This window comes from Lutra lutra, chromosome 6, assembly GCF_902655055.1.
Source record: "Lutra lutra chromosome 6, mLutLut1.2, whole genome shotgun sequence".
In the NCBI taxonomy this organism is placed as follows: Eukaryota; Metazoa; Chordata; class Mammalia; order Carnivora; family Mustelidae; genus Lutra; species Lutra lutra.
In genome coordinates, this window is record NC_062283.1 from 62,703,493 (window position 1) to 62,819,602 (window position 116,110).

A 116,110-nucleotide genomic window follows, 5' to 3' on the forward strand; every position below is an offset into this window, starting at 1 on the left:
GAGATACAGCCTGGAGAAGTGAAGGGACCCGTGCATGGCTGGGATCTGGTTTGGCTCTGGACCAATCTGAACCCAAAGGTAGAAACAGACTGGGCTCTGAATGCCTGGCTGAATTAAACTGACAAATCTATCCCAAGTCCATCTCCAGGCAGTCTGGGCTGCAGGGCATGGCCAAGTCTCCAGCTGTGGGGAGGCCCTGCGCAGCCCTTGTTCCAGGCACCCCCTACCCCCAGCGCCACCACCCCCACATTCTTTCTTTGTTGTGAAAGCAGCAAGGGGTGTAGGAGGCGGGTCAGGAGGAGTCAAGCTTTAGAAGATGGGCCCCAGCTGCTGCTCAGGCCTCCAGGATATGCTGAGAGGGGATGGATGGTGAGTGCCTCATCCCCCTCTGGCTCCGGAGGGCCCCCCAGGCCCGCTTAGACCTCCCTTCCCCCAAGCAGCTGGGAGGAGGAGGGGCAGCCACAGAGGGCCTCACAGGCCGGGAGCCGTGGCGCCAGGACTCCAGGGTCCTGCCACATGGCCACCACATGTCCCTGACAACCCAGTCCATAGCACCTTCTCCTTGGGGTTGTGGGCCTCCTCCCCCATCCCCCAGATGTCTTCCTGCAGGCCCTGCTGCAGAGGACACAAACAGAGGGAAGGAAGAGAGGAGAGATCCAAGAATCAACACTTCTCTTGTTGCCCCATCCATCACTGTCCCTTGCCCTTCTGTGAAGGGCCCCAACACAACCCTTGCTCCCTACCCTCTTCGGTCAGGACTCAGGTGGCAAAATGGTTACCTGATTCTTTTATTTAAGAAAAGTGAAATACACGGACCTGAAGTGAGGCAGCAGAGGGAACAAGAGAGGCCAGAGCAAGGCAGCTTGGCTGGCCAGCTCCAAACCCTCTGACCGAAAAGCCAGCAGCAGGCTCCATCTCTGAGATGCGTGCCTGCTCCTTAAGCATCTTGGGGGCCTCAGAGCTAGCTACTCTAGAGGACTATGAGGAGAGGGTGTCCTGAGGGTCCTTCCTGAGGGGAATTCCTGAGGAGGGAGCCAAGACCCTACGGGCAGCAGCAATCTTCTGGTTAACTGCTCTCCCTTCCCTGTCCCACCTTGGGATTGGAAGAGCCAGGAGCAATAGGGAATGCTGAGAGGGCTGTGGGGGGAGACCCAGCAGACCTGGGGGGGTGGGTTGAATGTCAGCTGCTTGAAGAGAGATCCGTAGTGCTGGCACTGAGGCCCCGGGAGACCTGAAACAGATAACACCATGCCATCAGACCAGGGATCTCGGCTTCCCAAAGACTGTCCCTTGGAGTCTAGCCATTACGTGACTGTGACTGCAGTCTGTCTCTAGAGCTGGGATGGAGCCTGGAACTTCATTCTCAAGCTCTGGGGCACTGTGTAGTTTTGGCCTTTGCTAGGATGTTCAAGAAGGCCATGATCTAAGGGCACCTGGGTGGCTCAGTCCTTAAGCGTCTGCCTTCGGCTTAGGTCATGATCCCAGCATTCTGAGATGCAGCCCCACAGTGAGCTCCCTGCTCAGCGGGAAGCCTGCTTCTCCATCTCCCCCTCCCCATGCTTGTGTTCCCTCTCTCTCTGTCTCTCTGTGAAATAAATAAATAAAATCTTAAAAAAAAAAAAAAAAAAAAAAAAGAAGGGATGGCTGGGTGGCTCAATTGGTTAAGCCGCTGCCTTCGGCTCAGGCCATGATCCCAGGGTCCCAGGATTGAGTCCCGAATCGGGCTCCTTGCTCCACAGGGAGCCTGCTTCTCTCTCCGTCTCTGCCTGCCACTCTGCCTGCTTGTGTGTGTGCTTGCTCTCTCTCTCTCTCATTCTCTCTCTCTGACAAATAAATAAATAAATAAATAAATTCTTAAAAAAATAATAATAAAAATTTAAATTTAAAAAAGAAGAAGAAGAAGAAAGCCATGATCTGGTGGAGAGAGTGCTTGAAAGACCAACATGAATATCAGCCTATATCCTATACTCTGACTGTGTTGACACAAATGGCCACTTGCCATTAACATGTCGTTATTGCTGTCTCAGATATAGATGACTTAATACTGTTTTTTTTCTTTTTCCCTTCTCATCTGCCACCGAGTCCCCAAGGCGGAGAATATGGTGGCTGCAGGAGGAAGAGCAGTTGGTATCCCCAAATGATTCTTGAATTATCCATAATTCCAAAGTACCAGTTTAGAGAACATCAACTCCTGTTACCTTCCTGATTAATTTACTCACTTCCATCTCTGACCCAAAACTGTCCCATAGTGGTCACCACCCAAACAAGGTGTCTGCGCGATTCTCTTCTACCCAACTCCAGTTCCCTGGCTGAGTCTTCACCCCAGAAGACCCTCTCCTCTTCCCTAGCTCCTGCGACACCGGCCCCATGGCTCCCCTTTTTTGCTCACCCACCCATAAGCTCTCTCTCACCTGGAGGGGTGCTGCACTGGGTTGATTCAGATAGTTTAAGGAGGCTGCCCGCTTCATGTTGCTGCTGCAGTGCAAAAAGAAAGAACTGAGGCCCTCTCTCTTCCCTGTTAGAGGTTCTAACACTGTGGGCCCCTCGTGCATTGCTGTACGCATCAAATCACAGCCTCCTCACCATCTGACAACCACCCCCCCCAACGCACACACATGCACACTCTCTTAACTTCATCAGTAACCGGCATCTCCTCAGCACCTCTCCCGACCCCTGGGGCACCCATCTTTCCCAAATTCTTTCCCCAGGGCCATCCCATCAACCTCCGCCAGGTTTCTCTCCAAGACACTTCTCCAGAGATGGGGGGCCAAGAGGAGTTGGAGGCAAGGGCTAACTGATCTGCTTTACCATCTCTCAGTCTCACTGTGTACCTGGAGGGCCGAGGCTCAGTCCCCTGGAGTTTCCTCACCAGGAGTTCGCTGCTTCTACGAAGCACATCCCGGATCTTGCCCAGAGAACCACTCCTCTGCAGGGTCCCACTGCCATCCTGGCAGAGAGGGATGGGGCACAGAAGCTAAGGGGAGCCCATGCAGACAGGCTTCCAAGTCTACTGTTCCCATTTATCCTGCACACATCCCACCTCCCCCAAAAGCCTCATGATTGAAATCAAGAGCCCTAGGGACGCCTGGGTGTCTCAGTTGGTTAAGCGTCTGCTTTTGGCTCAGGTCATGATCCCAGTGTCCTGGGATCAAGTCCGGCACCGGGCTCCTTGCTCGTCAGGGAGCCTGCCTCTCCCCCTGCTCATGCTCTCTGACAAATAAATAAATAAAATTTTAAAAAAGAAAAAGTAAACAAGAGCCTTATCAATAATGGCTTGCCTACCCCCTTGCGAGGGTGGGACAAACTGAACTGGAATGTGGACTACATGCTCTCATGTCCTACTTGGGCAGGCCGAGCTTCTCCCCATCACACCAGCAGGAGGGAGCCCGAGTGACCAAGGGGCAATAATGAGACTCACCCCTGACCATTCCACGGCCACAGAAGCGTCTTCACCTCCCTCAAACTTCACACTGCCCCCAGGGCCCTCCTGAGAGGTCCTTCCACTATCACCTTCCCCAAGCAGCTCAGCCACCTTGGTTTGGCTGATAGGGTCAGTGCCCTGGAAGGAAAAGATAGGTGCTGAGAATCTGCACTCCTTAACTCCTCAGGCTGGAGCTTTCAAACTTTTTTTTTTTTTTAAAGATTTTATTTATTTATTTGACAGAGAGAAATCACAAGTAGGCAGAGAGGCAGGCAGAGAGAGAGGAGGAAGCAGGCTCCCTGCCAAGCAGAAAGCCCGATGCGGGGCTTGAACCCAGGACCTGAGATCATGACCTGAGCCAAAGGCAGCGGCTTAACCCACTGAGCCACCCAGGCGCCCCTCAAACGTTTTTTTTTTACCATTAGCCCCAACAGGGGAGACATTTTTCCTTGTGATGTCCTAGTACACACACACTGGAAAGTACTCGCCTCTTCTCTTTGCAATGCATTCCTACTTACAAACAGATATCCATTTTCACTATGGCCACACTGAATTGATTTCAAGACCCACTAGTGAGGGGCACATAGGTGGCTCAGTCATTAAGCATCTGCCTTTGGCTCAGGTCATGATCCCAGGATTCTGGGATCAAGCCCCGCATCAGGCTCTCTGCTCAGCGGGCAACCTGCTGCTACCTCTCCTACTCCCCCTGCTTGTGTTGCCTCTCTCTCTGTCAAATAAATTTTTTAAATCTTTAAAAAAAAAAAAAAAAGACCCACTAATGAGTCATGACCCACAATTTGAGAGACTGACTTCAGGCTCCCCTCAACCTCAACCCCCTCACCCACACCACCCATGACCCTTCTCAGTAACTTCTTCAAACTGTGAAAGGACATGGCTTTCCTTTCAATAGTCCCGTTTAGTGATATGAACCTTGAACTTGGAGTCCTGACCATAAAGGGCGTGGGTAAAAACACACTTAAAAACAACCATGACTACAAGAGACTCTCACCTCCATTTCCCCGCTTTCTCCTCGGCCTCTCATTCTTCTGAGACTCTAAAGAAGCCTCGATGATCCCCCATCTCCAGGACCTACCTTCCAGACCTCCTTCCCCTCCTGGTCACTGACCTGTTTCTGGGAGCGTAGGGCACATTCTTCTAGGGTCTCGGCTGCCTCCAGCTTTCCCTGGCGCCTGTACAGAGCTCCGAGGTTTCTCAGAGTAGTGTTCACTGTGGGGCTGTGGGAAGAAAGTAAGGATGGGTTCAGAAGAGAAACAGGTGAGAGAGGGAGCAGAGCCAAGAGAAGGTTAAAGGGATGAGGGGAAAAGGTCCCAGAGGCCAGGCTCAGGGTTTGGATGGAGGGCGTGGGAGGCCAAGCCAGCATCTCACTGGCCACTCACCTGCTCACTTTGCAGGCCTTGTACCAGCCTCCGTACTCAGTGTAGGGTGTGCCACCCTCTCGGTGTCGGCTCTGCAGAACAGAGGGGAGGGTAAGCCAGAGCTGAAAACACAGAAATGCCTAGGGGCTATGGTGTGGGCTGGGCCAGGGAAGGCACTGGACATCTGGGGCTGGTGGTCAGGTGGGAAAGAGTTAAGGAGCTGGGCTCATGCAAAGAGGAAGCCAGAGACCCTGGTGGCCTGGGGCTCCCCAGGCTGGACCCCACACTCACTTTGCTCATTTCCTCCCGCTCCTCTGCATGCATCCAGATGGGCTTGTGGTCATCTAGAAGTGATACATGGATGGGGTAGTAAGGTTAGAGAACAGAGCTAGACCGTACAGAGGGGAGCCACAAGCCAGAGGCCCATGGAGCTGAACTAAAGGGGTCTGGCTCTGCCTGGGAACCATTAGGGTGTAACCCCTCACCTTTGGTCTGCATTTTTTTTAAGTAGGCTCCACAGGTGGAGCCCAATGCAGGGCTTGAACTCATGACCCTGAGATCAAGACCAGAGCCGAGATCAAGAGTCTGACACTCAACTGACTGAGCCACCACCCAGGTGCCTTGGGTCTGCATCTCTTCACCACCCTATAGCTCCCTCACCAGGCCCACCCCACTCACCATCCACAGACCCAAACTCCTGCACATGCGCACGGGTCAGAATCTCTTTATAGAGCGTCTCAGCCTCAGCATATTTGCCCTGTTTCAGGTAACAGGAAGCCTGCAGGCAGAAAGGCAAAAACACGGGACAGAGACCTTGTCTCAGCAGGGCTTAGGGACTTCCACCTCTTGATCTCTTTGTGACTTTTCCCAGAGATCCTCCTCAGACTTTCTTTTCTAGCTGCAGGGTCAAGGGTGTTCACTCTGCTCCCAGGAGGCTATGGGACTTCGCCCTGCCACTGGAATGAGGCAGAGCCCTCAGCCCCAAAGGCAGCCCCCCAGAGGCACAAAGGTGATGAGGTCAGCGTACCACAGTAGGGTGCTTTCCCTTCCCCTCCCTCCATGCCCTTCCAGGTTGTTCTTCCCTTCTGCCCTTACCAGGTTGTTCTTGGTCCGGGCTACATTAGGGTTGTCCGGTCCCAGCTGCCCCTCATAGATAGCCAGGGCCCGCCTGTAATAGCGCTCCACGGCCTCATACTTGCCCTGGTTTTGGCACAACAGGGCCAGGTTGTTCAGCTGCTTTGCCACATCTGGGTGGTCAGTGCCCAGGACCTGGAAGGGAGTAAAGGAGTGACAGATGGCTACGGCCGTGTGTGTGTGTGTGTGTGTGTGTGTGTGTGTGTGTGTGTGTGTAACCCACGTGGGGAGCAGGGGAAGGGAATGACAAGAGAGGGAACAAGGCAAAGAAAGAGGGTTGAGTAAAAACATGAGGGAGGAGGGTAGACTGGAAGAGAGATGGTGGAGGGTCACAGCATCAAAGAACAAGAGAACACAGGCACCTTTTCTCGAATCTCCAGTGCACGCTGGCACAGTGGTTCGGCCTCCTTGTATTTGCCCCTTTTGCCATAGAGCACAGCCAGATTGTTGAGTGTGGCAGCCACCTGGGAAGAAAGGCCCGTCCCCGCAGCATCGGTGCCTTGAGATCCAGGGGTTCTCCCCCTTCACAACAGGGCCCCACGATGCAGGACTCCCAAGGGAAGAGGACTGGGGCCAGCCTAGCCAGAGGCAGGGGAGGTTCTGAAGGTTCTCTCTGGGGGTGGTACCGCCCTCTAGGGGGATTTGTAGATATTTCTGGAGGTGGGATTTGGTGTGGTTTTTGGTGGCCATGAAGACTGGGGGCACGATCACCTTTGGAAAGGTAAGGATGGTACAGATGTTCTGTGTGTGTGGGATAGCTCTGTTAACTTTGGAGCGTCCAGCCAGACGTCTGAACATCGTGAGCCTTGACCCTTAGCGGGATAGCAAGAGGGGAGCTGTTTTCTCAGCTACATTGCCCCTGCCTACCACATGTTGCAACATAAAAAATTATGTTCATAATTTTGCAAAATACCTTGTTTGCAAAAATACCTTTTTTCTCATTTTCTCCACTGTGACAATCCATCATTGCTTGTTTTCTCATCATATACGAATAAATCTGGCCTGTTGTTACTGAGTCTGACATGGGTTTTTAATCTTGTATCCACCAATACTTCTGCTCTGTCATTTTTTTTTTAAGTTTACTTATTTATTTTTTTAGTAATCTCCGTGCCCAATGTGGGGCATAGGCCCCAACATCAAGAGTCACACGCTCTTCTAAGTCAGCCATGTGCCCCTGCCCTGTCGTTTTTTCCTTAGTTCTTACATCCAATGTCTTACTGCTCTCAATGTTCTAAATCTAAAGTTGTAGTATATCATATTATATGTAAGTTATATCTGTATTATGTCTTCTACTGTAGTTGGAGTTAATAGAACTGTTAGCATGTCATGTTTTCATTTCATTATAACACATCCTATATGTTATTTTATTCTGTTACTTTCCTCATTTTTATATGATAAGGTGCCATTCAACATTTTTTGGAATTGTATGTGTAGGTCAGTTACAGTATCTATGAATCATGCTTCAGGAAAATACTCATTATAAGAAAGACTCATTGTGCCTCAAAGAGTTGAGAACCCCTGGGCTTAGCAGAGAGGGCCTGGAAGAAAGAAGCCCTCACAGAAACTCCCTCCACAGTGAGTGGGCTGAGGGCAGTGGATAAACAAACTAAGAGAAGCCAAAAGAGCAGGAGGTGAGGAGGGCAAGGAGTACTGACAGCAGGATGGTCCCGGCCCAGGGTGCTCTCCCGGATGTTGAGGGCGTCATTCAACAGGTGGGCAGCTTCCTTATACTTATTCTGGTCCCTGGAAGAGGAGAGAAGTGATAGGGGTTACCCTGAACTCTGCCCCCAAGTCATCTCTTTCCTTCCTTCCCTTCAGTATGACAGAGGTACATTTAAGGGTTAAGGCCCCCTGCGAGGAGACAGGAAGCCTAGGGGAGAGCAGTGAGAGTTCACCAACACGCCTCTATGTGGATCCAGAACACTGCCATGCAAAGAGGAGACCAGCTATAGGATGCAAGAGACGGAGACAGAGAGGGAAAGAGCCCCTCCCAAAGGAGGGAATGGAGAAGCGAAGAGCCTGAGAGGTGAGCGGCTCTGAGGTCAAGGGGTGAGGTATGGAAAGAACGAGAGTGCAGAGGAAGGCCACGAGTGGGGTCACTTGGGATGCCCAGCAGGGAGAAGAGGTACCCTCTGGAGAGGAGGAATGGGAGCCGAAGGTGGATCAAGGTGGGAACCTGGAGGCAGAGCTGGAAGACGAGGAGGCCAGGACTCACCGATACACCAGAGCAAGGATGTTGAGCATGGTTGCGACATCAGGGTGGCCACGGCCAGACGTGCGCTCCAGGTCCTCCAGTGCCTGCTTACAGAGTGGCACGGCCACCTCATAGCGACCCTGGGCTGCGTACTGGATCACTAAGTTGTGCAGGGTCCGCAGCCTCGCTGGGATCTCATATCCACTGTGCTGGGCGCCCTGGCTACGGGACACTATCCATCCCGGAAAATAAACAGGAGACTTCCTCAGGGCACTTCCTCTCCCCTTTGCTGTCCGCCCTCCCCACCCCAACCCTGCCTGTGCACACCCCCTGCCACGGCCTCCCACCCCCCAGACCCACCCCGACTGCTATTCCTTCACCCACTCCCTGGTACCTGTGCCCCTCACAACCCCACTTGTTCACCCAATCACTCATTCATTCGACAAACTTTACTCAGTAAGCATGAGCGAGGGGCTGTGTCAGGGATGTGAAAATAAGAAAGACCTGCTTCTTTCCCTCGAGGACCTCATGTTCTTTCACTCCAGGGTCATCATCCCATTCGACTTTGAGCTCCTTACAGGCAAGAACTCTGTCATTCTCAACTCAGTCTCCCTAGTGCCTACCATAGGGCTCAAGACACATTAATGGTGTAATAAATATTGGTGAATAATGGGGAGGCTGTGGAAATGGAACCAGGAGCCCAGACTCTACCCTATCTCCAGGGGAAGTGAAGAACATATTTCTGGATGGTGAGCATCCCGTATGCAAGGGGGGGCCACATCTGGGACCAGCCCTCTGCTGCCCCTCTTTACCCTCCAACTCCAAAGGCAAACTCACAGCCGTTGCTGGAGTCTTCTTCTTCCTCATTGGGGAAGAGATCATCCAGGGAATCCTTGGTGGCATCACCCTCCTTCTCCTCCTGGAAGGCAAGAAGCAGCATGGCTAGGCATAGATATCCCCAGTAGCCTCTTCAGGGCCCCTCTAAGGCATGAAATCACTGACAGGTGGAGAAGACTCTTGTTCATGTCCCTACCACTAGGAAGGCCAGCATCTGTCCGCCAATCTCAGCCCGCTCTTGTTTGTAAATATCCTTCTTTCACATTGAGAGCTTCCTAAGCACCCTCATTCTCTAGCCTCCACACCTCCCCACCCCCCTCAGTTCTTGTAATTATAGCCCAGTGCTGATCCCTGTGTGTTTACACTGATTATATGTCTGTCTTATCTTTCCTGAGGGCAGGGAGTGTGTCTGATCTTATTGACACGTACCCAAAGAGTACCCAAAGCGTCTACCCTCCCCATGATCTGCCACCACTCCCTCTCGACTCAGTGCCCAGCCCTCACTGTCTCACCTACTTCCACATGGGAAATTTGCTTTGCGCCACGAGCACACCAGCCTTGCAGAAACACCTCCAAGCCTCCCACCCAGCCTTGTCAATGAGTCCAGTGCAAATCATCCCACTTTTCCTGGGAGAGATCAGCTCTCCAGCCCTGGAGCCTTATCTGTTGGCACACTGCCACTCCCAGTCTAGAAAGCTCCTCCTTTCCCCTTCATCATCCATCAAAATCCAGCCCAACTCTTAACCTGTACAATGAAAAAAATCCAACCCAAATCGTACCCCCTTCCTGTGTATGACCTCATCTGCAAATCCTTCTCAGGCCATTCCAGTCCCCACAAACCGATCCTGGAATTCCTCCCATTACTGAACCACTCATCCAGCACTGAGCATCTGAAGTGTCACATCATGTCGACGACACTGTGTCATCACACACGTGTCCTCATGTGTAAGCCTTGGCCCTGCAGCTCCATTAGGAGCTTGAGAGGACGGAACTCTCTCTTATAGTTCTTTACATCTCCCCCACACACAGCGTCTCACACTGCCTACAGCAGAGAAATAAACACCTGACTGTTGAGTGAGGTTTACACTTCATACATCTTGAGAGCAAATTTTAGGAGGGTCTTGCTCAACTGTGCTATGGTTTCCCGTGTTGGAGCATGTAGGATTCTGGGCTGGAATTGCCTGGGTGCTTATGTGTCTCCCACAACCCCAAAACCTCTAACTGGGGGAGCAGGAACTCTGTCTGCCTCGGTCACTGCTGCACGCCCCCAGCAGAGTGCGCAGTGCTCGGCATACACAGCTGTCATGGAACTACATGCAGACCAAATGAGTTAAGACTGTTTCAGCCATGCTCCTCTCTGGAGTTGATGTCAGGACCTGCATTCGGCCAGGTGGGGGCAGGTCGTGCAGCATGGCCAGTCCCTGCTGCTTGTGACCAGTTGTCCCCATGTCTCTGGTGACTCCTAGCTGTCCCCCCCACTACTGGCGACTCCCAGCTACCCCAGTAGCCAGCCTTGCTGGCGCGCACTTACCGCAGTGTGCCCATCCTCATCATACTGGCGCAGCTGGCCCAGGAACTCCAGGTGCTTCTTTTCCTCCTCCAGCTGGGCCACGGCCTGTTCGCTGCGCTGGAGCCGCTGCTGGGTGCCTGCCAGCTCATCCCGGAGCCACTGGTTCTCCTGACACAGCCTCCGTACCTGAGCCCGCAGCTTCTGTTTCTCCGACTCCACCGTGCTCAGGTGGCTGGCCAAAGCCAGCATCACCTAGGTGGGCACATCCCATGAGCGCCCCACTCTGGACTAGAGTGTTCCGGGATTAAGTGGGAGGGGAGCCTACGGGGAGGCAGCAAGACTGGCAGGGGCCAGGAGGTGGGGTTGGGCAGCAAGAGCGCTACCTTCGAAATACACCCTGAATCCAATTTTTCATCACCTTCAGAGCCACCACCCTGGGCCAGGTCACCATCACTTCCCACCTGGGTGACTACCACCGCCTCCTCACTGGCCTCTGTTTTGGTCCTTTTTCCTTGGAGTCTGTTCTCAACCCAGCACCCAGCTAGTCCTTGTAACATGTTAAGTCAGACCACATCACTCCTCTGCTCCAGGTATTCCAATAACTTTCATCTCATTCCAAAGTAAAAGCAACATCCTTGTGATGAACCACGAGTTCCACATGATCTGTCCCATTGGCTCTTAACCCTGCTACACCTTACACTTCATTTTCTCTCTTTCTTTCTCCTTCTTTTTTCTTTTCCTTCATTCTGTCTCTTCCTTCCTTTCTTTTAAGATTTTTGATTTTTAAGTAATCCCTCTACCCGATGTAGGGCTCGAACTCACGACCCCGAGATCAAGAGACTCACGCTCCATGACAGAGCCGGCCTGGCGCCCCTGCACTTCATTTCCTATTTTGCTTCACCTCATCACCCGCTCTTAATGCAGCCATACTGGTCCCTCACTGGCCTCACCGGGAATGCTCCAGTTGCGGGCCTTTGTAGGTACTGCCCACTCTGCTGTAGATGCTTGTCCCCCATTTATTGTAGGACTCACTCCCTCCTCTTCAAATCTTGGCTTAAATGTCACCTTTCAGTAAGACTTTTTTTGACCATCATATCTAAAGTTGTATCCTCTTTCTGCACCCACTAGTCACCTTCTCTGTTTTATTTTTATCCCTTTTCCTTCGCAAGTATCACTCTTTGACATACAGAATCCTTTCCTCATTTGTGTATTGTCTGCCTCCTGCAGCTAGAATGCAAGCTCTGAGATGGCAAAGATTTTTGATTATTGCATTCAGTGATGTTTCTCCAGTGCCCAGAAGGCTTGTGCCTGGCACAAAGCAGGGGCTTAATACATATTTACTACATGAATGAATGCAAGCATCTAGGACCAGGCAATCCTAAATGACCCCAAAACTCCAATCAGACAAATGCTCCTCGAAGGGCCACTTGGTATCACTTCCTTCCTCTCACCTGGGCCTCACTCAGCCCCAGCTCGATGTTTTCCATGGAACGTCGCAGCTGCCGGGCCTTCTCATGCACCAGTCCTTCTTCATGGCCTCCCTGCTGCAGACACTCAATGGTATGGGATAGACTCTGCAGGACAGCCTGATGTTCACTGTGTAGGGCCTCCAGCCCTTGGCTCACCAGCCGAGTGCTTCCCAGGATCTCCTCCTGGCTGAGCCGGTGCCCTGCAGGCTCATCCCGCTGCCCCAACACCAGGCCTGACATCTTGGCCAGGGGGACCTTGCCTGGGCTGAGGAGAAACAACAGAGTTCAGCAGATAAAGATAAGAAAGAGAGGCTCAGCACCTTGGTTAAAGGGTGGTAAGGACCCAAGGGAAGGGACAAGAAAGAGTATGGGTGACCTTCTGGTTTAACTGGATAGAGAGTGACCAATAGAGAGGGAACCTACGACACTAAATGCAAAGCTAAGGTTGCGGGAAAAAGAGAGGGAGAGGAATTGACTTGAACAAAGAAAGATTACTAAAGGAACAAAAGTGCTGAGATCTAGCAATTGGATTTAGAACTCAAGAAGAAAACAGAAAAGTTGTTGGAAAGAGAGCGTGGGTCAGGAATAGGAAAAGCAGGGGCTCCTGGATGGCTCAGTGGGTTAAAGCCTCTGCCTTCGGCTCAGGTCATGATCTCAGGGTCCTGGGATCGAGCCCCGGATCGGGCTCTCTGCTCAGTGGGAGCCTGCTTCCTCCTCTCTCTGTCTACTTGAGATCTCTGCCTATCAAATAAATAAATAAAAATCTTTAAAAAAAGGAATAGGAAAAGCAATCAGAGGAGAGACAGCACTACAGGGAACTTGAGGGTGTCTGGAAAACACTGAAAAAGAAACAGGGTTAAAGCAGACAGGAGATACAAAGAAAACGGTGCAGAGGTTTCAGAAAATAGGAAACGTACAGGATTCAAAGTTACGGGGAAGAGGGGAAGAAGAAAGGAGCCTTCACTGCAGGACCCAGATGAGAGGATCCCAGAAAGCTCAAAGTGTTCAGAATGCGTCAGCCTCGGAGCCAAGGCCAGCATCTCCAAACCTAGGAAACTCTGCTTCTTTCCCCACTAGGCCTTCAACCCATACTTCCCCAGATGTCAGGCTCTCTTCCTACTTCCTCAAAAGAGCCTTGTTTCTCACCTTTCCAGTATTCTTACCGGTGTACGGAGCACAGCCCTCGCCTGTGGCACTCGGGCCAAAGCCCGGAAGAAACTCTTTCAGTAGCCAGGTACTCACAAGGAACTGCCCTGCCCAAAGTCCAGAAGTCCAGCCTTCCCACCCCTTCATGCACCACTTCACAGCCACCCAGAAGACCTGGCGCAGAGCCCTACTCAGGACAAACACCCTCCCTCTCTCTACCTCAGGCCTTCAAAGGCGACCAGTGTCCCTCTTCCTTCTCGAAGCCAACCTCCCATCCCAGGCCACGGGGAGCTCTTTTCTCCCCAAGAAGGGAATGAGACTTGATCTGAGATCTGCGGCAAGGGGCGTGTCTGGGAAAGGGTGAGGAGGCAGACCTGGTCACTCCTGACCCATTCACTTTCATGGCTTTGTCTCTGTCATGACGACCTACTAACAGGCTCGGAGAGGAGTCACCTTAGGGTGCCTCTCAGACGCCTGATGATGCAGGAAAGAATAGCACGTCTTCTGGGCGGCTGTAGGGTCACAGGGAAACGCGGTGCTGGGAGTCGGTCTCCCCAGCCTGGGCATGCGATCGAGGACTGTTCCCGGCTGTCGATCTGCCCTGGGGCCCAGGGTGGGGACGGAGTGAGACGGGCGGGGGCGATGGGGGGAGGTGCGGGGGCACCGCCGAGCTCCCCGTCTCGGGCAAGTACCCAGGAGCCAAAGAACGCCGAGGTCAATGAGTCCGTCGGTAGCGCAGGGGGCGGGGCAGGCCGTCTGTCTGTCCTTCTGGACGCCGAGGGGCGGGAAGACTCGCGGGGGGCGGGGTTTTTCAGCTTGTCTGGAGTTGTGTGAGGTCGGCTGGTGGGCCTTTGTCCATCTGTCCCGGAACGCGGAAAAGAGGTAGTGGGACCTCAACGCTAAGCCCCAAAGTACCCTCAAAGACTCACCCGCAGTCTGTCGCTCTGGCTGCCTCCTTTGCCGGTACTGCCCCTTTAAATCCATCATGGCTGCCGCTCGAGGCAATTGTTTTGACGGCTCTGAGGGGCGGGGCCTGCTCCCCAGTCACGCGACCTAAGGGCTGTCGGAGGATTGGCTTTGACCACCCGCAAGGAGGAAAGGAGGTAGGCATCCACCTTAGTCTCGGGTTTTCTGCCCACCTCCTTACGTCAGGAGAAAGCGACGGCACCGGGATTTGTTAGCGTCATCTAGAGACGCCCGGCGGCCTGGCTCAGAGTAATGGTGGTGTGCTGACTCCGGCGGAGCTTGGGTGCCCTCATGGCTCTGAGGGCACTGACTCGCGCTCTGGGCTCCTTGAGCCTGACGCCCCCAGCCGTCGCTGCCCTCGGGCCCAGCCTGCTCCTGGCCGCGCAGGTAATGCACCCTATCTGGAAATGAGGCTGTTTCTGTTCGGGCCGCCGGAGAGGGCACCCTGGGATGGGAGGCGGAGGAAGTGAGTCTGATCAGGAATCACGCCGGCCTGGGTCTCTCAGCCTCAGCTTTCTTGTCTGCAAGTGTTGCTGTCCCACAGGGTCGCTGATTTCCTCAGACGAGATACTGGAAGTGAAAGTGTTTTACAGGTCACTGTACAGGTTTCAGTAATAATCGACATTGAGTCCGTCATACATCAATCATAAGTAATTGACATTTTAAGTAAATCAGCTTTTTTTAAAGACAACTATCATGACATTTTATTTATTTTTTAAGGTTTTATTTATTTTAGAGAGAGCGAAAGCAATCACAGAGGAAGAGAGATCACAGAGGCAGAGGGAGAGGCAGACTCACCACTGCGCGGAGAGCCCAATGCGGGGCTCAATTCCAGGACCGAGATCATGACCTGAGCTGAAGGCAGACATTTTTTTTTTTTAAAGATTTTATTTATTTATTTGACAGAGAGAGATCACAAGTAGACGGAGAGGCAGGCAGAGAGAGAGAGAGAGAGGGAAGCAGGCTTCTTGCTGAGCAGAGAGCCCGACGTGGGACTCGATCCCAGGACCCTGAGATCATGACCCGAGCCGAAGGCAGCGGCTTAACCCACTGAGCCACCCAGGCGCCCCTGAAGGCAGACATTTAACCAACTGAGCCCTCCAGGCGCTCCCGCCCTTTTTTTTTTTTCCACTTTTTTCAGGTAATGTTATGTACAGTTTCATTGCCAGTATATGCACAACAGTAAGCATAGAACTATAAATACACAATATAATTAACAGTAGAAAACAAAATTGTTACAGGTAAAGCGGAGGGAATATAGAGAAACTGTTTTCCTGCTGCTCGAAGAGAAGTGAAGGGAAAAGCCTATGACAAATCATCCAGTACTCTTGTCTTAAATTCTTTACATACATTTCTACAGTTTTTTCGATTAAACAAAGTACAGATAACTCTGTAACGATAGCAAATTGCTTCCCTAATAGCTATTTGCCTTTCAAGTCAAATTCACTTCATGTTAGGATTTTTTAAAAAGTCAAGATGAGAAATCACTAGTATTCTGGTTCCTAATGATCTAATTTGCCTTTCACCATACTGGTAATTTTTGAAAGTTGGCTGCACATGGAAAGAATAGGTGTAGCAAAAGGTGATTAAAAGTTTTTGTTAAGGGGCGCCTGGGTGGCTCAGTGGGTTAAGCCGCTGCCTTCGGCTCAGGTCATGGTCCCAGGTCCTGGGTTCGAGCCCCACATCGGGCTTACTGCTCAGCGGGGAGCCTGCTTCCTCCTCTCTCTCTGCCTGCCTCTCTGCCTACTTGTGATTTCTCTCTGTCAAATAAATAAAATCTTTAAAAAAAAAAAAAGTTTTTGTTAAAATGTAACAGAAGGGACGCCTGGGTGGCTCAGTTGATTAGGCAGCTGCCCTTTGGCTCAGGTCGTGATCCCAGCGTCCCGCATCGAGTCCCACATCGGGCTCCTTGCTCAGCAGGGAGCCTGCTTCTCCCTCTGCCTCTGCCTGCCACTCTGTCTGCCTGTGCTCACTCTCTGACAAATAAATAAATAAAATCTTTAAAAAAAAAAAATTAACAGAAAATCACCCTTGAAGTAGTTGTCCAGAAGACACTACAGGCAGCAGCTGAGTTATAAGGATTAGCCCTGAAGCCAAGCATAAGTAATTGACATTTTAAATGTCAATTTAGGGGCGCCTGGGTGGCTCGGTGGGTTAAAGCCTTTGCCTTCCGCTCAGGTCATGATCCCAGGGTCCTGGGATCGAGCCCCATCTGCTCAGCAGGGAGCGTGCTTCCTCCTCTCTGTCTGCCTCTCTGCCTACTTGTGATCTCTGTCAAATAAATAAAATCTTTTTTTTTTAATGTCAATTTAACCCCTTTTTTTTTCAAAGATTTTATTTATTTATTTGACAGAGAGAGATCACAAGTAGGCAGAGAGGCAGACAGAGAAAGGGGGAAGCAGGCTCCCTGCTGAGCAGAGAGCCTGATGTGGGGCTCGATCCCAGGTCCCTGGGATCATGACCCAAGTGAAGGCAGAGGCCTTAAACCACTGAGCCACCCAGGTGCCCCAATTTAACCCCCTTCAATGTCCTTTCAACCCCTATATAAGGTTATCATTACCATTTTACATGAGAAAACTCAGCAGTCCAAGGTCATACACCCAAATATTTTTTTTTAAATAATTTCTTGTTTTGTTTTAAGATTTTTTAATTTGAGGCAGCACAAGTGGGAAGGAGGATCAGAGAAAGAGGGAGAAGCTGGCTTCTTGCTCGGCAGAGAGCCCAACATGGGGCTGAATCCCAGGACCCTGGGATCATGACTGAAGCCAAAGGCAGACGCTCAACCGACTGAGCCACCCAGGTGCCCCATATACCTGGTATTGAAGCTATAAACAGTCTGGCTTCAAAACCTGAGCTGTTGGGGTGCTTAGGTGGCTCAGTTGGTTAAGTGTCTGCCTTCAGCTCCCATCATGATTCCAGGGTCCTGGGATCCAGCCCCATGTTGGGCTCTCTGCTCAGCGGGAAGCCAGCTTCTCCCTCTCACTCTGCCTGCTGCTCCTCCTGCTTGTGCTCTCTCTCTAATAAATAAATAAAATCTTAAAAAAAAAAAAAAGCGCTTGGGCTCTTAATTAACTACTGAAGATGAGTCATTGCTGAGATTAGAGAATGCAGCCCCAAAAAGGTATCCTTCAGTGTCCCTAGTGGGTGATTGGTGAGTCACAGAGAAAAAAAGTGTAAGTCTTGTTCCTCTGGACCTTTCTGGATGATGGGTAGAGTTTGGCAGATGCATACTTAAAATTCAAAACGAAAGCAACCTCCTCTAAAATGCTGTGAATACAGCAGGGAACAAGACAGAAATGATCCCTCCCCTCCATTCACACCTGGAAAACTCCCAGAAACATAATGCAGAGGGGCACAGGCATTGGTGCTGATGGCATATGAATGTGTGAAAGTTACCAGCTTTGGAAAAGGAAGTTGTTTAGAGAAGAAAGAGTTACCCAGAGAAGGAGAGTTTTGAGCGAAATTTGGAAGGTGCCCCAAGAAAAGAACATTCCATTGAAGAAATACTTTAGAGGTTAGAGGATCAAATGAGGAGAGGTAATCAACACACATACACCTAGATAAACATTCCAATCTTGTATGTGTGCAAGCAGTAAAGGGTGGAGTTTTTGGATAGCGGGTCTGGGACATTCCTAGAAAGAAGTAGGCTGCTGGGTCTCTACCTTCACCCTTGGTTCTCTGGTGCTTCTCCTTCTGTTACCTTTCAAGTCATAGAGATTTCTGTTTTACCCTTCTCCAGCTGCCCTCTTCCTCAGTGTTGCTCCCCTGCCGTCCACTGCTTACCTCCGTGGCCCTTAGTGCGAATATTGTGTCCTGGAAGAGTCGTACCAAGTACACCATTACACCAGTGAAGATGAGGAAGTCTGGGGGCCGAAACCACACAGGTGAGAGCAAGAGCGAGAGGATTTACACATTAAAGGGGAAAAACATGTTAGGATCCCAGGTCTATTTCTTGACAGGCAGAGGAATGTAATTAAAAAGCATTTATTGGACTCCTTCTGCATGTAGTGTGTGCATAAGAATCAGAGAGTAGAATACAAAGCAACAGAAAGGTGGTCTGTGCTCCTAAAGACCATTTAGGTAGTTGAAGAAAACCAGATATACACATGAAGTGTACATTCTTCACGTCCTTCAGAAATTTCAACAACTGAGCACTATTTCCATCATTCTCAGTAAACTTACTGAATTCAGGGACGCCTGGGTGGCTCAGTTGGTTGAGCCGCTGCCTTCGGCTCAGGTCATGATCCCAGCGTCCTGGGATCGAGTCCCACATCGGGCTCCTTGCTCAGCGGGAGCCTGCTTCTCCATCTGCCTCTGCCTGCCACTCTGTCTACCTGTGCTCACTCTGACAAATAAATAAAATCTTTAAAAAAAAAATTACTGAATTCAGTAATTTGTAGAGATTTTGTCTGGAGGTTTTATATAACTTCAATATCCTATAATTAAGTTTTTACCAAACTCTGTGTAGGTATTTCCCCACGCCCCTTTACCCAAGTGTGCTGTGCAAATATATTATTTTCCACTTGTATCATAATGTTAGGAAGTACTGCTTTCTGCACAGGATGGGCCTATTCCCACTGCTGGGAGCGGATTCATCTGACTTGAGTCATGTCTCTGCACTTTCCTGACCACAGGCCGAATCCAAGTGCATGGTATTGGCGGGGGCCACAAGCAGCGTTATCGCATGATTGACTTTCTGCGCTTCCGGCCTGAGCTGGAAACAAAGCCAGGACCGTTTGAGGAGAAGGTCATCGTGGTCCGCTATGATCCCTGTAGGCAAGTTTGGGATGTGAGATGATGGTGGTATAGCTGTATGACTGTTCTATGGGTTTTCAGAAGATGTAGGGCTGCCTAGATGGTCTGCTCATATGTCCCACCCCAAACAGATCAGCAGACATAGCTCTGGTTGCTGGGGGCAGCCGGAAACGCTGGATCATTGCCACAGAAAACATGCAGGCTGGAGATGTCATCCGGAACTCTGACCACATAGGCCGAATGGCAGGTGAGAGATGGCTGCCAGATGTGTATGGGCTTGGAGGCTGCAAGGGGTCTGGGGCTGATGAAATTCTGTCTTTTAGTTGCTGCTCGGGAAGGGGACGCACATCCTCTTGGGGCCTTGCCTGTGGGGACCCTTGTCAACAACGTGGAGAGTGAGCCAGGCCGGGGGGCCCAGTATATCCGAGCCGCAGGTATGAGGAAAGGAGCTACTTTCGGGTCTTAGGATACCTGAGGCCAAAGGGTATCTGAGGTCCCAATTCTCTGAACCTGTGGGGCCACATGTCCGCAGGCAGAGAAAAGGAGGGAAAAATCCACGGAAAACGAGGGTGGAGAGGTGCTGGTGTTTTTAACCTCAAACATTGCACGGTTCCTGCTGCGGTGTATCTGCTCCTAAGGGCAAAGAAAGGGCGGGGTATGCAGTATGTCCCCTTATGAATTTGCCCCCACCGCCTCCCTGTGGAGTGTGGCAAAGCTGTTTCTGCCTTCCCCAGGGACGTGTGGTGTGCTGCTACGGAAAGTGAATGGGACGGCCATCATCCAGCTGCCCTCCAAGAGGCAGATACAGGTGTGCGTGGATACAGGTGGGAGGGATCAACAAAGGAGGAATTTTTGGAATGTACCTTTCTGGCCTGGGATAGTTCCCAGGTGTTTCACGTGAGGAACCACCCTGAGTTAGGTGTGTCCCTTTCTGCCCTGTGACTAAGCACACCCTGTCAGGCTGACACTGTAATGGGAGAGGGAACAGTGCCTTTTGTTTTCTACCAACCATAGCACCTGCACTCAGGTTCAGTTATGCTGTGGTTTTCTCCTGTCTTCTCCCTTCTTTCAGTGAGGGTAAGAAGACTGCCGAGAGTCACGCAGGCAACAAAAACAGGTTCTTTCCCCCGTGGTGCATTCTTTTCCAACTGCTTTTTTGGTCAGGTTCTGGAAACGTGCATCGCAACAGTAGGCCGGGTATCCAACGTCGATCACAACAAACGTGTCATCGGCAAGGCTGGGCGGAACCGCTGGCTGGGCAAGAGGCCTTCCAGTGGACTATGGCACCGCAAGGGGGGCTGGGCTGGCCGCAAGATTCGGCCACTGCCCCCCATGAAGAGTTATGTGAAGCTGCCCTCCGCAGCTGCCCAAAGCTGATATCCCTGGATTCTAATAAAATCGCCCCCCATTTTTATCCATTACTGGTTTTTTTGGGAGGGAGGATGGTACATACTAGACCGGGGAAGAAACAGGTGCAAAAAGGGTGGGAGAGGGGCGCCTGGGTGGCTCAGTGGGTTAAGCCGCTGCCTTCGGCTCAGGTCATGATCTCGGGGTCCTGGGATCGAGCCCCGCATTGGGCTCTCTGCTCAGCAGGGAGCCTGCTTCCTCCTCTCTCTCTGCCTGCCTCTCTGCCTGCTTGTGATCTCTCTCTGTCAGATAAATAAATAAAATCTTTAAAAAAAAAAAAAAAAAAAAAGGGTGGGAGAGGAAAAAGGAAAGGACGATACGCGGTGAAGATGCGCGCCTCCCCCACCCCCCGCATTTCAAGCCGTCCCCACCCCCTTGTTTGGAGGAGGGGGTTAGAAATGACCTCCAAGATCTAATCCAGCTCTGACTTCACGAATTGGGGAGAGCACTTCCGGTGGGAGGAGGGAAGACGAAAAGGAAGAGGAAAGGGCGGCGTGAAGGAGGAGGTGCCGCGCGTCGCCGAGGTGGCACCGGCGACTCCGCCCCGGCGCTCTCCCAGGGCCCCCAGCTTTCCGCTAGGCCCGGCGGAAACGAGCCGCAGCTCCGGGCGGGTGTCCGAGTTCCCGCAGCTGGGCGGGTGGTGCCGCTGTCTGGGCCGGGTCCCATCTCGCCCTGCCCCGCCCCGCCCGGACGGCTGCTGACCTGTGCGCGCGGGTGATGACAGTGGCCGCCCCAAGGTGCTCTGTCCCTGCGTGCCACGCCCCCTGCCCGCCCGCCTGTCCTTCAGAGGCACGCCCCCTCCCGCCTCTCCGCTTCGACCCCCTCGGGGGCCCAGGCGGGGCCCAAATCTCTGCCAGCACCGCCGCCATCGTCTTCACCGCGTCCCTAGCTCGGCGAAGGACAGGCCTCGCGCCCGGACCCCCATCGACTTCTGAGGTGGCCAGAGCCCCGCCGCGGCCCCTGCCCCTACCCTGGGTTTTCCTCCACACACTCGCCCAGCGGCCGCGCGCCCACCCGATCTCGCGTTCCCCCACCCCAGTTCCAGTGCCTTGGGATTCTCGTTCATCTGGCCTAGCCCCCTCCCCCGTACCTTGCCGCGCACCCCCGGCCCCTCGGGTCCACCTGCCTCCCGCCGCTCACCCACCGGGTCTCCCGAGACCCTGTCCTGGGTCTTGCATCGCCCCCACCGGCCTTGCCGCTCCCGCGTCTCCAGTCCTCCATCCTCTCCTCCCACCCCATCGCGCCTTGCCCTCCCCCCACCCCACTCCACCACCAATTCTCCGCATCTCTTGTGCCTGTTACACACTCCTGCGCTTCAGCCATTGGACGTGGCATCCCTTCCAGACACATTCCCCAACAACACCCACACCTCACACGCACCCCTCTGGGGCAACATGTATCAGGGCCTTGGGATCCACTTGTAACACCAAGGCTGCCCTGCCCCCGCTGTCCCCTTCCCACTGCTCCAAACCAACCCACTCCAGGCTGCAGGGTCTTGGACCCTCCTTGCAACCAAATACTGTACTCTTAGAACAAACACCCCAGTGTTCCCTGTGAGGCCTGGCCCCACCCAGCCTGTAGCAGGCAGCTCCTGGGCCCTGCTTTTACCCCAGACACCCGGACAGCTGTGACCACATTTGCTTCTCCAACTCCTGGACGACCTTGATTTTCTCAACTCCCACTCTCATTTTAGCTTGTTGTTCTCTCCTGCTTGTGTGTCTCAGGTGCCGGCATGGTGGGGGAGCTCCGCTACAGGGAATTCAGAGTGCCCCTGGGGCCCGGCTTGCACGCCTATCCAGATGAGCTGATCCGCCAGCGGGTGGGCCACGATGGGCATCCTGAGTACCAGATCCGCTGGCTCATCCTCCGGCGCGGGGATGACGGGGATGGGGGCTCTAGCCAAGTGGACTGCAAGGCCGAGCACATCTTGCTGTGGATGTCCAATGACGAGATCTACGCCAACTGCCACAAGATGCTGGGCGAGGATGGCCAGGTCATCGGGCCCTCTCAGGAGATTGCGGGGGAGGCTGGGGCCCTGGACAAGTCTGTGCTGGGGGAAATGGAAACCGATGTGAAGGCTTTGATTCAGAGGGCCCTCCGGCAGCTGGAGGAGTGTGTGGGCACCATCCCTCCTGCTCCTCTGCTTCATACTGTGCACGTACTCAGCGCCTACGCCAGTATCGAGCCTCTGACTGGGGTTTTCAAAGACCCAAGGGTCCTGGACCTGCTCATGCACATGTTGAGTAGTCCTGATTATCAGATCCGCTGGAGTGCGGGCCGGATGATCCAAGCCCTGGCCTCCCATGATGCTGGTGAGGAACAGTGTGGGGGGAAAGGAAGCTGGGTCAGCTCAGGGCCTCACAGGACACTGTGGCAGGAGCCCCTGCCTCATCAGTGTCTCGGTGATTTTGCTGAGGTGGAAGAAAGGAGGTAGGAAGGGAGGTGGGGTCCTCTCCCTAGGAAGAGGAAAGCTGGCTCGGTCAGGCGGGTGTGCAACTCTTCATCTCAGGGTCGTGAGTTCAAGCCCCATTTTGGGCATAGAGTTTACTTTAAAATAATACTAAAAGAAAGAGGAAGGGCTGAATCCTCAAAAACCTCATATTAATTGGATTTCTATGCAAAGGAAGAGTTACGATATTAGACTATTGTAAGATATATATCTATATAAAATATGTATATAGAAAAGAGGAAGTTATTGTTTTTCTTTTAAATGTTTTATTTATTTATTTATTGGACACAGAGAGAGAGATAGTGAGAGATAGAGCACAAGCAGGGGGAGTGGCAGGCAGGCAAGCAGAGGGAGAGGGAGAAACAGGCTCCCTGCTGAGCAAGGAGCCTGACCTGGGGCTCGATCCCAGAACCCAGGGATCATGACCTGAGCCGAAGGCAGACACTTAACTGACTGAGCCACCTAGGCACCCCAGTTATTGTTTTTTTTTAAAGATTTTATTTATTTATTTGACAGAGAAAGATAGCGAGAGAGGGAACACAAGCAGGGGGAGTGGGAGAGAAAAGCAGACTCCCCGCTGATCGGGAACCCCGAGGCGGGGCTCGAACCCAGGTCCTGGGATCATGACCTGAGCCGAAGGCAGATGGCTAACCAGCTGAGCACCCCCAAGTTGTTGCTTTTGAAGTAAATCAGATCAGGTCATCCCTAATGTGTGATGACAAAGGGATTGGACTGAGAGAGTAGAGGGTCTAGGAGGGATGCCTGGGAAGGGCAATGTGAGGGAGCAGTTCCTGACTGGGGTGTGGGTTTCAGGGACCCGGACCCAGATTCTTCTATCGCTGAGCCAGCAAGAGGCCATTGAGAAACACCTGGATTTTGACAGCCGCTGTGCTCTGCTGGCTCTGTTCGCACAGGCCACGCTCTCTGAACATCCCATGTCTTTTGAAGGCATTCAGCTGCCACAGGTATTCTGTGGGGAGGTACTGGGGTGGGTGCTATAAACAGGATCAAGGGACCAGGCCTTTGTACTGGTCCTTAAAGGATGGAGTGGAAAGAGGAGCTGAAGCTGGGACAAGGTGGATATAGGCCAAAGGTTTCATCCCACAGGTCCCAGGAAGGCTGCTCTTCTCCCTGGTAAAGCGCTATTTGCATGTCACTTCCCTTCTGGACCAGCTGAATGACAGCACTGCAGAACCAGGGGCCCAGAATAACTCTTCTCCTGAGGAGTTGAGTGGGGAAAGGGATCGACTGGAGCTGGAGTTCAGCATGGCCATGGGCACCTTGATCTCAGAGCTGGTGCAGGCCATGCGCTGGGACTGGGCCTCGAGCAGACAGGGGCCCTTGGCCCGGTCTTCCTGCTCCATCTTCCAGCCCCAGCTGGCGGAGGCTGGCCCGGGGCTGCCACCCACCCGGGCCCAGCCCTCCATTAGGAGGTCAAGGAGGTTCCGCCCTCGCTCTGAGTTTGCAAGTGGCAACACTTACGCCTTGTACGTGCGAGAGACACTGCAGCCCGGGATGCGAGTGCGCATGCTGGATGACTACGAGGAGGTCAGCGCTGGGGACGAGGGCGAGTTCCGCCAGAGCAACAACGGCGTGCCCCCTGTGCAGGTGAGCGAGGGTGCAAGGGGGACACTGTTGGGGATATAGCTAGGGGAGCATAACTGGGGCTTCCATGCAGGGGCTCTGGCAGGCCACCTCCGGAGAAAACCCCGTGGGGATTGGAATGGTTAAAGGGGGTCAGCAAGTGAGAGGTGGGCCATTTGGAAGGCTAAGAAAATCGGGGTTGGGGAGGCCATGAGGTCAGGAAGATTCACTCCCAGGAAGAAATGGATAGAGCGAGATTTTCCCAAAGGTCAGGGTCAGGGAGAGAGTAGCTGAGGCCAGGAGGCTCTTTGGGGTGGGGGGCATAAGGCATCTAGGATGGGTGGGAGGAGAAACAGCCTATTGCCACGAGAAGGTGGCCTTTATGTACATGTTCGTGTCCTCCATATGCCAGCGTTGTGTTGTTTGGACGTTGTTCCAAACCTGGCCAGGTGGTCAGCCAGAGAGTTGTGTGTCCTCATCATTGGGCCACCACCAGCCAGTTAAGTGAGCCGTCTCTTCCCCTTCCCTCTCTTTTCTCCCCATCCTCCAGGTGTTGTGGGAGTCGACAGGCCGCACCTACTGGGTACACTGGCACATGCTGGAAATTCTGGGCTTTGAGGAAGACATTGAGGATGTGGTTGAGGCTGAGGACTACCACAGGGCAGTGGTCGGTGGAGCCCTGGGTGTAGGTGAGCCCAGAGAGGAAGCAGGGTCAGCACTGAGCCCAGGAGTGGTAGTCTGGCTGAGTAGGCAACAACATCCCTGGGCCCTCGGACTCGTTTCCACAGCTGTGCCCTCCTGGCGGTGGAAGCCCATGACAGAGCTCTATGCAGTGCCCTACGTGCTGCCTGAGGATGAGGATGCTGAGGAGAGTGAACACCTGTCCCAGGCGGAGTGGTGGGAGCTCCTCTTCTTCATCAAGAAGCTGGACGGCCTCGACCATCAGGAGGTTCTCCAGATTCTGCAGGAGAACCTGGATGGGGAGGTAGAGTCAGCCTGGAGACACCCAGCAGTCGGAGGGCTCATGGCAGGGGCTGGGCTGATAGAGCATTTGGGAGGCTTAGGACGGGGAGCAGAGGTCCGCAGTGTCGGGGGCTGCAGCGGAGGGTATCTAGAATGTTCAGAGGCATTGGCCAGATGTGTGGGAGGAGGCAGCTGCCAGCCAGGAGAGGTTCAGGGTAGAGAAGGTGTGTGCTGAGATCCCCCACCCCTGTCAAGTACCGGCGGAGTGTCTGTGCCAGTCAGGGCTACCACAGTGAGACCTTCTCCCCAACGACAGGTTCTGGATGACGAGATCCTGGCTGAGCTGGCCGTGCCTATAGAGTTGGCCCAGGACCTGCTGTTGGCTCTGCCACAGCGACTCGATGACAGCGCTCTCAGGGACCTGCTCAACTGCCATGTCTACAGGAAATATGGGCCCGAGGCTCTGGCAGGGCAGCCAGCTTACCCAACCCTGCTGGAAGCCCAGGCTCAGCCTCAGGAATCAGCAGGTGCAGCCAGAGAGGAAGGTGGGGCGCCGGGATGACTTTGCAGCAGCTCTGCAGGCTGGCCTCTAGGTGCCTTCCTCCCAGGACAGGTGTCCTCCTGTCTGGAAGAGTTGGCACCCGAATAGAGCAGCTCCCTCCAGTGAGCGGGGGAGGATGGAAAGTCAGAACATTGAAAGAGATCTGAAGCCTCATAAACCCCCACACCGAACTTTTTCTGGTGTAGAGAAAGCCAAATTATTGCATGCTTTTAGATAGAGGGAAACGCTCTGCAATTTGCAGACAGGAGGCTCCTTTGCTATTTTAAGAGTATGAAACATAAGATTTGCCACAGAGTAGTCTTATAAATACATTTAGAGATGCCCTAAGATCCCCAAACTAATTTTTGGGGGACCCCTGCCCCCCAAAAAACCATTTTTAGGAGAAATTAGGAATTATGAATGTGTCTGTCCTTTTCTGATGCTAACCTCACCGACCACGGCCAACTCTTGTGACATCCACCTTCCTGTAGGAAAAGAACCCCCAACACAGTATCCCGACACTCCTCTGCGGCGACTGATGGAGGGCTGTGGTCCGCTTGGGAGGACCTTCCTGGACCTGGAGCACGCCCTCAGCTCAGGAGGGCCCCAGGAGACAGAGATCAAGCCTTTCCTGCTCCAGCTGCAGCGGCAGCCCCAGCCCTTCCTTACCCTGATGCGGAGCCTTGCCACCCCGGCAGCCAACAAGCCCCTGCACTTGACCGTTCTGAGGTGAGGGGGTGGGGCGGGGCATGGGACCAAGGGGTCCCTGAGGCTAGCTGCACATCTCTCTCCTCCTGCCTCCCCACCCCCACTCCCCAGAATCCTGATGCAGCTGGTGGACTTCCCCGAGGCGCCGCTGCTCCCCTGGCACGAGGCCATGGACGCCTGCATGGCCTGCCTGCGGTCACCAGACACTGACCGAGAGGTACCCTCACCCTGCTCTGGGGAGATGATGCTGGAGGGAAAGGCCACAAGGCAGCCTCTGACAGGGCAACCCCTCTGGGCAAGGCTCCAGAGGGCACAGTGGAGCCTCTGTGCTCCTGGTCTGGGATTTGTTTTAAAAATCGTTTTTTTTTTTTTTTTCCAAATAGGTAGTACATTCATACAGGTTATAAATCAAAATGGTAGAACAAGGTCTACGCTGAGAATTCTCATTTCCACCTGTTCTCACTTCCATCCAGTTTTACCAGTGCCTCTCTCCATGTCCCTTATTGGTCACCACTCATTTTAATGTATGTGTCCTTCCTGTGTGTTCTTATGCAAATATAAATAAGCCCAAGCATATAATCTTATTTGCCGTCTCCTTTCTTACACAGAAGGTTACATCTCTGTTACATGAGAAGCCTCAGTGGCTCCTGCTTGGCTAGGCCTGTCAGGGGATGGGGATGAAGGAGGCAGAGGGGACCTCACATCTCAAGGTCCCCCGCCACAGAGAGGTCCTGGGCTTGGAAGGCTTGGCAGTGGGTGTCTGCAGTGCACACCTTTGGCGGTTACCCAGATTTTCATTTCGGAGCTGGACTCACTGAGCGTCCCTCCCTGCCCCCTCCCTACCATCAGGTATGGTGCTTAGGGCCTGAGCATCTCAAAATGCAGCCCCACACCTGGTTTTGGGACAGGGCCTAAAAAGGAACCACCTGGGAAGCTCTCTGCACCTGTTGCCAACGTCCACAGTCGTCAAGCACCCCAGGATGGAGAGCACCTCTTAGCTTTTTCCATGTCTGTTTGCCTTGGGTTCTCCAGCTCCACCCAGCCCTTGTGTCTCCCTGCTTTCTGCTGTTTACTGCAATAGCTCCAGCACCTACGTACCACAGTGGGTGCACAGGAAATACTCCTGAAGATGCCCCGGGCCTCGTGCCCTTTAGTCTCCAGCCCTGTCCCCACCGCAGGTGCTCCAAGAGCTGATGTTCTTCCTGCACCGCCTGGCCTCCGTGAGCAGGGACTATGCCGTGGTACTGAATCAGCTGGGAGCCCGAGATGCCATCTCCAAGGCCCTGGAAAAGCACCTAGGAAAACTGGAGCTGGCTCAGGAGCTGCGGGACATGGTGTTCAAGTGTGAGAAGCATGCCCACCTCTACCGGAAACTCACCACCAACATCCTGGGAGGCTGTATCCAGGTCAGGAGGGAGGGCAGGCAGAGGCTTGTGGGTTCACCACTGGGTGAGAACATGAACCCTGAGCAGTGGCAGGGGAGGAGGCAATGTTCCTGCAGCTGGGAAGGGCGGGCAAGGCCAGTGAACCCAAGGGCATTTGTTCTCTGCAACCCCTCCCCGGCCTGGTCCTGCTCTACCAGGGTTCTGGAGGAAGTCCCATTGCTGCCAGGTCTTTCCTCCACACACGTTTGCGAGTGCTCTCCACATGTGCTCCTCTCCCCTCCCCGCACCCCTTCTTTCTGCTCTTCCGGCTGCAGATGGTGCTGGGCCAGATCGAAGACCACAGACGGACCCACCGACCCATCAATATCCCGTTCTTTGACGTGTTTCTCAGATACCTGTGCCAGGGTCTGTGCCTGTCCCCAGCTTCCACCACCCCCTGCCACGCCTGTGTCTATTTTCCCTCCATGCCTACCAGGCTGTGACGGCCACCCCTGCCCCCCCGCCCCCAGGCTCCAGTGTGGAGGTGAAGGAGGACAAGTGCTGGGAGAAGGTAGAGGTGTCCTCCAACCCTCACCGGGCCAGCAAGCTGACGGACCGCAACCCCAAGACCTACTGGGAGTCCAACGGCAGTGCGGGCTCCCACTACATCACCTTGCACATGCACCGGGGCGTTCTTGTCCGGTAACTCGCCCCACAACATACGTGCTTTGTGGTGACTGCCTTGTGTTTGTCTTGGGGGATGCACCACCGCCCCCTCGAGCCCAAACAACCACAGAGGCCCCTTGGCTGTGTCTATGCGGCCATGCCTTGTTCCACTTCTGATAGTTTCCTCGTCCCTGCTCCCAGGCAGCTGACTCTGCTGGTGGCTGGTGAAGACTCGAGCTACATGCCAGCGAGGGTGGTGGTGTTTGGGGGCGACGGCCCCAACTCTCTTAACACAGAACTCAACTCGGTAGGGACCATCATGCCAGCAGATCACCCTTCGCAGGGTCCACCCTCCTGCCCAGACTCATGAACTCCTAAGCTCTTCCCTGTCCGGAGCCCCAGAGAAAGTAGAGTCCTTTCTCCCTGTGCCGTTATGATGGCATCAGGCCCCGAGCTGTGAGGGCGGAGTTGGGACCCCTTGGTCAGGACGCCACACCTGCTGGGCTGAAGGGAGGAAGAGGGCGCAGGAGCAGGCGTGGGTGCTGTCAGCACTGCCATCCACACGCAGGGAGCTGACAGCCCACCGCACCCCACGCCAGGTCAACGTGATGCCGTCCGCCAGCCGGGTGGTCCTCCTGGAGAACCTGAACCGCTTCTGGCCTGTCATCCAGATCCGAATAAAGCGCTGCCAGCAGGTGGGGCGAGGGAGGGGCCCAGGCTGGGGTCTGCAGCTCTGGCACTCCGGGTCCTGTAGCTGTTCAGATCTTGAGCCAGAGCTCCCACTCCTGGCCAGGGCAGCTCCAGGAGGAAGGCACGAAGGTGTGCCTGACCCCAGCGCACTCCAAGAGGGATGTGGGTCGGCTGAAGACAGGCCTGTGTCCCTTGCAGGGCGGCATCGACACGCGCATCCGGGGCGTAGAGGTCCTGGGCCCCAAGCCCACCTTCTGGCCGGTGTTCCGGGAGCAGCTGTGCCGTCACACACGCCTCTTCTATATGGTTCGGGCACAGGCCTGGAGTCAGGACATAGCAGAGGACCGCAGGAGCCTCTTGCACCTGAGTTCTAGGTGTGTGCTAGCGTGTGTGTGTGTGGCTGAGTGTGCGTGAAAGGTAAGAGCAGTACCCTGGGTAGGGCTCTTTGGAGGGCTAACATGCTTGGGGAGGCGTCTGGAGGGTTCTCCAGTTTTGGGAAGGAAAGAAACGATGAAGAGAAGAGATTTTTCTGGTGGGCTGGGGGTGGGGTGTGCCAGTTAACACAGGGGAGCTTTGAAGTACTGGGTAGAGATTGGGTCTGGTTGCTAGGGGCTAGCCGGGCAGTCCTCGGCCACGTGGATGCTGGGGTAATTTATGCCTCAAGCCCCTGACACCTGCCTCCCTCATCCCCACCCTCAGACTCAATGGGGCTCTGCGGCAGGAGCAGAATTTTGCTGATCGCTTCCTCCCTGATAACGAGGCCGCCCAAGCACTGGGCAAGACCTGCTGGGAGGCCCTGGTCAGCCCCCTGGTGCAGAACATCACCTCCCCCGGTAACCACCCCGACCCCTGGCCCCACTAACCAGCCCCTTCTTGCTCTGCCCTAGAGCCACCTGCCTTATCTTCTTGGCCCTTTTGGTACCTGTGTTGGTTTGGTACCCCAGTGCCCCTTTTCTACCAGCCCAGGGCCCATCTCCTTTCCCATGTCTCCCAGGTGTCAGCTGACACCATAAAGATGGGGGGCCTTGCTACCTGCCCCCGTCCTCACCACCCAGTACCTTCTGTCCAATCCCTCCTTCTTGGTGCTTCTGTCCAGCCCAGCCTCTCCCTTTGCCCTGGAGAGACGGCCTACCTTGGCTTGTTTTTACCCCTACCTCCAGACGAGGATGGCATCAGCCCCCTGGGCTGGCTGCTGGACCAGTACCTGGAGTGTCGGGAGGCTGCGCACAACCCCCAGAGCCGTGCGGCTGCTTTCTCCTCGAGGGTGCGCCGCCTCACCCACCTGCTGGTGCACGTTGAGCCCTGTGAGGCGCCGCCTCCAGCCGTGGCTGCTCCCCGCCCCAGTGAGTACCTGGGATTCAGGTGGGAGCTCAGTGAAAAGCGTTTCTTTGTGCCCTCATGCACTCGCACCCTAGAGCCTTCTGTCCCTCCTCCCACTTTCCCTCCCTGCCGCACTCAGACTGTTCATCTTCCCAGTTTTCGTCACCCCCAGCCAGGAGCATCATGGGGAGGGGGCAGCATGTCAGGAAAGGCCCCAGGGCTCACCCTGGTCTGGGGACCCCTGAGCTGAGGGGCTGTCCCTGTCTCCTGCCCTTTCCCCTGTCTCCACAGAGGGCAGAAACCAAAGCCATGACTGGAGCTCCCTGGCCACCCGGGGGCTCCCCAGCAGCATCGTGAGAAACCTGACCCGCTGCTGGGGGGCGGTGGTGGAGGAGCAGGTATAGGGAGGGGAGTTGGGGCGGAGGGCTGGACCAGAGGCTGGCCTGCCCAGCCATCCCCTCACCCAGGGCCGCTTCCCTGCAGGTGAACAACTTCCTGACTTCGCACTGGCGGGATGACGACTTCGTGCCGCGCTACTGCGAACACTTTCACAACCTGCAGAAGTCGAGCTCCGAGCTGTTCGGGCCCAGGGCGGCCTTCCTGCTGGCCCTGCACAACGGCTGTGCCGGTGGCTTACTGAAGCTCCCGTTCCTCAAAGCCGCCCACGTGAGCCTCTTGTCCTCTCCTCCTCCCCAGGCCCCTCCCTGCAAATGTCCCTGTCCCCCCTCCTCACAGTGGCCTCCATTGTTCCTCCTGTTCAGCCAGGAGCGGGGCTTATACAGAGCCCTGTGTTTGAAAATTCAAACACAAAAGAAACACATGGTGACCTGCATCGTGCAGTCCTAATATTATTACCTTGATAGCTTTTTGTTTCTGTTCACGTGCATTGTTTAACAGTTTACTCACAAGTAGCTAAAATGCTTTATCCTGTTGTCTTGCCCATTATACAAAGATATTTTTAAGATTTTATTTATTTGAGAAAGAGAGAGCATGCTCGTGTAAGTTGGGGGAAGGGGAGCCGGAGAGGGAGAAGCAGACTCCCCACAGAGCAAGGAGCCTGATGCAGGGCTCCATTCCAAGACCCTGAGATCATGACCTGAGCTGAAGGCAGATGCTCAGTGACTGAGCTACCCAGGCGCCCCTGATTGATTTATTTTAGAGAGACAGAATGAGAGAGCAACAGCGAGAGCAAGAGTGAGAGAGAGAAAGAGAACAGGGGGAGAGGGAGAGAGTCTTAAGCCGGCCTGGGACGCCATCTCCTGACCCTGAGATCATGACCTGAGCTGAAACCAAGTGTCAAACACTCAACTGAGCCACCCAAATGCCTGCCCCCGCTCTGTTAGATTTTTTTAAAGATTTTATTTATTTATTTGTCAGAGAGAGAGAGCGCACAAGTAGGGAGAACAGCAGGCAGAGGGAGAGGCAGGCTCTCCACTAAGCAGGGAGCCCAACGTGGGTTTCCATACTAGGACCCTGGGATCATGACCTGAGCCAAAGGCAGACACGTAACCAACTGAGCCACCCAGGCGCCCTTGACCATTATATTAAAAGCCTTTTTCAGTGTTGCGCCTTGTCCTTATTTTTAATTTTTTTATAAATTCCATCTAAGGGATGTACTAGAATTTCCTCCGCCCTTCCCGCATTCTATAAATATGTAATAAATGCTTCAGCTGTGTCTGGTGCTGTGGTAAGAGCTGAAGATAGACAAAGTCCCTCTTCTCAGTTTTTAAGGCATAGGTTGGGCAGGTGATGAAGTCAGCTGGGCTGATCGCTGCAGGGCAGGGGGCTGAACAGTAGCTGCTAGAGCTGCTTCCAGCCCTTCTGTCTGATCAGTGACAATGCAGTGTGACCATCCCTGTGTGTGTAAGTCATTTCCTCACGTTAAATTATTGGGGTTAGTCTAATTTTTAGACACATTCCATGTGGGAAAAAAAAACAAAACACCTCCTTGTTATCAATTTGCACAGCTGGTGACAATTTTATAAAAGAGTTTTGTAGGGGCACCTGGGTGGCTCAGAGGGTTAAGCCTTTGTCTTAGCCTCTGGTCATGGTCTCAGGATCCTGGGATCGAGCCCCACATCGGGCTCTCTGCTCAACAGGGAGCGTACTTCCTTCTCTCTCTGCCTGCCTCTCTGCCTTCTTGTGATCTCTCTCTGTCAAATAAACAAATGAAGTCTTTTTAAAAAATTTAAAAAAGAGTTTTGTAAAAGCGTTACCTACCTTAGGAAGCAGCTCAACCACTCCTGTCCACTTCTCAGACCTTCCCCTGTGCCCCTGCTTGCCTCCTCCGGCTGCCGGTCCATGGTTTCCCTGCACCCTTCTCCCTGCTCAGGTGAGTGAGCAGTTCGCCCGGCACATCGACCAGCGGATCCAGGGCAGCCGGATTGGCGGAGCCCGCGGGATGGAGATGCTGGCGCAGCTGCAGCGCTGCCTGGAGACGGTCCTTATTTTCTCTGGCCTGGAGATAGCCACCACCTTCGAGCATTACTACCAGTGAGCGTGGAGCGGGGCGGGGGGAGCGGATGGTGGGGGTGTCGGGCGGCGGGAGTCCCAGAGCAGGCCGTGGGGCCACCCTGAGGCTCGGCCCGCTCTGCGTGTACTACAGGCACTACATGGCCGACCGTCTCCTGAGCGTGGGCTCGAGCTGGCTGGAGGGGGCCGTGCTGGAGCAGATCGGTCCCTGCTTCCCCAACCGCCTCCCCCAGCAGATGCTGCGCAGCCTGAGCACGTCCGAGGAGTTGCAACGTCAGTTCCACGTCTACCAGCTCCAGCGGCTCGATCAGCAGCTCCTGAAGCTGGACGACACCGAAAAGAAGATGCAGGTAGGCGCCAGCCCAGGGAGGGAAGCGGGGAACCAAGCAGAGGAGGCCTGGCAGCTGTCGGGAACCCCGCATTTCTCCTTCAGGGAGGCCAGGAGGCCAGCGACAAGGAGCACAAAGGAGAGAAGGCAGAGGAAGCAGAGGGAGCTGGGGTTGCAGCGGCCATGGGGGAGGAGGACGAGGAAGAAGAGGAAGATGAGGATCTCTACTATGAGGGGGCAATGCCAGAAGTGTCTGTGCTGGTCCTGTCACCTCGCTGCTGGCCCATTGCCTCCATTCGTCACACGCTCAACCCCAGAACTTGCCTGCCCTCCTACCTCAGGGGCACCGTGAACCAGTACTCCAACTTCTACAGCAAGAGTGAGGAGCCAGGAGGAGGATGGGATTCGGGAAAGGAGTCTGGGGTGGGGGTGGGCCCCGGGACAGGAGCCTCAGTGGAGTGGATTTGAGAACAAAAGGCAGGAGCTCAGGTTTGGAGTGAGGGGTGGGGCTGTCAAGCACCAGGTCCCCAGGCTTTCGCCTTTTCTGTTCTTAAAACAAACACAGGACTTTCTTTAGAGAGTGGGAGGTGGGGAGGATGGGGCAGGGGCACCTGAGGCCACCAGAAATGACAGGGGTCTGGCTCCTGGTCAGTCATCATTGCCTGAGTTCCCTCCTGGAGTCTGGTCCTGGGCTGGGCAGCAACACAGAAAGGGGAAGAGACTCAGACCGCACCCTTGGGCAGGGAGGGGGTTCCCAGACTAAGCAGGGAGACCTCATTCCCTCTCTCATGGATATTCCAGTTTGATGAGAGCCCTAGGCCTTCCTCACTTCATGGCTTTGCCTCCCTAAAAAAAAAAAAAAAATGGGGAACTTCTGGAAGGCACTGATCAAAGCCCCTGGTACAAAGCAAGGCACAGGGTGGGCTCCCAGATACATGAGGCTTACTCGAGGCAGGCACTGCAGAGGCTGAGCTCCGGAAGTTCAGACCAGGAAGCATAGTATCCATAAACACTGGGACATATGCTCAGCAGATGTTAGCAGAGGCAAGGCTCAACCAGAAGTCCCCCCTCACCAGCCCTGACTCCCTCCTCTCCCTGCTCTGTCTCAGGTCAGAGCTACCCGGCCCTGGAACAGGGCCCGCAGAGGCGGCTGCAGTGGACGTGGCTGGGCCGGGCTGAGCTGCAGTTTGGGGACCAGACCCTGCATGTGTCCACCGTGCAGATGTGGCTGCTGTTGTATCTCAATGACCTGAAGGTGGCCCGCCCCAGCTATGCATCCTGGCTCGCTGCACCTTGTCCCTCACCCCTCTTCCCTAAACCTCGACTCCCTGTTCTCCCTCCTTCTCCCTTCTCTGCTCCACCGTTCAGGGAAGCCCTGAATATTTCCTTCATCTTCTCTAAGGCTGTCTCCGTGGAGAGTCTGCTGGCGCTCTCTGGGCTCTCTCCAGACATGCTCGATCAGGCGATTGGGCCTCTTACCTCTTCGAGAGGCCCCCTGGACCTTGAAGAGCAAAAGGATGTCCCAGGAGGTATGTACTTGGGGCAGAGGGGCCTCTGCTCTCAGCCTCTGCATGGGCCTCCTGCTGATGACTGGCACTCATTTCAGGGGTGCTCAAGATTCGGGATGCCAGCGAGGAGCCCAGGCCAAGGAGGGGCAATGTGTGGCTCATCCCACCTCAGATGTACCTGAAAGCTGAGGATGAAGAGGGTCGGAATCTGGAGAAGAGACGGAACCTTCTGAACTGCCTCATTGTCCGAATCCTCAAGGCGCACGGGGACGAGGGGCTGCACATTGACCAACTTGTCTGTCGGGTAGGCGGGGGTGGGCTGTGGGTGAGGGAGGTTTGGGTGGGGTGCAGCCCGTAGGAGGCTTGTCAACACTTGAAGCATCTGGTTCACCGTGGAGCCTGTAGGTATCTGGCGGGGGAGGCTGGGGCTCACTGGCCTGCAGCCTGTGCCTGGAGTGGGGGCTCTAGGTGGAGTCAGCTGGGCATCTCCCACCTGCTGTGTTCCCTTGCCTCTCCTTCCCAGGTCCTGGACGCCTGGCAGAAGGGCCCGTGCCCTCCCAGAGGTTTGGTCAGCAGCCTCAGTAAGGGGTCTGCCTGTGGCAGTACTGATGTCCTCTCCTGCGTCCTCCACCTCCTGGGCAAGGGCACCGTGAGGCGCCATGATGACCGGCCCCACACACTGTCCTATGCGGTCCCTGTGACGGTGATGGAGCCTCACACTGAGTCCCTGAACCCAGGCTCTTCTGGCCCCAACCCGCCCCTCACCTTCCACACCCTGCAGATCCGCTCTCGGGGCGTGCCCTATGCCTCCTGCAGTGGCACCCACAGCTTCTCTACCTTCCGGTAGCCCTGGAGATGGGACCAGGGCTTTCCATGGAAATAAAATGCGGGAGTTTGATTACATGGCCTGTGTGGTGACTGCTAAGGATCTGACAGGGGCAGTGGAGACTCTCCTGGCTGAAGAGGGAGAGGAGCCCTCTGGCTCTGAGGTCGTGTCATCCCACGCCAGGCGTCACTGCTAGGGTGAAGAAGGCAGCCTGGGGAGAGCGGTAGAGGGGGTGGGGTAACTTGGTGTCCCCCTCCTGGGAGGGGAAGTGGACAGGGATGACCCCCAGCCCTTCTCAGAGTTTGTGCTCTGAAGTGCTTTCATCTGGCAGGCTGGAGACCCAAGGCTCGTGACTTACGCAGATTGTTAAGCAGGGCTCCATTGTTTTCATTTGTGGAATGGACCAGAATCCCTCTGGGTTCTGACGAGCACCAGGTATGGGAACATTTGACATGCCGTGAATTCCTCTTTCAGCCACCATACCCAGCGGTGAGGGTAATGCACAGTAAGATAAAGGACCCTTGGGCCACTGCGGGCACCCAGGAGCCTGAAGGTATGTTCCATCTGAAAGCTTTAGGATCTGGGTTGGAAGGAGACCTAGAAGGAACTACAGCTCCCTTAAGCCCCTCCTTGCTGCCCCCTCTTCTGGTCATGCAGAGCTGCACTTGCCAAAGCCAGACCCCCACTAGCACCAGAGGTGGGCCACTGTCCCAGTGGCTTCCTGTGTGCTGCTGATGGACTCCTCTGGCCCTGCCCATATGGAGGCAGGGCAGGGTGGGTGAGGGGACCCGGTGCCAGGGGAGGAGCACTGCATCTTGGCAGGGCCCATTACAGGAGTCAGGAAGGAGTGACCCAGGCATCCCGAATCCCAAGATTCTTGTAGCCAAGAGATGACGAGGAGAAGGCTACAGAGGAAAAGGGCAGGGGAGGAGAGAGGGAGCCATGAGGTAAGAGAGGGCCCCGAGGCCAGACAGAGGGAACTGGGTGCCACCCAAGACTGAGATTTGGAATAGAATATGTAAGGGAGAAAGGCCAGGGCTTGGGAGAGTCATGATGCCCAGGGCAAGACAACAAAACAGAGGGCAAACAGGGTAGCCACAGAGGGCCCATGCTTGCTTTCCTTTGCAGTTTGGTGGCCCCTGGTGCTGAGGGTGGTTCTCAGAGCAGAACCATCTTGTCTGCCCATGTTAGTCCATGACACTGAAGACTGGCAGCAGGCCAGGGCAGCCCTGGGCCCCAGGGCACATGGGGCTTGTTACAGCTGTCACTTGGGTGCCTCTTCCAACCTTTGTGCCAGACATCATGGCCTAGCTCTTTTATTGGCCCAGGCCATGTCCTTCTTCTTGAGCTAGCTCTCAGACGCCAGAACTTTTTGCCCTTTTCTGGGTTCTCATGCTCTTTCTGAGCCATCCTTCTCCATCAGAAACCCAGAGAGGCTCCAGGCTCCAGTAACCAGATCAAAATGCACCACATCCAGGGGACAGGACGGGACTTTCTCCCGCATCGGCCACATGGGCCAAGCTGTAGGCTCAGCCCTTCATTCATCCCATTCAGCCTCCCTGGCCCTCAGGCTTACAGAGTGCCTGTTTATCTGCAATGGTCTCTTACAAATTTGTATGGGAAGCCTTAGGCCCAACAGCCTGCATGTTTCTGCCTGCAATCCAGCTCATGTGCTGCCCACTGTCTTCAGCACACACCTCCACTGTGGCCTGATTTGTCGAAACCCAGTCCCCCGGGGTGAACGGTCCTGACTGCCCCCCCACCAGCACCAGTGAAGATGAGCCTCCTCCCCTGCCCTTAGGACTTGCCATCCATACAGGGCACAGGCTTCCTGTCCAACACAGAAGTTTGCTCCCCTGCCCGCCTTGTAAGACCCTCCTCAGAGCCTCAGTTCCTTATACCCCAGACAGCTGGCTGTACATGAGCAATATTGATCCCACTCACACAAGATGTTTCAAAATAGGCAAATCTAGAGACAAAGTGGTTTAGTGGCTGCCTAGAGCTGGGGAGATTGGGAAGAAATGGGGAGGGGCGCCTGGGTGGCTCAGTTGTTAAGCATTTGCCTTCGGCTCAGGTCATGGTCCCACGGTCCTGGGATCGAGACCCCTGCAGCGGTGGGGAAGCCTGCTTCTCCCTCTTCTTCTCCCCCTCCTTGTGTTCCCTCTCTTGCTGTCTCTCTCCATCAAATAAATATCTTTAAAAAAGAAAAAAATGGGGGGTACCTGCTAGAAGGTATTGGGGTTTCTTCTCAGGGTGTCAAAAATGTTACAAAATTGTGATGGTTGCACAACTCTGTGAATAAACTAAAAGCCACTGAGTTATACAATTTAAATGGGTAAACTCAATTATGTCTCAATATGTTGCCAACAAAAATAAAAAAACAAGCAGCTCAACTAACCAGAAGCTGAAGCTCCAAGCTCTGATGTCTCCTGTGGGTCCCTGATGAAAGGGAAAAGCAGCATCTGAAGGTCTGGCTACCGGGGCGGCAATCCAGCCCTGGCTGGACATGCAGTGTGGTTTGACCACTGTTCATCGGAAGCCCCTTCTCATGCTTGGGAACTCCACACAAATCACGAGACAGAGCCCACTTCCCACCACATAGAAGACCAGATACTTGGCTTTCCCAGCTATCTCCTTATAGTCCTATAACCAAGGCTTAGCTAATCAAATGCCTCTGCCAGGAATTTCTCAATCAACAGCAAAGCAGGAAGGAAAGCGAACTACCTCTGGTGGCAGCTGGGACAGCTTCAGCACACTCTGGTTCCCAGGTATGATTTAAGGTGCTCTTAACGGCTCAGACTTATCTGCCAACCACCGTTCCTCTTGTTTTCTAACTTGTGTTTCTATGACCCCAAGAGTTCAATAGTCTGCTTTTATCAGCCAGAATCTGCTCTTTGGCTCTAACGGAGGATTGGCACATGTGACATCAGGGACCCTGTAGCACTGGATCCCTCTGGGCAAGGCAAACTATCCTGGTAGCTTCGCTCCTCAGCTTACAGTCACCGGGAGACAAACACCGTATGCTCATCTCACATTTCAGTCATCAGTTACATCTTTTCCCCCATTCGAGAAGCCTCAAACCTTAAATGTCCTAGCTTCTAATTCCCTCTTCTTTTCCTGATGGCTGCTTTTTAGATGTCTTTCAAACATCCTTTAATTTCTTATGATTTATCAATTAAAAAAAAAAATCTCTGTGCCCAGTGTGGGGCTCAAGTTCATGACCCTGAGATCAAGAGGCACACGCTTTACTGACTTGAGCCCACCATCAACCAGTTAGAATTAACTGGACTGAGGCTTAGGGTTTATGAATTTCAATCCTACAAAATTCCCAGCATCTTTAAAATATTCTCTCCTCTGGAATTCTGACTGTATGGATCACATCAATCTATCTCCCATGTTTTTTCTCCATGTTTTTTCACCTCTTTTCCTCAGTTTCCATTTCTCTACATCCCTGTGTTCCATCTGTGTACCTTCAGATCTACTTCCAGTTCATTCTTCTTTTAGGTATGCTTCATCTGTTGTTTAACCATAAGGTTTCTAACTGCAAATGGTATAATGTTAATTTTTAAAAGCTTTACTTTTTTATCAAACCAATTTGGTCCTTTTAAATGTTCTTTTCTTTAGTCATACTTTATCTTTAAATATGAGCAAGATATTTTGCATTTTGTACTTTTAAAAATTTACTTATTTTATAGAGAAAGAGAGAAGGGGCAGAGGGAGAGGGAGAGGGAGAGATTCTCCAGTAGACTCCCTGCCGAATGAGGAGCAGGACACAGGGTTCAATCTCACAACCCTGAGATCATGACCTGAGCCAAAAGCAAGAGTTGGACATTTAACATCCTGAGCCAAGCGCTCTTATGTTTTATATTTCATATTTCTAACAGGTTTTTGCTGGTCTGATTCTGTTGTGTATTTTTTCTAATGACTCTTAGTCATGGTGATTTCTTTCCTTGTGTGGCTTTGTATTTTCACTGAAAGCACACATTTCTTCAAATTTTATCTGAAGAAATTCCCTAAGGCTTGGGTTTAAAGTACAAACCTCAAGAGAAGATTATACTTGCTTCTGCTAGGTGTCTGGGAGCACAACCACCCTGAGACCACTTCAAAGTGAACTATTACCTTGAGGATTTTCCAGTCTACACAGGTAGTCTGAACTCTAGACCCAAACAGTACTGAGAACCAGCTGTGGTTACACATTACTGGGGAAACTTTGTGCTCGCCCCCTACCTCTCCTTGTATCCAAAACCAAAGCTAAGAAAGTGAGTTGTGGGAGTGGTTCGCTCTTTCAATGACTATGTTTTTTGAGGTTTAAGTAGGAGGGGTCTCTTCCTTCTTTGTGGGAGCCTTCTTTGTTCACTGCCAGCTGCACTAGTGGCCCACTCAAACAATTGTTCTAGGCAACTCACAGACCCCACCAAAAAAGCAGGAAAAAAAAGAAGAGTGACAGGAATGTTTATGAATTGGCTCTTAAATAAAGTCCCAGCTCTAGGAGCCATCCACAAACGTCATGGCCTTTACCAGCCTTAAGATCACTCACTGGCCCATTCTCTTCCATACCACAATCATTGGTCTAAAGCAAGGATGGGAGGACATGAGGACATGAGGAACCAGATCCAAGCAGAGGAAGTGTGGCATAGCACAAGGCTGAGTTGCTCTTCTTGTCCAACCCTGGAGGAGTCTAAGAGCCCTCTAGTCGTCTTTGAGCCAACCTAGCTCAAGGGCTAAGACTCTTGCCCTTGGATGGAAAAGAACCAGAACAGGCCAAGCCCAAGTCTGTCCCCACAGATCCATTTCTCACTGGGCTCATAGTGGCAGAGCTCAGGACAGCTCCTTATTACTCTTTGCTCAAGGGGAGATGTCTCCGGTCCTTGCCTGCGTTTCGGCGCCTCTTTCGACTTAAAAAACTCTCTAGCTTCTTGCTGCGTTTCAGCTCCTTGAACTTCTCAGCTAGGACCAACTGGCGCTGCTCAGCTAGAGGACAGGGAGAAAGAAGGCTGGTAAGCAAAGGAGGAGGCACCCTTCCCCTTCCCCAGGTCTGTACCTCTCAACCACTATGCTGGCATGCATGACTTGCTTGGAGTTCACTGGCATGTGCAGCACATGGACTTGTTCTAGGATCCTCTGCTTTATCTATTACACCAACTGTGAGTTTCTTCTCTATGCCTGGCCCAACATATGGAGGGGAGGCAGGAGAGAGATAAAAGCAACCCTCCTCGCTCGTAATCTATACTTAGGGATATGAGAATAGTTACAAATAACTCCTGCCTACCATCTCTACTTTCCTCCAACTTCCCATGGCATCCTGCCTTCTGGCCTCCCTCAGGGAGCTCACAGACCTCCAACACAACATGCTGCCTCTATGGCCGCCCAAGCCCATCCTTGCAACCAGTCTGAGATAGCTGTGCTCCACTCACATTTCTTCAGGAAGTATGGCCGCTGGCCCTGCTGGGCCCGAGCCCTCTGCTCCTGCTTCAGGGCCAGGCGCAGCTCCTGTTGCCGCTTGCGTTCCTGCTGTGCCCGTTCTTGCTGCTCCTGAGAAGCGAAGAGGAGGTGGATGAGATGGGTGGGCAGGAGGGCCTGGGAGCCACCCCCCCACTGCCTCGAGCTGCTCTCACCGCCCACCTGCAGTTCTGAGCCACTCACCATCCTCTGAAGCAGCTGCTGCAGTTTCTCCTGCTCCTGCCCAGAACGGTGCTTCTTCAACTGCTTTTTCACCAGCTCCACAGGGCAAAAGGAACACGACGGTTAGCAGGCTGTACGCGTCAACCAAAATTCTGTGCCAAGCATTATTCCGAGAGGTTCACATATGCTAATGCAAATCACATACTGATATATGCATTATTATTACCTCTTCTTATGATTAGAAAGCTGTGAAGTTAAGGAACCTGCCAATGGTCACACAGCTAGTCAACTAATGAGCCAGGATTTGAAAACAGGAAGCAAATTAGGGAAAGTTAATCAGTTAAGGAGAAATAAATCTTCCCACCCCTATGCTCCCTATTCCCCTCTGCCTGACTCTCTAACCTGTCCCTTAGTTTCCTACCCTTCGGAATCCCCATGAGCCAGTCTCATGTTCCAAACCTCTTTCTCTTTGGCTCGGATGTCATTCAGGAATTCATAGGTTTTGTCAAACACCTCAGGATTATACTCTCCTGAAAGATCGTCAAAGCGGGGATCCCGGGCTACCTTTGAAGAAAACAAGAGTATAAAAGAACTGTTCCCTCTCCCCTGAGACACTTCTTCCTGCTTCTTCCTCACCTTCTTACTGATGGGGACAACTTGACGCAAAAATGGCACCCGGACCTTGGCTGACATTTCCAGAGGCCTACGGAGAAATTAAAGGACATGTCTAGGGTCTCCAGTCTTTTTCTTTTTTTTTTTAAGATTTTATTTTCTTATTTTTTTATTTTTTTGAGAAAGAGACAGAGAGAGAGAGAATGTGCGTGAGGAGGGGGCAGAGGAGGAGGGAGAGGAAGAGGATCTTAAGCAGGCTCTATGACCAGTGTGAGAGCCTGATGCAGGGCTCAATCTCATGACCCTGAGATCATGACCTGGGACAAAATCAAGAGTTGGGCGCTTAACTGACTGAGCCACCCAGGTGCCCCAGATTTTATTTTATTTTTATTTTTTAAAGATTTTTATTTATTTATTTGACAGACAGAGATCACAAGTAGGCAGAGAGGTAGGCAGGAAGAGAGAGGAGGAAGCAGGCTCCCCATGGAGCAGAGAGCCTGATGTGGGGCTCGATCCCAAGACTCTGAGATCATGACCTGAGCTGAAGGCAGAGGCTTTAACTCACTGAGCCACCCAGGCGCCCCTTATTTTTTTGTTTAGATTTTATTTAAGTATTTGAGAGAGTGAGTGAGAGAGCACAAGCAGGGTAGAGGGAGAAGGAAGCTCCCCACCAAGCAGAGAGCCCAATGTGAGGCTAGATCCCAAGGCAATGGGATCATGACCTGAGCCAAAGGCAGACACTTAACTGACTGAGCCACCCAGGCACCCCCCCTAGATTTTATTTTTAAGTAATCTCCACACCCAATGTGGGGCTCGAACTCACAACCCTGAGATCAAGAGTCACATGCTCTTGGGGAGATCAAGAGTCACAAGGCTCCCCAGCATTTCCAATTGTGATCAAAGGCCTCCCACCTATGAATTCAGACACCTATTCAAGGTCCCAGGTATCCTCCAGTTCCTGGAGCAGGCCTTGCTCCTCACCTGTGCTTATCTGCAACACACGCATTTTGGACACGTGGTCTAGAACCTTGCTTCTTAGAACTGTTTCCATCTGCAAAGTGTTTGTATGTCTCAGTCCCCACTGGGCTCTGCAATTCCAACAGCTCTTCAAATGACATGTTAGATGTGTCTGTGGAAGGAGAGGTGAGGACATGACTCAGCACAGCCTCTCCCAGCTGCAGAGACCTCATCCCACCCTCTTTTTTTTTTTTTTTAAGATTTTATTTATTTATTTGACAGACACAGATTACAAGTAGGCAGAGAGGCAGGCAGAGAGAGAGGAGGAAGCAGGCTCCCTGCTGAGCAGAGAGCCCGATGCGGGGCTCGATCCCAGGACTCTGAGATCATGACCTGAACCGAAGGCAGAGGCTTTAACCCACTGAGCCACCCAGGCACCCCCCCACCCTCTTTTCTTAGGTAACTAACCCTTTCCAATATCCCCATCAGACCAATCACTACAGGCCCCAAGCAGCACAGATAGTAATGGTGCTACCTCAATACCTAACTTCCCAAACACTCCAGCCAGCTGGGGCCTCACCTGGCTAAGAACTGTAAGGCCGGAGGTGGGTCAAGCCACAGTCCCTTCTTTTTCATCTCTTTTGAATCATGCCTCCACAGGCTTCCCCACAGGGCGTGTCTCCCTTGCTCAGCGACCACTGCCAGCACTTGGCTTCATATTCTCGGCACCTCTTACCTTAGCTAGTGTTCTCATCTTCTAATTGGTCTCCCAACCTCTGTCTCCTCCCAAAGCTAGGTTTTCCAGTTCAGGTTTGACAGGGGCATCTAAAATGCAAAGCTGATCTCATCACTCCCACCTCTTTGCCACACATATACCCTTTGGATCACACCACTCTAGAACTCAAAACTCCTTAATGGGTTCCTCTTGATCAGAGTAAAAGCTACAGGCCTTATAATGGTTTGAAAGCCCCCCTGTGATCTCTAATCTCATGTCCTAGTAATCTCTTCCCCACTCCTCTCCAGTCACTGGTCTAGCAGGTCTATGTTCCTGCCTCAGTTCCTCTGCATTTGATATTGCCTCTGCTTGGGAGATTTCTCCAAATATATTTAGTGTTTGCCCCCTTAGCTCCTTCAAACTGTTGCTCAAACGTCCCCTACTCAGTGAGACCTTCTCTATCTCCAAAACCCTTATAAACCTTTTTAAAAACTGAGATATACTTCACATATCATAGATTCACCCTTAAAAACACACAGTCCCATGCTGTTGCTTTTTACGTTATTTACTTTTTTTTTTTTTTTTGTCACCCTTTCTAAAAGGTAAGTTCCATGAGAACGGGATTTCTTTTTAAAATTTTAAGTAATTTCGGGGCGCCTGGGTGGCTCAGTGGGTTAAGCCGCTGCCTTCGGCTCAGGTCATGGTCTCAGGGTCCTGGGATCGAGTCCCACATCGGGCTCTCTGCTCGGCAAGAAGCCTGCTTCCCTCTCTCTCTCTCTGCCTTCCTCTCCGTCTACTTGTGATCTCTGTCAAATAAATAAATAAAATCTTAAAAAAAAAATAAAATTTTAAGTAATTTCTATACCCAACGCGGAGCTTGAACTGACAACTCCAAGATTTTGCTCTACCCATTGAGCCAGCCAGGCGCCCCAGAACAGTTTGTTTGCTTTATTCACCGATGTAAGTACAGCAGCTAGAAGGGCATTTGGAACAGGCGCACAAAGTGGATGTTCACCAAATGTTTTTGAAATTGGTGAACCTGACCTACTGACCCCTCCCCAGCAACCCATGCGTCTCCTGATCGTACTTTTACACATGCGTTTTCTCCCTGCGGAAAACCCGCATCCTCCTTTTCGGAATCTGCCCGGGATCTGCTAACCCAGGAAGCGCCCCTCACTGCCCAATGCGTCGGCGGCGCTCCCTGCAGCGGCTCCTTCAGAGAACTTCGCAGTCTCACGGTGACTGCACCGCTCCCTGGCCTTCTCCCCGCCCCTGGCGCCCCGCTGTCCCTCGGCCCGGCACCGGGCCCTCACCCTTCCGCAGGCCACCGGCGACCTCCCCGCCGCCCCGGCCACCGCGAGGAGGCCCGGCGGCCGCCGCGACACTGGCACGCTCCCTCGGCATTGGCTCGCAGGACACTCCGGCTCCGAACGGGACTACTTCCGCCCCGGTGGCTCCCGCCCCGCCTCTTCCGGCCTCACCCGGAGGCCGCGTCTGCGCAACTCGTTCGTTCAAAGGGGCGGACCTGCGGGCGGCTGGGCACCCGCTCGAGATAATGTTGCGGCCTTTTTGTCGCGTGGCGCTGGACTCCGCGCTCAAGAGGCACGAGGTCAGGGCCTTGGTGGTTTTTGGTTTCCTTTTGCTCCTGGCGGAGAAGCTAGAACCTCAGCACCCTACCCCTTTACAAACTTCTGTCATCCACCCCCACCCATCGCACTTCACAAAACAGATAACACGTTTGGAGATTTTTAATTCATTTTTATAAAATCTGAGCTGGCTGGGAGCGTCAGGGAACAGCAACAGCTCAGGGAAGGGTGGGATTATCTGCTGGTCCTCGCCTCCCCAGGTCAGGGAGAAGGAGGTTTCATGGCAACAGTTGCAACTCCTCTCAGCTCCCAATGGATGCTCAAGGCTCAAGCGGGGGAGGGGGTGGAAACAAAGGTGGGGGGGAAGCTCCTGAGGCTCAAACACTGCTTGCTTCTCCCTTATCCCCATTTCCTTCGCTTCCCAGCAGAGCCTGGCTGGCCTGGGGCAGAGCAGAGGCCCAGGAGCAGTTGGAAGGAGGTGTATGGGACAGAGCACCAAGGGGAAGGGGCCCTCGCCCCAAGCGGGGGGAGGGATCTCGCCCTCCCCCCTACAGCTCCCCACTGAGTTCACAGCACAGGAAACACCTCTAGTCCAACAACTCCACGCAGAGGTATACCGAGTCCAGGGTCCAAAGGGGCAGGCAGGTGAGGGATGGGAAGGGGCAGTGAAGACAATAGCAGGCTCGGGAAGGGAGGCGGCAGCAACTTTCTCCTACCCATGGGAGGAGACGATGGGGCGACTGATATTGCTGTTGGTGGTCATGGCATTCAGCTCCCACCTGGAAGGCCAACAATGACAGGCAGAAAGGACAGCTGGGAGAGCCTCCAGCCCCAAGGCCAGAATTGCTCAAACAAAGGTATGAACACATCACACATCATCAGTCCCTTCAACATTCTAAAGCTCAACCACCCACAGCCATCTCCCTTCTTAGGACCTTACTAATAAGTTCAACAATCAGGCCCCACCCACCACCAAATCCAGTATCACCCACTCCTCCACCTGCAAGTTCATGTAGACTTCCTATCTGTGTTTATATACGTGCGTTTGTGCCCAACACCTGGAAAAAACCATCTGTGTACACAGCTCAGTAAATTTCCCAACCTACCTTTCATCCTCTGCTCAGACCCAACCAGGAATGCCTGTTTTTGCTCTCCAGTCCTATCCTTTTTAAGGGCCTGACTCAGCTCTCCTGGGCTTCTAGAAGCTTTCCCCACCCCTCTCACCACATAAAAATCAAATCCCTTCTTCCCCCTTTTTTGACAATTCTATCACCCTACAAAGATTTACCAAGTACCTCCTTATGCCTTGCACACTGTGTCACTAAATGCTGAACACACACACTCTCAGCTTAAACTTAACTGATACAAGGAGAGGGAAGTGTCCAGAATGACCCAGAAAAAACACAATATACACCAAATAACTTTTGGTGCTTGATTTGGGCCTAAGAATGGAATTCAAAGGTAAGTACCTAGGAAGGACCACCCTTAACTCTGGAACTAATGTGATCCAGAGATTCCTAAACTTGTTGGTACTTTGCAGCTAACTTTGAAGACTGAATCAAACTTTCTCAGCATGTTAAAAAAAAAAAAAAAAAAAAAAACACCAAATAGGCTCGGGACTCAAGAAGTGATGCTGTTGAGCTTGGTTTTAAACACCTGATTTTTTTCCCCCTATTATTTACCCGCCTGATAATTTTCAATCTCCTTCCCTCTCACTCTCCGCAAGTACACTACATCTCCAGCAGAACAGAAACCTGTCTCCCCTCCAACGGAGGCCAAACTCACCACATCATGCCTGTGCTGCCTGCTCACCCTCAACCAAGCCCTCCTCCCCAACCACCCACTGTACCTGATGTCATGGGGCAAACAGGACTGGTCCAGGTTATACTGAATCACGGCCAGTTTACAAAGAGTCTTCAGACTAGGGCCTTTAAAGAAGTCAGGGAGAGGGAGATGGTCAGAGCCAAGAAAAAGGTTCGTTCCTTAATGTCATCACCCAAAGCCAGGGACCTGAAGCAGCAGCACTCTGGGAATACGTGTACTTACTAAAGTCCAAAATGTGTAAGTCAGAATGATCTATGAGGTCAAATTCATCTCCCAGACCTTCCTCAGGAGATGGACTGTGGGGATCAAAAAGAAATGAAGAAAGGAAGAAAGACTATCTATGACACCCTGTCGCTCAAATGCCTCCCATGCAGTCACAGACTTGGGCCCTTCCCTGAGGCCTCCCTGCTTTCCTCCTAACCTGGTACCCCCAAAGAGAACAATCTTGTCACCAACAATACAGCAGCACTGGCGCCGGCGGGGACATGGCCCCTTCCCCTTCGGTTCAATCTTCTTCCAGGTAAAGGACACTGAAGAGAAGTTGATATGGAGGTTGAATACCTACCCAGTCCAGATATCCTCTCCACCCCGACTCTCGCAGGATTTCCCCTCTCCCCCATCAATTGCCCCTCATTTTCCCCCTAAAGGCAGTGCTCTGTACCAGGGTTAAACTTCCAGAGGTCATGGAAGTGCCGGTTCAGCCTCGCATTATAGCCACCAAAGATGTACAGCTCCCCATTGTAGCCAACTGGAAGGAGAGAGGAATGTGGAGTGTGAGGACAGAGGGCGGGAAGGGGGACCCCAAAGGGACCAACAGACACTCACAGGCTGAGTGGCTCCGGCGGCCCTCAGGCAGCACCGGAGTTGGGGGACAGTCCAGCCAGGCCTCAGTCCTGGTGTCAAAGACACGGATGCGGTTGCAGTAAATCTCGTTGTTGGAATGGAATGGCCCAAAGCGGTCGGCGCGTCCCCCGAAGACATACATGTGACTGCCCAGCATTGTGGCCGAGTGGAAATCTCTCCAGCGCGCAGGGTTGCCCTGGGTATGAGCAGAGAGATGAGAGGGAGGGGGTCAACATGGAGCCTAGGAGGGGATCTGCTCTCACTGAGCTTCCTATGATTTCTTCAACTGAGGGTATGGATCTGGGAGAAAAAAGAAAGGGCAGACCTTTGTACAGATAAGGGTCCATGTCATGGTGCTGGTATCCAGCTTGTGAATGTCATTGGAAAAGCAGTCCGCCTGAGTGGGAAGAGAAAGGAAGTGAAGAAAGGAATAAAAGATGGGATCAGTGGTCACTCTCTGACCCTCCACCTGTCCCCCTCAAAACCTGGAACAAGTCAAAGCCTCCTATCCCGCCACCCTCAATTTCCCTTTCTCCTTCTCATTCCCACCCTAAACCTCTACTTTCCTGCCAGACGTACCAGCTGCTCATAGCCCCCGAAAATGTACATGGTCTTGCCCAGGACACAAGCTGAATGTCCATCCCGGGCTCCAGGAACTGTTCCCGACACGCGGGGTGTGGACCACTTGTGAGTATCTGAAAGAGAGGAGAAGGGCCAGGTAAGCAACCTGACACCTCCTCCTAGACTCTGGGGTGCCCTATTCCCAGCCGCCCCAGCCCACATCTGTCCCCACCCACTTCCCTGAGGCATCATTTGGCAAAACACAGCCTCTCTGAGACCCATACTCACTGACATCAAAGGCATAAAGCACATTGCAGGCTCCTTCGGTGTCATTCCGCCCGCCCCAAAGGAAGACCATGTCGTCGATGAGGACAGTTGAGTGTCCATATCGCATGTAGGGTACCACAGGAGCCTGCCCACGGATGGCAGGCCTCACTGGGGGCAGCTTTGTCCAACGCAAGGACACTGTGGGCACAGTTCTGCTCAGCCCTGGAAAGCTCCCTCCCAGGCTGTCCACCTTTTCCCAAACCAGATATTCATTCCCCTGTCCCCTTTGGCCATGGGTACCACCACCAAACCTGATTCAGTGACCCGTTCCCCTCCCTGATGTGGGTACCCAGGGATGGTCCCAGCATCAGCTTACCTGCATTGAAAATGTGCACATCAATCTGACGCAGTGTTTCATAGTCTTCACCAGAGCAGTAACCCCCGAAGGAGTATACCCGGTGCCCAACAGCCACTGCAGCATGGTTCACCCTGCGGGGCCCGCCCTCCAGGTGCACTGTCCACCGTAACATCCCCTGGGTCACTGGTTACAGCAACATGCCCCCCCGGCACGGCCTGCTGCCTCTGCTACCTGCACACAAGTTAGGGCCACAGGCTCCTCAGGCAGGGCCTTTGTCTGGCTCACCGTGACTCTGCCCAGGACCAGCCCTTCACTCCAAGTGTCACCCTGATGGCCCTCCCACACCACCCGTCCAAAGCTCAGGTGGTTGGCCCTGGCCCAGGGGAGCGGCAGAGGTCAGGGAGTTTGCCCTGGCCCTGTGTTCTCCAACAGGGAAGGATGGGGCCACTCCCGACCTGATTGACAGCTCAGAATCTGCTGATCAAGGGCTCGGCACAGTCATCCTCATTTACTCATGGAGGCCCCATCCCATCCCTGGCCTGGCACAAGCTCCAAGGGCCCCCCAACTCCCCCACCCCCCAACCCTCCTTCCCAAGGCAGTGCATTCTCTTGTCTCTCTGGCTCTGCTCCGCTTACTGCCACCTCTCTAAGAATCTCTGCTCTTTAAGGTGGGGAAAGGGATCTCAAAATACTCAGGACTATTAATAGCCCAGCCAACCCCAATCGGTCCACTGAAAGCTGGCACTGGTGCTTCAAAGCAGAAAAGCTTTTAGGCCTTTAGAGTGAAAATAGTCCCCCTATCCAGGACAGGGTGGGATTGATCCAGGGCAGGGACCTCCAGGGATGGTTAGTCCCTCATAGGGAACTCCTGCCAAGCCGAGCTGTTGTCATCAGGGTCATCCAGGGCCCCTCATAGGCACTCCGAGTTCCTTTGACAGCTGTGCCTGGTATCCTGCCAAGACTAGGAACTTAAGCCAGAAAGGTACGTGTCTGCTGGGGACTGAGGGGGTGGGGGAGAAGAGGAGGTGTTTTCCCCTCCTGCTACTTCCCCAACCCTGCTATTGTAAGGATAAACAAGCTTATTTTAGCAGCTCTTTTCCCACTTGGATCCCTGAAATGGGGATGGGGTAGGGTTGCATTAGAAAAGAGAAAGGAGGGTTGTCTGGGTGGCTCAGTCAGTTAAGCATCTGCCTTTGGCTCAGGTCTTGGCTCAGGTCACCATCTCTGGGTCCTGAGACAGAGTCCCACAGCCGGCTCCCAACTGCCTACTCAGCGGGGAGTCTGCTTCTTCCTCTCCCTCTGCCCCTCTCCCAGCTCATGCTCACACACACTCTCTCATAAATAAAATCTTTTAAAAAGAGAGACAGAGACAGAAAGGAAACAAACAAAAAATGTCCTTGGGCAGGACAATAAATAGACCCAGGCATGACCTGCCAACCTAGTGATAATGGGTACGTTTGAAGGCTCTGTCAAACAAATGCTCCTCCAACTGGTATTGCCCTCGCTGGCAGGCACCTGCTGTGTTTGAGTGGATCATCTGCTCCCTGTTCAGGAAGCCCTGGCAGAGGAAAGAGCCTGACAGAACCTCAGACACAGAGAAAGCAAGTAAGGGAGGCCCCTTGAAAGAAAGAGACACAGCTTTCAGCTGGCTTGCCCCCTCCCCCTTCAACCTCCCTCAAGCCCCCATCCCTTGCTCTAAATAGCCAGCCTGCCAAACCTGAAATAGCCCCAGCAGGAAACCACTCTCACTTCATTATTCCTGTCCTCAATCCCAACAGATCTTGGATCTGGGCTTTGGGGAGATAGAAGGTTGAAGGTTTTAGGAATTCGAGTCTTTCATTTTCCCTCATAGCTTCCACTTCCCCTTCAGCTATGTCAAGATAAAGTAAAGAATTCACAGGAGAAGAGAGAAGCAATTCCATCCAAAGGTGGACAGAATCGTAGCTTCTTCACAAGGAAAACTCAAACTCATGGAGAAAAGCCCCCACCATCTCAGGGGCCCCGCTTATCTCTGGGTCTCCTGGATCCTTCATCACTGCTGCATTCTCCAGCTTCTTCCATTCTCTTCACGTACATACCCCCCTCTCTGGTCTCTTGCCATGTTTACTCCCCGTTTTTGGCCCTTCTTGATCTCCTGAGAGCTTTGCAGTTTTCTGCTTTTTCCTTCTCCCACCGCACCAAGCTCCACCCCGACAGCCCTCCATTTTCCCTGAGCCACCAAGGGAGAAAAAGCTAATATTCACTGACCCCTTTCGGCCAGGGATATTCCCACTCTACATGACGCTATCCCTGTCTCCTTCCAGTCATCCCAACCTCTCCTCCCCCAGAATACTAGACCCTCCCCCCGCTTTTTCTTCCATTATCCTCAGCTTCTCCTTCTCCTCATAGCCCAGTGTTTCTTCCAATTCCCTTCAGTGCCTCCGCCAGCCACCAGGTCTCCTCCATCGGTTTCCTCACCATCCTCCCCCAGCCCTTCTTTTCCCCATTAACACTCTCCGTTCCCATCATCCCCCTAGTTCCCTCCCCACCCCCACCTCATTACTCTCAGGCCCCTCCCCCACGACTCCAGCTCCAGCAATGAGCGACCCCAGTCCCTCCAATTTTCCTTGTCCCTTAACCCATCCCGGGCTACCTGCCAGGCCGGGCCGGGGCGGGGCCGCGGGTCCTCGAGCTGCCTGCAGTCTAGAACCCGTTGCGCGCCAACCGACACCTCGGTCCCCAACGAGATAAACACAACCAGCCTCGGTCCTTCCGGCGGGCGGCCGTGTGCGCACGTGCAGTCAGAGCTAAGTACCTGAAGCCTACCGGGACTTGTAGTCCACGGGTTTCCAGAGGGTCGTGAGGGGCCGAGGAGAGTGCAGGAGCCGAAGGAGATTGTGCGCATGTACGTATATGTGTCAAATCCCGTGGAGGGTCACTGGGTAATGTAGTCCTTTGTTGTCTGGGCTGGGGATGGCAAAGGCGGAACAAGGGGCGTACTCCTCGCCCTCGATCGCGTCAATCATGAGCACGGGGCGGGGCGGGAGGACCAAGCGCCGGAGTAGGTCCTGCCTCGCCGGAAGTGAAGGTGCGGGTTCAGCCGCGGGCTCCGAGCGGGTGAGGCGCGAGGAAACACCGGCGCCTAGAATCGGTGGGGGCGGGTGGCGGACGCCGCAGCTGGGGCCATTTGAGGGGAGCCCCTGGGGCCTGAAGGGCGTTTGTCAGGCGGTACAGAAGGGAACCCCTTGGAGAGGGGAGAAGGGGGCGGGTACGCCCTGTCTAGGGGAGCATGTTTGGCGACCCACAGTTCCCAAGTCGAGGACGGGTAGGGGAGGGCGGGGTTCTGGACGGAGTGTCTTTTGGGAGGTGGCGTGTTCGGGCTGTTATTTAAGAATTGGCAGAGCAAGTGGGGTGGGCCTCCGTTCAAGATATGAGTCGATTTAGAAGGTGGAGGGCCCAGGAGAGGGTGGGGTGCAGGAAGCTTGGGAGCGTTTGAACGTTTTGCGGGCCCAGGAGACCTCAAGGAACTGGATGAGGGGCCGAATGTGGACCAAATTTCATCCGATCCCTAACCTCCTGCTTCCCTGTTTTTGCAGCCCCTGCCCGGATGGCAGCAGTAGTTTTAGGGGGAGACACCATGGGCCCCGAGCGTATCTTCCCCAACCAGACTGAGGAACTAGGGCCGCATCAGGGCCCTCCGGAAGGCACTGGGGATTGGAGCAGCGAGGAGCCTGAGGAAGAGCAGGAGGAAACGGGGGCAGGCCCAGCTGGTTACTCCTATCAGCCCCTGAACCAAGAGCCTGAACAAGAGGAGGTGGAGCTGGCACCGGTGGGGGATGGAGAAGATGTAGTTGCTGATATTCAGGATCGGATCCAGGTATGGTGGAGGAGGCCCTGTTCTGGCCAGGTGAAGGTGGGATCCCTGAAGAGCTGGCCCTGAGCTGTCTTCTCTGGCTCTGCAGGCCCTGGGGCTTCATTTGCCAGATCCACCATTAGAGAGCGAGGATGAAGAGGAGGAGGGAGCTACAGGATTGAGCAACCACAGCTCTATTCCCATGGACCCGGGTAAAGCAAACATTCTTTCATTCTATAATAATGATGGAGGAAAGGGACTGGTCAGACCCAGTAAAGGGAAGTCACAGAGGAACACCCTGATCCTGAAATGATAGTTTGTAATCTAAGATTTTACAGACTTCGGAATCCAGGTGAAATGCTATTGTGCTAGACTTGGGTGGTGGGCAGGCTTGCCTGGAAATAACAAGATAGATTTGGTCACCCTCCTAGCCCAAGGGTTATGGGTTAACTCAAGGAATGGGGAGCAGAGCTGGTCCCATAGTTTCTATCCCCTGACTGTTCTCTATCTGTGATTTCAGAACATGTGGAGCTGGTGAAAAGGACAATGGCTGGAGTAAGCCTGCCTGCGCCAGGGGTTCCGGCCTGGGCTCGGGAGATATCAGATGCCCAGTGGGAAGATGTGGTACAGAAGGCCCTCCAAGCCCGGCAGGGGGCCCCAGCCTGGAAGTGACTAGCCTGAGAGCTGCCTTATCCCTTTGCATTCCAGGCCAGATCCAGCACAGGACTGAACACATCCCTGGTTGTAACATCCATCTCCATCTTTCCCATCTCCCTTTCCATATCAAGGCAAATCAGACTTCTCAGAGACCCACTTTATTCAGTTCTGTACATATGGGGACATCGGCCCAAGCCCAACCCATCTTCGCATGTATCACTCTGTGGAGAATAAAGCACCCTATGTACACAGCCAAAAGCTGCACTGCCTGTGCCCCTGGACCTGGGTCTGGCCCTCCTCAGCCCTCGCCCTTCCAAGGTGTCCAGCAGGGACAAGTGGGGGCCTGCCCATCATCAGCACCAACCAGGAAATAAACAGGTGCTGAGGGAGCCATGCTCAGGGCACTGCACCCTGCTGCCTCCTGGCTTTGGGAGCCAACAGCCAGGGAAAACAGTCAGCCCCAGGGTGGTCCCTTCCATGTCTGTGATCCCAGGGCTGCTGCTCATCAAAGAGGGGGCACAGGGTAGGGTGTTTGTTCACCCCCTTCTCTTGGTCCATCTGGGCCCTATATTCATCACCTGTGGTCCACAGCCTATGCTTTTCTCCTTTTGACCTCCCATGTGATCTTGGTCAGGCAGGGGTTAAAGAAAATAATTCAGCCCCATCAGCCTGCTCACTGCTGGGGCTGGGGGCCTATTTGTGCCTGTTGGGGGTTGGCTCCCCTCCAGCTACTCCAGGGGCCAATGGGGCCTGACCTAACTTTGGTGAGAGTAATCTCCTGCTGCTCCCTATGTGCTTCAGGGGAGGGAGCAAAGGAAAGACACCTGGAGTTCAAAAGAGAATGAAGGGAAGGGGAGAGGAGCGTTATGTATTCCTGTGTGTATTTCTCAGAGCAGCCTCAGGTAGCTGTGGGGTTAGGAGCAGGAGGGGGACAGGCATCCCCAAGTTGTCTGAGCGCTGAGGATCTCAGTGCTCAACCTGTCTGTACTAGCCACAGGGAGGCATGAACACATCTGGGGGAGAAGAGGGACCACTGTGTAAGGGTCCCCACTTCAAGTGCTGCATCCCCTCCCTAGAGTAGCTAGAGAGGCACTGCCTTGCCCCAAGTCAGCCAGTGGGGAGCAGAGGGTGAAGGGCTAGGGCAGCGTCCCAGGGCTGAGTGGGCTGTGGCCCTGTGGAAGGACGGTGAGGGGGTCAGAGAGCCTCCTGGCTGGCAGTTAGGAATTCTTCCGCCCGCTTGTGTGCCTCCAGCGCCTTGATGGTGTACACGTCCTGGGGCAGCTCTGACTTCCGCCGAAGCAGCACTTTCTCCTTCTTGATGTCCTTGAGCATCTGCATGTGGGTACCAAGATGGCGAGGGATGCTGGTCAATTCCCAAGAGATTCTATAGTTTCCTCCCCTTATTCCGGGCTCTGCTGCTCCCATCTCCTCTCCCTTCCAGAGCTTTTATTTCTGCTCCCCACTCCCTCTGTGCCTTCCCACCTGCACAGCCTCTGTCTCCACTGTCCTCTTCAGAAGCTGGATATCCTCTGCCGTGGGGGTCTCTGTCTCCATCGAGTACACAGGAGGCAGTGGTGGAGGCGCTCGAAACATGGGATACTGAGTAAGGAAAGGAGAGGCACGGGCAGGTAGTGAGAGCCACTTCAGAAGGTGGTGGACCTGTCTGTGTTCCTCCTCAAACAAACCCTCCCTCGGCCAAACTGGGCCCTGGAGTTTGGGGCAGTAACAGCAAATCCTCACCTGGGGATTAAGTCGGGCCAGCTCCTCAATCTTTTGCCACATCTCTTCCCTTTCCTTCATTCGGAACCGGCCCCTAAGGGAGCAAGGACAGGATTGGAGGAGGGGAGTGGGCTTCAGAGAGAACCAGAGGGACCCCAGGGGTGAAGATGGAAGCCCCCAGGTAGAGAGAGACTCACTTCTGTTTCTCTGCCTTGTACTGTTGCGTGCAGTCATCAAACAGCTTCTGGTTCATCTCCATAAACAGCTTCAATGCGTTGTAGATCAGTCCGTGGATTGTCCTGCCGCCAGGAAGAAGGATCAGGTATAGGAGGTCTTACCAACGCTGAGGGCGGTGCCAGGACCCCAGTCTGCTCTCTCCCAGGAGGAGTCTCTGCTAAGAGTTTTTGGAGACCTCTGCAGCGTAAGCTGCTTTCTCTAGCCAAATCATGTGACTGGACTGGCATTTCAGGGTCTTTATAGCTATTGGTCCGCCTGTCCGTCCTTCACCTCACCCCATGCTCCAAGACCTACCTTCTTCCCAACGCTTCCTACCCTCTGGCCTACGCTAATGGTCTCCCTGCAGCAGGGTGGACAGTATCGGCACCACAGTGCACTTGTGTTCAGCAGGAAAGCCTCTACAACGCTGGGATTCAGCACAGGCTACAAAGATCACATGGGCTTCTCAGAGCACATCATGAGGTCTCCAAAGCCGCCCACTATCTGGCCATAGAAAGGATATGAGCCCTGCTCTGCTGTATGGTATCACAGCCCTCTCACAGAGCTGTCCCCTCGCTGGGCAGGTCCTCAAGGGCCTATCAGCGTGCGGTGAGCACCAGCCCCCCTGCTCGGTGGCCAGATGAGGCCCTCTGGCTCTTTGGTTCTTCCCCACACTTACAGGGTCCCAAACCAGAGCCCCACCACCCAGCCCTGCCCCAGCCCCATACTTGTTCCAGTGGCTCTTGGAGTTCCTGTAGAGGGCAGGGAACATGATGGGGAGGACTCGGGCAGCATTGTCACTTATCAGGCTCATGATGTACTCATTGTTCCAGTAATAGAGGGCGCGCTCTGCCACCTGGTGGGGACAGGTGGGACTCAGCAGGGACACGGATAGCTCTGCTTAAAACCCTCCCCAATTTCTGGGAGGCAGGGGACGGGGATGTGCAGGTCAGAGTCTCACCTGGAAATGGGGGCTGGAGACACACTTGGCAAGCTGGCGGAAGAGTGGTTCCATCACTTTGCTGAACTCCGAAGGTTCAATGACATCCAGAATCTCCTCTAGCTCATTCAGGAACATGACTTCCTTGGGGCTGTGGGTCTTGGGCCAGAACTTGAGAAGCCCTACAATCACCTGTGAGGAGGGCACAGGGATAAAATTCTCCCTCAACACCTGCCTGCCTCTGCCAGAAGTCTTCCAGCCCCTCCCCCGACTTGGGTGGGCACTGCTTGGGTGGCCTCCCCCTAACTGCTCACGTTTCTCTGACCGGGATCTGTTTCCTACGTATATATAGGCTCTACTCTTCCTTCAGAGAGGAAAGTGTGTCACCTCTTGGGTCACATCCCTCTTGAGCCCCTGCTTATGGCATTACTTGATAGGCAGACGGGCAAGTCTAACTGACAAGAAGAGGTGTCCTGGGGCTGGGAAGGGGAATTACCGGCTCCGTGAGACTGCTTTCCTTCTCCAGGAACTGTACCACGCAGTAAGCCAGCTGCAAAAGGTTGAAGCAGGAAGGCGGTAAGGTGCAGGGCCCAGGTCTCAGAGAGGTCAGGGACAGAAGCAAGAGCCCAGAATGGAAGAAGAGGTGTATCGAGGAATTACCCACCCACTCCTTCTGCCACCCTCATCCCAGCTGGAATATCTTCCCCTCCCTCTCTTTTCTCTGCTGCCAGAGTCAGGAATCATCAGGAGGAAGGCAGCTCACCTGAGGGTGGTAGACACTCAGGGACTTGACCTTGTGAAGGGGAAGGAGGACACGGATGAGGAACATCTTATGCTCTTCCTTAAGGGGCAAGGCAAAGCCGTTGATGATGCTAGGAATTATGGGAGGCTTGTTAGGACCAAAGGACCGGGTCAAGTTCAGTGCTCCAATCCCTCCAGCCTCCCATGGGCATGCGTCCCCCCACCCCACCTCTCACCTGCCAAGAATCTCTAGGAGCTCAGCAATTCCATTGTGATGTTCTGTCTCATAGATGAACCTGAGGGAAGAAAGAAAGGCTCTCCTGATAATCCCTGATGTCCCTCCAGCACTCTGCAGAGTCCTCCTACCTCCCTGCTCCCACCCCCACTTAGCAGGGCTTGCTTTGCTCCTAGGCCTGGCTTCTGGCCTCACCTGTAGAAGATGTGGTTGATCTGCCGACGGATATAAGCCCGGAGCCCCAAAAACTTGCCATAGATGCGATGTAAGATGGTCTTGAGGAAGTCCCGCTCTCGAGGATCCTCACTGTCAAACAGGTCCAAGAGCTGGGAGCCGGCGACGGGAAAGGCAGTTGAGTGAGGCCGGAGCCAGGGAGGGCTAGGGTGACACGGGGTCCTAGCCAGGGGACAGCTAGAGATTCTCTGGATGGGGGGTATGGGGACAAGTCTCTGGCAAGCAGAGACACAGCTCTCCCCAGGGCAATGTCTGGATACGCACGTTTATGTGCCCTACTGCCGGGGAAGAGATAACTGTTGCTTGTTTCCTTCAGTTATGCTGGAAGCTTCCCTAGAGCAGAGAGGTTTGTTTATCCCTCCCACCACCACCTGTCCCTTTGTACCAGACCCAGCTGAAAGCCCATCTATTCAACAGATGGAGAAGGAGCAGGGCTGCCTCAAGGGGGCATGGGGCTAGAGTTAATGAACTAGAACGAGGGCAGGACAGGGACTTCAGGGACTCACAGCAAGGACAAACTTCTGGTCGATATACTTCTTTGCTATGTTTGGCTGGAAATCAGGAGACTCAAGGAAACGTAAGAAGAACTCATACACGAGCTGTTGGGGGCAATGAGCATCCGTTTAGGCGGAGTTCCCCAAGGTCTGGGAGATCCCCCCTAGCTGCAGGTCCCCGAGCACCCCATCCCCTGTAGCCAGGCCACACTGCCCCCTCCCTCTGATACCTGCAGGTGCGGCCAGGCGGCTTCCAGGGTGGGCTCATCCTCTTCTGGGTCAAACTCAGCCCCGGTGGGGTTTGATGAAGGTGGCAGCGTCCGGAAGAGGTTCACTGAAAACTGAGCGGAAGGACCCAGGTGAGAGCTCCTGTTGGGCTTCTCCACAGCCACGGTCCCTCCCCACTCACCCCATTGCCCCGTGCCCACCATGGTGACTGCCTCAGGGTAGATGGCCTCAGTGACAACATCGCGGCTATGGGTGATGTACTCCACCATCTCATTGAGTCCTGCCCGCTTCACCTCCTTGAATTTGAGGTCACTGAGCGGATCTGACACAAAGTCAAAGAGGACGCAGCACTGGCGCAGCTTCTGGATAAAGAGCTCCTCCCGCTCCTGGGTGGGCGAATCTGGGGGCAGGGAAGCAACAGTCACACTCTCGTCCCCAGCCCTTCACTGCCCTGTGCTACTCAGACTTACAAGGTTTTCCCCTATCCCAACCTGCCCCCCAACCCAGCCCTGGTGGAACTCCCTCTCATATTCTCTAGAACTTCCATCCCTCCAAAATACCCCAAAAGCCTCCATCTGCCAGTGCCCCCGGGACCCCGTAGGCCTGGTGTACCAGCGCCCTTGACCTTTTCCAAATACCTTTCAGGGCAGGGAGCTTCTGCAACTCCCGGTTCTTGCTAAGATTGAAGCGGGATGAGCTTTGCCGTCGCTCCTTCTTGACAATCTGGGGCCCTCCGGAGTACTTGATTTTGCTGAGCTGCGTCGGGGGTGGCGTGCTGTTGCTGGGACGCTTGTTGGATGATGGGGGCTGGGGCTGCGGCTGTGGCTGCGGCTGGGACTGGGCCTAGTCAAACAAGTGGCTGGTTGGAGTTGGCTCCCCAAGGTATGCCTCCCACCCTGGGCCGCTGCCCATTCCACCCCCCCAACACTACCCCCCCCATCCATCTTTGCCTGTGCAGGCCTGGGCAGCCACGCAGCTGTCTCCCGCCCTGGAGCAGCTCCAGTCAGCATCAGAGATAGCTAAGGCCTATTATCCCTAGAAGAGAGGGGTTGAGAAGCCGTGTCTTCCAAAATGATGCCCACTGCCTGGGCATCAAGAGCCTTCAAAATGCTTGTTCTGGTTCACGAACAGGCAAATCTAATTGATGAACTGATGGTACCAGAAGGCAGAAAAGTGGCTGTCTCTCCAGAGGAGGGCTGGCGGGGGTATGGGCTTAACTGAGAAGGGCCCTGAGGAACATTCTGAATAATGGAAATATTCTCTCTCTTAACTGGATCTGGGGGGTGGGTCCTAGCGGAAACACAGGTGAAAAGTCATTAAGCAGCACATGTGAGATTAGTGTACTTTACTGCTTTACTGACTGAGTCACATTCTTCGGTTCAAGGTTAAAAGAAACACCGCCCCCAATAAAAAAGTTCAAAGAAATTTATTCTTATGTCTCAGTAGTTTTAACTATGAAAAATATAGCTTAAGAAAAATCCTACAGGGGTGCCTGGGTGGCTCAGTTGGTTGAGTGTCTGGCTTTTGGTTTTGGCTCAGGTCACTGTCTCAGGGTCTTGAGATGGAGCACTCAGTCGGAAGTCTGCTTGAGAGTCTCTCTCTCCGCCCCCCCCATCCCACAAGCACATATGCGCACTCTCTCTCGCAAATAAACAAGTAAAACTTAAAAAAAAAAAAAAAAAGAGGGGTGCCTGGGTGGCTCAGTCAGTTAAGCATCTGCCTTTGGTTCAGGTCATGATTGCAGGGCCCTGGGATCAAGTCCTGCACCAGGCTCCCTCCTCAGCGGGGAGCCTGTTTCTCCCTCTGCCTGATGCTCCCCTTCTTACCCTCTATCTCTCTGACAATAACAAAATCTTTAAAAAAAAAAAAGAAAAGAAAAATCTTACATACAAAAGAAGGCTTTTGTGTATTTTCTTTACAGCGCTATTTATAAAAGCAAATAAATAAATGGATGGATGGATGGAAGGAAAATCATGGGAGTTAAAATTGTGTTTATAAAAACTATGTACTAAATGTAATCATACATGGTTCAGCTGTGGAAAACATTAACATAGTCATAGTAATTTGCCCAAAATTGGTGATAAGTATTTTGGGAGCATGGGAAATGTCTGTGTTGGAGATATAAGATGCTGAGGCCTTAATTTTCCATAGTAGAAAGTCAAGAGATAATATCTAACACTCGAAAATTAAAGAGGGGCGCTTGGGTGGCTCGGTGGGTTAAGCCTCTGCCTTCAGCTCAGGTCATGATCTCAGGGTCCTGGGATCGAGCCCCATATCAGGCTCTCTGCTCAGCAGGGAGCCTGCTTCCCCCCCACTCCCTCTGCCTGCTGTTCTGCCGACTTATGATCTCTCTCTCTGTCTAATAAATAAGTAAAATCTTAAAAAAAAAAAGAAAAATTAAAGAACAAAAAGTAGTAAAAGAATCTTATTTGGAAGCACAGAAGTCAATTTCCAAGGAAAGGGGAGTTGAAAGGTGTCTCCAGAGAGCAATAGGAGAGCGGGGGGCTAGGCAGGCGCTGCTCTGTTCATTACAAGACCAAGGGTACTACCTGACTTTCCTGACAATGTACATGTTGTCATGTTGATAAAAATTTTAAGATAAAACGAAGCTGAAAACTATGTAATGACAGAAAATTGCTTCCTATGCTAAGGTAAATAAGGATAATGCAAAACTGTACAAGCAGAATGAGCTCACCCACATTGTACCACATGCACAAAACCAAAACCCAGTGCAGAAAGAAAAAACAAGAGCAAGTCTGCCACAGTGTTCATGACTATCTCCCGTTGTAGCACAATGATACAGGACTTTTCGTCTTTTCTATTTTTTTTTTTTTTAAAGATTCTATTTATTTACCTGACAGACAGAGATCACAAGCAGGCAGAGAGGCAGGCAGAGAGAGAGGAAGGGAAGCAGGCTCCCTGCTGAGCAGAGAGCCCGACGCGGGGCTCGATCCCAGGACCCTGGGATCGTGACCAGAGCCGAAGGCAGAGGCTTTAACCCACTGAGCCACCCAGGCACCCCCTTTTCGTCTTTTCTAAATGTTCTGCCGGCTGACCCTTTTATATAATTGGAGAAAAACTGCTGATTTTTTAAAGCTGTGTCTCTACTTTCTCCCAGACGCAGGTGTGGGAGCCCCACAAAGCCCATCTTCAGACGGCTACACACAGGTGTGTGGCTGTCTGCCCCCAGGTCCTGCCAGGTAACCACCTGCGGGGAGAGGGCAGAGGCGAAGCCACAGGACAGCTTGCCCCCAGAGACTGCAACAGGACCAGAGGACTGAGGCCATGCCCAGCTGGGTACCCACAGGAGAAGCTGACCTTCTGTCCTCATACCTGCCATCCCCACCGGCTCTCCAGTCTCCTCCCCAAACTCTGACTTCCTACCACAGGAATGGGAAAATGAGAAATCCTCTGGGGTAGGGGGAAGGGGAGGAGGACAGAAATGCTATGCTTTGCAGGCTCTGAATTTTTTTTATAGAAACAATTATGTCAAGCTTGTGACCTATCTGGGGATCAGAGGAGAAGAGAGATGCACTGGATCCAGCCTGGGGCAGGCCTGTGGGTCCAGGGTAGCTCATTACCTTTTTGGCCATCTGGTCTTCTCCTCCACCTGAAACAACCGCTCCAGACATTAACCTGACTAGGGGAGTTTAAGGAAATGGGGCAAGAGCAGCCGCCATACTCGTCTTCTGCTGTGACCAGCGTGCGGCCAGCGTGATTTGCGGCAGACTGTGCAAGGCACCCTGGCGTCTGGGTCTCTCTTCTGGCATATGGCGGATGGGTCATACCTCAGTGAGGGATAGGGGAAAGAGGCAGAAGGGTGGGATACCAGAGCCTGGTGTGTGTCAGACCCATCCCTGCTTCCGGCCTTAATTTCCCTGTTGTAGGAACAACCAAACCCTTATCTGTGGAGCTTAGTGGTCAATAATACAGACTCATGCTAAGACTGCCTGGGTTTGACTCCTGCTCTGTCATTTATTAGCCCAGTAACCTCCAGAAAGTCATACAGTCTGCCTGCCTCAGTCTCCTCATCTGTAAAGTGGGGATGACAATAGTACCTACCTCATAAGGTTGTAATAAGGATTTAAGGGAACATTATATGACTCACAGTTTTTATAAGAAATGTCTTCTACTATTATCACAATTATTTCCCATCCCTGGATTTTAGGAATGCAACCTGGAAATTCCTCAAACTAGCACACCTCAAAAGTTCCTATGGGTCCACTGTCTTCCCCGGTCTAAAATGGGGGAAACCAAGCGCACCTGGGTAGTTCAGTCAGTTAAACATCTGACTCTTGTTTTCGGCTCATGATCTCAGGGTTGTGAGATTGAGCCCCGTGTTGGGCTCCATGCTGGGCTTGGAACCTGCTTAAGATTCTCTCTCTACCTCTCCCTCTGCCCCTCCCTGCCTTTTCTCTCCCTCTCTAAAAAGAATAAATACCATGGGGGCACCCAAGAAAGCATTTCATCTTTTAAAGACACATTTAAGTTCCACCCTCTTCCAAAAAGCCTTCTCAACTCCAACCCTGCAGTGTCCAGTCCCTGCCCTTGACCTCTTGACACTACTTGTCTGTTTCACTGGTTCTGGGATCATCCCCCAGTGATGTCTCTTGCTTGGTGTGTTCACATGTCCAACTAGGTAAGTTCCCTGAAAGCCAGGACCCTGGTTTGCACTCCTCTGGATCCCCTCAGCACTGGCACCTAACAGTCATTCCATGAAGGTCTGGACAGTTGACTGACAGGGGGCCAAGCCCAGGCCTTTCCTGTCCCAAGTTGGGACCTATCAGAACAGAACACTGTGCGGTGTCAGGAGCAGAGGAGGAGGGAAGAACATTAGTGATACCAGGGCCAAGGGCTCAGAAGAACAAAATTCTAAGGAAGAACATATCTCTCTCTGTCCTCCCAGATTAAGACAGACCCCCTGCACCTCCATAAGCCTCACACAGAGGAGAGGTCCAGGGAAAGGAGGCACTGGACCCAGAAAGGGAGAAGCAAAGCCTCAATTTTCTCTGTTAACAGAGAAATGAACTAATCTCCAAGTAAGGTTAAGAGAACAGAGGGCTGCATAGCTAAAAATCAAAGTTTAAAAATCAAAGTTTAAAAAAAACAGGTTGATGCCTAAGGTCTCTTCCCTACTTAGGATTGCATCACTGAAGGTGGGGGAGGCCCGAGAGCAGCTGAGCTCAGCCTGCCCCACCACAGCCCATCCCACCGGGCCACCCTGGTTTTGTAAGGACCCTTGGCTCCCAGGCCCTAGACACAAGAAGCATCTGACAGACAGCTGGTCCAGCCAGCAGCACCGGGCTGCCAAGCGCCAGTGAGGCATTCCTGGTCTTTTCATTCTTCCCTGGGAAACATGCTTGTCAGAAGGGATGTATGGGGCTGTGCCAGAGACTCAGTTCATGTTCAACTCTTTCTCCTAAAAGCTTCAGCTTTTTTTTTTTAACATGTTTTTAAACATTTTATTTTTTTAGTAATCTCTATACCAAACCATGGAGCTTGAATTTACAACCCCAAGATTAAGAGCAGCAGGCTCTGCTGACGGAGCCAGCCAGGCGCCTAGTAAAAGCCTCAGTTTGTTTTTTTTTTAAGATTTTATTTATTTGAGAGAGAGAGAGAGAGCACACTAGTGGGGGGGAGAAGCAGAGGGACAGGGACAAGCAGACTCTGTGCTGAGCTCAGAGCCTGAGGTGGGGCTTGATCCCATGACCCTGAGATCACGCCCTGAGCCAAAATCAGGAGTCAGACACCTAACTGGCTAAGCCACCCAGGTGCCCCAAAGCTTCAGCTTTTGACTCCTCTACTGACCCAGGCTGGAGGTGGGAAGCAGGTGAGTCCCCTGGAGAACCTTCTGCAACCCTCCCAGCATGGGTGGACACTGACCAGAGGCAAGCCAGCCAACCCGCTCCCCACCCCTTACTGGTTCTGCCTGGTCCCACTTCTGAGACTATGTCATGGCCAACTCCTCTGCCTGAGCTCCCTCTCCTCCCACCTCCAAGAAGCATTCCCAGATTCAGGCCTCCAGCAGTCAAGTGGGACTTCAAATTTAGGCACCAAGCTCACTTTTAATAAGAGACTGCAACTAAACTTGCCCACTCTAAACCAATCCTAGTCCAAACTGATCCTAACACAGCCACCATTAGTAACCAAACCTAAATATTTAAACCTGAAGCAGGAGACAGAAATACAAATTAAGCACTATAGAAAGTATTATGGCATGGGGCGTCTCGGTGGCCCAGTCATTGTTAAGCGTCTGCCTTCGGCTCAGGTCATGATCCCAGGGTTCTGGGATTGAGCCCCAGTTTGGGCTCCCTGCTCCATAGGAGGTCTGCTTCTCCCTCTCTCTGTCAAATAAGTAAATAAAATCTTCAAAAAAAAAAGAAAGAAGGAAAGAAAGAAAGAAAGAAAAACGCAAAGATTAACATCACTGCTTTTACTTAACGAATTAACTAGTCAAATAAAGATCATTTTCGTGTAAAAGCCCCAAGACCGCAGGGGCATTCTCTCCTCTCCAGAGCTCCATCTAGCTGCACTTCATTATTTTCTCCCTTCATTTATGGACTAAAGTCATGCTAAGCCTTAGAGATTAAAAGGTGGCCCCTGTCCTCAGAGAGCTCACAGTCCAGTGGGCGAGACCAACACGCCGGCAGCTCTCAGGGGAATAAAAAAGCAGAGAGGGCCACCACAGATCTGGGAACACAGGCTCCGGCTGAACAATTAGCGAAAGCACTCCTGCAGGTGTGACTTCTGACTTGGCTCTCAAAGGACAAACATGAGTTCAGCAGGCAAAGAAAGAGCAGAGGAAAATAAAGTCATCCACACCAGCGGAATCTCATCAGTAAGGGCCCAGAGTTATAAAAGGGCTTGTACTGGAGGATGGGAAGTCCAGTGGGGCTGAGAAACCAGGATGGGAGCTGGAAGAATGGGGTGGGGCCAGCTCACAGGGGTCCAGAGTGTGAATCTGAACTGTAACGTGTAAGCAGTGAGATGCCAACAGAGCTTTTTTTTTTTTAAAGATTTTATTTATTTATTTGACAGAGAGCACATGCACACAAGCAGGGGGAGGGGCAGCAGCTGGAGAGGGAGAAGCAGGCTCCCTGCTGAGCAGGGAGCCTGATTCAGGACTCAACTCCAGGGTCCTGGGACCATGACCTCAGCCTAAGGCAGACACTTAACCGATGGAACCACGCAGGCACCCCAACAGAGCCTTTTAAATTCAGGATTGATAAGACAAAAAAATGTTTTTAGGTTAACAACTCTGGCTACTGGGAGGACAGGCTGAAGTGGGTGAGATTGGGATAGTGTCTTCCTCCCTCTGTCCCCGCTCCCAGAACTCAGGACAGGGCACAGGATATAAAAGGGTCCAGGGCAGTGAGCTATTCTCTCCATAGAGAGACCAGGAAGGACCGCTGCCTGTAGCAGTGGGTCAAAAGGGAGCCTGACCCCATCTCTCAAGCTTCTTTCCGCTCTAAGACTCTTCAATAACCTCAGAGCCAGCTATCAGGTCAGTAAGAACCCGGGAGAATTGGCTCCTGGGCCACACCACACCAGGTTGCATTCCAGCTCAACTGTTTACTGGCTGAGTAGAAGCTATTTAACCTTACTAAGCCTCAGTTCCATCTGTGAAATGGGATGATGACGATAATGGAATGACCTCAGGGGAGTGTTGTCTAGATTAAATGAGATTAAAAGATTAAATGCAAGCAAAGGTCTGGGGCTCCTGGGTGGCTCAGTGGGTTAAAGCCTCTGCCTTCGGCTCAGGTCATGGTTTCAGGGTCCTGGGATCGAGCCCCGCATTGGGCTGTCTGCTCAGCGGGGAGCCTGCTTCCTCCTCTCTCCCTGCCTGCCACTCTGACTACTTGTAATCTCTGTCTATCAAATAAATAAAATCTTTATTTTTTTTATAAAGATTTTATTTATTTGACAGAGAGATCACAAGTAGATGGAGAGGCAGGCAGAGAGAGAGAAAGAGGGAAGCAGGCTCCCTGCTAAGCAGAGAGCCTGATGCGGGACTCGATCCCAGGACCCTGAAACCATGACCTGAGCCGAAGGCAGAGGCTTTAACCCACTGAGCCACCCAGGCGCCCACAAATAAATAAAATCTTTAAAAAAAAAAAAGCAAGCAAAGGTCTGAGGACAGAGCCTGGGAAATTGAACAGTGTGTGTCCTCAAATTCAAGTCAACCCAACACCTGTGAACACGACCTTATTTGGAAACAGGGTCTTCGAAGACATAATCAAGTTGGGGTGGGCCTTAAATCCCATATAGCTAGTGTCCTCATAAGAAGAGGGCAATGCAGGGGTGCCTGGGTGGCTCAATCGGTTGAGCCTCTGACTTTTTTTTTTTTTAAAGATTTTATTCATTTATTTGACAGACAGAGATCACAAGCAGGTAGAGAGGCAGGCAGAGAGAGAGAGAGAGGAAAGCAGGCTCCCCGCTGAGCAGAGAGCCCGATGCGGGACTCGATCCCAGGACCCTGAGATCATGACCTGAGCCGAAGGCAGCGGCTTAACCCACTGAGCCACCCAGGCGCCCAAGACTCCGACTCTTGATTTTGGCTCAGGTCATGCTCTCAGGGCCCTGGGATCAAGCCTGGCTTGGACTTCCCGCTCGGAGTCGAGTCTGCTTATCTCCCTCTCCCTCTGCCACTCCCCCTGATTGCGTGTTCTCTCCCTCACAAATGAATAAATAAATCTAAAAAAAAAGCAGAAGAAGAAGAAGAAGAAGGAAAGGTGAACAGAGAGACATAGAAAAACAGGGAAGAACCCTATGTGAAGACTGAGGAGGAGACTGGAATGATCTATCCATAAGCCAAGGAACACCAAGGATTGTTGAAAACCACCAGAAGCTAGGGAAAGAGGCATGGGAGAGACTCTTCCCTGGAACCTCAGAGAGACACGGCCTGCTGACATGTCAATTTCAGATTTCTGGCCTCCAGAACCATGAGAGGATCAATCTCTGTCATTTTTTTTAAGATTTTATTTATTTATTTGACAGACAGTAGATCACAAGTAGGCAGAGAGGCAGGCAGAGAGAGTTGGGGAAGCAGGCTCCCTGCTGAGCAGAGAGCCTGATGCGGGGCTCGATCCCAGGACCCTGGGATCGTAACCTGAGCCAAAGGCAGAGGCTTAACCCACTGAGCCACCCAGGCGCCCCAATTTCTGTTATTTTAAGCCACCTCGTCTATGGGCATGTGTAATGGCTGCCCTGGGACCCTGACACACAAGTAACTACCCAATAAAATAAATGGTGGCTGCTATCATTATTAGAATCAATTGAAAAGCCTCTGGCAAATGCATGACCCAGGGTAAAAGAGCCCCAAACTCTGCACTAGAAAAAGCAAGGGAAGGACTGTGCCAAACGGCTTTGGAGGACCTGAGCCTGGTAGCCCGGCCCCCAACTTTTCCACCATCCCTCTGCCCGGGGCCCCATGGACAAGCCTGGAAAATCATGCACAGTTCTCGCCGCTGCCTCCTACAGGGGAGCCCTGGGCAACGTTTCACAGAACAGAGCCCAAGGCGAACTCAGCACTCTCCTCTTTCAGAAAGGCCTCATTCTTATCGACCCACTGCCTTTAACCCATGTTTCCAGAAAGGCAGTGGAGAGAAATCCCCACAGTTGGTCTCAGCATCTTTCTTAGCCTGTTTGAGCTTCCATTTTCCCACCTATGAAAGGAGACGGTTAGACTCTAAGGTCGCCTCCAGCACTTTTCTGAAGTTGACTGGTTTGCTTATTGGTCACTAATGCATTCAAATACAGGTACTTCTGGTGTGCCAGGCCCTTCAGCATGGGAGGGGAGCCTCACAGAGCTCACTGCTGACACAAGGGTTCAAACTGATGAACAACGAATTTACATCAAATTGTTTAACTACAGCTGTGGTTCATCGCTGCCCCGACCACGTCCTGTCGGGGAGGGATAGGGAGGTGGTCAAAAAAGGCTGCTTTTAGGACAAGACATCCAGTCTACCTAGTAACCAAACAAGTGGGAGTTAGTTAGGCAAGAGATGAGAACGGCCCTCTAACTATTCCTTTCTGTCCCTTTAAATCCTGTTTCTAAGTCCCTCTTGCTGCTTTGAATGTCGGTTGCCAGCTCCCAGCCACCTTCCCTGTGGGTCCCACAGATGTCACCATTCCTAAAGGGGAGACTGAGCCCAGAGGAGTGTTGCCCAGGAGCGCTGACTGATTATTTATTAAGAACCAAGTGCATGAGAACACCTGGCTGGGTCAGTCGGTAGAAGCATGTGATGCCTGATCTCGAGGTCATGAGTTCAAGCCCCACATTAGGTGTAGAGATTACTTCTTTTCTTTTTTTTTTTTTTTAAGATTTTATTTATTTGACAGAGAGAGAGAGAGCGAGCATGCGTGCATGCACAAGCAGAGGGAGTGGCTGGCAGAGGGAGAAGCAGGCACCCCGCTGAGCAAGGAGCCTGATGTCGGACTCAATCCCAGAACCCTGAGATCATGACCTGAGCCAAAGGCAGATGCTTTACTGACTGAGCCACCCAGGCATCTCTAGAGGTTACTTTAAAAAAAAGTTAATAAATATAAATAAAAACACCCCGACCTCCAAAAAAAGACCCAATGCATGAGCATAGAGGTACGAGGAAAAAGCAATGTACCAGCTCCAGCACACCCAGCTCCTCCCCTCAGAGTCCATAGTCTGGTGGAGAGAAACACATGTTTGACAAATAGTTACAACACCAAGTGATAAGGCCTATCCTAGAGACACGCTCAGATTACTGCATAAGTGCAGAGGAAGGAGGAATTCATATTTTGTGGTCCCCACCCCCCTTGTTTGTAAAATGGGGAAAACCTACCCTGCTTCTTCTGATGACTTAAGTGAGGCCTAAAACGACGGTCAGAGGTGTGAAAAGTGCTTGGATCTCTTTAGAGGTGACAGGGACCAGAAGTACCCAGAAAAAGCCAAAACCAGGGTTAACCCCAAACACTTGTTAATTGATGTCTTCTTCCCAAAAACCCCACAAGCTGTGCCCATAACTGGAGAGCTATTTCCTGTTGTCCTCCAACCCTCTGAACAGTTCAGAACAGGACAGAAGAAGCAGAGAAAACAAGGATCACCAATTTCTGAGTAACACAGGTACTTGCTCAACGTGTCCCCGGGCCTGGCCACCATCTTGAGCATCTCACTTTGCACACTCCTGAACTTTCCTGGACATACTCTGGACTTAAGTCTCTCCACCCTCCAGTGCTCTTTCGGCTTGCCATTTATGGCTTTACAGCCCTAGATTGCCAAGCTGTGCTGACCTCTGCTCATGACCATCCTTTAGCAGCAACTCTACAATCAGAACCAAGGGCAATGGGCCCAGCCCTGTCTGCAGTGTGGGGACACCAGCCTCTCCCCACCCCCATGCCCTACCCTGAGCCTTGCTGAAGCCACTCATCCCCCACTGAGCACCTGTGTACTTTTTCCCCTTCTCCCCAGCCCCTGATACCCTTAGCTTGTTGCCTAAGGAGAAAGGAGTTCTCATCACTCACAGTTGGTAGACAGAGAAACGACTTGCACGGGAGCTGATGGGAAGTCTGAAGTCCTGCAGACTCTCTCTGCTCTACACCAGCCATAGGGGAAGGCTTCCCAAGGGCAGCTACCTGGCTGGGCTGTCCAAGTCCCTCCCAGGCTGCGGAAATCCTGTCTCTTCTGCTGGGATAAATCCCGGCCCCCTGGGATCCCTCACCCACCGGCCATCAAGCACATGGAGCTGGTGCCCGCCCCGTAACTAGGGTCCTGTCCGTGAGCATTACCTCGTCGGTGCTCTCGCCTCCACCATCCTTGCTTGAGCTGCTGGGCTTGGCCGTGCCTTTGGCAAGCTTGGGGGGCTCCTGAAGGGGGAAGATGGAGGTAGTCAGCAGGTGCAAGGGAGAGAGAGTGGCCTCATCTGGACCCCGTAAGTCTGTGCTGTAATTATCCTCTGTCCAACCGAATCAATCAATCAATCAATCGGAATCATGGAGCATGTACCCTGAACCCAGCCCAGGGGAGGAAGGCTGGGGATACACAGAGGGAGAGTCAGTCCCTCCACACAGTCTGGAATCTGGTCAGTAAGACACTGTGAAGATAGGATAATTAAGCAAGATAGTGTTCTGTCACCTTGCATGGCTGGTGTAGGAGTTGGGGCCTGGGAGGGCCTCTGTCTAGGAAGAACCAGGGTGAGGGGCTTGAAGGAGAAGCACCATAGAACAAGATTCAGCCTGGCTTCTGGCTATATCGGGAAGGAGGAGCCTAGGCTCTCACGCTGGAGGGGAGGGAATCACCACTCCCCCCTACCCAAGGCCATCTGCAAAGACCTGGAAGCCTTTTTTTGGGAAATTACAAATCACACCCAGACTAGAGGGTGCTACTGGCCTAATCGGGTATAGGAACTATCCCAAGAACTCCCCGGTGGACAAGCACAGAGACAGGGACCAAGGTAAAACCCTGACCTGCCACAAAGACGAGCGCTAGTCTGAAGTCTCCCTCGGGAACTGGGCCGCTGGCTCAGAGCTCTGGCCTGCCCAGCGGCGTCTCTTCCTATGCTTCGGGCCAAAAAAAGCAACGGCACAGGGACAGGATGGGGAAAATGTGAAAAAGACTTGGGGATTTAGGTCTGATTGCAAGCTCAACACAAATCATCCAAGTGCCAGGGCTGTAACCCCTGACCTTCCATCCAATTAACAGACGGAGTGTGGAGTGCTTGGCATGGGGGAGGGGGGAGAGGGGGAAAGGGCCCCTGTCCTTGGCACTTCACAGGACTGTTTGGCAAGATCTGGTTCACTTGTGAGCATCAGAATTTGGGAGGGACAACGACAAACCCTAGGTTTTCTTCTGGCGAAATACAACCCGTACTGGGAGTGGGTTCAAAAGCCTGTCCTGAGAGCAACAGCTGCAAGGCTGGGATGGCTAACAATGGGAATAAATGAAGAGCTGCATGCGAACTAAAGCTGCAACTTGTTCTATGTGGGTCCCGGGGCCCAAGAGCCATGGGATGAAGTGGCAGGAAGACAGACTGAGGTTCCGAACGAGAAAGAATTTTCTCCTAGAGCAGCAGCACAGAAACTGGCTGCCTCATGGGGCTGCGAGCTCCCGGGTCCCGAGAGCCTTCCAGCAAAGGAGCATTCCTGACTCCTCTAAACCATGGGCAGAAGGGATGGGAGCCATAAATGCAGACTCGGTCGGAGGACCTTGGAAGTCACTTCCAGCTCCGAGATTCTGCCGCTTGAAGGCACCTGAGCCCCTTCGGTGACAAATGTTAAGTCATAGGGACTATGGGGGCACAGGGATTTCTGCGAGAACAGAGCTCTGTGTGGGCTGGAGGAGGGGGCAGGGAGGAAGAGAGCCCTTCCCAGGTGTGGAGCAGCTCTACGTGTCACAGGGTGCTCCTCCTTGGGGCTAAGCACCCTCTCCACTGCCCACCGACCAGGCTGGGCACACTGACCCCTCGCCAAGGGGCCAGGGAGTATGGCTCAGAGCATGGGGTGTGGCGCAACAGGACAAGGGGGTGCAGGCACGAGTCACTGAGGTGCCTGCACATTCCCCAGACATGGGCCGCGTGGACAAAGCTGACCCATCTTTGCATGGGTTTCATCTCTCTGCTCCACCGCAAGCTCCTTCTCCTTTTAGCACCCCTCCACCAGCCCAACTGCTCAAACCTATCAGGGAGTGCTCCTAAGAGAGATCCCAGCTGCCTGCCTGCGTGGGCAAGTGTGGGGGCATGGGGAAGCCACGCCCACCACCCTTGCTCCCTGGCTCCTGCAGAACAGGTGGAGTGTGCACACGGCAGAGCACCCCAGCACACCCCAGAGCACCCTAGAACAGTCCAGCATCAAGTGCCACCCGCACAGTGGTTCGGACCCCACACTCTGTTTCGGGCCCAACTCTTACTAGCTCTATGATCGTAAGCAGGTGAACCAGGCTCTCTGAGCCTCAGTCCTCAGCTTTTAAGTGACAGCAATCAAATGATCTAATCCCCTGTAGCAGTGTCCATGCAGCACATGAATATCCCAATGTTAGCCAATGGTATGACTATTATCAAAAGCGACAAAGTAGAAAGGAACAGGGGCACACGGCCTAGGAACCTAAGAGGTATGTTCCCAGATCAGAACCTGAGGGAAGAGGAAGGAAGCAAATCGCCTCCAGGGATTGACTCAGTACTCATCTACTGAGTGCCTACTGTGTGCAAGGAAGATGGCCAGCCAAAATGGAGCTTAGTTGTTATCTCAAGGGGGAAGAAAAGATTTGTTCACAATTAATTGCAGTCCACAGGAACACAGAAAGACCACAAGGGACCTATCAAGTGTTGTGCAAACCCAGGGGAGGAGGGAGAGTTCCCTCCTGACTGAGGGCTCAGAAAAGGCTTCAGGGAGGAGGCTGTGAAGGATGACCAAGACTGGGCCGAGCAGAGATTAAGAACGAGGAAAGGGGATGGACCCAAACTAAAGATCCCCCGCCCACCCCTCCTCTCTGTTCCCACCCCATTGAGGCAAACCTCAGTCACACTGTCCCTCCACCCCCTCCGGACTTGTTAACACTGAAGGAGGCCAAATGCAACTGGAAATCAAGAGGAGAAAGTTAAACCTTAAAGGGAATCAAAGATGCCTGTGCATCCCAATTCCGCCAATACTCTTTCCCAGCCAAGTACTATGGTCAAATATCTATGGTCCTAGCAAGTCTAAGAATCTTCTCAATCATCTAGTAGAAAGCTTTTTGTAGATGGGACAATATCTGTTCCAACAAGACTAAAAACTACAGATGGGTGGGGACCTCACCAGCTTCCTCTGAATTCCACACCCCTCCACACTCCTTGACGGAGCCCCTTAGCCTTGGGTGCGGCTGTGTGTCATTCACAGCTCCACTGCCCAAACCACCTCAGCAGGCCCACTCCCCAAGGACACAGGGCCTGAGTGCAGCACACCAACCTGCCAAGCCCAGGACCCCAGAAGCTTCAGTGCCTAGTACACCATCACCAGCCCTCCACCCAGAACCTCTGTCCCTGTGAGGTTATAGGGACAACCCAGAATCACACTTGCCTGCCAAATCTCTGAAAGCCCCAAGATAAAGAGTTGAGCTGATAAGGTCAGGGACCGCAACCCAGCAACCCAGCCCACTGGAGGGCAAATGAAAGCAAGACACCTCTGGGGTCATAAAGTGGCTGAGCAGAGCACCAGACCAGACACCACGAGGGGCCAACCCCAGGAGAGGAGAAGCTGGGGGAGGCTGGAACTGGTATCCTAGCATCCTCTGTGTGAGTCTGTACCTCAAAGGAACCACACCTCTGAGTCAGACCTCAGCAACAGCAGGAAATAGAAGGTAGAGAAAGGGAGGGATGAAGGGCAGGGGAAGGCAGTATGGAGGTAGAAGAGGAAGGTAAAGAAGGCAACATCAAGAAACAGTCTGTATCAGGACACCATGAGCAAGTCAAGGTGTCCAGAGGCGGCTGTCTGGCCTTTGGGGTAAGAAGGAAAACTAATCCCATAGTAAGGGCAGATTTCCCATTTGAGGGTACTGTAGCCCAGGAAGGCAGGAATCCACCACTGGTGCAAAATTGGAAAAATGCAAAGGTTATCCTAAGATTAGGAATAAAAGGAGGAGCTTGCTCAGAGTAGGAAGGGTAACTGATTTAGGATGAACCTGCAAGTCGCTTGATGCCTGATAGGGAGGGTTTGGTACAAAGGAGGCCTTTAAATCAAGAGACCTCGTATTGCAGCTGGGCCTCCAAGCAGGCTGTGTGACCTTGGCCAAGTCCCTTCCCCTATCGGGGTCTCAGTCTCCTCATCTGTATCACTAAGGAGTGCACTGAATGCACTCAGAGGTCCCTTCCAGCATTGACGTTCTGAGGTTCCATCAACAGAAGGAAGGGCTCAGTTCTGGCTTACAAGTTTGTGTGTGAAGGAAGAACTAGAGGGAGGGGCCTAGGCCAGATTTGGTGGAGGAGAGAGAAAGCAGAGCAGTTCTAGGTCAAGGAGCTTCGCGGGGAGGGAGAAGGGGCTGTAGGGGACGGTGGAGAAGGCCGGCCCAGGCCCAGGCCCAGGCATGTAAGAAGAGAAGGGGCTGCGCGCAATGGGGGGCGCGGGGGGCGGGGAGGTGGGCTGGAAGGAGGTGCAGTCTCAGAAGAGGGGCTGTCCCAAACGGGTAAACGGGTGGGGAGTGGGGGCTGGTGGAGAAAAAGCAGGGGAGTGACCTGGGAGTGGGGCAGATCTGGAGGGAGGTGGTTACCCAGGGCCGGGGGTAGGAGAAGGGAGGAATGGATGGAGGTGTACGCGGGGGACTCCATCCCAGGCAAGGTGAGGGAGGCTTCCCAGCAGCCGCACAGGCTGGGGGTGCGGCCAGCAGCGGGGGTGGAGAACTGGCCCCGGGAGTCCTTCGGGGGCCGGACGGGAGGGTCAGTCTGGGGCTGTCCCGGGCCTGGCTCGGCCTCTCCCAGAGCTCCGCGCAGGCCCCGAGGCGGAGGCGCGAGAAAAGGGGCCACACTCACCTTCTCCTTCTTCAGTTTATAGGGCATCTCGGCCCGTCCGGACCCAGCCCGGCTCCTGCGGCCCCGCTCCGGCTCCGGCTTTGCTCGGCCGCACTCGGCCCGCTCGGCGTCTCTTCGCCACCGCCTGCGCGCTGCGCCCGGGTCGAGCGGTGATTGCGCCTCCAATTGGCCCGAACTCTTACAAACCTGCCTGACAACCAGGCACCGCCTCCTCGGATTGGTTACTGGGGCCAAGCGGCTTCCTTTTTTTCTCATTGGAAAGGAAGAGTACAAACCGCCAGGGTTCGTCTCCCAGAATTGGTTGAAGCGGAAGGTCCCGCCCTAAAGTGGGTCGAGCTTAACAAAGGAGGCGGGGATAAGGGGAAACCCTAGCATAGCACCTAGTGCCGCACTCCGGCGTCTGGTACGTGTCGGCCTCGGCCATTCTTCGCAGCCCGGTCCCTTCCAAAGTGGCTTTTACTCTTTCCCTGCTCTGCTCCTTCACTCAGTCCGAATGGAAGGAAAGAAGCCGTAAAATGCAGGGTACCTTTCTTCATCAGGGTTACTTAGCACTAATTGCATATGCAAAATTGGTGGAGAGAGCTCCCGATTGTCTTCCAGGGAATCCGTTTCCTAGACGGGACTTGCAGAGAATGAAAGGAGAAGGCTGGGGCGCCTGGGTGGCTCAGTGGGTTAAGCCACTGCTTTCGGCTCAGGTCATGATCCCAGGTCCTGGGTTCAAGCCCCGCATCGGGCTTTCTGCTCGGCAGGGAGCCTGCTTCCTCCTCTCTCTCTGCCTGCCTCTCTGCCTACTTGTGATTTCTCTCTGTCAAATAAATAAATAAAATCTTTAAAAAAAAAAAAAAAAGAAAGGAGAAGGCTGGCTCCCGGGGACCTTGGTGAAATTAAATGAAAATTCTGGGTTTGTTACAATTTTGGAAAGCGGGTCCCCGTTCCTATTGCCAAGTGTCCTGTGATAGGGGAACCAACTAGATTGGAACACTCGGGAATACAGTGGAAAAGCTATGTCGTTGAGTGTCTTAGGATAGACATCCCTTACTTCCACCTTGCCCAAGCCAATGTCCTAATGAATGATCCTGCCTTTAGGGGGTTTACTGACTGGTGAAGTTCACAGACTTGTATGAACAGATGCTTAAGATACAATGTAATAATTACACAAATCTAGAAGTGGCTGAAGGAATAGGTTTCAGAAAGTCAACTCCAGGGGCACCTGGGTAGTTCAGTCAATTAAGCTTCTGCCTTCCATTCAGGTAAAGATCCCAGTGTCCTGGGATGGAGCCCAGCCTCTGGCAGGCTCCCTGCTCAGCGGGGAGCCTGCTTCTCCCTCTGCCTCTGCCCCTCCCCTAACTGGTGCTCAAGGGCAACAAGTGCTCTCAAATAAATAATTAAAATCTTAAAAAAAAAAAAAAAGTCAAGGGGTGCCTTGGTGGCTCAGTCTGCCTTTGGTTCAGGTCATGATCCCAGGGTCCTAGCTGGGCTCCGTGCTCAGTGGGGAGCCTGCCTCTCCCTCTGCCTGCTGTTCCCCCTGCTTGTGCTCTGACAAATAAAATCTTAAAAAAAAAAAAAAAATCTAACGCTGGGGGCGTGGGGCAGCATTTGGGTGGCTCAGCTGAGCGTCTGACACTTGGTTTCAGCTCAGGTCATGATCTCAGGGTCAGGAGATGGGAGTCCCGGGCCAGGGTCCATGCTCAGCATGGCCTCTGCTTAAGACTCTCTCCCTCTTCCCCTGTTCTTTCTTTCTCTCTCTCACTCTCGCTTTTGCTCTCTCATTCTGTCTCTCTAAAATAAATAAATCAGGGCACCTGGGTAGCTCGGTCATTGAGCATCTGACTTCCGCTCAGGTCATGATCCTGGGGTCCTGGGATTGAGCCCGCATTGGGCTCCCTGCTGGGCGGGAAGCCTGCTTCTCCCTGTCCGACTCCCCCTGCTCGCCGTCCCCTCTCTCGCTGTGTCTCTCTGTGTCAAATAAATAAATAAAATCCTTTAGAAAATAAAATAAATAAAATAAAGGGGCACTTTGGTGGCTCAGATGGTTAAGCATCTGCCTTCAGCTCTCCAGGCCATGCTGTCCAGGTCCTGGGATCAAGTCCCACATCAGGCTCCCGGCTCAGCACAGAGTCTGCTTCTCCCTCTCCCTTTGCCTCTCCCCCTGCTCATGCAAAAAGTCGACTCCATTAGACTATTGACTATATGAAGATACTGGAGAAGGCTCAAGAAAAAGCCTGTGACCCTTGACCCATACAGCAGTGTTTTAAGACAAAGGCCATGGCAGGGAGAAGACAAGACAGAATTGGGAAATATGTAGAATCAACAGGATCTGGTGATTCACTGGACTGTGCAGAAGATGGTAAGGGAGGGATGCCTGGGTGGCTCAGTTGGTTGGACGACTGCCTTCGGCTCAGGTCATGATCCTGGGAGTCCCGGGATCGAGTCCCGCATCGGGCTCCCAGCTCCATGGGGAGTCTGCTTCTCTCTCTGACCTTCTCCTCGCTCATGCTCTCTCTCACTGTCTCTCTCTCAAATAAATTAAAAAAAAAAATCTTTAGAAGATGGTAAGGGAAAGGGAGGAGTTGAAGATGACTTCTGGAGCCATCAGAGGTGTAGGTGGAAAACCGGTGTTGCAATGGCAAAGGAAGTAAAAAAGAGGATTGGTCAATAGTGACACATTCCAAGGAATGACTGAGTAAGATAATGATCAAACAACACTACCTTGATTCTGTAGTTGTAGATGATCTTTGAGGGAAAGTTTTATAGAAGTGGAAGGAAGGTTATAATGAGTTGAAGAGTGAGTGAGAGGTAAGGAAGTAAAGGCAACAAATATAGGTTCCTATCTTATGGAAATAGTATTTGGCTCCTACTGATTAATGACAATTTCAAAGTAACAAAGCAGACTGCATGCCAACCATTATTTGCTGGGGGAAAAGCCTGGGAAGAAAGGATATTTGTGGGGGTGCCTGGGTGGCTCAGTTGGTTAAGCCAGTACCTTCAGCTCAGGTCATGATCCCAGAGTCCTGGAGTTGGGTCCTGCCTTGGGGCAGCTCTGCAGGAAGTCTGCTTCTCCCTCTGAACTTCTCCCCTCTCATGCTCTCTCTCACTCTCTCTCTCTCAAATAAACAAAATCTTTAAAAAAAAAAAAGAAGAAGAAGAAAGAAAGGATATTTGTGGATGGATATTTCTGTCTATATGACTGCTGAACCAGACAGGAGACCAGATTTATTTACCCATTCCTAAGCCCTCAAGGAGCACTGTAGTCCTGAGGCCCAGAGCTTGCCTATGTAAAGCAGGCATATCCTTTTTGGACTCACTCCACCATCCTCCCAGTCCTTGGTCCCTGTGGGAAGCAAGGGACAGAGCCACATTATACAGTTCAGAACTACCAAATGGGAACTTTCACCCATATGAATTCAGGTCTCTAGTACATTCTTACATGCTCTTTTAAAGATGTGGAACTAGAGGAGGAGCGTGGCTGACTCAGTCAGTGGAACATGTGACTCTTGATCTTGGGTTGTGAGTTCCAGGCCCATGTTGAGCACAGAGATTACTTTAAAAAAAAGAAAAAAAGTGGAGGGCTGCCTAGATTGCTCAGTTGGTTAAATGTCCAGCTCTTGAGTTTGGCTCAGTTCAGGTCATAATTTGAGGGCTGTAAAATGGAGCCACACACTGGGATCCAAGCTCATATGGAGTCTGCTTAAGATTGTCTCCCTCTGCTTCTGTCCCCACCTCAAGCATGCCTGCTCTCTCTCAAACAAAACAAAATAAAACAAAAGTGGAATTAGGCAATTTCAAGTTTAAGACTAGAAACACCTCCAGGAACTATAATCAGACTTTTAAAATACATTTTCTTGGAGGGCATGGTCGGCATCCGATTCTTAATCTCAACTCAGGTCTCTTTTTTTTTTTTAAGATTTTATTTATTTATTTGACAGAGAGAGTGAGCAGAGGCAGATAGAGTGGCAGGCAGAGGCAGAGGGAGAAGCAGGCTCCCTGCTGAGCAAGGAGCCCGATGTGGGACTTGATCCCAGGTGGCTGGGATCACGACCTGAGCCGAAGGCAGCTGCTTAACCAACTGAGCCACCCAGGCGTCCCTCAACTCAGGTCTTGATCTCTGGGTCATGAGTTCAAGCCCTAGTGTGAAGCCCACTTAACAAATAAAAAATAGGAGTGCCTGGGTGGCTCAGTGGGTTAAAGCCTCTGCCTTCAGCTCAGGTCATGATCCCGGGGTCCTGGAATTGAGCCCTGCATTGGGCTCTCTGCTCAGCGGGGAGCCTGCTTCCTCCTTTCTCTCTCTGCCTGCCTCTCTGCCTACTTGTGATCTCTGTCAAATAAATAAATAAAATCTTTTTTAAAAAAATAACAAATAAAAAATAGGGATCCCTGGGTGGCTCAGCCAGTTAAAGGTCTGCCTTAGGCTCAGGTCATGATCCCAGGGTCCTGGGATTGAGCCTCATATTGTCCTCCCTTGCTCAGCCAAAAGCCTACTTCTCCCTCTACCTCTGCCACACCCCTGCTTGTGCTCACTTGCTCTCTCACTCCCTCCGTCAAATAAACACAACCTTTAAAAAAAAATACATAAAAATACCTTCTCGTCTCACTAGGGATAGAAATACTTTCTAACATGTAAATCTAACATTCAACTCTCAGATTTTCAGGAATTCATGATGTACAAAGTAGAAGACTGCCTCAAGTTGTTCAGCTGTGAAGGAAAGGGGAAAGTTAGGCAGTGGTTGGAGAATGCAAGGTCCAGGAAGGGTAGATTACCACCAACCAATGGACTGATTCCAAGAGAAAAAAATTTTTTTTGTTAATTACTGGAGGTGTGGCCTGTCGGTGTCCAAGTGCCTTGTCCAGAGCAGTGGAACTGGAGACAAGGATGGAATCTAAGTAACAGCAAAACTGGGAAGCAAGCTGTTGTTCCCTCTCATGACTGAAGCCTTGGACCCCTTTCTTCTGCCTGCTCTTCTGCCCCCACCACCACATCGCCCCTCACCCCGCAGGGTAGAAACAGGACGTGAGTCTCCAGTCTGCAACTATTGGTGGGGCGGGGAGAGCCACTGTTTTGGAGGATGAAAAAGCGAAGCTGCTTTGTCTTCAAGCTTGGTGGGAGTAGAACGAACAGGACAAGAAACAGGACAAGAAACACTGGGACGTGGGTTTTGTGTAGCATGTGCTGTAACAGGTGAGGCAGTACCAAATACTCCAGGGCTCCATGAATCACAGGTAGTAATCCAGCCTGCAGCCACTACATAGCCATAAGCACGGCTGAGGCAGTTTTATCCTACCACTCCCTCCTGCAATCCTCCCCACAACCACCAAGCCTCAGTGCCTACAGTTCCACCGTGGGAACTATAGGAGTTCCACGGAGGACTGGACTCCTTCCTAAACACTCCACCCGTAGCTCCCAGCCCTGGGCCAAGCTGGTCCTGGGCACGCCAACGGTTCGTTGATCATTCAATTAACTGTTAAGTGCAAGGCAGGGCAGTGGGGAGGACGTTACTCCCTTAGCAGGCGCGGAAGGCAGATCCCTGCAAACACCGTCTCAAAATGTTGACTACTCCGCGGCAGTGAACACGTTACCGCCACCGAGAAAGCCACCCTTCAATCCCAGCGGCCGCTCACCCTCCAGGAGGACCCCAGCCAGGAACCCGCCGCCCCGCCCACTGGCCTCGCACCGCCCTCGACGGAAGCGGAAACGGCGGGCGGCGGTCTAGCTCCGGAAGCGGCTCTCCTTCTCCTTCCCCTTCCTCGTTGGTCTTCTGTCACCATGGCGCTGGCAGTCTTGCGAGTCCTGGAACCCTTCCCGACCGAGGCACCCCCGTTGGCGGTGTTGCTGCCCCCCGGGGGCCCGTGGCCTGAGGCGGGGCTGGGCCTGGTGCTAGCCCTGCGGCCCGCAGAGGAGAGCCCCGCAGGGCCAGCGCTGTTAGTGGCGGCCCTGGAGGGACCGGGCGCGGAGACCGAGGAGCAGGGTCCAGGGCCCCCGCAGCTACTGGTTAGCCGCGCGCTGCTGCGGCTCCTGGCTCTGGGCTCCGGAGCGTGGGTGCGGGCGCGGCCTGTGCGGCGGCCTCCGGCGCTAGGCTGGGCGCTGCTTGGCACCTCGCCGGGGCCCGGGCTGGGACCGAGAGTCGGGCCGCTGCTGGTGCGGCGTGGAGAGGCCCTGCCAGTGCCCGGACCGCGGGTGCTGGAGACGCGGCCGGCGTTGCAAGGGCTGCTGGGCCCAGGGACGCGGCTAGCTGTGACTGAGCTCCGTGGGCGAGCCAAACTGGGTCAGGAGGCTGGGGACAGCAGCCGGCCCCCACCCCCACCCGTGGTGTCCTCCTTCGCGGTTAACCGCACAGTCCGGCGACTCCGGGGAGTTCTGGGAGGGACTGGAGATTCGCTCGGAGTAAGCCGGAGCTGTCTCCGTAGCCTGGGCCTCTTCCAGGGCGAATGGGTATGGGTGACCCGGGCGGGAGAATCTTCGAACACTTCCCAGCCACATTTGGCCAGGGTTCAGGTCCTAGAGCCTCGCTGGGACCTCTCTGAAAGGCTGGGACCCGGCTCTGGACAGCCGGGAGAGCCCCTCGCGGACGGACTGGCCCTCGTGCCTGCCACTCTGGCTTTTAATCTCGGCTGTGATCTCCTGGAAGTGGGAGAGCTCAGAATTCAGGTAGGATACAGGACTGAGGTCAAGAATGCTTCCACTCCTTATTCCCTCTTCCTTATCTAAACTATATTGGAAGAAGAGAGCTGTAGAGTTTAGATCACTTACTTCTTAGATCTTAATGTCTCTTAGTCTTATTTATCTCTGTAATCAAAATATAATCCTCCATGGTGTAGTGGCACATGGGAAGGGCTTTCATCTATTCAGGTGAAAGGAAAGAGTCATCCTCAAGTTACCAGGTATATACAGTATATTAATCTGCCTAATCAGTTGTTTGTTGAATTGGTTACAGTGTATCCAGGATTGTACTGAGTAATATAGAGGATGATAACTCATTTCTTTTGCTCATGCTTATCCTTGTCTTCAAATTCCTTCCTTTTCTGCTGGCCTCATCTGTTAAGGTCCTACCATCCTTTCCTTCAAAGCCCATCGAAAGACACCACCTTCTTCTCAAAGCCTTACATGATCTTACCGTATATTTAACATGACTTCTTTCTCCTATAGCGTTTTGTACCTTTCTTAGGGCATTTATTTTCTTTCCCTTTATGATTATGTACTCTGTCTAATACTCAGTTATATATTGTAAATTCCACGAAGGGGAGGGCTCGATGTTCTCTTTAGTGCCTGGTATTTGGTTTTCATATTTTAGTAAATATACCCAAGAGAATTTTCTTTCTCCCTTTAAGGAGATTACTTCAAGAAGATCATTGTATTGGGGGGACAAATATAGTTTACTGTTTAATTAGGCACCTAGATGTATGGTTTAAACCTATACTGTCCAATATGGAAGCCGCTAGCCACAGTGTGGCTTTTTAAATTAATTAAAACTAAATAAAATTTAAAACTCGGTTCTTCAGTTGCTTCAGTTACGTGTCAAATACTCAATAGTACATGTAGGTAACATATCTGTCACTGTAGAAACTTCTGTTAGATAATGCTGGCATAGCCAATTAGTGCTCTAAGATGTCAAGAAGGATATAAGATATGCATGAATGGGAGTCAGGTGTGGGTTTCCCTTTGAATGGTGGAGAAACTGGAGCCCTCAGACTGAGGACAGCTCACTGAGGTTCATCTCATTCAGCTGAACCAATCCTTTCAGCTTCAGTGAGATCATATCCTTTTCCTACAGCCTGAATTCAGTGGCCCCACTAATGTCAAATTAATATTGATTCCAGTTGCCGCCTGGTGTCACTCAAAAGGACTTGTGGAAATTAAATGTCTTTACCATTTTCCTGGCTCAGGGTCAACTTAAAGGTATCGCAGAAAGGTTATTCGTACTGGGGAACTTTTTGGAGCTAGAGTCAGAAATCTCTTCCTGGTTGTGCCCATGAGAAGGAGAGGTTTCTGTTTCTAGGGAAGATACAGGAATTCAGTTTGGCTACCTTAGGCCTCCCCTCCCACAGGCCTTGTGGCTGGAGGATGCAAAGAGAAATATTGGCTGCTACAGTTAAGGTGGGGCAGAGCCTGACTCCTTGGAAGAAGGTTGTAAGGTGGTGGTTATTTCTCTGATAGAGGTACTTGGAAGGCTCCAGAACACCTGAAGACAAAGGAAGCTGTTCAGTGCTGCCTGGGCCTCTGTTTGCCAAAGAGTTGCACATCGAAATTGTGTCTTCTCCACACTACAGCACCAACGGAAATTATGACCGTGTTCTTTACCGGCACTTTCAGACACCCAGGTTAGCTGCTTACCCCCGTTCAGGAGGATAGCATCTCACCCTTGCTCTTCTATCCCATGCCTTAGAATCAGGTCCCACAGAGCCTCTGACTTTACAAAGCCACATTTTTGGCAGTACTGTGGCTAGATGCCTCTTCCTGTGGCAGGTGGTCAGTAGAAGAGAAATTGGTACCAGAAGGTGAATCTGGACATTCTAAACTGAGAAACCTCTTTGATTTGAGAGGGCCTGCAAAGAGCCAGGATCCTGCTCTGCCCCTCACTGCTGAGTCCCCCTTTCTAGCTAGCCTCTCTGCCATTCCCCCCAGCTCATTCTAGGTCAGACCTGGTGTCCAGACAACTGCTTGGGATCTCTGGGTGGGCGGTAGGCCCCTATGGTCTGCAGGTTGGGAGTAGACATGTGCGGATGTGTCGGCCCATGTTCTTGACTCTCGCTGTGAGCTGACCAGGGCCACTGCTGTGTTGCAGGGCAGTCCAGGATGGGGATGTTCTGTGTGTGCCAACAGTTGGGCAAGTAGAGATCCTGGAAGGAAGCCCAGAGAAACTGCCCAGGTATGCACCTGCCTCTTATCCTACAGCTGGGATTCCTAACCTGGGTGCAAGAGTTCTATAATCACCTCCCCACAAGTGAAATAATTTTTTATATAAGAAACCGTTGTTGTCATGTACATTTTTAGAAAGATTTTATTCATTTATTTGAGAGAGAGAGCACGAGCACAGAGGAGGGGCCGAGGGAGAGGGAGAAGCAGACTTCCCCACTGAGCAAGGAGCCTGATTTGGGGCTCTACCCCAGGACCCTGGGATCGTGACCTGAGCTGAAGGCAGACACTTAACTCACTGAGCACCCCCAAGTGCCCCTTTCATGTACATTTTTCTAGAGAAAAGGTACATGCTTTCTTCAGGTTCTCAAATAGACACAGAACTGAAAAAAGATTAAGAACCACCGCCTGCTGCCTTTGGGAGGTTTTTATCCTCAAATAATTGGGTGGTCACAGGTAAAGGAAAGCATTAAGAAGTTTAAGGGCCTATGGGGCGCCTGGGTGGCTCGGTGGGTTAAGCCTCTGCCTTCGGCTCAGGTCATGATCTCGGGGTCCTGGGATCGAGCCCCGCATCGGGCTCTCTGCTCGGCGGTGAGCCTGCTTCCCCCTCTCTCTGCCTGCCTCTCTGCCTACTTGTGATTTCTCTCTCTCTCTCTCTGTCAAATAAATAAATAAAATCTTTAAAAAAAAAAAAAAGAAGTTTAAGGGCCTAGACCAACATGAGATTCCTTGCTTTTCATTCACAACCACAGGGTCGTTTGGGCCAGGTTTCGGGCCACACCTCCCATATACTCAACATAAGGAGACCCGGGCTTTGATTTCTGCCCTAATTAATGGTGTGTGCACATGCAGCTTTTTTTTTTTTTTTAAGATTTTATTTATTCATTTTACAGACAGAGATCACAAGTAGGCAGAGAGGCAGGCAGAGAGGGAGGGGAGGAAGCAGGCTCCCTGGTGAGCAGAGAGCCCGACGTGGGGCTCGATCCCAGGACCCTGGGACCATGACCCGAGCCGAAGGCAGAGGCCTTAACCCACTGAGCCACCCAGGCGCCCCCACATGCAGCTTTTCAATCCCATCTCCTAAAATAAGGGAGGGACAGATTGCTGCTGTCGTTGAAAGGCTGCCTCTTTTTCCTTATTCTCAGTAAAGAGTGAGAAATTAAGTATAAGTGACCCAAGCACCCAAAACAAGGAGTCCAACCTTTCTCCCACTGTAGATACTGATCATAGAGGTTCCATGTAAAATGGAAGGCAAAGAATTCAGAGACTGCTTTGGCTTTCTGTGAAGCAGGAGAATGCGTAGCCTGATACCCTAAGACTGATTTTCTGTAGCCATGTACTAGAAGGAGAACACAACTGATAGACATGCTAATCAAACGTTCACAGGGGATTTCAATGAGGTGGTGCCAGCCAGCCAGAAGGAACTGAGGTGTACAAGTTGGCATGCCCAAGGTCTCTGGCCTAACAGCCTGGGTCCTCTGCCAGGAGTGATGCCTTGTGTGGAGTGTGACTGATTCATTCTTGGTCAACATTCAGAGCTCGGTTTATTCAAAGCTGTGGTACCCACACAAGGGCCTGGTAGTGCCCTTTGTAACCCCATTTAATGCCCCATTAATGGCACCTCTTTGAGCTTTCCCAAATCTAATCTACAACTGGAGCCTGGTAGAAAATGCCAGGCTGATGTGTATTAGTTACTTCCTGTATGTGTCTCCCATCTTAAATATAGCCAATATCTATGAGCTAGCTTTCTGTAGGAAAACTACAGGAGGCCCACCCTTTGTACTTCAAAGGAAAGCAGGCACTGGGCCCTTCTGAGACAGACCAGCAAGCCTGTTCTGTTCCCGGGTCTCTGCTGTTCCAGCCCTGTAGAGACCTGCCTCCCTCTTCTGGGTGCTGAGCCCAAAGTTCTTCCGACTGAGCAGGTCCTGGAAAGCAGGATTGGGGTGGGCAGGTGGGTCCAAAGACAGAGATGGATGCTTTAGCCCTCCTCCCCCAAACCTGATAAGGGAAGCCTTTGCTGGGGAGTCCTGTGATCCCTGGAACGGAATTCCAGTGATGGTGCTGTGGCCTCTGCAAGCTCTTCCACAGTTCTGCTCCCCCAGAACAAGCCAGCAGGATCCAGTTCCACTGTCTCCCCTCTGTCTCTTGAGAACACAACCCAGCGTTCCCCAATACCCAGATATGTTCAAGAGGTCTGGTCCTTGTACTTACCGAGATGGTCCTGCTGTCCGTGGAAGGGGAGACTTCCCCCTAGCCTTCCACAGTGTTGTTCCTCCTTGGATTCCACTGCTCACCATGTGCACTGTGACTCAGGATTGAGATGCCAGATTCTAGAACTACCCACTGTTCATTAATACTGAATAACAGGAAGACACAGGCTTCCCTATGTTCCACTTTTTATCACGATATCTGCCTACCCTAATAACTGCCAGAGTTCATAGTACCAATCTAGTATGCTTCTCCCCTCCACCTGGAGTTATTCCCATACACCCCACTTTGCTGCCAGAGTAAGCAGCTTTATGAATGAGACAATGTGAACAAAAGAATTTGTACGGACTGGAGCTTAAAGAGGCCCAAGTTAGAGTCTGGGACAAGTCATTGCCTTTGCCCCTAGGATTAAAGAGGGGAGTCGTTCATCATTTCTTTTCTGGAAGATTCGGCTAGTAACTACTATCTGCTCCCCACTACACCCTTCTTAGGCTGAGTGGCCCCAACTCACTCTGAGACTAGCCAGTGAATGCACAGCCCTGGTTATGGCTGAGGGGAGCTTTCAAAATTACAGATGTCTGAGCCCTGCCCCAGACCTATTGGCGCAAAGTCAAGGTGAGGCTGGGACCTGCCTGGCTGGCTCAGTCAGTAGAGCATACAACTCTTGAGCTCAGGGTCATAAGTTCAAGCCCCACACTGGGCATTGAGACTACTTTTTTAAAAATTGTGATCTCATTCATACGTTTAAAGTGTACCGCTCAGTAGCTTTTACTATATTCGTAAGGTTTTGCAACCAACACCAGTATCTAATTCCAGAACATTTTCATCCCCCCCAAACCCCTTCCCATTAGCAGACCCTACCTACTCCCTCCTTCCCACAGCCCCAGCAAATACCAGTCTGTCGAATGGAATCATACAACATGTAGGAGATGTTGATGTTCCCAAGTTTCACAGATTATTCTAATGTGCAGCCAAAATGGAAAGTCATTAGATGTCTTTAATAAGGAATCTGCAATTCGATTTTGTGGATTACTGGATAAGAGCCAAGGCCCCCCTTCCTGCTGAGGTTTTGGAAGGCTTTGTATGAATTGGCGGGGGGAAGACTGTGTTCTGAAGCCTTTGAAAATGGTCAGATGATCATTTGCTCAGTGTAGCTGTGGCTTCTCCCACTGGAACTGTAGGGGGGGCCATTTACCTGGAGAAACACCCCAAGGCTCTCTGATGGTTGTCATGAGGGATATGGGGGACAGCTCTCACTCCTGCCCTCAAAATGCGCAGGAGAAGGACCGCTACTTGCTCTCCCTTACCTCCCCCGCAACCCCCTGCTGTGTCTGGGGGCAGTTGTTCGTGCTGCCCTTGAGTTTGTCCCTGCGGTCCACCTCTGTGCTGGAGACAGCCACCTTGTCCTTTTGGGAGGGACGTATGCGGGCTCTGGATCTGCAGTTCATTGGGCTTCTTTTCTGCAGGTGGCGGGAAATGTTTTTTAAAGTGAAGAAAACTGTTGGCGAAGCTCCGGATGAGCCGACCGGGGCCTACTTGGCGGACACAGCTCATACCTCCTTGTACCTGGTGAGGCCCTGGGGATGGGACTAGGCCTGGGAAAAGGGACAGAAACAGATTCCAGACACTAAAGCTTCCTCCCACCTTGCATAGGTGGGTTCTACCCTGAGCCCTGTTCCCAGTCTCACTTCAGGAGAATCCACTCCCTGGAACAGCCTGTCGCCTCCAGGCCTGGAGACCTTGGTGACTGAGCTTTGTGCTGCCCTGAAGCCTCGCCTCCAGCCAGGGTGAGTGAGGCTGCAGCGCCAGGGTATGAGAGAAGCCTGCTCGGGACATCTCTGGAGGGGCAGTGGGCTGGACAAGCAGTCCCTAATGCGCTGGCCAGCATAGGGTTGGTGGTCCTCCCTCAGACCAGTATGCCCAGACCGCTAGCCCACGTCCTTTCTGTAGGCAAATTCCTAGGTTCTTTCCTGGGGGTAACCTCTACCCACCAGGGTTGGCTGTGGAAGCAGAATCTCCACCGGGGACAGCTATCTTGGAGATCGCCCTTCCCCGCGGGGAGCCCACTAGCCATGCTGGCCTTCACCAAAGGACACAGCTCCTCATACCACTGGCCTATGTGTAGACACAGACCCTGCCCTCCCTCCTCTCAATATAGTCCAGACCAGACATAGTAGTCAAGGCTTTACTGAAGGCAGCGATGACAAAAGGGAACGGTCCTGGGCTGGGTACGCTCCTTGCCCCTGTCAGAGCCCCGCAGGTGGCATGGGAACTACAGCCTCACCACGGGGCAGCAGCCCTGGAGGAGGAAGGGGTCTACAAGGAGGGAGAGTGCCTGCTTTCTCAATCCAAGGGTCCCTCTGTTACTGAGGGCTTTCAGTTTGAGCAGAATAGAAAAGACAAGTGTCTGTTCTCTGGTTGCAGAGGTGCTCTGTTGACAGGAACCAGCAGTGTCCTTCTCCGGGGCCCCCCGGGCAGTGGGAAAACCACAGCTGTCACCGCAGCCTGTAGCCGCCTCGGGCTCCACCTGCTGAAGGTGAGGGTACCTGGAGAGTTGAACCCCAAGTACACCTCCTGGCCCGGAGTTTCCCTCTCCCCTCCCCCTTCTGGCCACCAGCCTAGCCCCAGGACCTGAGCAGGTCAGACATATTCCCATAATTCTCTGCTACTGAAAGATACTTTCAAAAAGGAAGGGGTTTGAAGATTGTGACGGGCGGTCCAGGGACTGAGGTCGGGGTAAAGAAGAGGTACCACTTGGCCAGTGTTACTGCTCCCCTGTCTCCGCCCTCTAAAAAAAGATCTTCTGCCTCTTCTTGTGGCTCCTGTCCCTGCCCTTTCTGCCTCCATCACGCCTGCCCTTTGCTCACAGGCCACCTTGTTCCCAGGTGCCCTGCTCTAGCCTCTGCGCAGACAGCAGTGGGGCTGTGGAGACGAAGCTGCAGGCTGCCTTCTCCCGGGCCCGGCGCTGCCGGCCTTCGGTTCTGTTGCTGACAGCCGTGGACCTCCTGGGCCGGGACCGTGACGGGTTAGGGGAGGACACCCGTGTGGTGGCCACGCTGCGTCGCCTCCTCCTCGATGAGGATCCCCTCACCAGGTATTGTGCAGAGCTGGGTCTGTAAAGGATGGGGCCCAGCCCCCCCCCACCTCTCTTCAGCCTGTTGTCTTCTCTTCCTCAGTGGCTTCTCAGACCTCTAGCCCATTTGGCTGTCCTCCTGGCAGTCCTGAGCTGAGGGGCTTGGGGTATCCAGAGGGAGGGGGATGATGCGGTCCCTAGTATTTCGTGGGGGAGCACCACGTTAGAGGAAAAGCACAGCGTCTCCCCTCAGTGAGCTCCCTGTGTGAGGGGGTGGACACAGGTCTCCCTCTCAGGGTGTGCCCATGGAGCCCCTGCAGGAAGCTTTGGGGTGCTCAGCTCCCTCTCGCAACCCAGCACCCACCCACCTCCCTGCCCCACTGCACCAGCCTCATGACATGACAGCCCTCAGGGGCCACCAGCCATGCTCTGGCCCTCAGCGCCGGCTCTGTGTCTGCAGCCGCCCGCCCCTGCTGGTCGTGGCCACCACAAGCCAGGCCCAGGACCTGCCCGCCGATGTGCAGACGGCGTTTCCTCACGAGCTGGAGGTGCCCGTGTTGTCAGAGGGGCAGCGGCTCAGTGTCCTGCGGGCCCTCACCGCCCACCTTCCCCTGGGCCAAGAGGTGAACCTGACGCAGCTGGCACGGCGGTGTGCGGTGAGTACCCTGAAGAGGCACGCACCCCCGCCCCCAAGTCCCACTGCCCTGCCCCTGTGGGCTTCAGCCCTGGGCCTCTGTTCCTGCCGGGGGGCTGGCTTCTGAGGGTTCCTGCCTGCTGTGCCCAGCTCCCGTGCCCTCTCCTGTGCTTCCCCAGGGCTTCGTGGTAGGGGATCTCTATGCCCTTTTGACCCACAGCAGCCGGGCAGCCTGCGCCAGGATCAAGAACTCGGGGTGAGGAAACTGGGAGGGAAAGGAGGCAAGAGGAAATATGGAGGAGGAGGGTGGGAGTTGGGGAAGGGGGAGGAGGACCGTGTTGGGGAGGATGCTTCTGGTCAGCTCCTCCAGAGGTCCTCTTGGGTTTCTCTTTGCAGCTCGGCAGGTGGCTTGACTGAGGAGGACGAGGGGGAGCTGTGTGCTGCTGGCTTTCCTCTCCTGGCTGAGGATTTCGGGCAGGCACTGGAGCAGCTGCAGACAGCTCATTCCCAGGCCATTGGAGCCCCCAAGGTAGAGACTCCAGGTCCTCGGAGGTAGGACAGGAGTTCTCTCCACTACCCTGCCCCCAACCACACACTTTCCATCTCCTAGATCCCCTCGGTGTCCTGGCATGATGTGGGCGGGCTGCAGGAGGTGAAAAGAGAGATTCTGGAGACCATTCAGCTCCCTCTAGAGCACCCTGAGCTGCTGAGAATGGGCCTCAGGCGCTCGGGCCTTCTGCTCCATGGTCCGCCTGGCACGGGCAAGACCCTCCTGGCCAAGGCAGTAGCCACCGAATGCTGCCTTACCTTCCTCAGGTGGCAAGGGGGTGTGGAAGGGGTGGTGGGTGGACTGGGAGCTTCCGGAGGCTGGGGAGCCGGAGAGGGGGTGGCTGGGAGGTCGTGTGCTTACACATCTGATGAGTCTCATCCTCTCTCTCAGTGTGAAGGGGCCTGAGCTCATCAACATGTATGTGGGTCAGAGTGAGGAGAATGTGCGAGAAGGTGAGCGAGGAGGGGCCAGGCTCCTAGCTCTTCCCAAACCCTAATGGCCCTTGTGCCCCCCCTGACCCTCCGGCGGCTCCTGGTCTTTGCACCACCGCCTCATGGTCCTTTCTGCAGGACCTGCCCAGGGTGGCCTAGCACCTAGAGTGACGAATTGTCACTCCTGGCTCCCCTCCTCTGTCGCCTGACTTCAGACCCCCTGAGCTTCCCCCTCCTTTGGGTCCCTTTCTCTCCTCAGTGTTTTCCAGAGCCAGGGCCGCAGCTCCGTGCATTATCTTCTTCGATGAGCTGGACTCCCTGGCCCCGAGCCGGGGGCGAAGCGGAGACTCTGGAGGTGTGATGGACAGGTGGGGGTCTCAGCCAGATTGGAGTCTGGGGTCTAAAGCAGGGAGGGACGGGAGACAGGTTGCGGCAGTCTTTATAGAGCCCAGAGCTTGCCAGCCATTCCAGTTCCGAAACAGTATAACAGAGGAAAGGGGGCCGTGGGGTCGGGTGGGGGACACTGAGAACAGGGGACCTGCATGGAGGGGTACACAGGACCCGGCTGTGCCGGTGGCCCCTCGGGGAAGGCCTGGCGAGGAGGGGCCCCACAGGCAGGGCAGAGGCTGGGGAAGGGCCAAGGACATTCTGGCTCCATGTTCTCACTCACAGGGTGGTGTCTCAGCTCCTGGCCGAGCTGGATGGGCTTCACAGCACTCAGGATGTGTTTGTGATCGGAGCCACCAACAGACCAGACCTCCTGGACCCTGCCCTTCTGCGGCCCGGCAGGTGCGCACCTGAACCGCTGGCCTCAACCACGCCCACATGGGCCTGGCCCGAGCCCCAGCCTGTGCCCCTCCACCCTGGCGCTGGGCTCCCTGACACTCATGCCTGACCGTTTCCCTACAGATTTGACAAGCTGGTGTTTGTGGGAGTGAGCGAGGACCGTGCCTCCCAGCTCCGTGTTCTAAGTGCCATCACACGCAAGTATGCCCCGTTAGCGGGAGACTCTGAGGGGCCTTGGGCCTTGGGATGGTTAGGGAATAAAGGCAATGTGCAGAATAAGCTGGTCCGGAATGCCTTTTGACAGACTCAACCATTTCTTTCCTCTGCCGGCACAACAGATTCAAGCTAGAACCTTCCGTGAGCTTGGTGAATGTGCTGGATCGCTGCCCTCCCCAGCTGACGGGGGCAGACCTCTACTCCCTCTGCTCTGATGCCATGACAGCTGCCCTCAAACGCAGGGTCCGGGACCTGGAAGAAGGTGAGCCGTTTGCCAGCCCCAGAGGTCGACCAAAAAGCTAATGGGATCCAGGCCTGCTCCTGGATTTCAGAGGAGGGACTACTGACATCTGGGGCCTCTGGGCAAGAAAGGGCCCACCCCAAGGCTCTGTCCTCCTCGGACCCAGACCACAGGCTGTTTCCCCCTCACCTCCCCCCACCAGGGCTGGAGGCCGGGAGCTCGGCCCTGCTCCTCACCATGGAGGACCTGCTGCAGGCCGCCGCCCGGCTGCAGCCTTCGGTCAGCGAGCAGGAACTGCTCAGGTACAAGCGCAGCCAGCGCAAGTTTGCGGCCTGCTAGGAGCCTCCTGCCGTCCGACCCCCGCCCACAAAGGCCGAAGGTGCTAGGTAACCCCGCAGACTCCGGAGAGAGCAAAGGGCTCCTTCTCCGCCTGCTGCTGTCGCACCCAAAGGCTGCCTACCTCCAAGCAGACGCCCTCGGAGCCGGAGCTGAGCAGCCCCACAAGCGCTCAAAGGGCATCACCCCCGCCTACCGGTTTGTCCTTCCATGCCAGCTCCAGCTCCAGGACTAAAGACCCCCTGCTCAGGAGGAGGAGCTTGGGCCTGGATGGAGCGCTGGGGTTGGGCCCCAGAGGGAGCCCAGTCTTGGCTGAAAATAAAGTCTATGCTGCCCCCTGCTGGTTGTGGTCTGAACGGCTGGCGCGCGGAAGAGCAAGCTTGTGGAAGGAGTAAGGCCAAGGGAAGGCACCTCCGGAAGCTGGAGCCTTCTGACCCAAACATAAGGCGTGCAGAAAACGAAAAAGGCACAGACTGTATTGCTCATGCTTCCATTTGCCCAAATCCCTACACCTACAGCAGCAGTCTGCCCCTCCCCACACCCCAGGATCTGTGCTGGGGGCTGCCCTTGGTATGGGACCCTCGGTCCCCACCTCCCCAGCCAGATCGGGCAGGGCCTGGGCAGAGGGTTGTAGGAGCTGAGACCACGCTCAGCGCTCAGTCCGTCCTCTTGAGCACGTGGATGAAATAGCAAGGAATGTAGGCCTGGCCCGGCTTGTAAGGCTTGAAGTCACCCAGAACGCTGTGCTGGCACTTGCCCCCGAAGGCTGCTCGGAGCAACTCCGTGAAGGAAGCCAAACAGTGTGGGTAGTAGGAGAGCCGGAACTTACTGCAACAAAGCCCCCAGGCAGCCATGAAGACTGGCAGCCTCAGCACCACCCCACCCCCACCCCCCAGGGAGCCCAGGGGCTACCTCAAGCCAGGGGAACCATCCTGGCCAGCCCCTGGCACCTGCACCGTATAGTCCAGGGTCACCATGTGGGCCTTGTTGTTCACAGTCAGCACAGACGTCGTGATGTCCTTGGTCAGGTCACTCTGTAGGTGGCGGGACAGGCTACATTAGCCTCTGCAACCACTGGAGGACCTGGACCCCAGGATGCCATCCCCCCCTCCTGGGCCTCCCACCCTCGGGGACCCCCACCTTATAGTAGATGTTCTTTCCTGGGGGTGCACAGCCTGTGCTGAGGATGTGGTCGTAGTTGCGATGGTCAATGACCAGCAGGCCCCCAGAACGCACCATGCTCGCGATGTTCTTCAGCGCCAGCCGGTGCTCGCTCTGGTCTCCTGAGCTCAGGGCGGGGGCAGAGAGGCTGCGTCTGCCAAGAGCCCTCGGGTCCAGTCTCCCTCCCATCTTCCTCCTCCTCCCTGGGGATACCGATGCCAAGGCAGAGCGGAGCAGAAAAGTCTGCTCTGACAGGAGAGCAGGCACCCAGAGGGTCTGTGGAAAGAGGCAGAGCTCAAAGCAGGGGCCAGGATCCAGGCCACACCCCCTCTCACCTTTGCAGTCTGGCAGGTGGGCAAAACTGTTTCCAAGGCAGATGACAGCATCGAAGCCACCCCCTGGTGGCAGGGGCACATCTTTGTCCAAGGTCATCCAGTTGGCTTCTTCAATGACTGGGACCATGAAGGGGAAGAGGGATCAGGGTGGCCCCATGGCCCCAGCAGTACCCACCTCCACCAAGTGCAGCCCTGCCTCAGTTTCCCCTTCAAGACACACGGGGTTCCCTATCCAGTTAGGGGGAGGGGGTCATTATGGGAATGGAGGGTGAAGGGGAGGAGGAGTCAAAGGGGGAGGAAGCTGTGATTGGGAAGAATGGCTCTGCGCTTCCCGGTTTTTATCTGGGAGAAGGGAGAAGACCCTACAAACATTAAAACTAGCTCCTCATTACCAGATACCTCATTCCGGTGCCTGAGCCTCCCTTTCCCGGGAAATGAAAGTAATTTTGCTGTCCCCTTAAGGAAATCAAGCACTCCAGACACAGGAGCTAAAGGAGCCCGGGGCAGAAAGTACTGCACCCTGGGGTGCTGGGCAGGGAGGGCCCGACTGGACCTGCGTACCCCACTTGTCGAAGGCTGGCTCATGCCTCCGGTTCCAACGCTCTTTAAGCGCGTACTTCAGCATCTTGTCACTGGCGTCTACACTGGTCACGCTAAAGCCCTCTTCCACCAGCATGATGGAGTCCACCCTGGGCAGGGCCGGAGGGGAGAGGCAGAGAGGAGCAGTCAGGGGGCCAGGGAAGGCAAGGAGGAGACCCTATGCTGGACACTTCCATCTCCTCCACTCGTCTTCTTCCACTCCTCTTCTTCGTCTCCCCAGGCCCTCTCCACCTACCTCAAATGAGGTTCCTCACATCCGTGTGTTATCACCAGGTAGCAACTTTCCCGTTTTGTTTTTTTAGCACCCATTCAGAGCCAGGCACCCTATCAGCGTGCACTAATCCTCCTGGCAACCCTGTGAGGTAGCTGGTGTTAGCCCCACTTGAGAGATGGGGCAAACTGACGACCCGTGCCTGGGGAGGTAGTATAGCCTGGGGGTTTGGAGCATCGGCCAGACCCGGACCCACCCAGGTCTGAATCTCCTCTCTACTAGGTAGAGGGCCTTCACTCCTCTGAGGCAGGTTTCTGACCACTGTAAACCGGACAGCATTCCCTAGCCCATGAGGTTTTGTGAGGACCTTAAACGCGGACCTGTGGACAGCTCCTGGCACAGCGCGTGGCACGGGCAAATATTGAACGAATGTTAACTGTTAACACTGTCCAAGGCCATCCCTGGGGAGCCATGCCAGAGCCAGCACCCGTGATAGCTTCCGCCGGTCTAGCTCCAAAGCCCGGTCGCCGGGTCGCCCCGACACGCCTGGCAGTCCCCACCCTGAGTCCCCACCCTGCAGTGCCCACAGCCCCCTCGCACCCTGGGTGCCCTCCGCCCCGCCTCCCGCCCGCTCTACCCCGCCGCCCGTCCCCGCCCGGCTTCGAGTCACCGGAGGAGGCTGCCGGACGAGCCTGGCCGAGGTCCCTCCGCCACCCCCCGCCCGGGCTCACCCGGTGCCGCAGGCCACATCGAGCACCCGCTGGCAGCCGTGCTGGCGCAGCAGCCCGAGCAGCCAGGCCTTGTACTCGGCCGTGCGGCTGCGGGTGTCCCCGATGTAGAGCTGCCACACGCGCGCCGCCTCTCCGTCCGCGTACTGGTCCGGGAGCCCTTCGGCCGCCACCCCCAGGGAGCGGGTGCGGTACACGCTGTCCACCATCCTGCGGCGCGCCTGGCCCGGCGCCGCTCTGCGTTTATATAGTCCGGCCCTGCCCGAGGCCGGCCGCCCCACCTGCCCAATGGCAGGTGAGCGCGGGGACACGCCCCTGCTGGGCTTGCCGCCCCGGGAGGGCACCACCCGGCGAGGCGAACCAGCCCTTCTCGCCTGCGGGAAGATCCCGTCCCCCCGGCGACCCCTTGGCGGGAAAGGGCCCGCCCAGCCCCACCCCCTTTAAGCCAGGCCTCTGGAGCACTCGGGAGGGGCCAGCAGAGGGGGCCGCGGTGAGATCGCCCACTCCACCGCCCCCTAAACTGGGTAGAGAGGAAAGAAAACTTGCCCGTCCACACCGAGTTCAGCGCCTCGGATTGGACCGTTCCCGGCGAAGGAAGATATTAGCATATCTAAAGAAGGACTGTCCGCTGAAGGAGGCCCGGGTCAGCCAGGAAAGGGAGGAATAGGGAGTATCTGGGGATAATGCTAGTCCGGCCACCCAAGTCCAGGAGCAGTTCTGGCCCAGCGGGTCATGGCCCACCCGGAGGCAGATGCTCATCTGCGGTGGAGGTAACGCTTAAGCTTTCCCCTGAGTCGGCTAAGGCGGGGTCGGCCCTTTCCTCCCAATTCTTCACTGACTGGCACCCTTCTAAGCACAATTTGCTGTTTGAGGCCCCTGTTTGAAACCCACCATCACCACAATAAATAAATAAATAAATAAATAAAGAATAATAACAAACATAAAAATAAAAATCTTAATTTTTTTCTTAAAGATTTTATTTTTTTAAAGGTTTTATTTATTTATTTGACAGAGAGATAGATCACAAGTAGGCAGAGAGGCAGTCAGAGAGAGGAGGAAGCAGGCTCCCCGCTAAGCAGAGAGCCCGATGCGGGACTCGATCCCAGGTCCCTGGGATCATGACCCCAGCCGAAGGCAGAGGGTTAACCCACTGAGCCACCCAGGTGCCCCTTAAAGATTTTATTTTTAAGTAATCTCTGCACCAAACATGGGGGTGAAAGTCACAATCCTGAGATCAAGAGTAGCATGCTTTACTGTGACTGAGCCAGCCAGGTGCCCCTAAAAGTCTGTTATTTTTAAAAATTTTTAGACGGGGGGAGGGGCAGAGGGAGAGGGAGAATCTCTAGGAGGTTCCATGCCCAGTGCAAAGCTGGAACTGGCTCCATCTCACAACCCCTGAGATCATGTCCCCAGCCAAAATCATGAGTCCGGCACTTAACCAACTGAGCCACCCAGGCACCCCTAAAAGTTTTGAATTTTTGTTTTAAGATTTTATCTATTCACTTATTTTAGAGAGCGAGAGTCTGCCAGAGTGCAGGGAGGGGCGGTGGGTGGAGAACAAGAGAAGGCGGAGGGCTGAGCAGACTCGCACTGAGCACAAAGCCCCACCTTCGGCTTGGCTTGTCATGACCCTGAGAGCAAGAGTTGGCCGCTGAGGGATGCCTGGGAGGCTCAGTCTGTTAAACTGCTGCCTTCGGCTCAGGCAGGGAGGCTGCTTCTCTCTCTGCCTCTGCCTGCTTGTGCGAGCTCTCTCTCTCTCTGACAAATAATAAAATCTTAAAAAAAAAAAAAAAAAAAAAAAGAGTTCGCTGCTGAACCAACTGAGCCAGCCAGGCGCCCCTAGAAGTTTTAATTTTGTAAACACTATCTGCTTTCGATAGAGGTACCCACAGGGTGGGAAGTCCAGGGTTAGGGGTGGAAAAGCTTGGTGCCCTTGCTGTTACAGTGCTTGCTGTCACTTCATAAATTGGCCGTTTGGCTTGGTTGGTGCACATCTACCCTTCTCCCCAAAGCAGATCTCATTCTAGGACAAGACCCTAAACTCAGGTGGATTCAGCAATATGATGCCCCCCAGTGAAGCCCAAGACAGCAAGAACAGCCTTCCCCACTATCTTTGCTGGGCTTCAGAAAGAGCTAGGTATGGAATTTAGAATGAAGGTGGCTCCCCTATGCTCACCCTTTCATTATCTGTAGAATCTGGGAGCTAGAGGAACCCCAAAGATTATATAATCTTTCTTTAAAAAAAAAAAAGATTTGGGGCACCTGGGTGGCTCAGTGGGTTAAAGCCTCTGCCCTCGGCTCAGGTTATGGTCCCAGTGTCCTGGGATCAAGCCCCACATCGGGCTCTGTGCTCTGCGGGGAGCCTGCTTCCCCCCTTCTCTCTGTCTGCCTCTCTGCCTACTTGTGATCTCTGTCTGTCAAATAAATAAATAAAATCTTTAAAAAAAAAGATTTTATTTATTTGACAAAGAGAGAGCGATCACAAGTAGGCAGAGAGGCAGAGAGAGAGGGGGGAAGCAGGCTCCCTGCTGAGCAGAGAGCCAGATGTAGGCTCTATCTCAGGACCCTGGGATCATGACCTGTTCTGAAGGCAGAGGCTTCAACCCACTGAGCCACACAGGCGCCCCTGCATAACATTTTTTTGTGATGGGTTTGCAGCCTTTAGAGGCTAACGGCCATACTCTCCATTCTGATAAGGAATTGTATTTAAATAGTCATCTTTTATTTAAATATTGATGCTTACAATTTTTTTTAAAGATTTTTTATTTATTTATTTGACAGAGAGAAATCACAAGTAGGCAGAGAGGCAGGCAGAGAGAGAGGAGGAAGCAGGCTCCCCGCTGAGCAGAAAACCCGATGCGGGGCTTGAACCCAGGACCTGGGATCATGACCTGAGCCGAAGGCAGCGGCCTAACCCACTGAGCCACCCAGGTGCCCCGATGCTTACAATTTTTAAGAAACATATAATTTTACCCACACAGCCATAATATGATTTTTTATTTTTTATAAAGTTTTTTTTTTTTTTGGACAGAGAGACACAGCGAGAGAGGGAACATGGCAGGGGGAGTGAGAGAGAGGGAGAAGCAGGCTTCCCACTGAGCAGAGAGCCCAATGTAGACCCCAGGACCCTGGGATCACGACCTGAGCTGAAGACAGATGCTTAACGACTGAGCCACCCAGGCACCCTATAGTATGATTTTTTAAAACAATATGAATACTAGTGGTAAATTTGGATCTAAAAAAAAATAAAGGTTTTGAGTAGCTTGAAGTATACTTTCCAACTTTTTTTGGTTTTTTAAGATTTTATTTGACAGAGAGAGACACACAGAGACAGAAAACACAAGCAGGGGGAGTGGGAGAGGGAGAAGCAGGCTTCCTATGGAGCAGGGAGCTCGATGTGGGGCTCAATCCCAGGACCCTGGGATCATGACCTGAGCCGAAGGCAGACGCTTAACAATGACTGAGCCACCCAGGCACCCCATCCATTTGAAAGAAAAGATTTTTGTTCTAAAGTTAATAATTATTTACTTTCTTTCTCATCCAGAGGCATTAAAAAATATGTCAACATCGTAAGACACATGACATTTCATGTACCTTTTTTCTTTCTTAACTTTTAGCCATCAAAAGCATGTTTTCTTCTCCTGACCTTAAATTATCGGGCCTTAATCATGCTTTCAATGACTACATTGAGTAGATGTGACTTGTTTAATCATTCCCCAAATCCTGAACATTTAACATTTTTCAAGAGAGTGAACACTTGGATAATTACAATCAAATCGTTTTCCAAATGGAATTTTTCTATTAATCGATAGTTACCCAAAACAAATGTTTCTACTCTTCTCTACATGAAGATGTTATTCCTTGATATTTAACAAGGTAGAAAATTTTATCTAAATGTTGTAATCATTAATTGACACCAAAACAGACCAAATAATTGCAGTCCTGCACCCCTAAAGTGTCATGTCCCCACGCACTGATGCAGACTGCAACTGCCTCTTGTTCTACCTGTTAGTTCAGCGAATTTTAGAGAAATTAAATGTGAGGCGTTGGGCTGTGGAAGAGACAATCACAGACTCTAAATCAATTTACAGTCTGACTTAACTGAAAATGAGAATAGAGGGGTTTTTTAAAATTAATTAATTTATTTATTTGACAGACAGAGATCACAAGTAGGCAGAGAGGCAGGCAAAGAAAGCAGGCTCCCCACCTAGCAGAGTGCCTGATGCAGGGCTCCATCCCAGGACCCTGGGATCATGACCTGAGCCGAAGGCAGAGGCTTTAACCCACTGAGCCACCCAGGCACCCCCAAAATAGAGGGTATTTTTAAAATGCAGTGCTTCCCTGGATTAGTTGAGAAGAGTAAATTCTTCATCCCCAAATGTGTGATGTTTTCCAAAAAACCTTAGCTTGGGACTATGGCTGGAGCTGGACCAAATCCCAGGCTATTCCAACTTGAGGACACATTAAAATCCTAGAATTGTGAAGTATGTACATACGATAACTACAAGTGAAGGGCATCCTGTTTTTGTTTAGATTCGGACGAGGTAGAAATTTTTCAGAGGATGGATGTCAGTTTCTAAACTCCAGTCCAAAGCTGCTGGAAGGAACCTCTTGTCTGCTATGTCTCCCCAGACTGCACACTAGGATGCTGGGGGAGGGGAGGGGAGGGGAGGGAAGCCACCCACCCACAGGGACTCTGCTAACAGATAGATCACGGTGGGTTCCTCTTTGGACTTTTTAATATACCATATAAGACCTAATTTGCTTTAATAAAGTCCTGTTAAGTGAGTGTAAAATTGATCCGTACATTGGTAGATTGCCACACTAATGAAAGGTCGCTCCTTTACCATTAAACTTAGTGTACCTGCAAGGATTCCACAAATGTTTAAGAAGAGAGGTTTTCTTTGACCATTTCATGCTTTGTTATAAGCAATTTTAAGGTGTGCTAAAGTCCAATAAGACCTCTTCAGTGCAAACCAATCTGCTCACTGAGCTCTTCTTCCACAAAAAAATGACACACTATTTGAGCCCTGGTAACAGGCTAAGTAAGCATTGCTTATTCAAACAACTGACTTAGCACATGCCATCCTGTCTTGATGTGATGAATGGTAAGATACCAAGACCACTTCAGTGAGTAATTCCTAACAAAATAAAAATTTGGCTTTTTGAGTGTTTTATTTGTTTTTAAAGTTGGCTCCATGCCCAGCATGGAGCCCAACATGGGGCTTGAACTCATGACCCTGAGATCAAGACCTGAGCTGAGGGGCGCCTGGGTGGCTCAGTGGGTTAAGCCGCTGCCTTCAGCTCAGGTCATGATCTCAGGGTCCTGGGATTGAGTCCCACATTGGGCTCTCTGCTCAGCAGGAAGCCTGCTTCCCTCTCTTTCTCTCTGCCTGCCTCTCCGTCTGCTTGTGATCTCTGTCAAATAAATAAATAAAATCTTTAAAAAAAAAAAAAAAAGACCTGAGCTGAGATCAAGAGTCAGAGGCTTAACCAACTGAGCCACCTGGGTGTCCCTTGTCTTTTTTCTCTCCTTTTTGAACAGAGAACCTTTTACATATTTATATATATTTAGGGGTGGTGGTGGTGATAGGTGTTGCCATCCCTGGAATTGGTAATGGGCTCAGCCTGCTTCTCTCCCTTCTCGATGTGTAACAACACCTCCTTATAAAGAATCAAAATCGTTTTCACAGAAGTTTAAGTTCTGTTGGCTGGGACAACCTTAGTAGATGGAGAATACAATTTTAAAGAATGAATAAGTTAGGGTTCCTCTTCAAAAAACTAAACAGGAGCCAGCCCTTGAAGGGCCCCTGGCAGGCTCAGTCAGCAGAGCAGGCGACTCTTGACCTTGGGGTTGTAAGTTCGAGCTCCACATTGGGTGCAGAGATTACTTTAAAAAAAAAGGGGGGGGCGCTTGGGTGGCTCAGTGGGTTAAGCCGCTGCCTTCGGCTCAGGTCATGATCTCGGAGTCCTGGGATGGAGCCCCATATCGGGCTTTCTGCTCAGCAGGGAGCCTGCTTCCTCCTCTCTCTCTGCCTGCCTCTCTGCCTGCATGTGATCTCTCTCTGTCAAATAAATAAATAAAATCTTTAAAAAAAAAAAAAAAAGCCAGCCCTTGAGAGCAACATGAGGGTCAAGCTGGCTTTCAGTCACACACAACTGTAAACTCTGAAAAGGGAGAAAGGTTTGAAAGTTATCTTCCTTGGGGTACCTGGGTGGTGCGTCTGCCTTTAGCTCAGGTCATGATCCCAGGGTTCTGGGATGGAGCCCCACTTTGGGCTCCCCATTCAGCGGGAAGCCTGCTTTTCTCTCTCACTCCCCCTGCCGTGTTCCCTCTCTCACTATGTCTCTCTGTCAAATAAATAAAATCTTAAAAAAAGGAAAAAAAAGAAAGTTATCTCCCTCATTGTATTCTCCACATTGAACTCTGAAGACTGTAGCTGCCTGCTTTCTAGAAGAGAGCCATGTAAGGGGGTTTAGTGCCCAAGCCGGCCCATAACTGCAGGGTGCTATGGCACTGTGGCTCTCTCCCAGACCACCAAAGCCAGTCCACCAGGGGCTCATACCCTGCTTGGGCCACTTACAGAATGTGACCTTAGGGAAGTTACTTAATCTTTCTGTGCTTCATTCATTCAGCAGCTACTTACTAAGAAGCTACTCTGTGCCAGGTACTAGACTAAGTGCTGGGGATAGAACAGTGAACAAAACAGACAAAAGTCCCTGTTCTTTTGTGGTGGGAGAGGTGTCTGTGGGGAGGGGGCACTGGTAATCAAGTTTTTCAGGAGCTGGGTGCTCGTGACTCGGGCAGTTTGTAAAAAAACAGTGAGCTGTATGCTTAGGTACACTTTCCTGTATGTGCTTTACCTCAGTAGTTTTTAGGAATCCCCGGGCTTCCAGCCATAGCTATGGTAAAGCAGTACGTAAAGCACAGAGAGCCGGGCTCGTCGCAGGGCCCACACGCAAAATCCACCTGCTATTCTTGCCACAGAACTCCTTAGAACAAAACGGGCCATCAGGGGACGCTCAAGAGGGATTCAGCAGCCTTTGCTGCTAGGCACAGCCCACGGAGCCTTCTTCTCAACCAGTTAGGAGAGGACTGTGCATCTGTCACCAAAAAAACAGGCTTTAAGACAAAAAAAGGCGGGGGGGGGGGGATACCTGGGCGGCTCAGTCGGTTAAGCAGCTGCCTTCAGCGCAGGTCATGATCCGAGTCCTGGCACCAAGCCTCACATCGGGCTCCCTGCTTGGTGGGGAGTCTGCTTCTCCCTCTCCCACTCCCCCTGCTTATGTTCCCTCTCTTGTTGTCTGTCAAATAAATAAAATCTTTTAAAAAATAGAAGAGGCATTTTGCTCTTACTTGAGAACTCAGGGGCTGCAGGGCCGTTGGGGACACGTGGCCAGCTGTGTGCTGCACAAAGATTCCGGATCTGAGGGGCTGTCATTCCTATTGCAAATAGCATGGATTTGCCAATTTATTATTATGTTCTGGCGGCCAAGTGTCTTATCCTCTTAAGATTTATATTAAATACATGACCTTCTAACAGATGGAAGTCAAAGGTGTGAAGAGCACGGTCTTCTAACTCACAAAAAAAGATACCGCGTGGGAATCACATCCAGAAACTGGGAAACAGAGGATACCGCTTTCTAGAAATTGCCCTTTAAAATGAATACAGAGGAAGGCCTGGGTGGCGCAGTCGGTTAAGCTTTCCACTCAGATCATTATCTCAGGGCTGCAGGATTGAGGCCCTCGTTGGGCTCCACACCGGGAGAGGGGCCTGCTCAAGATTCTCTCTTTCCCTCTCTAAAAATAAACTGAAAAATAAATAAAATGAACACAAAGTCCTTGGGCAGCTGCCCCTGAGACTTCACTCCCAGAAACTGGCTTTCTAGTTGGTTCATCAGCCTTTGCAGTTCTGGATGATGGAAGTTTCTGGCACAGACTGATCCTCTCTGGATTCTGACTGGCTGTGCCTCTGAGAACAAGACCCTGACACTGACTTCATGGAGGTCCTGCTGCCCGCTCTTTGCACAACACCCTGTGCTCCTCCTGCTGGAGTGGGCTCCAGCTGACCTCATCTTAACAGCTTTGTTAGACAAGCAGGTCTCTAAGCCACCAAATCTGAGATGGGCCCAGACATCTGTCTGTTTAACAGGCATTCCATGTGACACTCATGTTCAAGTGAGTTTAAGAAACCCTGTTCTAACAGGATTTCCAATAAGGGGACTAAAATCTGGTTAACCTGAGCTCAGCCAGACCCCTCCCTCATCTCATGGAGAGATGGGGTGTGGGAGAGCAGGAGGCAGTAGGCAGGTTTGGAAAGGTCTGGATGTGTGGTGGGGAGAGGAAAAGAAAAACCTGGGGAGCTGGATCTCGCCTCTGGCTCTTCCAGGCTGGGCCAGGGAGGCAGTTGTCTGCTGGGGTAGGTGGGTGGAAAGCAGTGCGTGTGCAACACGCCTGGCCCTTTGGGGGGTAGGGAGAGGAAGGTGCTATCCACAGCAGCCACAGGTCAAAGAGCAAAGCAGTCACAGCACCATCTGCCCTCTGGTCTGGGACCAGGCCTCGATTGGGCCACTAGGCCTACACCCCAGCAAAGGGATAGGTCTTTGTCCTATCCTACTTTAGGGACCAGTGAAGCTCTGGGTACGTACATAAGCCAGGCACTCAAGTGTGGTGTGTTAAAGACAGAACAGGGGTATCAGAGACTAGCCACAAAATCCTACAGTCCAGGGGGCTGCAAACAGTTCCCCAGCCCTGAGCTCCAGCCCCCAGAGTCCAGGGCAGGACCCGAGTCTCTGACTGGAATCTCACGGCCCACAGAGCCTTCAACAGGGGCAGGTGGGGGCAGTGGGGCTAAACTCAAGAGGAATGATACTCCAGGGACCTTTCAAAAGCCTCACCAACCAGAGGAAAACAGCTCCCAGTTTGCTCCACCCTCTCTGGCCCTGGCTGTCCCACCTCACAGAAGAAGGCCTGAGCCCAGGCTACAAGGGCGCCCCCTCACCCCCAGTTAGTTCAGATCCTGGAGCATTTCCCTGGAGCGCTCCACTAGGCCCAGGCCAGAAGCATGAAGGGGTCTGCGGGGGTGATCCCTGGGGGCCAGGTGGGGGCATGGTACTGGCAGGACCTCCTGCCACTGTCTCCTTCTAAGAAGCCATAGCTCCTTCCTCCTTTACTTTGGGAAGAGGTTTACTGGTAGGGGTGGAGTTGTGGCTAAGAAGCCAAACCAGTTTAATGTGGGTCACACCGCCAGTACCAGGTGGCAGCCATGGGGTAGTGGAAACACAACGGACCCAGAGGCTGAATCCTGAGTGCCCCGGGTACATTTAACAGCAGGACTTTGGGCGTGTCACTTCACTTAAGCCTCAGTTTTGCCTTCTACCAAATGAGGCTAATGGCACCCACCCCACAGGAGTTGTATGGGTTCACATTAAAGCCCAGGGAGCCGTGTACAGTTGTCATTACCACTGTTATCCAGCACCCTGATCCCTGCCCTCGGGGCAGAATGGGGAGGTACCTGGGCCTCCTGCAACTTCTCCCTGAGGCCAGGCTTCCTGCTCCTCCCTGCTCCCAGAGAACACGCTGGAACCTGCACTGGGGGACTGGAGTGTCCTCCCCTCCGGGCACAACAATTAGAAAGAGCGGAGTGCTAAGTTGTGGTCATCAGGGAACAAGGTTCAAGATCAACAAGTAGAGCAAATGGAGATGGGAAGGAGGGCGGGATCTGGTGGGGTCATCAGTAAACAGTTTACACAACAAATGGGAAGGCCTTCTACGAGAAAGGAGAGGATGGAAGGCAGCCAGGTGCCCAGGGCACAAATGAGGCCTCTCCTGGCCTAGGGAGCTCAGGGAGTCCAAGGCAGCTGAGTGGGCAGCTGAGAAACAGTCCAAAGCCTTGTGCTGGGCCACGTCGCAAAACAACCCGGGCCTCCCTGCACTTCCTCAGAGAGACAGGCCAGCCTCAGTGATGGGAGGATGGGAGCTGCCTCTTCGTCCTCGGCCCCCCAAGGCTGGAAGGTAAGGGGCAAGAGCAACAAGGCCTCCAGGCCCCTCTGAGGAGCTGGAGGGGACTCAAAAATTGGAACAAAAAAGGCCAAAAGGTTTTTACTCTGTGAGCCCTGGGGAGGGCCGGGCAGAGTGCCAGGTGTCCACAGGAGGGGTGAGCAGGGGTGGGGTGGCCTGTAGTCTTGCTTCCCCCTCAGGGAGGAGGAAGGGGAGGTGAAGGCTGGGGTGCCCTCCCCATGGGCCCCACACCTGCCCCTCCAGAGTTCACATTGGAGTCCCCCGCAGGCGGGAAATCGAAGGGCCTGCCTGAAGCTGGGGTCAGGAGAGCCGCTTGGCGGAGGGAGGAGGCGAGTTCTTCCCTGGCCCTGTGTCTTTCCTGGTGGCAAGCCACCCGGCAGGGAGAACCTGGAACAGGACAGCTGTCCGCCAGCCAGAACGGGGTCCCGGATTCCTCAGGTTCCAGGTCAGGGGTCTCGGTTCAGGGGGTACTGGGTTAGGCTCAAAGCTCATCCGGGGGGCTGTGTGTGAGAGGGGACGCCTTCTGGATGCCCTCATCCTCATCGGGGCTGGGGTCTTCCTCCAGGCCACCTAGCTCCTTCCTCTGTTTGCTGCCGCCGCCCGATGCCTTGACCCTGCTGCTCTTCTTTTTAGACTTCTTCCCTCCCAGGGCGGCTGTGTCCCCCTTCTTGCCGGACCACTGCTCTGCCAGGCAACCTGGGGTGAAGAGAGACACCCGCGACGCGACGGATTGGTTTGCTGGGAGCAGAGCACTGACGGACAGGGGGGGATGAGGGTGGGGGCGGGGACGCGGAACTGGCACCCCACGGCAAGTCCCTGCTGCCTGCCTCACTGAGGCCCTGGAGGGGTATCTGCGTCCCCTTCCTGTGGTTCTGCACCTGCTTTCAGTACCTCTTATTCCCCCCTGTCCCTTCAAGCTCCCCAAGGGCAGAGCTGCGAGGATGCCTTCTATTTCATATTTCTTTTCCGTCCTCATACCCACCTCCCCTGAGGGGGAGCGAGCAGTAAAACGGAGGGCACAGTGCCCTGCCCTCTCCCGCCATCACACTCACTGGTGTCCTTGCCCTTCAGCACGTGATTGGCGCAGAGGAACTGAGTCAGGTCTTCCTCCTGGTGGTTCCTGTACCAGTCCTCGATCACCTCCTCAAACTCTTCCACCAGCACGTCGCACTACGAATCACAACACGGTGCATTGGCAAAGCCCCAGCACTGACTCTCTCCCAGGGGAGCTCAGCTGAGTCTCACAACCCACCGCAGGCCAGGCAGGTGGCTGTGATTCACCTGAGAAAACTGAAGCTGGAGAGATGAGACAACTTGACCAAAGCCCCCCACCCCACGCCCTCAACTCTTGGTGGCCTTCTCAGCCACAGACTTGGTCCCCACGCTCCCCTGTGAGGCAGGGCAGCCTCTGAGGGCTGAGAGGCCTGTACCTGCTTCTTGAGGTCAGCCACCTCTGCAGAGGTCTCATTCCACAGCTCGTAGGGGATATCCATCACCACCTTGACCCCTTTGTGGACCAGGTTGTGCAGTGTCTCAAAGGTCTCAGACATGCCCTGGAAGAGGCAGTGGGTCTGAGTGGCTTAGAGCGTTCTCCACCCCCTACCCTCCTCTCCGGGTAGGGCCGGAAGCCCGACCAGCCAGCTCTGAGTCAGGGCCCTCCAAGGCTTCTCATACTTGACTTCACCTTCCTCTCCCCTCTTTCAGGCCTGCCCCCCACAACCCCTACACACCTACACACACACACACACACACACACACACACACACACACACACACACACACCATGGCTCCCCACACCTCAACCTTCCAAAAAGGACTGCTGTTTGCCTTTGGGCCCTTTGAATGGATACTACTTTTCCAGGAATTAAGTGTGTCCTGGCTCTTTCCTCTCACTGTGCCCAGGAACACTCCCTCATGTCTAGACCCACTGCCTACTCTGGCTTCTTCCTGGGGCTTGTGTCTTTCCTGGGTCGGAAGGGGGCAAGTGAGGCGGTGAGGACGCCTGGCTCTGCAAAAATATTTCTGCCAGCTACCTAGGTCTTCTCTCCAGAGACTCCATCTGTACACTGTCCACTTCCTCTTTCTTTCCAGAGGCGATGCATGCAAATACAAGCAAATCCACATACAAATGTATCGTCCTCTCTTGCCCCCACCTCTTATACAAGTGGCAGTAGGTGTCAGCCACACTATTCTGTCCTTTGCCTTTTTTACTGACTAACAGACCTTGGAGACAGTATGAATTCAACTCATAAAGAGCCAACCTCATTCTTTGTTTTGTCCACCGAATGGCCGTGTCAATTTATTTAGCCACCAGTGAATGAGTAGAGTGTTTCTAACTTTATTGCTGTAGACAACAGTTTTAAACATTTTTATATTAAAGCAAAACACGGATTTATTACTAAACAGAGTACAAAATTCGTACAAATTTTATTTTATTTTTAAAATATTTTATTTATTTACTTGTCAGAGAGACAGAATGAGCAAGGGGAGTGGCAGGCAGAGGCAGAGGGAGCAGCACACTCCCAGCTGAACAAGAAGCCTGATGTGGACTCAATCCCAGGACTCTGGGATCATGACCTGGGCCTAAGGCAGACACTTAACTGACTGAGCCACCCAGGACCCCTTTATTTTATTTTTTTATTTTTTATTTTTATTTTTATTTATTTTTTAAAGATTTTATTTATTCATTTGACAGACAGAGATCACAAGTAGGCAGAGAGGCAGACAGAGAGAGAGGAGGAAGCAGGCTCCCTGCCGAGCAGAGAGCCCGATGTGGGGCTCGATCCCAGGACCCTGGGACCACGACCTGAGCCGAAGGCAGAGGCTTTAACCCACTGAGCCACCCAGGCGCCCCTATTTTTTTATTTTTTAAAGAGGCTCCACTCCCAGCATGGAGCCCAATGCAGGGCTTGAGCTCACAACCCTGAGATCAAGACCTGAGCTGAGATCAAGAGTCAGATGCTTGGGTGACAGTCAGTTGGGCGTCCGCCTCTTGGTCTTGGCTCGGGTCATATTAGGGTTGTGAGATCGAGCTTGGCACGGACCCCTGCATCAGGCTCTCTACTCATCAGAGTCTGCTTGAGACTTTCTCCCTCTCCCTCCTTCCAGTGCGCACATGCACTTGTGCTTTCTCTCTCTCAAATGAATAAATCTTAAAAAAAAAATTTAAAAATTAAAAAAAGGAGTCAGCCACTTAACCAGCTAAGCTACCCAGGTGCCCCTAAATCTTAAAGATAAAGTCTAAGATTTCTGCTGCTTAAGACTATCCCTCTAGGTTCCCCAGGGATTTCTAACTAAAAGACTCCGAGAAAAGGGTACTTAGGTGGAGAACTATGTGAGGCAAGTCTCTTACCATACGGACCTGGCACTGAAAATGTTGAAGCAAAGAACTGTGGGCCTTGTGCTCATTCTTCAGGGACAGAGGCATTTGTGCACCGAGTAAGTGCATTAAATGTCACACAGGAACCCTGACAGAGGTCCAGGTGAGTGCCCTGTGGGCCTTAAGGGATAAGGTGATCACTGCCGCCCTCAACCCTGCTGTGTCTTCTGACATCTCCTCTAAACCCCATAGCACTGCACTCTGAGCTCTCCCTGAGTCAGTGGTCAGGCCTCCCAGGGTGGGGGCCGGGGGTGTTGCATTTCGGATGGGGAGGGTGAGAGAGGGCCTGGATGGCCCAGCTCACTTGCACCTGGGTGGCTCAGTCATTGGGCATCTGCCTTCGGCTCAGGTCATGATCCCGGGACCTTGAGATCAAGCCCCACATTGGGCTCTCTGCCTGGCAGGAGGCCTGCTTCTCCCTCTCCTGGTCCCCCCTGCTTGTGTTCCCTCTCTTGCTATGTTTCTGTCAAATAAATAAATAAAATCTTAAAAAAAAAAAAAAAAAAAAAAAGGTACCTATTGCCACTGGAAAGTCAGGGCACTCAGGAGGTGAGAAATGCAAACAGCAGTCCATAAAGATCGGGACAAGGCCAAGGACGGAAGCTCCCTAACCAGGATCTTCAAGTCACAGCCACACCAACAGACCACTTAGATACATGCAAGGCCTTGCCCCGTGGGGAAGGACAAGCACAAATCCAACCTTGGCAAACCGGTTGCTGCCGGTCCTCTCCTTGTGCAGGCTGTAGTCCAGGAGCCTCTTGCAGATGGTCTCAGTGACTTCGATTAAGCGTAAGTCCCTACAGAGACAGGAGCACAAGAGGGACTGAGCTCCTCTCCCAGCCCCAGCAGGTTAGTGGTCCGTCCCTCCAGCCCTGCTACCCCAACACCTGCGCATCTCACCAAAGGGAAGTCAGAGCTGGAAGGAAGATAGGTCATCTGGTCTGGGGGCTCTGAAATGCTGGAACACAGACCAGAGAGACAAAATGTAACAGCTCTATGGGAAGGCATCCTTTATAAAGCAAAATGATTCAATATTTAGATGTTTTTCTAAGGCAAAATGTATTAAATTTTGATGTCAAAATATTTTATTTTGAAAGGATGATCATGGCTGATGAAGGTTTTTTGGGAGCTTATTTTTAATATTTATTCCTGGTAAAATTAAAAGTGGATAATCCTATGTTATCAATTTTTTTTTTAAATTGCATTGGCCCATGAAATCCAAGAGTCTGGGATGAGATAAGGTCGAACCATCTTGCTTTGACAGAGTCTTTGACAAGTCTGAGGCTCAGTGGAAGGAAGGGATTTATGAAGATCCCACAATTAGTTGGGGTAAAACCAGCGGGCAAACTCAGGTGTTGGTGAGAACTGCCTCCCTTTGGTGGGTTTGCCTGGCTGGGAGGGAGAGGGAATTCCATGCCACCGAAACCTCTAGGAACAAAGTAGTCCAGGCCAGTGGGTACCCCCGCTTCACTTACGACTTGGTGTATTTGACACCGGAAGCCTTCCGATCCAGGATGCCATAGCCTGTGTCGATCACCTCCTTGGTCTTGCCTGTCTCCTCAAAAGCAGACTTCAGCTCCACGGCGACATATTTACACACTGGGGGTGGGAGACACAGCACAGCCCACTGAGCCTATGTGAGTCTGACAGGAAGGAGCCAGCTCCCAGCCAGATATGCCATGGTAGGTGCCTCTCCAGACAGGGTCAACACTCAGGGCAGGGAAGGAGTTAGCCCCAGACCACCACGTGGAGGTCACTGGGTGACACTCGGCTCCAAGATTCGCTGCTCCCTGTCCAGTCCCGGCCCTTATCCTACTGACTCCATTTTTCCCAGTTGCTTCCTGCCCTCCCACCCCCTGTAATCATTTTAAATTTTCAAATATATAAAAAAGCTGAATGAGTACGAGTAATTATACACCTTCCACTCATTTCAACAGTTTGTTCATGATCTGCCCCAATCTCTCTCCAGTATAAGATATAAAATAACAGGAAAATACAGTAATATAGCTCAACAGCATATACACTGTTTTTGCTAAACTATTCTGAAAGTAAGTCGCAGACAACATGACCTTTCACCCCTCAAAATGTCCTCACGCATCTCTGGAGAACAGGGATTTTCTTCTACCAACCATAAAAACATACTAATCCTCGGAAAATGAACAATAATTCCCATATCACCTAATACTCAGTCCGTATTCAAATTTCCCCCATTGTCCCCAAATGTGCAGTCTGCCTGTTTTATGACTTGATTTCATATGCTGTTCTGGCACCACTGCTCTGCGCCTACCAAGGTCATCTGCTCCATCCCCTCCAAAGGCCTTGCTCCCACCAGCTCTGTTACATTCATCCTCTCGTTTCCTCTTACTCTTCCTCGGTTACTAAGCAACCCTTGTGTGCCAGGCACTGTCTGGGGATTCACAGCTGAAAACAGGTTCCTCCCTGCTACATACAGTCCAATGGAGTTATCGCCGTGCGTAAGGAGTGTTGCCACTGAAAGTGAGATTTGCCCTAGGCCCTGGGAGAGCGCTTCATGCCTTCTATGGGCTTTTCTACCCATTCTCCCAGCCTCACTTTTATTATTATTATTTTTTAAATATTTTATTTATTTGAGAGAGAGTGAGAGACAGAGAGAAAAAGCATGAGCAGGGGTAGGGAGGGAGGGAGGGGCAGAGAATCTCAAGTAGACTGAGCCCAGAGCCTGATGTGGGGCTCAAACTCGGAGCTCAGGGCTCAATCTCATGACTCTGAGATCAGGACCTGAGCTGAAACCAAGAGTTGGCTGCTTAACCAACTGAGCCACCCAGTGCCCTACAACCTCGCTTTATTTTTTTTTAAAAAGATTTTTATTTATTTATTTGAGAGAAAGAGAGGAAACAGAGCACGAGGTGGGGGGCGGGAGAGAGAAGCAGACTCCCAGCTCAGTGGGGAGGCTGACACAGGGGACAATCCCAGGATCCTAAGATCAGGACCTGACCCAAAGGCAGACGCTCAACTGACTGAGCCACCCAGGCGTCCCACAACCTCACTTTATAAAACATCCTCCTGGGGCACCTGGGTGGCTCAGTTGGTTAAGCGACTGCCTTTGGCTCAGGTCATGATCCTGAAGTCCCAGGATCAAGTCCTGCATTGGGCTCCTTGCTCTGCAGGGAGTCTGCTTCTCCCTCTGACCTTTCCCTCCTCATGCTCTCTCACTCTCTCAAATAAATAAATAAAATCTTTAAAATAAATAAATAAAATAAAAACCTCCTCCTGGGGCACTGGTTCTCCCTCTGCCCCTCCACCTACTCATTCTCTCAATGGCTCGCTCTCTCTCAAATAAATAAATAAAATCTTCTAAAAAAATAAATAAAGCCTCTTCCTTCTGCAAAGCTCTTCTGGGCCCTCCCCCGACCTGTTCTGATTTCATCTGGGTCTCTACAGGATCCATGTTCTAAGAGCCCTTGGTCACTTTGTGTCTCCCCAACTATAAGGGTACACAAAGTGAGTATCACGTATTGGACTCCTTCTGTATTCCTCTAGTCTGGGACTCTGTTAAATACTTAAATACTGCCAAGAGACTGTGATTGTGGTGGAGCAGCTTCTGATGCCTCCGAACAAATATGATCTGTAGGCTAAATGCCATTAGTATTGACATAATGCTGACAGCAGAATTTGGTAGAAGACCAATTTACCATCAAAAAAACCCCCCGGAACCAAAAAACAAAAACAAAACCATCCCCTGAAGGCTTGCTTGGTAAAATTTTATAACATACACATTTAATAGATGGCTTGGAGAACTTGGAACACTTGAAAAATTCCACGTGACCTCAGAGTCTGCCACGAATTGAGGTGGTTCACCTCCCTGGCTCTCTAGCCAGGAACACCTGTCCCCCTCCCCCTCTCTGTTCTGCACTCTGGGTAAGCTCATCATCCTTCTGGCTTTTGCCCCCTTCTCCCACGCCCTCAATGTGTAGGATTCCAGGCCCTGGGGAGCTGGAACCTCCTTTCTCTCTTGTGCCCATCAACCACAACCCTGCTTCTCAACTCTTCCAAATCTTATTTCAAGACTCCCTCTGAAGATCCCACCCAGAACTAGACTTGGAGGAGACTCATGGCACAGACCCCAGACTCTCATGGATACCCACCTACTCTTTTTCCAGGAAGGTCCTCCTTCCTCTGTGCCAAGGCCTATTTTACTCAGGCTTTGGAGCCAGGAGGCAGGCTTTGTGGACCAGACACAGTCAGAATTTAATAATAAAGGTACAACAATGATAAATAAGAGCAAATACACTATTAAGAAGAGCCTAAGAGTTTGCCAAGCCATCCTGTAACTGAAAATCCCTTTAAAATTAATCTTTATCGGGATGTCTGGGTGGCTCAGTCAGTTAAGCGTCTGTGTTCAGCTCAGGTCATGATCCCAGCATCCTGGGATCGAGTCCCCAGTCAGCTCCCTGCTCAGTGGGGAGCCTGCTTCTACCTCTGCCCCTCTCTCTCTCCACTGCAACCTGCTTGTGCCCTCTCTCTCTGACAAATAAATAAAATCTTTAAAAAAATAAAAGAAATTATTCTTTATCTATTACCTACAAAATGAGGCTGGACTAGAATGGTCTCTAGGATGTTTGCCAGCTCTGTGCTTCTCAGTCTGTGAATGCCTCCTAAGGGAAAGAAATGTGAGGTTCTCAGGCTATGAGAATAGAAAACAAAGAAAGGAAGTGAAACCCCCAAACCATACCATATAGGTTAGGACTAGAACAAGAGTGAAAGGAAAGCATCCCAACTCTCTCTTCCTATTTATGGAAGAGATGGGCAAGGTACAGGCTAGAACCCACACTGCGAGCCCTCCCAGTGAAGTCGGCTCATTTCATCTTTCATCTCTCAAATGAAAGGATTATGTGTCCCAATCCACCCCATCCCCACTTCCCAGTGCTTAGGGAACATCTGGCCTGCTGTACGCTCTGAACTGGGATGAAACGGATTTATAGCCAACTTTCGGAGGGGTCTGGGGTTATGGAAATGGCAAGGAAGGAGTGACTGTGAAGGTTTGGATAGAAAAAAGAAATGGTGTGCCGGTAGGGGAGGTGCGGGGATGGCGGCGGGGGGGGGGGGGGGGGGGGTGCAGGGAGAAAAGGTAGCCCATTCATAGTCCTGCATCACTGGTTTGGGTGCTGGTGGTCTTTTTCTCTCTCTGAAGTTCTATGCCTCCATCCCTGTATCTTTGGGATACACTTTCTCCTGATTCCTAAAATCCTCCTCCCTCACCAAATTCTCCCAGACTAGATCTACTCTTATCCCAAAGTGGCCCTATTTTTCTACCCATAGGCCTCAGACCCTTCTCCTTCCTCCACACCCACCCGCAGCCCCTACGTGTTTGTCTTTATTTCAAAAATATTCCCTGGATGCCCACCAGGCACTGTGTGAATAAATATCTGAGACAAGGTCCCTGTCCTCGAGGAGCTTAACGCTAGTGGTGGAGTCTATCAATTACACAGATAGCTTGTGGTGAGGGCCCTTCCTAAGGACAGTCATACGGACCTTTTCAGTTCCTCAAACTTGTCCTTTGCTTCTTAGCCTGTAGGCCTCTGCATCTGCGGTTTCCTGAGAGACTCCCTCTTTTCATGTCTCTTCGCCCAGCTAACTCCTAATTACCGTTTGGTCCTCCGGTACTAAATCCTGACTTCCCTCTCCACACAGCCTCTCCCCACCCCCCCCACCCCCGGCCCCAGGCTAGATTAGATGCCTGGATCGTAACTGCTTCTTCTGCACCGGCTTGAGAGCTCCAGGTGACCCAGACCTGATCTCTTGCCCCGCCCCCCGCGTCCCCAGCGTCCAGCACAGTGCCAGGCACACAGTAGCTTCAGTGAATGAAGAGGATCCTCCTGCTCAGGGAGCCAAGGCCCTTCCATCCCCCCACCCGACTCCGCACGCCCCGCCTCTCTGGCGGGATTCTCCCCGCGGGCCCCGCCCCCTCACCTTCGCATTTGCTGGGAAGTCGAACCCAGTCGGTCTCCTCGGCGTGCGCCGAACCGGGGCCCAGCTCCGGGGCCGGCAGTAGCAGCAGCAGCAAGAGTAGCAGGGAGAGAAGCAGAAGACAGCGGGGCCCGGGCCGGGGCGCGAGCTCAGGCAACGGCTCCATGGTCCAGCCGGACCCGACCCCAGCGGACCCTGCTGCGCTTCCTCCCGAGGCGCGCGCTGGGCAGCTTCCCGCAGCCGCTTCCGGGACTGCACACGTGCCTCGGCGTAACCAGGGCAACAGGGAGCCCCCCGCCCCCACTCGCTGCTGCCTCCGGCCACCTCGGCCCGCCCCCAGAGCCCAGGAAGGCCCGCGGACTACGCAGCCAATGGGCTTTTCGGGGCTTGCCCTACAGCGAATGGGAGGGCGATCTTTTTTCAGTCTCGACCAATGAGAGAGCTCATGGTGTCCTCAGTGACCTATGGCAGCATCTTTCCCCACCCATTAACGGATGTTCTGGGAGGGCCTGGAGGACAGGACGCGGAGGCGGGAAGCAGCGGTCTGGCCCTTGAATGGGAGGTCCGACTCTTAAATCCTGGTAGAGGTGCGGAAGGCAGTCTTCTCGGCCTTCTCCGCCTCCTTGCACGTCACTTCACTCCTGGGGTCGTAATGCAGCAAATACTTATTAAGCACCTGTTTTTAAATTTTGTTATTATTATCGTTGTTGTTATTGTTGTAATTGCTAATCACTAGTAGGTGCTGCGGGTGAGACCTTGGCTACGCACAGTCCCCAGTCTTCAAACTGTCTTAGTGCCAAGTAATCCCAGATTGGTCTCCTGAGAGCTAGAACAAGTCGCCTCCTTTCTGAGCCTCAGTTTCTTTTCTTCCCTCCTTCCTGCCTTTCTCCCTTCCTCCGCAAAGCAAAGATTTGGCTAATGAACGATTGTATTTCCCTTCCAATACGATTGAATCTCCCCAGCAATAACAGGGTGCCTGACACGAGGAGATGCTCCGTGGGGCCCCATCTGCTGTATCATCAAGAGGAGGACTTTCTGGGTCCTTGGGGCTGCTTAGACTGCCCCTGAGCTGTTAGAGCGTAGTTTGCTATCACCACCTTGGGGGAAAGAAGACTAAGGTAGAACCACTGGTCCAGCCAACTGTCCTGTTCTGCCCAGGGGACACCTAGGTTCAGGTGAAAGCTCCCAAGATTCCTAGGGGTTATTACTGGAGAGAGAAACCCCTGGAAAGCCTGTATCTCCTGCCAGTGCTGGAGAAACAGGCCACACACTCTACTGTGGGGGGGGGGGGGGGGCTTATATATTCTCAGCCCAAGAGCCCTTTTCAGGAAACAAAACAAGGGCGTTTGTGTGGCTCAGTCTTTAAGCATCTGCCTTCGGCTCAGGTCATGATCCGGATATCCTGGGAACGAGCCCTCCATCAGGCTCCCTGCTCAGTGGAGAGCCTGCTTGTCCCTCTCCCACTTGCCCTGCTTGTGTTCCCTCTCTTGCTGTCTCTCTCTGTGTCAAATAAATAAAATCTTTTAAAAAAGGAAGAAAGAAACAGGGCACCTGGGTGGCTCAGTTGGTTAAGCAACTGCCTTTGGGTCAGGTCATGATCCCAGAGTCCTAGGATGGAGTCCTGCATTGGGCTCCCAGCTCCTCGAGGAGTCTGCTTCTCCCTCT

At 52.9% G+C, this 116,110-nt stretch overlaps 9 protein-coding genes across 24 annotated transcripts; 4 read left to right on the forward strand and 5 right to left on the reverse strand.

Moving 5' to 3' along the window:
• Window positions 1-775: 775 nt before the first annotated feature.
• Window positions 776-14,174, reverse strand: KLC4 (kinesin light chain 4). 7 transcript variants are annotated; one of them, XM_047733524.1, is made up of 16 exons: window positions 14,017-14,155; window positions 11,924-12,206; window positions 10,494-10,724; window positions 8,963-9,044; window positions 8,147-8,357; window positions 7,587-7,674; window positions 6,294-6,395; window positions 5,893-6,066; window positions 5,476-5,575; window positions 5,089-5,141; window positions 4,819-4,889; window positions 4,548-4,656; window positions 3,419-3,559; window positions 2,832-2,947; window positions 2,412-2,475; window positions 1,042-1,231 (listed from the first exon to the last, which is right to left on the reverse strand). In XM_047733524.1, exons 2-16 carry the CDS (start codon window positions 12,179-12,181, stop codon window positions 1,181-1,183), a joined length of 1,851 nt encoding a protein of 616 aa, XP_047589480.1. In that variant the 5' UTR covers window positions 12,182-12,206; window positions 14,017-14,155; the 3' UTR covers window positions 1,042-1,180. The 7 variants fall into 7 exon arrangements, with proteins under 7 accessions (XP_047589478.1, XP_047589484.1, XP_047589481.1 ...); XM_047733529.1 differs by lacking the exon at window positions 14,017-14,155 and adding an exon at window positions 13,462-13,773; XM_047733522.1 differs by lacking the exon at window positions 2,832-2,947 and having other exon boundaries at window positions 776-1,231; window positions 14,017-14,174.
• Window positions 14,175-14,255: 81 nt separating this feature from the next.
• On the forward strand, window positions 14,256-20,226 carry MRPL2 (mitochondrial ribosomal protein L2). 2 transcript variants are annotated; one of them, XM_047733538.1, is made up of 8 exons: window positions 14,257-14,444; window positions 16,641-16,647; window positions 17,780-17,937; window positions 18,688-18,829; window positions 18,940-19,055; window positions 19,132-19,242; window positions 19,543-19,616; window positions 19,973-20,226. In XM_047733538.1, the coding sequence occupies exons 1-8, from the start codon at window positions 14,345-14,347 to the stop codon at window positions 20,183-20,185; spliced, it is 921 nt and encodes a 306-aa protein (XP_047589494.1). In that variant the 5' UTR covers window positions 14,257-14,344; the 3' UTR covers window positions 20,186-20,226. The 2 variants fall into 2 exon arrangements, with proteins under 2 accessions (XP_047589495.1, XP_047589494.1); XM_047733539.1 differs by lacking the exon at window positions 16,641-16,647 and having other exon boundaries at window positions 14,256-14,440; window positions 17,793-17,937.
• Window positions 20,227-20,704: 478 nt separating this feature from the next.
• CUL7 (cullin 7) lies at window positions 20,705-35,711 on the forward strand. 3 transcript variants are annotated; one of them, XM_047733515.1, is made up of 26 exons: window positions 20,705-21,151; window positions 21,940-22,527; window positions 23,478-23,629; window positions 23,772-24,272; window positions 24,799-24,937; window positions 25,037-25,233; window positions 25,528-25,756; window positions 26,244-26,481; window positions 26,572-26,677; window positions 27,639-27,866; window positions 28,160-28,250; window positions 28,355-28,526; window positions 28,692-28,797; window positions 29,090-29,185; window positions 29,379-29,554; window positions 29,880-30,013; window positions 30,341-30,523; window positions 30,792-30,898; window positions 30,984-31,166; window positions 32,833-32,993; window positions 33,106-33,322; window positions 33,406-33,679; window positions 34,410-34,555; window positions 34,703-34,829; window positions 34,907-35,112; window positions 35,332-35,711. In XM_047733515.1, exons 2-26 carry the CDS (start codon window positions 21,948-21,950, stop codon window positions 35,653-35,655), a joined length of 5,073 nt encoding a protein of 1,690 aa, XP_047589471.1. In that variant the 5' UTR covers window positions 20,705-21,151; window positions 21,940-21,947; the 3' UTR covers window positions 35,656-35,711. The 3 variants fall into 3 exon arrangements, with proteins under 3 accessions (XP_047589471.1, XP_047589473.1, XP_047589472.1); XM_047733517.1 differs by having other exon boundaries at window positions 25,528-25,738; XM_047733516.1 differs by having other exon boundaries at window positions 20,705-20,952.
• Window positions 35,712-40,070: 4,359 nt separating this feature from the next.
• Window positions 40,071-51,762, reverse strand: LOC125102377 (kelch domain-containing protein 3). Of its 2 annotated transcripts, XM_047733536.1 has the most exons (15): window positions 51,612-51,762; window positions 48,998-49,210; window positions 48,643-48,819; window positions 48,373-48,488; window positions 48,119-48,190; window positions 47,776-47,989; window positions 47,612-47,698; window positions 47,372-47,480; window positions 47,173-47,246; window positions 42,850-42,997; window positions 41,893-41,959; window positions 41,716-41,820; window positions 41,278-41,352; window positions 41,049-41,166; window positions 40,071-40,605 (listed from the first exon to the last, which is right to left on the reverse strand). In XM_047733536.1, the coding sequence occupies exons 2-15, from the start codon at window positions 49,149-49,151 to the stop codon at window positions 40,469-40,471; spliced, it is 1,653 nt and encodes a 550-aa protein (XP_047589492.1). In that variant the 5' UTR covers window positions 49,152-49,210; window positions 51,612-51,762; the 3' UTR covers window positions 40,071-40,468. The 2 variants fall into 2 exon arrangements, with proteins under 2 accessions (XP_047589492.1, XP_047589491.1); XM_047733535.1 differs by lacking the exons at window positions 40,071-40,605; window positions 41,049-41,166; window positions 41,278-41,352; ... (1 more) ...; window positions 41,893-41,959; window positions 42,850-42,997 and adding exons at window positions 45,274-45,905; window positions 46,976-47,054.
• A 163-nt stretch (window positions 51,763-51,925) lies between these two features.
• MEA1 (male-enhanced antigen 1) lies at window positions 51,926-53,726 on the forward strand. Of its 4 annotated transcripts, none has more exons than XM_047733541.1 (4): window positions 51,926-52,046; window positions 52,555-52,835; window positions 52,921-53,023; window positions 53,332-53,726. In XM_047733541.1, the coding sequence occupies exons 1-4, from the start codon at window positions 51,932-51,934 to the stop codon at window positions 53,481-53,483; spliced, it is 651 nt and encodes a 216-aa protein (XP_047589497.1). In that variant the 5' UTR covers window positions 51,926-51,931; the 3' UTR covers window positions 53,484-53,726. The 4 variants fall into 4 exon arrangements, with proteins under 4 accessions (XP_047589497.1, XP_047589496.1, XP_047589499.1 ...); XM_047733540.1 differs by having other exon boundaries at window positions 51,980-52,109; XM_047733543.1 differs by having other exon boundaries at window positions 51,987-52,075.
• Window positions 53,611-74,898, reverse strand: PPP2R5D (protein phosphatase 2 regulatory subunit B'delta). The gene is made up of 16 exons (XM_047733530.1): window positions 74,742-74,898; window positions 70,036-70,113; window positions 58,914-59,118; window positions 58,476-58,675; window positions 58,278-58,388; window positions 58,060-58,152; window positions 57,515-57,645; window positions 57,321-57,380; window positions 57,107-57,215; window positions 56,840-56,893; window positions 56,365-56,535; window positions 56,132-56,259; window positions 55,385-55,486; window positions 55,209-55,281; window positions 54,951-55,067; window positions 53,611-54,800 (listed from the first exon to the last, which is right to left on the reverse strand). Exons 1-16 carry the CDS (start codon window positions 74,766-74,768, stop codon window positions 54,663-54,665), a joined length of 1,797 nt encoding a protein of 598 aa, XP_047589486.1. The 5' UTR covers window positions 74,769-74,898; the 3' UTR covers window positions 53,611-54,662.
• A 5,541-nt stretch (window positions 74,899-80,439) lies between these two features.
• On the forward strand, window positions 80,440-92,404 carry PEX6 (peroxisomal biogenesis factor 6). The gene is made up of 17 exons (XM_047732833.1): window positions 80,440-81,384; window positions 82,891-83,054; window positions 83,519-83,602; window positions 87,264-87,366; window positions 87,451-87,584; window positions 88,222-88,333; window positions 88,683-88,891; window positions 89,331-89,526; window positions 89,684-89,760; window positions 89,901-90,033; window positions 90,115-90,320; window positions 90,445-90,506; window positions 90,745-90,853; window positions 91,158-91,274; window positions 91,395-91,472; window positions 91,610-91,749; window positions 91,931-92,404. The coding sequence occupies exons 1-17, from the start codon at window positions 80,503-80,505 to the stop codon at window positions 92,065-92,067; spliced, it is 2,943 nt and encodes a 980-aa protein (XP_047588789.1). The 5' UTR covers window positions 80,440-80,502; the 3' UTR covers window positions 92,068-92,404.
• A 113-nt stretch (window positions 92,405-92,517) lies between these two features.
• On the reverse strand, window positions 92,518-95,456 carry GNMT (glycine N-methyltransferase). Its single transcript, XM_047732841.1, has 6 exons — window positions 95,103-95,456; window positions 94,122-94,249; window positions 93,561-93,677; window positions 93,205-93,347; window positions 92,977-93,098; window positions 92,518-92,892 (listed from the first exon to the last, which is right to left on the reverse strand). The coding sequence occupies exons 1-6, from the start codon at window positions 95,306-95,308 to the stop codon at window positions 92,721-92,723; spliced, it is 888 nt and encodes a 295-aa protein (XP_047588797.1). The 5' UTR covers window positions 95,309-95,456; the 3' UTR covers window positions 92,518-92,720.
• Window positions 95,457-105,450: 9,994 nt separating this feature from the next.
• On the reverse strand, window positions 105,451-114,715 carry CNPY3 (canopy FGF signaling regulator 3). Of its 3 annotated transcripts, XM_047732838.1 has the most exons (7): window positions 114,449-114,712; window positions 109,975-110,098; window positions 109,387-109,457; window positions 109,200-109,330; window positions 106,551-106,673; window positions 106,173-106,290; window positions 105,451-105,816 (listed from the first exon to the last, which is right to left on the reverse strand). In XM_047732838.1, exons 1-7 carry the CDS (start codon window positions 114,609-114,611, stop codon window positions 105,602-105,604), a joined length of 945 nt encoding a protein of 314 aa, XP_047588794.1. In that variant the 5' UTR covers window positions 114,612-114,712; the 3' UTR covers window positions 105,451-105,601. The 3 variants fall into 3 exon arrangements, 2 of the variants coding, with proteins under 2 accessions (XP_047588794.1, XP_047588792.1); XM_047732836.1 differs by lacking the exon at window positions 109,387-109,457 and having other exon boundaries at window positions 109,200-109,296; window positions 114,449-114,710; XR_007128056.1 differs by lacking the exons at window positions 105,451-105,816; window positions 106,173-106,290 and having other exon boundaries at window positions 109,200-109,296; window positions 109,400-109,457; window positions 114,449-114,715.
• Window positions 114,716-116,110: the final 1,395 nt, after the last annotated feature.

Coding starts and splice junctions, on each gene's coding strand:
- CNPY3 (XM_047732838.1), bottom strand. CDS start 114,611: ATGGAGCCGTTGCCTGAGCTCGCGCCCCGGCCCGGGCCCCGCTGTCTT. Junction 109,458..109,974: donor GGTGTCAAATACACCAAGTC/GTAAGTGAAGCG, acceptor TCTGTGTTCCAG/CATTTCAGAGCCCCCAGACC. Junction 105,817..106,172: donor GCTGAAGGGCAAGGACACCA/GTGAGTGTGATG, acceptor TCTTCACCCCAG/GTTGCCTGGCAGAGCAGTGG.
- MEA1 (XM_047733540.1), top strand. CDS start 51,983: ATGAGCACGGGGCGGGGCGGGAGGACCAAGCGCCGGAGTAGGTCCTGC. Junction 52,110..52,554: donor AACACCGGCGCCTAGAATCG/GTGGGGGCGGGT, acceptor CTGTTTTTGCAG/CCCCTGCCCGGATGGCAGCA. Junction 53,024..53,331: donor CTCTATTCCCATGGACCCGG/GTAAAGCAAACA, acceptor CTGTGATTTCAG/AACATGTGGAGCTGGTGAAA.
- PEX6 (XM_047732833.1), top strand. CDS start 80,503: ATGGCGCTGGCAGTCTTGCGAGTCCTGGAACCCTTCCCGACCGAGGCA. Junction 88,334..88,682: donor TCGGGCTCCACCTGCTGAAG/GTGAGGGTACCT, acceptor CCTTGTTCCCAG/GTGCCCTGCTCTAGCCTCTG. Junction 91,275..91,394: donor GCCCTTCTGCGGCCCGGCAG/GTGCGCACCTGA, acceptor GTTTCCCTACAG/ATTTGACAAGCTGGTGTTTG.
- GNMT (XM_047732841.1), bottom strand. CDS start 95,308: ATGGTGGACAGCGTGTACCGCACCCGCTCCCTGGGGGTGGCGGCCGAA. Junction 93,678..94,121: donor GCCAGCCTTCGACAAGTGGG/GTACGCAGGTCC, acceptor TCATGGTCCCAG/TCATTGAAGAAGCCAACTGG. Junction 92,893..92,976: donor GATGGTTCCCCTGGCTTGAG/GTAGCCCCTGGG, acceptor GCTTTGTTGCAG/TAAGTTCCGGCTCTCCTACT.
- KLC4 (XM_047733525.1), bottom strand. CDS start 13,490: ATGAAAGTGAATGGGTCAGGAGTGACCAG. Junction 7,675..8,146: donor ATCCTTGCTCTGGTGTATCG/GTGAGTCCTGGC, acceptor CTCCTCTTCCAG/GGACCAGAATAAGTATAAGG. Junction 4,657..4,818: donor AAGGCCTGCAAAGTGAGCAG/GTGAGTGGCCAG, acceptor TTCTTCCCACAG/CCCCACAGTGAACACTACTC.
- MRPL2 (XM_047733538.1), top strand. CDS start 14,345: ATGGCTCTGAGGGCACTGACTCGCGCTCTGGGCTCCTTGAGCCTGACG. Junction 18,830..18,939: donor GTCCGCTATGATCCCTGTAG/GCAAGTTTGGGA, acceptor CACCCCAAACAG/ATCAGCAGACATAGCTCTGG. Junction 19,056..19,131: donor CCACATAGGCCGAATGGCAG/GTGAGAGATGGC, acceptor TCTGTCTTTTAG/TTGCTGCTCGGGAAGGGGAC.
- LOC125102377 (XM_047733536.1), bottom strand. CDS start 49,151: ATGTTACGGTGGACAGTGCACCTGGAGGGCGGGCCCCGCAGGGTGAAC. Junction 47,247..47,371: donor GTTCTCTTTGGGGGTACCAG/GTTAGGAGGAAA, acceptor TGATCCCCACAG/TCCATCTCCTGAGGAAGGTC. Junction 42,998..47,172: donor CTTACACATTTTGGACTTTA/GTAAGTACACGT, acceptor CTCCTTCCACAG/ACACATCTAACATGTCATTT.
- PPP2R5D (XM_047733530.1), bottom strand. CDS start 74,768: ATGCCCTATAAACTGAAGAAGGAGAAG. Junction 58,153..58,277: donor CCGCCTGGCCGCACCTGCAG/GTATCAGAGGGA, acceptor TGCCCCCAACAG/CTCGTGTATGAGTTCTTCTT. Junction 55,487..56,131: donor TCCAAGAGCCACTGGAACAA/GTATGGGGCTGG, acceptor TCCTGGCGGCAG/GACAATCCACGGACTGATCT.
- CUL7 (XM_047733515.1), top strand. CDS start 21,948: ATGGTGGGGGAGCTCCGCTACAGGGAATTCAGAGTGCCCCTGGGGCCC. Junction 28,798..29,089: donor TTAACACAGAACTCAACTCG/GTAGGGACCATC, acceptor ACCCCACGCCAG/GTCAACGTGATGCCGTCCGC. Junction 29,555..29,879: donor CTCTTGCACCTGAGTTCTAG/GTGTGTGCTAGC, acceptor CCCCACCCTCAG/ACTCAATGGGGCTCTGCGGC.